Genomic DNA, 144,179 nt, shown 5'->3' with positions numbered 1-144,179 from the left:
ACAGAAAGAGTGTTTCAGAACGGCTCAATCAAAAGTAAGGTTCAACTCTGTTAGTTGAATGCACAGAACAGAAAGAATTTTCACAGAATGCTACTGTGTAGTTTATATTTGAATATATTCCTTTTTCCACTATTACCCTCTTAGCGCTCCGAATGTCCACTTGCATTTTCTACAGAAAGAGTGTTCAGAACTGCGCAATCAAAAGTATGGTTTAACTCTGTTAGCTTAATGAACATATCAGAAATAAGTTTCACACAATGCTTCTGTGTAGTTTTTATTTGAAGATATTATTTTTCCCAATAGAGGCCTCTTAGCGCTCAGAATGTCCAATTGCAGTTTCTACAGAAAGAGTGTTTCAGAACGGCTCAATCAAAAGTAAGGTTCAACTCTGTTAGTTGAATGCAAAGAACAGAAAGAAGTTTCATACAATGCTTCTGTGTAGTTTATATTTGAACATATTCTTTTTTCCACTATTACCCACTTAGCGCTATGAATGTCCCGTTGCATTTTCTACAGACAGAGTGTTTCAAAACTGCTCAATCAAAAGTATGGTTTAACTCTGTTAGCTGAATGCTCAGATCAGAAAGAAGTTTCACAGAATGCTTCTGTGTAGTTTATATTTGAATATATTCCTTTTTCCACTACTACTCTCTTAGCGCTCCAACTGTCCAGTTGCGTTTTCTACAGAAAGAGTGTTCAGATCTCCTCAATCAAAAGTATGGTTAACTCTGATAGCTGAATGCACAGATCAGAAAGAAGTTTCACAGAATGATTCTGTGTAGTTTATATTTGGAGACATTCCTTTTTCCACTATTACCCACTTTGCGCTCCGAATCTCCACTTGCATTTTCTACAGAAAGAGTGTTTCATAACTGCTCAATCAAAAATATGTTTTATCTCTGTTAACTGAATTTACAGATCAGAAATAAGTTTCACAGAATGCATCTGTGTAGTTTTTATTTGAAGATATTCTTTTTCCCAATGTAGGCCTCTTAGCGCTTAGCATGTCCAATTGCAGTTTCTACAGAAAGAGTGTTTCAGAAAGGCTCAATCAAAAGTAAGGTTCAACTCTGTTAGTTGAATGCACAGAACAGAAAGAATTTTCACAGAATGCTACTGTGTAGTTTATATTTGAATATATTCCTTTTTCCACTATTACACTCTTAGCGCTCCGAATGTCCACTTGCATTTTCTACAGAAAGAGTGTTCAGAACTGCGCAATCAAAAGTATGGTTTAACTCTGTTACCTTAATGAACATATCAGAAATAAGTTTCACACAATGCTTCTGTGTAGTTTTTATTTGAAGTTATTATTTTTCCCAATAGAGGCCTCTTAGCGCTCAGAATGTCCAATTGCAGTTTCTACAGAAAGAGTGTTTCAGAACGGCTCAATCAAAAGTAAGGTTCAACTCTGTTAGTTGAATGCACAGAACAGAAAGAAGTTTCATACAATGCTTCTGTGTAGTTTATATTTGAACATATTCTTTTTTCCACTATTACCCACTTAGCGCTACGAATGTCCCGTTGCATTTTCTACAGACAGAGTGTTTCAAAACTGCTCAATCAAAAGTATGGTTTAACTCTGTTAGCTGAATGCTCAGATCAGAAAGAAGTTTCACAGAATGCTTCTGTGTAGTTTATATTTGAATATATTCCTTTTTCCACTACTACTCTCTTAGCGCTCCAAGTGTCCGGTTGCATTTTCTACAGAAAGAGTGTTCAGATCTGCTCAATCAAAAGTATGGTTTAACTCTGTTAGCTGAAGGCACAGATCAGAAAGAAGTTTCACAGAATGATTCTGTGTAGTTTATATTTGGAGACATTCCTTTTTCCACTATTACCCTCTTAGCGCTCCGAATCTCCACTTGCATTTTCTACAGAAAGAGTGTTTCAGAACGGCTCAATCAAAACTAAGGTTCAACTCTTTTAGTTGAACAAACAGAACAGAAAGAAGTTTCACACAATTCTTCTGTGTAGTTTTTATTTGTAGACATTCTTTTTCCCAATATAGGCCTCTTAGCGCTCAGAATGTCCAATTGCAGTTTCTACAGAAAGAGTGTTTCAGAACGGCTCAATCAAAAGTAAGGTTCAACTCTGTTAGTTGAATGCACAGAACAGAAAGAAGTTTCATACAATGCTTCTGTGTAGTTTATATTTGAACATATTCTTTTTTCCACTATTACCCACTTAGCGCTACGAATGTCCAGTTGCATTTTCTACAGACAGAGTGTTTCAAAACTGCTCAATCAAAAGTATGGTTTAACTCTGTTAGCTGAATGCTCAGATCAGAAAGTAGTTTCACAGAATGCTTCTGTGTAGTTTATATTTGAATATATTCCTTTTTCCACTACTACTCTCTTAGCGCTCCAACTGTCCAGTTGCGTTTTCTACAGAAAGAGTGTTCAGATCTCCTCAATAAAAAGTATGGTTAACTCTGATAGCTGAATGTACAGATCAGAAAGAAGTTTCACAGAATAATTCTGTGTAGTTTATATTTGGAGACATTCCTTTTTCCACTATTACCCACTTTGCGCTCCGAATCTCCACTTGCATTTTCTACAGAAAGAGTGTTTCATAACTGCTCAATCAAAAATATGTTTTATCTCTGTTAACTGAATTTACAGATCAGAAATAAGTTTCACAGAATGCATCTGTGTAGTTTTTATTTGAAGATATTCTTTTTCCCAATGTAGGCCTCTTAGCGCTTAGCATGTCCAATTGCAGTTTCTACAGAAAGAGTGTTTCAGAAAGGCTCAATCAAAAGTAAGGTTCAACTCTGTTAGTTGAATGCACAGAACAGAAAGAATTTTCACAGAATGCTACTGTGTAGTTTATATTTGAATATATTCCTTTTTCCACTATTACACTCTTAGCGCTCCGAATGTCCACTTGAATTTTCTACAGAAAGAGTGTTCAGAACTGCGCAATCAAAAGTATGGTTTAACTCTGTTACCTTAATGAACATATCAGAAATAAGTTTCACACAATGCTTCTGTGTAGTTTTTATTTGAAGTTATTATTTTTCCCAATAGAGGCCTCTTAGCGCTCAGAATGTCCAATTGCAGTTTCTACAGAAAGAGTGTTTCAGAACGGCTCAATCAAAAGTAAGGTTCAACTCTGTTAGTTGAATGCACAGAACAGAAAGAAGTTTCATACAATGCTTCTGTGTAGTTTATATTTGAACATATTCTTTTTTCCACTATTACCCACTTAGCGCTACGAATGTCCCGTTGCATTTTCTACAGACAGAGTGTTTCAAAACTGCTCAATCAAAAGTATGGTTTAACTCTGTTAGCTGAATGCTCAGATCAGAAAGAAGTTTCACAGAATGCTTCTGTGTAGTTTATATTTGAATATATTCCTTTTTCCACTACTACTCTCTTAGCGCTCCAAGTGTCCAGTTGCATTTTCTACAGAAAGAGTGTTCAGATCTGCTCAATCAAAAGTATGGTTTAACTCTGTTAGCTGAAGGCACAGATCAGAAAGAAGTTTCACAGAATGATTCTGTGTAGTTTATATTTGGAGACATTCCTTTTTCCACTATTACCCTCTTAGCGCTCCGAATCTCCACTTGCATTTTCTACAGAAAGAGTGTTTCAGAACGGCTCAATCAAAACTAAGGTTCAACTCTTTTAGTTGAACAAACAGAACAGAAAGAAGTTTCACACAATTCTTCTGTGTAGTTTTTATTTGTAGACATTCTTTTTCCCAATATAGGCCTCTTAGCGCTCAGAATGTCCAATTGCAGTTTCTACAGAAAGAGTGTTTCAGAACGGCTCAATCAAAAGTAAGGTTCAACTCTGTTAGTTGAATGCACAGAACAGAAAGAAGTTTCATACAATGCTTCTGTGTAGTTTATATTTGAACATATTCTTTTTTCCACTATTACCCACTTAGCGCTACGAATGTCCAGTTGCATTTTCTACAGACAGAGTGTTTCAAAACTGCTCAATCAAAAGTATGGTTTAACTCTGTTAGCTGAATGCTCAGATCAGAAAGTAGTTTCACAGAATGCTTCTGTGTAGTTTATATTTGAATATATTCCTTTTTCCACTACTACGCTCTTAGCGCTCCAAATGTCCAGTTGCATTTTCTACAGAAAGAGTGTTCAGATCTGCTCAATCAAAAGTATGGTTTAACTCTGTTAGCTGAATGCACAGATCACAAAAAAGTTTCACAGAATGATTCTGTGTAGTTTATATTTGGAGACATTCCTTTTTCCACTATTACCCTCTTAGCGCTCCGAATCTCCACTTGCATTTTCTACAGAAAGAGTGTTTCAGAACGGCTCAATCAAAACTAAGCTTCAACTCTTTTAGTTGAACAAACAGAACAGAAAGAAGTTTCACACAATTCTTCTGTGTAGTTTTTATTTGTAGACATTCTTTTTCCCAATATAGGCCTCTTAGCGCTCAGAATGTCCAATTGCAGTTTCTACAGAAAGAGTGTTTCAGAACGGCTCAATCAAAAGTAAGGTTCAACTCTGTTAGTTGAATGCACAGAACAGAAAGAAGTTTCATCCAATGCTTCTGTGTAGTTTCTATTTGAACATATTCTTTTTTCCACTATTACCCACTTAGCGCTACGAATGTCCAGTTGCATTTTCTACAGACAGAGTGTTTCAAAACTGCTCAATCCAAAGTATGGTTTAATTCTGTTAGCTGAGTGCTCAGATCAGAAAGAAGTTTCACAGAATGCTTCTGTGTAGTTTATATTTGAATATATTACTTTTTCCACTACCACGCTCTTAGCGCTCAAAATGTCCAGTTGCATTTTCTACAGAAAGAGTGTTCAGATCTGCTCAATCAAAAGTATGGTTTAACACTGTTAGCTGAATGCACAGATCAGAAAGAAGTTTCACCGAATGATTCTGTGTAGTTTATATTTGAAGACATTCCTTTTTCCACTATTACCCTCTTAGCGCTCCGAATCTCCACTTGCATTTTCTACAAAAAGAGTGTTTCATAACTGCTCAATCAAAAATATGTTTTATCTCTGCTAACTGAATTTACAGATCAGAATTAAGTTTCACAGAATGCATCTGTGTAATTTTTATTTGAAGATATTCTTTTTCCCAATGTAGGCCTCTTAGCGCTTAGCATGTCCAATTGCAGTTTCTACAGAAAGAGTGTTTCAGAACGGCTCAATCAAAAGTAAGGTTCAACTCTGTTAGTTGAATGCACAGAACAGAAGGAATTTTCACAGAATGCTACTGTGTAGTTTATATTTGAATATATTCCTTTTTCCACTATTACCCTCTTAGCGCTCCGAATGTCCACTTGCATTTTCTACAGGAAGAGTGTTCAGAACTGCGCAATCAAATGTATGGTTTACCTCTGTTAGCTTAATGAACATATCAGAAATAAGTTTCACACAATGCTTCTGTGTAGTTTTTATTTGAAGATATTATTTTTCCCAATAGAGGCCTCTTAGCGCTCAGAATGTCCAATTGCAGTTTCTGCAGAAAGAGTGTCTAAGAACGGCTCAATCAAAAGTAAGGTTCAACTCTGTTAGTTGAATGCACAGAACAGAAAGAAGTTTCATACAATGCTTCTGTGTAGTTTATATTTGAACATATTCTTTTTTCCACTATTACCCACTTAGCGCTACGAATGTCCAGTTGCATTTTCTACAGACAGATTGTTTCACAACTGCTCAATCAAAAGTATGGTTTAACTCTGTTAGCTGAATGCTCAGATCAGAAAGAAGTTTCACAGAATGCTTCTGTGTAGTTTATATTTGAATATATTCCTTTTTCCACTACTACTCTCTTAGCGCTCCAAATGTCCAGTTGCATTTTCTACAGAAAGAGTGTTCAGATCTGCTCAATCAAAAGTATGGTTTAACTCTGTTAGCTGAATGCACAGATCAGAAAGAATTTTCACAGAATGATTCTGTGTAGTTTATATATGGAGACATTCCTTTTTCCACTATTACCCTCTTAGCGCTCCGAATCTCCACTTGCATTTTCTACAGAAAGAGTGTTTCAGAACGGCTCAATCAAAACTAAACTTCAACTCTTTTAGTTGAACAAACAGAACAGAAAAATGTTTCACACAATTCTTCTGTGTAGTTTTTATTTGTAGACATTCTTTTTCCCAATATAGGCCTCTTAGCGCTCAGAATGTCCAATTGCAGTTTCTACAGAAAGAGTGTTTCAGAACGGCTCAATCAAAAGTAAGGTTCAAGTCTGTTAGTTGAATGCACAGAACAGAAAGAAGTTTCATACAATGCTTCTGTGTAGTTTCTATTTGAACATATTCTTTTTTCCACTCTTACCCACTTAGCGCTACGAATGTCCAGTTGCATTTTCTACAGACAGAGTGTTTCAAAACTGCTCAATCAAAAGTATGGTTTAACTCTGTTAGCTGAGTGCTCAGATCAGAAAGAAGTTTCGCAGAATGCTTCTGTGTAGTTTATATTTGAATATATTACTTTTTCCACTATTACGCTCTTAGCGCTCCAAATGTCCAGTTGCATTTTCTACAGAAAGAGTGTTCAGATCTGCTCAATCAAAAGTATGGTTTAACTCTGTTAGCTGAATGCACAGATCAGAAAGAAATTTCACCGAATGATTCTGTGTAGTTTATATTTGAAGACATTCCTTTTTCCACTATTACCATCTTAGCGCTCCGAAACTCCACTTGCATTTTCTACAAAAAGAGTGTTTCATAACTGCTCAATCAAAAATATGTTTTATCTCTGTTAACTGAATTTACAGATCAGAAATAAGTTTCACAGAATGCATCTGTGTAGTTTTTATTTGAAGATATTCTTTTTCCCAATGTAGGCCTCTTAGCGCTTAGCATGTCCAATTGCAGTTTCTACAGAATGAGTGTTTCAGAACGGCTCAATCAAAAGTAAGGTTCAACTCTGTTAGTTGAATGCACAGAACAGAAAGAATTTTCACAGAATGCTACTGTGTAGTTTATATTTGAATATATTCCTTTTTCCACTATTACCCTCTTAGCGCTCCGAATGTCCACTTGCATTTTCTACAGAAAGAGTGTTCAGAACTGCGCAATCAAAAGTATGGTTTAACTCTGTTAGCTTAATGAACATATCAGAAATAAGTTTCACACAATGCTTCTGTGTAGTTTTTATTTGAAGATATTATTTTTCCCAATAGAGGCCTCTTAGCGCTCAGAATGTCCAATTGCAGTTTCTACAGAAAGAGTGTTTCAGAACGGCTCAATCAAAAGTAAGGTTCAACTCTGTTAGTTGAATGCACAGAACAGAAAGAAGTTTCATACAATGCTTCTGTGTAGTTTATATTTGAACATATTCTTTTTTCCACTATTACCCACTTAGCGCTATGAATGTCCCGTTGCATTTTCTACAGACAGAGTGTTTCAAAACTGCTCAATCAAAAGTATGGTTTAACTCTGTTAGCTGAATGCTCAGATCAGAAAGAAGTTTCACAGAATGCTTCTGTGTAGTTTATATTTGAATATATTCCTTTTTCCACTACTACTCTCTTAGCGCTCCAACTGTCCAGTTGCGTTTTCTACAGAAAGAGTGTTCAGATCTCCTCAATCAAAAGTATGGTTAACTCTGATAGCTGAATGCACAGATCAGAAAGAAGTTTAACAGAATGATTCTGTGTAGTTTATATTTGGAGACATTCCTTTTTCCACTATTACCCTCTTAGCGCTCCGAATCTCCACTTGCATTTTCTACAGAAAGAGTGTTTCAAAACGGCTCAATCAAAACTAAGGTTCAACTCTTTTATTTGAACAAACAGAACAGAAAGAAGTTTCACACAATTCTTCTGTGTAGTTTTTATTTGTAGACATTCTTTTTCCCAATATAGGCCTCTTAGCGCTCAGAATGTCCAATTGCAGTTTCTACAGAAAGAGTGTTTCAGAACGGCTCAATCAAAAGTAAGGTTCAACTCTGTTAGTTGAATGCACAGAACAGAAGGAAGTTTCATACAATGCTTCTGTGTAGTTTATATTTGAACATATTCTTTTTTCCATTATTACCCACTTAGCGCTACGAATGTCCAGTTGCATTTTCTACAGACAGAGTGTTTCAAAACTGCTCAATCAAAAGTATGGTTTAACTCTGTTAGCTGAATGCTCAGATCAGAAAGAAGTTTCACAGAATGCTTCTGTGTAGCTTATATTTGAATATATTCCTTTTTCCACTACTACGCTCTTAGCGCTCCAAATGTCCAGTTGCATTTTCTACAGAAAGAGTGTTCAGATCTGCTCAATCAAAAGTATGGTTTAACTCTGTTAACTGAATGCACAGATCAGAAAGAAGTTTCACCGAATGATTCTGTGTAGTTTATATTTGAAGACATTCCTTTTTCCACTATTACCCTCTTAGCGCTCCGAATCTCCACTTGCATTTTCTACAAAAAGAGTGTTTCATAACTGCTCAATCAAAAATATGTTTTATCTCTGTTAACTGAATTTACAGATCAGAAATAAGTTTCACAGAATGCATCTGTGTAGTTTTTATTTGAAGATATTCTTTTTCCCAATGTAGGCCTCTTAGCGCTTAGCATGTCCAATTGCAGTTTCTACAGAAAGAGTGTTTCAGAACGGCTCAATCAAAAGTAAGGTTCAACTCTGTTAGTTGAATGCACAGAACAGAAAGAATTTTCACAGAATGGTACTGTGTAGTTTATATTTGAATATATTCCTTTTTCAACTATTACCCTCTTAGCGCTCCGAATGTCCACTTGCATTTCCTACAGAAAGAGTGTTCAGAACTGCGCAATCAAAAGTATGGTTTAACTCTGTTAGCTTAATGAACATATCAGAAATAAGTTTCACACAATGCTTCTGTGTAGTTTTTATTTGAAGATATTATTTTTCCCAATAGAGGCCTCTTAGCGCTCAGAATGTCCAATTGCAGTTTCTACAGAAAGAGTGTTTCAGAACGGCTCAATCAAAAGTAAGGTTCAACTCTGTTAGCTGAATGCACAGAACAGAAAGAAGTTTCATACAATGCTTCTGTGTAGTTTATATTTGAACATATTCTTTTTTTCACTATTACCCACTTAGCGCAAGGAATGTCCCGTTGCATTTTCTACAGACAGAGTGTTTCAAAACTGCTCAATCAAAAGTATGGTTTAACTCTGTTAGCTGAATGCTCAGATCAGAAAGAAGTTTCACGGAATGCTTCTGTGTAGTTTATATTTGAATATATTCCTTTTTCCACTACTACTCTCTTAGCGCTCCAAATGTCCAGTTGCATTATCTACAGAAAGAGTGTTCAGATCTGCTCAATCAAAAGTATGGTTTAACTCTGTTAGCTGAATGCACAGATCAGAAATAAGTTTCACAGAATGATTCTGTGTAGTTTATATTTGGAGACATTCCTTTTTCCACTATTACCCTGTTAGCGCTCCGAATCTCCACTTGCGTTTTCTACAGAAAGAGTGTTTCAGAACGGCTCAATCAAAACTAAGGTTCAACTCTTTTAGTTGAACAAACAGAACAGAAAGAAGTTTCACACAATTCTTCTGTGTAGTTTTTATTTGTAGACATTCTTTTTCCCAATATAGGCCTCCTAGCGCTCAGAATGTCCAATTGAAGTTTCTACAGAAAGAGTGTTTCAGAACGGCTCAATCAAAAGTAAGGTTCAAATCTGTTAGTTGAATGCACAGAACAGAAAGAAGTTTCATACAATGCTTCTGTGTAGTATATATTTGAACATATCCTTTTTTCCACTATTACCCACTTAGTGCTACGAATGTCCAGTTGCATTTTCTACAGACAGAGTGTTTCAAAACTGCTCAATCAAAAGTATGGTTTAACTCTGTTAGCTGAATGCTCAGATCAGAAAGAAGTTTCACAGAATGCTTCTGTGTAGTTTATATTTGAATATATTCCTTTTTCCACTACTACGCTCTTAGCGCTCCAAATGTCCAGTTGCATTTTCTACAGAAAGAGTGTTCAGATCTGCTCAATCAAAAGTATGGTTTAACTCTGTTAGCTGAATGCACAGATCAGAAAGAAGTTTCACCGAATGATTCTGTGTAGTTTATATTTGAAGACATTCCTTTTTCCACTATTACCCTCTTAGCGCTCCGAATCTCCACTTGCATTTTCTACAAAAAGAGTGTTTCATAACTGCTCAATCAAAAATATGTTTTATCTCTGTTAACTGAATTTACAGATCAGAAATAAGTTTCACAGAATGCATCTGTGTAGTTTTTATTTGAAGATATTCTTTTTCCCAATGTAGGCCTCTTAGCGCTTAGCATGTCCAATTGCAGTTTCTACAGAAAGAGTGTTTCAGAACGGCTCAATCAAAAGTAAGGTTCAACTCTGTTAGTTGAATGCACAGAACAGAAAGAATTTTCACAGAATGCTACTGTGTAGTTTATATTTGAATATATTCCTTTTTCCACTATTACCCTCTTAGCGCTCCGAATGTCCACTTGCATTTTCTACAGAAAGAGTGTTCAGAACTGCGCAATCAAAAGTATGGTTTAACTCTGTTAGCTTAATGAACATATCAGAAATAAGTTTCACACAATGCTTCTGTGTAGTTTTTATTTGAAGATATTATATTTCCCAATAGAGGCCTCTTAGCGCTCAGAATGTCCAATTGCAGTTTCTACAGAAAGAGTGTTTCAGAACGGCTCAATCAAAAGTAAGGTTCAACTCTGTTAGTTGAATGCACAGAACTGAAAGAAGTTTCATACAATGCTTCTGTGTAGTTTATATTTGAACATATTCTTTTTTCCACTATTACCCACTTAGCGCTACGAATGTCCAGTTGCATTTTCTACAGACAGAGTGTTTCAAAACTGCTCAATCAAAAGTATGGTTTAACTCTGTTAGCTGAATGCTCAGATCAGAAAGAAGTTTCACGGAATGCTTCTGTGTAGTTTATATTTGAATATATTCCTTTTTCCACTACTACTCTCTTAGCGCTCCAAATGTCCAGTTGCATTATCTACAGAAAGAGTGTTCAGATCTGCTCAATCAAAAGTATGGTTTAACTCTGTTAGCTGAATGCACAGATCAGAAATAAGTTTCACAGAATGATTCTGTGTAGTTTATATTTGGAGACATTCCTTTTTCCACTATTACCCTGTTAGCGCTCCGAATCTCCACTTGCGTTTTCTACAGAAAGAGTGTTTCAGAACGGCTCAATCAAAACTAAGGTTCAACTCTTTTAGTTGAACAAACAGAACAGAAAGAAGTTTCACACAATTCTTCTGTGTAGTTTTTATTTGTAGACATTCTTTTTCCCAATATAGGCCTCCTAGCGCTCAGAATGTCCAATTGAAGTTTCTACAGAAAGAGTGTTTCAGAACGGCTCAATCAAAAGTAAGGTTCAAATCTGTTAGTTGAATGCACAGAACAGAAAGAAGTTTCATACAATGCTTCTGTGTAGTTTATATTTGAACATATCCTTTTTTCCACTATTACCCACTTAGTGCTACGAATGTCCAGTTGCATTTTCTACAGACAGAGTGTTTCAAAACTGCTCAATCAAAAGTATGGTTTAACTCTGTTAGCTGAATGCTCATATCAGAAAGAAGTTTCACAGAATGCTTCTGTGTAGTTTATATTTGAATATATTCCTTTTTCCACTACTACGCTCTTAGCGCTCCAAATGTCCAGTTGCATTTTCTACAGAAAGAGTGTTCAGATCTGCTCAATCAAAAGTATGGTTTAACTCTGTTAGCTGAATGCACAGATCAGAAAGAAGTTTCACCGAATGATTCTGTGTAGTTTATATTTGAAGACATTCCTTTTTCCACTATTACCCTCTTAGCGCTCCGAATCTCCACTTGCATTTTCTACAAAAAGAGTGTTTCATAACTGCTCAATCAAAAATATGTTTTATCTCTGTTAACTGAATTTACAGATCAGAAATAAGTTTCACAGAATGCATCTGTGTAGTTTTTATTTGAAGATATTCTTTTTCCCAATGTAGGCCTCTTAGCGCTTAGCATGTCCAATTGCAGTTTCTACAGAAAGAGTGTTTCAGAACGGCTCAATCAAAAGTAAGGTTCAACTCTGTTAGTTGAATGCACAGAACAGAAAGAATTTTCACAGAATGCTACTGTGTAGTTTATATTTGAATATATTCCTTTTTCCACTATTACCCTCTTAGCGCTCCGAATGTCCACTTGCATTTTCTACAGAAAGAGTGTTCAGAACTGCGCAATCAAAAGTATGGTTTAACTCTGTTAGCTTAATGAACATATCAGAAATAAGTTTCACACAATGCTTCTGTGTAGTTTTTATTTGAAGATATTATATTTCCCAATAGAGGCCTCTTAGCGCTCAGAATGTCCAATTGCAGTTTCTACAGAAAGAGTGTTTCAGAACGGCTCAATCAAAAGTAAGGTTCAACTCTGTTAGCTGAATGCACAGAACAGAAAGAAGTTTCATACAATGCTTCTGTGTAGTTTATATTTGAACATATTCTTTTTTTCACTATTACCCACTTAGCGCTACGAATGTCCCGTTGCATTTTCTACAGACAGAGTGTTTCAAAACTGCTCAATCAAAAGTATGGTTTAACTCTGTTAGCTGAATGCTCAGATCAGAAAGAAGTTTCACGGAATGCTTCTGTGTAGTTTATATTTGAATATATTCCTTTTTCCACTACTACTCTCTTAGCGCTCCAAATGTCCAGTTGCATTATCTACAGAAAGAGTGTTCAGATCTGCTCAATCAAAAGTATGGTTTAACTCTGTTAGCTGAATGCACAGATCAGAAAGAAGTTTCACAGAATGATTCTGTGTAGTTTATATTTGGAGACATTCCTTTTTCCACTATTACCCTCTTAGCGCTCCGAATCTCCACTTGCATTTTCTACAGAAAGAGTGTTTCAGAACGGCTCAATCAAAACTAAGGTTCAACTCTTTTAGTTGAACAAACAGAACAGAAAGAAGTTTCACACAATTCTTCAGTGTAGTTTTTATTTGTAGACATTCATTTTCCCAATATAGGCCTCTTAGCGCTCAGAATGTCCAATTGCAGTTTCTACAGAAAGAGTGTTTCAGAACGGCTCAATCAAAAGTAAGGTTCAACTCTGTTAGTTGAATGCACAGAACAGAAAGAACTTTCATACAATGCTTCTGTGTAGTTTATATTTGAACATATTTTTTTTTCCACTATTACCCACTTAGCGCTACGAATGTCCAGTTGCATTTTCTACAGACAGAGTGTTTCAAAACTGCTCAATCAAAAGTGTGGTTTAACTCTGTTAGCTGAATGCTCAGATCAGAAAGAAGTTTCACAGAATGCTTCTGTGTAGTTTATATTTGAATATATTCCTTTTTCCACTACTACGCTCTTAGCGCTCCAAATATCTAGTTGCATTTTCTACAGAAAGAGTGTTCAGATCTCCTCAATCAAAAGTATGGTTTAACTCTGTTAGCTGAATGCACAGAACAGAAAGAATTTTCACAGAATGCTACTGTGTAGTTTATATTTGAATATATTCCCTTTTCCACTATTACCCTCTTAGCGCTCCGAATGTCCACTTGCATTTTCTACAGAAAGAGTGTTCAGAACTCCGCAATCAAAAGTGTGGTTTAACTCTGTTAGCTTAATGAACATATCAGAAATAATTTTCACACAATGCTTCTGTGTAGTTTTTATTTGAAGATATTATTTTTCCCAATAGAGGCCTCTTAGCGCTCAGAATGTCCAATTGCAGTTTCTACAGAAAGAGTGTTTCAGAACGGCTCAATCAAAAGTAAGTTTCAACTCTGTTAGTTGAATGCACAGAACAGAAAGAAGTTTCATAGAATGCTTCTGTGTAGTTTATATTTGAACATATTCTTTTTTCCACTATTACCCAATTAGCGCTACGAATGTCCAGTTGCATTTTCTACAGACAGAGTGTTTCAAAACTGCTCAATCAAAGTATGGTTTAACTCTGTTAGCTGAATGCTCAGATCAGAAAGAAGTTTCACAGAATGCTTCTGTGTAGTTTATATTTGAATATATTCCTTTTTCCACTACTAATCTCTTAGCGCTCCAAATGTCCAGTTGCATTTTCTACAGAAAGAGTGTTCAGATCTGCTCAATCAAAAGTATGGTTTAACTCTGTTAGCTGAATGCACAGATCAGAAAGAAGTTTCACAGAATGATTCTGTGTAGTTTATATTTGGAGACATTCCTTTTTCCACTATTACCCTCTTAGCGCTCCGAATCACCACTTGCATTTTCTACAGAAAGAGTGTTTCAGAACGGCTCAATCAAAACTAAGGTTCAACCCTTTTAGTTGAACAAACAGAACAGAAAGAAGTTTCACAAAATTCTTCTGTGTAGATTTATTTGTAGACATTCTTTTTCCCAATATAGGCCTCTTAGCGCTCAGAATGTCCAATTGCAGTTTCTATAGAAAGAGTGTTTCAGAACGGCTCAATCAAAAGTAAGGTTCAACTCTGTTAGTTGAATGCACAGAACAGAAAGAAGTTTCATACAATGCTTCTGTGTAGTTTATATTTGAACATATTCTTTTTTCCACTATTACCCACTTAGCGCTACGAATGTCCAGTTGCATTTTCTACAGACAGAGTGTTTCAAAACTGCTCAATCAAAAGTGTGGTTTAACTCTGTTAGCTGAATGCTCAGATCAGAAAGAAGTTTCACAGAATGCTTCTGTGTAGTTTATATTTGAATATATTCCTTTTTCCACTACTACGCTCTTAGCGCTCCAAATATCTAGTTGCATTTTCTACAGAAAGATTGTTCAGATCTGCTCAATCAAAAGTATGGTTTAACTCTGTTAGCTGAATGCACAGATCAGAAAGAAGTTTCACCGAATGATTCTGTGTAGTTTATATTTGAAGACATTCCTTTTTCCACTATTACCCTCTTAGCGCTCCGAATCTCCACTTGCATTTTCTACAAAAAGAGTGTTTCATAACTGCTCAATCAAAAATATGTTTTATCTCTGTTAACTGAATTTACAGATCACAAATAAGTTTCACAGAATGCATCTGTGTAGTTTTTATTTGAAGATATTCTTTTTCCCAATGTAGGCCTCTTAGCGCTAAGCATGTCCAATTGCAGTTTCTACAGAAAGAGTGTATCAGAACGGCTCAATCAAAAGTAAGGTTCAACTCTGTTAGTTGAATGCACAGAACAGAAAGAATTTTCACAGAATGCTACTGCGTAGTTTATATTTGAATATATTCCCTTTTCCACTATTACCCTCTTAGCGCTCCGAATGTCCACTTGCATTTTCTACAGAAAGAGTGTTCAGAACTCCGCAATCAAAAGTATGGTTTAACTCTGTTAGCTTAATGAACATATCAGAAATAATTTTCACACAATGCTTCTGTGTAGTTTTTATTTGAAGATATTATTTTTCCCAATAGAGGCCTCTTAGCGCTCAGAATGTCCAATTGCAGTTTCTACAGAAAGAGTGTTTCAGAACGGCTCAATCAAAAGTAAGGTTCAACTCTGTTAGTTGAATGCACAGAACAGAAAGAAGTTTCATACAATATTTCTGTGTAGTTTATATTTGAACATATTATTTTTTCCACTATTACCCACTTAGCGCTACGAATGTCCAGTTGCATTTTCTACAGACAGAGTGTTTCAAAACTGCTCAATCAAAGTATGGTTTAACTCTGTTAGCTGAATGCTCAGATCAGAAAGAAGTTTCACAGAATGCTTCTGTGTAGTTTATATTTGAATGTATTCCTTTTTCCACTACTACTCTCTTAGCCCTCCAAATGTCCAGTTGCATTTTCTACAGAAAGAGTGTTCAGATCTGCTCAATCAAAAGTATGTTTTAACTCTGTTAGCTGAATGCACAGTTTAGAAAGAAGTTTCACAGAATGATTCTGTGTAGTTTATATTTGGAGACATTCCTTTTTCCACTATTACCCTCTTAGCGCTCCGAATCTCCACTTGCATTTTCTACAGAAAGAGTGTTTCAGAACGGCTCAATCAAAACTAAGGTTCAACTCTTTTAGTTGAACAAACAGAACAGAAAGAAGTTTCACACAATTCTTCTGTGTAGTTTTTATTTGTAGACATTCTTTTTCCCAATATAGGCCTCTTAGCGCTCAGAATGTCCAATTGCAGTTTCTACAGAAAGAGTGTTTCAGAACGGCTCAATCAAAAGTAAGGTTCAACTCTGTTAGTTGAATGCACAGAACAGAAAGAAGTTTCATACAATGCTTCTGTGTAGTTTATATTTGAACATATTCTTTTTTCCACTATTACCCACTTAGCGCTACGAATGTCCAGTTGCATTTTCTACAGACAGAGTGTTTCAAAACTGCTCAATCAAAAGTATGGTTTAACTCTGTTAGCTGAATGCTCAGATCAGAAAGAAGTTTCACAGAATGCTTCTGTGTAGTTTATATTTGAATATATTCCTTTTTCCACTACTACGCTCTTAGCGCTCCAAATGTACAGTTGCATTTTCTACAGAAAGAGTGTTCAGATCTGCTCAATCAAAAGTATGGTTTAACTCTGTTAGCTGAAAGCACAGATCAGAAAGAAGTTTCACCGAATGATTCTGTGTAGTTTATATTTGAAGACATTCCTTTTTCCACTATTACCCTCTTAGCGCTCCGAATCTCCACTTGCATTTTCTACAAAAAGAGTGTTTCATAACTGCTCAATCAAAAATATGTTTTATCTCTGTTAACTGAATTTACAGATCAGAAATAAGTTTCACAGAATGCATCTGTGTAGTTTTTATTTGAAGATATTCTTTTTCCCAATGTAGGCCTCTTAGCGCTTAGCATGTCCAATTGCAGTTTCTACAGAAAGAGTGTTTCAGAACGGCTCAATCAAAAGTAAGGTTCAACTCTGTTAGTTGAATGCACAGAACAGAAAGAATTTTCACAGAATGCTACTGTGTAGTTTATATTTGAATATATTCCTTTTTCCACTATTACCCTCTTAGCGCTCCGAATGTCCACTTGCATTTTCTACAGAAAGAGTGTTCAGAACTGCGCAATCAAAAGTATGGTTTAACTCTGTTAGCTTAATGAACATATCAGAAATAAGTTTCACACAATGCTTCTGTGTAGTTTTTATTTGAAGATATTATTTTTCCCAATAGAGGCCTCTTAGCGCTCAGAATGTCCAATTGCAGTTTTTACAGAAAGAGTGTTTCAGAACGGCTCAATCAAAAGTAAGGTTCAACTCTGTTAGCTGAATGCACAGAACAGAAAGAAGTTTCATACAATGATTCTGTGTAGTTTATATTTGAACATATTCTTTTTTTCACTATTACCCACTTAGCGCTACGAATGTCCCGTTGCATTTTCTACAGACAGAGTGTTTCAAAACTGCTCAATCAAAAGTATGGTTTAACTCTGTTAGCTGAATGCTCAGATCAGAAAGAAGTTTCACGGAATGCTTCTGTGTAGTTTATATTTGAATATATTCCTTTTTCCACTACTACTCTCTTAGCCCTCCAAATGTCCAGTTGCATTTTCTACAGAAAGAGTGTTCAGATCTGCTCAATCAAAAGTATGTTTTAACTCTGTTAGCTGAATGCACAGTTTAGAAAGAAGTTTCACAGAATGATTCTGTGTAGTTTATATTTGGAGACATTCCTTTTTCCACTATTACCCTCTTAGCGCTCCGAATCTCCACTTGCATTTTCTACAGAAAGAGTGTTTCAGAACGGCTCAATCAAAACTAAGGTTCAACTCTTTTAGTTGAACAAACAGAACAGAAAGAAGTTTCACACAATTCTTCTGTGTAGTTTTTATTTGTAGACATTCTTTTTCCCAATATAGGCCTCTTAGCGCTCAGAATGTCCAATTGCAGTTTCTACAGAAAGAGTGTTTCAGAACGGCTCAATCAAAAGTAAGGTTCAACTCTGTTAGTTGAATGCACAGAACAGAAAGAAGTTTCATACAATGCTTCTGTGTAGTTTATATTTGAACATATTCTTTTTTCCACTATTACCCACTTAGCGCTACGAATGTCCAGTTGCATTTTCTACAGACAGAGTGTTTCAAAACTGCTCAATCAAAAGTATGGTTTAACTCTGTTAGCTGAATGCTCAGATCAGAAAGAAGTTTCACAGAATGCTTCTGTGTAGTTTATATTTGAATATATTCCTTTTTCCACTACTACGCTCTTAGCGCTCCAAATGTACAGTTGCATTTTCTACAGAAAGAGTGTTCAGATCTGCTCAATCAAAAGTATGGTTTAACTCTGTTAGCTGAAAGCACAGATCAGAAAGAAGTTTCACCGAATGATTCTGTGTAGTTTATATTTGAAGACATTCCTTTTTCCACTATTACCCTCTTAGCGCTCCGAATCTCCACTTGCATTTTCTACAAAAAGAGTGTTTCATAACTGCTCAATCAAAAATATGTTTTATCTCTGTTAACTGAATTTACAGATCAGAAATAAGTTTCACAGAATGCATCTGTGTAGTTTTTATTTGAAGATATTCTTTTTCCCAATGTAGGCCTCTTAGCGCTTAGCATGTCCAATTGCAGTTTCTACAGAAAGAGTGTTTCAGAACGGCTCAATCAAAAGTAAGGTTCAACTCTGTTAGTTGAATGCACAGAACAGAAAGAATTTTCACAGAATGCTACTGTGTAGTTTATATTTGAATATATTCCTTTTTCCACTATTACCATCTTAGCGCTCCGAATGTCCACTTGCATTTTCTACAGAAAGAGTGTTCAGAACTGCGCAATCAAAAGTATGGTTTAACTCTGTTAGCTTAATGAACATATCAGAAATAAGTTTCACACAATGCTTCTGTGTAGTTTTTATTTGAAGATATTATTTTTCCCAATAGAGGCCTCTTAGCGCTCAGAATGTCCAATTGCAGTTTCTACAGAAAGAGTGTTTCAGAACGGCTCAATCAAAAGTAAGGTTCAACTCTGTTAGCTGAATGCACAGAACAGAAAGAAGTTTCATACAATGCTTCTGTGTAGTTTATATTTGAACATATTCTTTTTTTCACTATTACCCACTTAGCGCTACGAATGTCCCGTTGCATTTTCTACAGACAGAGTGCTTCAAAACTGCTCAATCAAAAGTATGGTTTAACTCTGTTAGCTGAATGCTCAGATCAGAAAGAAGTTTCACGGAATGCTTCTGTGTAGTTTATATTTGAATATATTCCTTTTTCCACTACTACTCTCTTAGCGCTCCAAATGTCCAGTTGCATTATCTACAGAAAGAGTGTTCAGATCTGCTCAATCAAAAGTATGGTTTAACTCTGTTAGCTGAATGCACAGATCAGAAAGAAGTTTCACAGAATGATTCTGTGTAGTTTATATATGGAGACATTCCTTTTTCCACTATTACGCTCTTAGCGCTCCGAATCTCCACTTGCATTTTCTACAGAAAGAGTGTTTCAGAACGGCTCAATCAAAACTGAGGTTCAACTCTTTTAGTTGAACAAACAGAACAGAAAGAAGTTTCACACAATTCTTCTGTGTAGTTTTTATTTGTAGACATTATTTTTCCCAATATAGGCCTCTTAGCGCTCAGAATGTCCAATTGCAGTTTCTATAGAAAGAGTGTTTCAGAACGGCTCAATCAAAAGTAACGTTCAACTCTGTTAGTTGAATGCACAGAACAGAAAGAAGTTTCATACAATGCTTCTGTGTAGTTTATATTTGAACATATTCTTTTTTCCACTATTACCCACTTAGCGCTACGAATGTCCCATTGCATTTTCTACAGACAGAGTGTTTCAAAACTGCTCAATCAAAAGTATGGTTTAACTCTGTTAGCTGAATGCTCAGATCAGAAAGAAGTTTCACAGAATGCTTCTGTGTAGTTTATATTTGAATATATTCCTTTTTCCACTACTACTCTCTTAGCGCTCCAAGTGTCCAGTTGCATTTTCTACAGAAAGAGTGTTCAGATCTGCTCAATCAAAAGTATCGTTTAACTCTGTTAGCTGAATGCACAGATCAGAAAGAGGTTTCACAGAATGATTCTGTGTAGTTTATATTTGGAGACATTCCTTTTTCCACTATTACCCTGTTAGCGCTCCGAATCTCCACTTGCATTTTCTACAGAAAGAGTGTTTCAGAACGGCTCAATCAAAACTAAGGTTCAACTCTTTTAGTTGAACAAACAGAACAGAAAGAAGTTTCACACAATTCTTCTGTGTAGTTTTTATTTGTAGACATTCTTTTTCCCAATATAGGCCTCCTAGCGCTCAGAATGTCCAATTGCAGTTTCTACAGAAAGAGTGTTTCAGAACGGCTCAATCAAAAGTAAGGTTCAACTCTGTTAGTTGAATGCACAGAACAGAAAGAAGTTTCATACAATGCTTCTGTGTAGTTTATATTTGAACATATTCTTTTTTCCACTATTACCCACTTAGCGCTATGAATGTCCAGTTGCATTTTCTACAGACAGAGTGTTTCAAAACTGCTCAATCAAAAGTATGGTTTAACTCTGTTAGCTGAATGCTCAGATCAGAAAGAAGTTTCACAGAATGCTTCTGTGTAGTTTATATTTGAATATATTCCTTTTTCCACTACTACTCTCTTAGCCCTCCAAATGTCCAGTTGCATTTTCTACAGAAAGAGTGTTCAGATCTGCTCAATCAAAAGTATGGTTTAACTCTGTTAGCTGAATGCACAGTTTAGAAAGAAGTTTCACAGAATGATTCTGTGTAGTTTATATTTGGAGACATTCCTTTTTCCACTATTACCCTCTTAGCGCTCCGAATCTCCACTTACATTTTCTACAGAAAGAGTGTTTCAGAACGGCTCAATCAAAACTAAGGTTCAACTCTTTTAGTTGAACAAACAGAACAGAAAGAAGTTTCACACAATTCTTCTGTGTAGTTTTTATTTGTAGACATTCTTTTTCCCAATATAGGCCTCTTAGCGCTCAGAATGTCCAATTGCAGTTTCTACAGAAAGAGTGTTTCAGAACGGCTCAATCAAAAGTAAGGTTCAACTCTGTTAGTTGAATGCACAGAACAGAAAAAAGTTTCATACAATGCTTCTGTGTAGTTTATATTTGAACATATTCTTTTTTCCACTATTACCCACTTAGCGCTACGAATGTCCAGTTGCATTTTCTACAGACAGAGTGTTTCAAAACTGCTCAATCAAAAGTATGGTTTAACTCTTTTAGCTGAATGCTCAGATCAGAAACAAGTTTCACAGAATGCTTCTGTGTAGTTTATATTTGAATATATTCCTTTTTCCACTACTACGCTCTTAGCGCTCCAAATGTCCAGTTGCATTTTCTACAGAAAGAATGTTCAGATCTGCTCAATCAAAAGTATGGTTTAACTCTGTTAGCTGAAAGCACAGATCAGAAAGAAGTTTCACCGAATGATTCTGTGTAGTTTATATTTGAAGACATTCCTTTTTCCACTATTACCCCCTTAGCGCTCCGAATCTCCACTTGCATTTTCTACAAAAAGAGTGTTTCATAACTGCTCAATCAAAAATATGTTTTATCTCTGTTAACTGAATTTACAGATCAGAAATAAGTTTCACAGAATGCATCTGTGTAGTTTTTATTTGAAGATATTCTTTTTCCCAATGTAGGCCTCTTAGCGCTTAGCATGTCCAATTGCAGTTTCTACAGAAAGAGTGTTTCAGAACGGCTCAATCAAAAGTAAGGTTCAACTCTGTTAGTTGAATGCACAGAACAGAAAGAATTTTCACAGAATGCTACTGTGTAGTTTATATTTGAATATATTCCTTTTTCCACTATTACCCTCTTAGCGCTCCGAATGTCCACTTGCATTTTCTACAGAAAGAATGTTCAGAACTGCGCAATCAAAAGTATGGTTTAACTCTGTTAGCTTAATGAACATATCAGAAATAAGTTTCACACAATGCTTCTGTGTAGTTTTTATTTGAAGATATTATTTTTCCCAATAGAGGCCTCTTAGCGCTCAGAATGTCCAATTGCAGTTTCTTCAGAAAGAGTGTTTCAGAACGGCTCAATCAAAAGTAAGGTTCAACTCTGTTAGCTGAATGCACAGAACAGAAAGAAGTTTCATACAATGCTTCTGTGTAGTTTATATTTGAACATATTCTTTTTTTCACTATTACCCACTTAGCGCTACGAATGTCCCGTTGCATTTTCTACAGACAGAGTGTTTCAAAACTGCTCAATCAAAAGTATGGTTTAACTCTGTTAGCTGAATGCTCAGATCAGAAAGAAGTTTCACGGAATGCTTCTGTGTAGTTTATATTTGAATATATTCCTTTTTCCACTACTACACTCTTAGCGCTCCAAATGTCCAGTTGCATTATCTACAGAAAGAGTGTTCAGATCTGCTCAATCAAAAGTATGGTTTAACTCTGTTAGCTGAATGCACAGATCAGAAAGAAGTTTCACAGAATGATTCTGTGTAGTTTATATTTGGAGACATTCCTTTTTCCACTATTACCCTCTTAGCGCTCCGAATCTCCACTTGCATTTTCTACAGAAAGAGTGTTTCAGAACGGCTCAATCAAAACTGAGGTTCAACTCTTTTAGTTGAACAAACAGAACAGAAAGAAGTTTCACACAATTCTTCTGTGTAGTTTTTATTTGTAGACAGTATTTTTCCCAATATAGGCCTCTTAGCGCTCAGAATGTACAATTGCAGTTTCTATAGAAAGAGTGTTTCAGAACGGCTCAATCAAAAGTAACGTTCAACTCTGTTAGTTGAATGCACAGAACAGAAAGAAGTTTCATACAATGCTTCTGTGTAGTTTATATTTGAACATATTCTTTTTTCCACTATTACCCACTTAGCGCTACGAATGTCCCATTGCATTTTCTACAGACAGAGTGTTTCAAAACTGCTCAATCAAAAGTATGGTTTAACTCTCTTAGCTGAATGCTCAGATCAGAAAGAAGTTTCACAGAATGCTTCTGTGTAGTTTATATTTGAATATATTCCTTTTTCCACTACTACTCTCTTAGCCCTCCAAATGTCCAGTTGCATTTTCTACAGAAAGAGTGTTCAGATCTGCTCAATCAAAAGTATGGTTTAACTCTGTTAGCTGAATGCACAGTTTAGAAAGAAGTTTCACAGAATGATTCTGTGTAGTTTATATTTGGAGACATTCCTTTTTCCACTATTACCCACTTAGCGCTCCGAATCTCCACTTGCATTTTCTACAGAAAGAGTGTTTCAGAACGGCTCAATCAAAACTAAGGTTCAACTCTTTTAGTTGAACAAACAGAACAGAAAGAAGTTTCACACAATTCTTCTGTGTAGTTTTTATTTGTAGACATTCTTTTTCCCAATATAGGCCTCTTAGCGCTCAGAATGTCCAATTGCAGTTTCTACAGAAAGAGTGTTTCAGAACGGCTCAATCAAAAGTAAGGTTCAACTCTGTTAGTTGAATGCACAGAACAGAAAGAAGTTTCATACAATGCTTCTGTGTAGTTTATATTTGAACATATTCTTTTTTCCACTATTACCCACTTAGCGCTATGAATGTCCAGTTGCATTTTCTACAGACAGAGTGTTTCAAAACTGCTCAATCAAAAGTATGGTTTAAATCTGTTAGCTGAATGCTCAGATCAGAAACAAGTTTCACAGAATGCTTCTGTGTAGTTTATATTTGAATATATTCCTTTTTCCACTACTACGCTCTTAGCGCTCCAAATGTCCAGTTGCATTTTCTACAGAAAGAGTGTTCAGATCTGCTCAATCAAAAGTATGGTTTAACTCTGTTAGCTGAAAGCACAGATCAGAAAGAAGTTTCACCGAATGATTCTGTGTAGTTTATATTTGAAGGCATTCCTTTTTCCACTATTACCCCCTTAGCGCTCCGAATCTCCACTTGCATTTTCTACAAAAAGAGTGTTTCATAACTGCTCAATCAAAAATATGTTTTATCTCTGTTAACTGAATTTACAGATCAGAAATAAGTTTCACAGAATGCATCTGTGTAGTTTTTATTTGAAGATATTCTTTTTCCCAATGTAGGCCTCTTAGCGCTTAGCATGTCCAATTGCAGTTTCTACAGAAAGAGTGTTTCAGAACGGCTCAATCAAAAGTAAGGTTCAACTCTGTTAGTTGAATGCACAGAACAGAAAGAATTTTCACAGAATGCTACTGTGTAGTTTATACTTGAATATATTCCTTTTTCCACTATTACCCTCTTAGCGCTCCGAATGTCCACTTGCATTTTCTACAGAAAGAATGTTCAGAACTGCGCAATCAAAAGTATGGTTTAACTCTGTTAGCTTAATGAACATATCAGAAATAAGTTTCACACAATGCTTCTGTGTAGTTTTTATTTGAAGATATTATTTTTCCCAATAGAGGCCTCTTAGCGCTCAGAATGTCCAATTGCATTTTCTACAGAAAGAGTGTTTCAGAACGGCTCAATCAAAAGTAAGGTTCAACTCTGTTAGCTGAATGCACAGAACAGAAAGAAGTTTCATACAATGCTTCTGTGTAGTTTATATTTGAACATATTCTTTTTTTCACTATTACCCACTTAGCGCTACGAATGTCCCGTTGCATTTTCTACAGACAGAGTGTTTCAAAACTGCTCAATCAAAAGTATGGTTTAACTCTGTTAGCTGAATGCTCAGATCAGAAAGAAGTTTCACGGAATGCTTCTGTGTAGTTTATATTTGAATATATTCCTTTTTCCACTACTACACTCTTAGCGCTCCAAATGTCCAGTTGCATTATCTACAGAAAGAGTGTTCAGATCTGCTCAATCAAAAGTATGGTTTAACTCTGTTAGCTGAATGCACAGATCAGAAAGAAGTTTCACAGAATGATTCTGTGTAGTTTATATTTGGAGACATTCCTTTTTCCACTATTACCCTCTTAGCGCTCCGAATCTCCACTTGCATTTTCTACAGAAAGAGTGTTTCAGAACGGCTCAATCAAAACTGAGGTTCAACTCTTTTAGTTGAACAAACAGAACAGAAAGAAGTTTCACACAATTCTTCTGTGTAGTTTTTATTTGTAGACAGTATTTTTCCCAATATAGGCCTCTTAGCGCTCAGAATGTACAATTGCAGTTTCTATAGAAAGAGTGTTTCAGAACGGCTCAATCAAAAGTAACGTTCAACTCTGTTAGTTGAATGCACAGAACAGAAAGAAGTTTCATACAATGCTTCTGTGTAGTTTATATTTGAACATATTCTTTTTTCCACTATTACCCACTTAGCGCTACGAATGTCCCATTGCATTTTCTACAGACAGAGTGTTTCAAAACTGCTCAATCAAAAGTATGGTTTAACTCTGTTAGCTGAATGCTCAGATCAGAAAGAAGTTTCACAGAATGCTTCTGTGTAGTTTATATTTGAATATATTCCTTTTTCCACTACTACTCTCTTAGCCCTCAAAATGTCCAGTTGCATTTTCTACAGAAAGAGTGTTCAGATCTGCTCAATCAAAAGTATGGTTTAACTCTGTTAGCTGAATGCACAGTTTAGAAAGAAGTTTCACAGAATGATTCTGTGTAGTTTATATTTGGAGACATTCCTTTTTCCACTATTACCCTCTTAGCGCTCCGAATCTCCACTTGCATTTTCTACAGAAAGAGTGTTTCAGAACGGCTCAATCAAAAGTAAGGTTCAACTCTTTTAGTTGAACAAACAGAACAGAAAGAAGTTTCACACAATTCTTCTGTGTAGTTTTTATTTGTAGACATTCTTTTTCCCAATATAGGCCTCTTAGCGCTCAGAATGTCCAATTGCAGTTTCTACAGAAAGAGTGTTTCAGAACGGCTCAATCAAAAGTAAGGTTCAACTCTGTTAGTTGAATGCACAGAACAGAAAGAAGTTTCATACAATGCTTCTGTGTAGTTTATATTTGAACATATTCTTTTTTCCACTATTACCCACTTAGCGCTAAGAATGTCCAGTTGCATTTTCTACAGACAGAGTGTTTCAAAACTGCTCAATCAAAAGTATGGTTTAACTCTGTTAGCTGAATGCTCAGATCAGAAAGAAGTTTCACAGAATGCTTCTGTGTAGTTTATATTTGAATATATTCCTTTTTCCAATACTACGCTCTTAGCGCTCCAAATGTCCAGTTGCATTTTCTAAAGAAAGAGTGTTCAGATCTGCTCAATCAAAAGTATGGTTTAACTCTGTTAGCTGAATGCACAGATCCGAAAGAAGTTTCACCGAATGATTCTGTGTAGTTTATATTTGAAGACATTCCTTTTTCCACTATTACCCTCTTAGCGCTCCGAATCTCCACTTGCATTTTCTACAAAAAGAGTGTTTCATAACTGCTCAATCAAAAATATGTTTTATCTCTGTTAACTGAATTTACAGATCAGAAATAAGTTTCACAGAATGCATCTGTGTAGTTTTTATTTGAAGATATTCTTTTTCCCAATGTAGGCCTCTTAGCGCTTAGCATGTCCAATTGCAGTTTCTACAGAAAGAGTGTTTCAGAACGGCTCAATCAAAAGTAAGGTTCAACTCTGTTATTTGAATGCACAGAACAGAAAGAATTTTCACAGAATGCTACTGTGTAGTTTATATTTGAATATATTCCTTTTTCCACTATTACCCTCTTAGCGCTCCGAATGTCCACTTGCATTTTCTACAGAAAGAGTGTTCAGAACTGCGCAATCAAAAGTATGGTTTAACTCTGTTAGCTTAATGAACATATCAGAAATAAGTTTCACACAATGATTCTGTGTAGTTTTTATTTGAAGATATTATTTTTCCCAATAGAGGCCTCTTAGCGCTCAGAATGTCCAATTGCAGTTTCTACAGAAAGAGTGTTTCAGAACGGCTCAATCAAAAGTAAGGTTCAACTATGTTAGTTGAATGCACAGAACAGAAAGAAGTTTCATAGAATGCTTCTGTGTAGTTTATATTTGAACATATTCTTTTTTCCACTATTACCCACTTAGCGCTACGAATGTCCAGTTGCATTTTCTACAGACAGAGTGTTTCAAAACTGCTCAATCAAAGTATGGTTTAACTCTGTTAGCTGAATGCTCAGATCAGAAAGAAGTTTCACAGAATGCTTCTGTGTAGTTTATATTTGAATATATTCCTTTTTCCACTACTAATCTCTTAGCGCTCCAAATGTCCAGTTGCATTTTCTACAGAAAGAGTGTTCAGATCTGCTCAATCAAAAGTATGGTTTAACTCTGTTAGTTGAATGCACAGATTAGAAAGAAGTTTCACAGAATGATTCTGTGTAGTTTATATTTGGAGACATTCCTTTTTCCACTATTACCCTGTTAGCGCTCGGAATCTCCACTTGCATTTTCTACAGAAAGAGTGTTTCAGAACGGCTCAATCAAAACTAAGGTTCAACTCTTTTAGTTGAACAAACAGAACAGAAAGAAGTTTCACACAATTCTTCTGTGTAGTTTTTATTTGTAGACATTCTTTTTCCCAATATAGGCCTCTTAGCGCTCAGAATGTCCAATTGCAGTTTCTACAGAAAGAGTGTTTCAGAACGGCTCAATCAAAAGTAAGGTTCAACTCTGTTAGTTGAATGCACAGAACAGAAAGAAGTTTCATACAATGCTTCTGTGTAGTTTATATTTGAACATATTCTTTTTTCCACTATTACCCACTTAGCGCTACGAATGTCCAGTTGCATTTTCTACAGACAGAGTGTTTCAAAACTGCTCAATCAAAAGTATGGTTTAACTCTGTTAGCTGAATGCTCAGATCAGAAAGAAGTTTCACAGAATGCTTCTGTGTAGTTTATATTTGAATATATTCCTTTTTCCACTACTACGCTCTTAGCGCTCCAAATGTCCAGTTGCATTTTCTACAGAAAGAGTGTTCAGATCTGCTCATTCAAAAGTATGGTTTAACTCTGTTAGCTGAATGCACAGATCAGAAAGAAGTTTCACCGAATGATTCTGTGTAGTTTATATTTGAAGACATTACTTTTTCCACTATTACCCTCTTAGCGCTCCGAATCTCCACTTGCATTTTCTACAAAAAGAGTGTTTCATAAATGCTCAATCAAAAATATGTTTTATCTCTGTTAACTGAATTTACAGATCAGAAATAAGTTTCACAGAATGCATCTGTGTAGTTTTTATTTGAAGATATTCTTTTTCCCAATGTAGGCCTCTTAGCGCTTAGCATGTCCAATTGCAGTTTCTACAGAAAGAGTGTTTCAGAACGGCTCAATCAAAAGTAAGGTTCAACTCTGTTAGTTGAATGCACAGAACAGAAAGAATTTTCACAGAATGCTACTGAGTAGTTTATATTTGAATATATTCCTTTTTCCACTATTACCCTCTTAGCGCTCCGAATGTCCACTTGCATTTTCTACAGAAAGAGTGTTCAGAACTGCGCAATCAAAAGTATGGTTTAACTCTGTTAGCTTAATGAACATATCAGAAATAAGTTTCACACAATGCTTCTGTGTAGTTTTTATTTGAAGATATTATTTTTCCCAATAGAGGCCTCTTAGCGCTCAGAATGTCCAATTGCATTTTCTACAGAAAGAGTGTTTCAGAACGGCTCAATCAAAAGTAAGGTTCAACTCTGTTAGCTGAATGCACAGAACAGAAAGAAGTTTCATACAATGCTTCTGTGTAGTTTATATTTGAACATATTCTTTTTTTCACTATTACCCACTTAGCGCTACGAATGTAAAGTTGCATTTTCTACAGACAGAGTGTTTCAAAACTGCTCAATCAAAAGTATGGTTTAACTCTGTTAGCTGAATGCTCAGATCAGAAAGAAGTTTCACGGAATGCTTCTGTGTAGTTTATATTTGAATATATTCCTTTTTCCACTACTACTCTCTTAGCGCTCAAAATGTCCAGTTGCATTATCTACAGAAAGAGTGTTCAGATCTGCTCAATCAAAAGTATGGTTTAATTCTGTTAGCTGAATGCACAGATCAGAAAGAAGTTTCACAGAATGATTCTGTGTAGTTTATATTTGGAGACATTCCTTTTTCCACTATTACCCTCTTAGCGCTCCGAATCACCACTTGCATTTTCTACAGAAAGAGTGTTTCAGAACGGCTCAATCAAAACTAAGGTTCAACTCTTTTAGTTGAACAAACAGAACAGAAAGAAGTTTCACACAATTCTTCTGTGTAGATTTATTTGTAGACATTCTTTTTCCCAATATAGGCCTCTTAGCGCTCAGAATGTCCAATTGCAGTTTCTACAGAAAGAGTGTTTCAGAACGGCTCAATCAAAAGTAAGGTTCAACTCTGTTAGTTGAATGCACAGAACAGAAAGAAGTTTCATACAATGCTTCTGTGTAGTTTATATTTGAACATATTCTTTTTTCCACTATTACCCACTTAGCGCTACGAATGTCCAGTTGCATTTTCTACAGACAGAGTGTTTCAAAACTGCTCAATCAAAAGTGTGGTTTAACTCTGTTAGTTGAATGCTCAGATCAGAAAGAAGTTTCACAGAATGCTTCTGTGTAGTTTATATTTGAATATATTCCTTTTTCCACTACTACGCTCTTAGCGCTCCAAATATCTAGTTGCATTTTCTACAGAAAGATTGTTCAGATCTGCTCAATCAAAAGTATGGTTTAACTCTGTTAGCTGAATGCACAGATCAGAAAGAAGTTTCACCGAATGATTCTGTGTAGTTTATATTTGAAGACATTCCTTTTTCCACTATTACCCTCTTAGCGCTCCGAATCTCCACTTGCATTTTCTACAAAAAGAGTGTTTCATAACTGCTCAATCAAAAATATGTTTTATCTCTGTTAACTGAATTTACAGATCACAAATAAGTTTCACAGAATGCATCTGTGTAGTTTTTATTTGAAGATATTCTTTTTCCCAATGTAGGCCTCTTAGCGCTTAGCATGTCCAATTGCAGTTTCTACAGAAAGAGTGTATCAGAACGGCTCAATCAAAAGTAAGGTTCAACTCTGTTAGTTGAATGCACAGAACAGAAAGAATTTTCACAGAATGCTACTGTGTAGTTTATATTTGAATATATTCCCTTTTCCACTATTACCCTCTTAGCGCTCAGAATGTCCACTTGCATTTTCTACAGAAAGAGTGTTCAGAACTCCGCAATCAAAAGTATGGTTTAACTCTGTTAGCTTAATGAACATATCAGAAATAATTTTCACACAATGCTTCTGTGTAGTTTTTATTTGAAGATATTATTTTTCCCAATAGAGGCCTCTTAGCGCTCAGAATGTCCAATTGCAGTTTCTACAGAAAGAGTGTTTCAGAACGGCTCAATCAAAAGTAAGGTTCAACTCTGTTAGTTGAATGCACAGAACAGAAAGTAGTTTCATACAATGCTTCTGTTTAGTTTATATTTGAACACATTATTTTTTCCACTATTACCCACTTAGCACTACGAATGTCCAGTTGCATTTTCTACAGACAGAGTGTTTCAAAACTGTTCAATCAAAGTATGGTTTAACTCTGTTAGCTGAATGCTCAGATCAGAAAGAAGTTTCACAGAATGTTTCTGTGTAGTTTATATTTGAATATATTCCTTTTTCCACTACTACTCTCTTAGCCCTCCAAATGTCCAGTTGCATTTTCTACAGAAAGAGTGTTCAGATCTGCTCAATCAAAAGTATGGTTTAACTCTGTTAGCTGAATGCACAGTTTAGAAAGAAGTTTCACAGAATGATTCTGTGTAGTTTAAATTTGGAGACATTCCTTTTTCCACTATTACCCTCTTAGCGCTCCGAATCTCCACTTGCATTTTCTACAGAAAGAGTGTTTCAGAACGGCTCAATCAAAACTAAGGTTCAACTCTTTTAGTTGAACAAACAGAACAGAAAGAAGTTTCACACAATTCTTCTGTGTACTTTTTATTTGTAGACATTCTTTTTCCCAATATAGGCCTCTTAGCGCTCAGAATGTCCAATTGCAGTTTCTACAGAAAGAGTGTTTCAGAACGGCTCAATCAAAAGTAAGGTTCAACTCTGTTAGTTGAATGCACAGAACAGAAAGAAGTTTCATACAATGCTTCTGTGTAGTTTCTATTTGAACATATTCTTTTTTCCACTATTACCCACTTAGCGCTACGAATGTCCAGTTGCATTTTCTACAGACAGAGTGTTTCAAAACTGCTCAATCAAAAGTATGGTTTAACTCTGTTAGCTGAATGCTCAGATCAGAAAGAAGTTTCACAGAATGCTTCTGTGTAGTTTATATTTGAATATATTCCTTTTTCCACTACTACGCTCTTATCGCTCCAAATGTCCAGTTGCATTTTCTACAGAAAGAGTGTTCAGATCTGCTCAATCAAAAGTATGGTTTAACTCTGTTAGCTGAATGCACAGATCAGAAAGAATTTTCACCGAATGATTCTGTGTAGTTTATATTTGAAGACATTCCTTTTTCCACTATTACCCTCTTAGCGCTCCGAATCTCCACTTGCATTTTCTACAAAAAGAGTGTTTCATAACTGCTCAATCAAAAATATGTTTTATCTCTGTTAACTGAATTTACAGATCAGAAATAAGTTTCACAGAATGCATCTGTGTAGTTTTTATTTGAAGATATTCTTTTTCCCAATGTAGGCCTCTTAGCGCTTAGCATGTCCAATTGCAGTTTCTACAGAAAGAGTGTTTCAGAACGGCTCAATCAAAAGTAAGGTTCAACTCTGTTAGTTGAATGCACAGAACAGAAAGAATTTTCACAGAATGCTACTGTGTAGTTTATACTTGAATATATTCCTTTTTCCACTATTACCCTCTTAGCGCTCCGAATGTCCACTTGCATTTTCTACAGAAAGAGTGTTCAGAACTGCGCAATCAAAAGTATGTTTTAACTCTGTTAGCTTAATGAACATATCAGAAATAAGTTTCACACAATGCTTCTGTGTAGTTTTTATTTGAAGATATTATTTTTCCCAATAGAGGCCTCTTAGCGCTCAGAATGTCCAATTGCAGTTTCTACAGAAAGAGTGTTTCAGAACGGCTCAATCAAAAGTAAGGTTCAACTCTGTTAGTTGAATGCACAGAACAGAAACAAGTTTCATACAATGCTTCTGTGTAGTTTATATTTGAACATATTCTTTTTTCCACTATTACCCACTTAGCGCTACGAATGTCCAGTTGCATTTTCTACAGACAGAGTGTTTCAAAACTTCTCAATCAAAAGTATGGTTTAACTCTGTTAGCTGAATTCTCAGATCAGAAAGAAGTTTCACAGAATGCTTCTGTGTAGTTTATATTTGAATATATTCCTTTTTCCACTACTACTCTCTTAACGCTCCAAATGTCCAGTTGCATTTTCTACAGAAAGAGTGTTCAGATCTGCTCAATCAAAAGTATGGTTTAACTCTGTTAGCTGAATGCACAGATCAGAAAGAAGTTTCACAGAATCATTCTGTGTAGTTTATATTCGGAGACATTCCTTTTTCCAGTATTACCCTCTTAGCGCTCCGAATCTCCACTTGCATTTTCTACAGAAAGAGTGTTTCAGAACGGCTCAATCAAAACTAAGGTTCAACTCTTTTAGTTGAACAAACAGAACAGAAAGAAGTTTCACACAATTCTTCTGTGTAGTTTTTATTTGTAGACATTCTTTTTCCCAATATAGGCCTCTTAGCGCTCAGAATGTCCAATTGCAGTTTCTACAGAAAGAGTGTTTCAGAACGGCTCAATCAAAAGTAAGGTTCAACTCTGTTAGTTGAATGCACAGAACAGAAAGAAGTTTCATACAATGCTTCTGTGTAGTTTCTATTTGAACATATTCTTTTTTCCACTATTACCCACTTAGGGCTACGAATGTCCAGTTGCATTTTCTACAGACAGAGTGTTTCAAAACTGCTCAATCAAAAGTATGGTTTAACTCTGTTAGCTGAATGCTCAGATCAGAAAGAAGTTTCACAGAATGCTTCTGTGTAGTTTATATTTGAATATATTCCTTTTTCCACTACTACGCTCTTAGCGCTCCGAATGTCCAGTTGCATTTTCTACAGAAAGATTGTTCAGATCTGCTCAATCAAAAGTATGGTTTAACTCTGTTAGCTGAATGCACAGATCAGAAAGAAGTTTCACCGAATGATTCTGTGTAGTTTATATTTGAAGACATAACTTTTTCCACTATTACCCTCTTAGCGCTCCGAATCTCCACTTGCATTTTCTACAAAATGAGTGTTTCATAACTGCTCAATCAAAAATATGTTTTATCTCTGCTAACTGAATTTACAGATCAGAAATAAGTTTCACAGAATGCATCTGTGTAGTTTTTATTTGAAGATATTCTTTTTCCCAATGTAGGCCTCTTAGCGCTTAGCATGTCCAATTGCAGTTTCTACAGAAAGAGTGTATCAGAACGGCTCAATCAAAAGTAAGGTTCAACTCTGTTAGTTGAATGCACAGAACAGAAAGAATTTTCACAGAATGCTACTGTGTAGTTTATATTTGAATATATTCCCTTTTTCACTATTACCCTCTTAGCGCTCCGAATGTCCACTTGCATTTTCTACAGAAAGAGTGTTCAGAACTGCGCAATCAAAAGTATGGTTTAACTCTGTTAGCTTAATGAACATATCAGAAATAAGTTTCACACAATGCTTCTGTGTAGTTTTTATTTGAAGATATTATTTTTCCCAATAGAGGCCTCTTAGCGCTCAGAATGTCCAATTGCAGTTTCTGCAGAAAGAGTGTCTTAGAAAGGCTCAATCAAAAGTAAGGTTCAACTCTGTTAGTTGAATGCACAGAACAGAAAGAAGTTTCATACAATGCTTCTGTGTAGTTTATATTTGAACATATTCTTTTTTCCACTATTACCCACTTAGCGCTACGAATGTCCAGTTGCATTTTCTACAGACAGAGTGTTTCAAAACTGCTCAATCAAAAGTATGGTTTAACTCTGTTAGCTGAATGCTCAGATCAGAAAGAAGTTTCACAGAATGCTTCTGTGTAGTTTATATTTGAATATATTCCTTTTTCCACTACTACTCTCTTAGCGCTCAAATGCCCAGTTGCATTTTCTACAGAAAGAGTGTTCAGATCTGCTCAATCAAAAGTATGTTTTAACCCTGTTAGCTGAATGCACAGATCAGAAAGAAGTTTCACAGAATGATTCTGTGTAGTTTATATTCGGAGACATTCCTTTTTCCACTATTACCCTCTTAGCGCTCCGAATCTCCACTTGGATTTTCTACAGAAAGAGTGTTTCAGAACGGCTCAATCAAAACTAAGGTTCAACTCTTTTAGTTGAACAAACAGAACAGAAAGAAGTTTCACACAATTCTTCTGTGTAGTTTTTATTTGTAGACATTCTTTTTCCCAATATAGGCCTCTTAGCGCTCAGAATGTCCAATTGCAGTTTCTACAGAAAGAGTGTTTCAGAACGGCTCAATCAAAAGTAAGGTTCAACTCTGTTAGTTGAATGCACAGAACAGAAAGAAGTTTCATACAATGCTTCTGTGTAGTTTATATTTGAACATATTCTTTTTTCCACTATTACCCACTTAGCGCTACGAATGTCCAGTTGCATTTTCTACAGACAGAGTGTTTCAAAACTGCTCAATCAAAAGTGTGGTTTAACTCTGTTAGTTGAATGCTCAGATCAGAAAGATGTTTCACAGAATGCTTCTGTGTAGTTTATATTTGAATATATTCCTTTTTCCACTACTACGCTCTTAGCGCTCCAAATATCTAGTTGCATTTTCTACAGAAAGATTGTTCAGATCTGCTCAATCAAAAGTATGGTTTAACTCTGTTAGCTGAATGCACAGATCAGAAAGAAGTTTCACCGAATGATTCTGTGTAGTTTATATTTGAAGACATTCCTTTCTCCACTATTACCCTCTTAGCGCTCCGAATCTCCACTTGCATTTTCTACAAAAAGAGTGTTTCATAACTGCTCAATCAAAAATATGTTTTATCTCTGTTAACTGAATTTACAGATCACAAATAAGTTTCACAGAATGCATCTGTGTAGTTTTTATTTGAAGATATTCTTTTTCCCAATGTAGGCCTCTTAGCGCTTAGCATGTCCAATTGCAGTTTCTACAGAAAGAGTGTATCAGAACGGCTCAATCAAAAGTAAGGTTCAACTCTGTTAGTTGAATGCACAGAACAGAAAGAATTTTCACAGAATGCTACTGTGTAGTTTATATTTGAATATATTCCCTTTTCCACTATTACCCTCTTAGCGCTCAGAATGTCCACTTGCATTTTCTACAGAAAGAGTGTTCAGAACTCCGCAATCAAAAGTATGGTTTAACTCTGTTAGCTTAATGAACATATCAGAAATAATTTTCACACAATGCTTCTGTGTAGTTTTTATTTGAAGATATTATTTTTCCCAATAGAGGCCTCTTAGCGCTCAGAATGTCCAATTGCAGTTTCTACAGAAAGAGTGTTTCAGAACGGCTCAATCAAAAGTAAGGTTCAACTCTGTTAGTTGAATGCACAGAACAGAAAGTAGTTTCATACAATGCTTCTGTGTAGTTTATATTTGAACATATTATTTTTTCCACTATTACCCACTTAGCACTACGAATGTCCAGTTGCATTTTCTACAGACAGAGTGTTTCAAAACTGTTCAATCAAAGTATGGTTTAACTCTGTTAGCTGAATGCTCAGATCAGAAAGAAGTTTCACAGAATGTTTCTGTGTAGTTTATATTTGAATATATTCCTTTTTCCACTACTACTCTCTTAGCCCTCCAAATGTCCAGTTGCATTTTCTACAGAAAGAGTGTTCAGATCTGCTCAATCAAAAGTATGGTTTAACTCTGTTAGCTGAATGCACAGTTTAGAAAGAAGTTTCACAGAATGATTCTGTGTAGTTTATATTTGGAGACATTCCTTTTTCCACTATTACCCTCTTAGCGCTCCGAATCTCCACTTGCATTTTCTACAGAAAGAGTGTTTCAGAACGGCTCAATCAAAACTAAGGTTCAACTCTTTTAGTTGAACAAACAGAACAGAAAGAAGTTTCACACAATTCTTCTGTGTACTTTTTATTTGTAGACATTCTTTTTCCCAATATAGGCCTCTTAGCGCTCAGAATGTCCAATTGCAGTTTCTACAGAAAGAGTGTTTCAGAACGGCTCAATCAAAAGTAAGGTTCAACTCTGTTAGTTGAATGCACAGAACAGAAAGAAGTTTCATACAATGCTTCTGTGTAGTTTCTATTTGAACATATTCTTTTTTCCACTATTACCCACTTAGCGCTACGAATGTCCAGTTGCATTTTCTACAGACAGAGTGTTTCAAAACTGCTCAATCAAAAGTATGGTTTAACTCTGTTAGCTGAATGCTCAGATCAGAAAGAAGTTTCACAGAATGCTTCTGTGTAGTTTATATTTGAATATATTCCTTTTTCCACTACTACGCTCTTATCGCTCCAAATGTCCAGTTGCATTTTCTACAGAAAGAGTGTTCAGATCTGCTCAATCAAAAGTATGGTTTAACTCTGTTAGCTGAATGCACAGATCAGAAAGAATTTTCACCGAATGATTCTGTGTAGTTTATATTTGAAGACATTCCTTTTTCCACTATTACCCTCTTAGCGCTCCGAATCTCCACTTGCATTTTCTACAAAAAGAGTGTTTCATAACTGCTCAATCAAAAATATGTTTTATCTCTGTTAACTGAATTTACAGATCAGAAATAAGTTTCACAGAATGCATCTGTGTAGTTTTTATTTGAAGATATTCTTTTTCCCAATGTAGGCCTCTTAGCGCTTAGCATGTCCAATTGCAGTTTCTACAGAAAGAGTGTTTCAGAACGGCTCAATCAAAAGTAAGGTTCAACTCTGTTAGTTGAATGCACAGAACAGAAAGAATTTTCACAGAATGCTACTGTGTAGTTTATACTTGAATATATTCCTTTTTCCACTATTACCCTCTTAGCGCTCCGAATGTCCACTTGCATTTTCTACAGAAAGAGTGTTCAGAACTGCGCAATCAAAAGTATGGTTTAACTCTGTTAGCTTAATGAACATATCAGAAATAAGTTTCACACAATGCTTCTGTGTAGTTTTTATTTGAAGATATTATTTTTCCCAATAGAGGCCTCTTAGCGCTCAGAATGTCCAATTGCAGTTTCTACAGAAAGAGTGTTTCAGAACGGCTCAATCAAAAGTAAGGTTCAACTCTGTTAGTTGAATGCACAGAACAGAAACAAGTTTCATACAATGCTTCTGTGTAGTTTATATTTGAACATATTCTTTTTTCCACTATTACCCACTTAGCGCTACGAATGTCCAGTTGCATTTTCTACAGACAGAGTGTTTCAAAACTTCTCAATCAAAAGTATGGTTTAACTCTGTTAGCTGAATTCTCAGATCAGAAAGAAGTTTCACAGAATGCTTCTGTGTAGTTTATATTTGAATATATTCCTTTTTCCACTACTACTCTCTTAACGCTCCAAATGTCCAGTTGCATTTTCTACAGAAAGAGTGTTCAGATCTGCTCAATCAAAAGTATGGTTTAACTCTGTTAGCTGAATGCACAGATCAGAAAGAAGTTTCACAGAATGATTCTGTGTAGTTTATATTCGGAAACATTCCTTTTTCCAGTATTACCCTCTTCGCGCTCCGAATCTCCACTTGCATTTTCTACAGAAAGAGTGTTTCAGAACGGCTCAATCAAAACTAAGGTTCAACTCTTTTAGTTGAACAAACAGAACAGAAAGAAGTTTCACACAATTCTTCTGTGTAGTTTTTATTTGTAGACATTCTTTTTCCCAATATAGGCCTCTTAGCGCTCAGAATGTCCAATTGCAGTTTCTACAGAAAGAGTGTTTCAGAACGGCTCAATCAAAAGTAAGGTTCAACTCTGTTAGTTGAATGCACAGAACAGAAAGAAGTTTCATACAATGCTTCTGTGTAGTTTCTATTTGAACATATTCTTTTTTCCACTATTACCCACTTAGGGCTACGAATGTCCAGTTGCATTTTCTACAGACAGAGTGTTTCAAAACTGCTCAATCAAAAGTATGGTTTAACTCTGTTAGCTGAATGCTCAGATCAGAAAGAAGTTTCACAGAATGCTTCTGTGTAGTTTATATTTGAATATATTCCTTTTTCCCCTACTACGCTCTTAGCGCTCCAAATGTCCAGTTGCATTTTCTACAGAAAGAGTGTTCAGATCTGCTCAATCAAAAGTATGGTTTAACTCTGTTAGCTGAATGCACAGATCAGAAAGAAGTTTCACCGAATGATTCTGTGTAGTTTATATTTGAAGACATACCTTTTTCCACTATTACCCTCTTAGCGCTCCAAATCTCCACTTGCATTTTCTACAAAATGAGTGTTTCATAACTGCTCAATCAAAAATATGTTTTATCTCTGCTAACTGAATTTACAGATCAGAAATAAGTTTCACAGAATGCATCTGTGTAGTTTTTATTTGAAGATATTCTTTTTCCCAATGTAGGCCTCTTAGCGCTTAGCATGTCCAATTGCAGTTTCTACAGAAAGAGTGTATCAGAACGGCTCAATCAAAAGTAAGGTTCAACTCTGTTAGTTGAATGCACAGAACAGAAAGAATTTTCACAGAATGCTACTGTGTAGTTTATATTTGAATATATTCCCTTTTTCACTATTACCCTCTTAGCGCTCCGAATGTCCACTTGCATTTTCTACAGAAAGAGTGTTCAGAACTGCGCAATCAAAAGTATGGTTTAACTCTGTTAGCTTAATGAACATATCAGAAATAAGTTTCACACAATGCTTCTGTGTAGTTTTTATTTGAAGATATTATTTTTCCCAATAGAGGCCTCTTAGCGCTCAGAATGTCCAATTGCAGTTTCTGCAGAAAGAGTGTCTTAGAAAGGCTCAATCAAAAGTAAGGTTCAACTCTGTTAGTTGAATGCACAGAACAGAAAGAAGTTTCATACAATGCTTCTGTGTAGTTTATATTTGAACATATTCTTTTTTCCGCTATTACCCACTTAGCGCTACGAATGTCCAGTTGCATTTTCTACAGACAGAGTGTTTCAAAACTGCTCAATCAAAAGTATGGTTTAACTCTGTTAGCTGAATGCTCAGATCAGAAAGAAGTTTCACAGAATGCTTCTGTGTAGTTTATATTTGAATATATTCCTTTTTCCACTACTACGCTCTTAGCGCTCAAATGTCCAGTTGCATTTTCTACAGAAAGAGTGTTCAGATCTGCTCAATCAAAAGTATGTTTTAACCCTGTTAGCTGAATGCACAGATCAGAAAGAAGTTTCACAGAATGATTCTGTGTAGTTTATATTCGGAGACATTCCTTTTTCCACTATTACCCTCTTAGCGCTCCGAATCTCCACTTGGATTTTCTACAGAAAGAGTGTTTCAGAACGGCTCAATCAAAACTAAGGTTCAACTCTTTTAGTTGAACAAACAGAACAGAAAGAAGTTTCACACAATTCTTCTGTGTACTTTTTATTTGTAGACATTCTTTTTCCCAATATAGGCCTCTTAGCGCTCAGAATGTCCAATTGCAGTTTCTACAGAAAGAGTGTTTCAGAACGGCTCAATCAAAAGTAAGGTTCAACTCTGTTAGTTGAATGCACAGAACAGAAAGAAGTTTCATACAATGCTTCTGTGTAGTTTCTATTTGAACATATTCTTTTTTCCACTATTACCCTCTTAGCGCTACGAATGTCCAGTTGCATTTTCTACAGACAGAGTGTTTCAAAACTGCTCAATCAAAAGTATGGTTTAACTCTGTTAGCTGAATGCTCAGATCAGAAAGAAGTTTCACAGAATGCTTCTGTGTAGTTTATATTTGAATATATTCCTTTTTCCACTACTACGCTCTTAGCGCTCCAAATGTCCAGTTGCATTTTCTACAGAAAGAGTGTTCAGATCTGCTCAATCAAAAGTATGGTTTAACTCTGTTAGCTGAATGCACAGATCAGAAAGAATTTTCACCGAATGATTCTGTGTAGTTTATATTTGAAGACATTCCTTTTTCCACTATTACCCTCTTAGCGCTCCGAATCTCCACTTGCATTTTCTACAAAAAGAGTGTTTCATAACTGCTCAATCAAAAATATGTTTTATCTCTGTTAACTGAATTTACAGATCAGAAATAAGTTTCACAGAATGCATCTGTGTAGTTTTTATTTGAAGATATTCTTTTTCCCAATGTAGGCCTCTTAGCGCTTAGCATGTCCAATTGCAGTTTCTACAGAAAGAGTGTTTCAGAACGGCTCAATCAAAAGTAAGGTTCAACTCTGTTAGTTGAATGCACAGAACAGAAAGAATTTTCACAGAATGCTACTGTGTAGTTTATACTTGAATATATTCCTTTTTCCACTATTACCCTCTTAGCGCTCCGAATGTCCACTTGCATTTTCTACAGAAAGAGTGTTCAGAACTGCGCAATCAAAAGTATGGTTTAACTCTGTTAGCTTAATGAACATACCAGAAATAAGTTTCACACAATGCTTCTGTGTAGTTTTTATTTGAAGATATTATTTTTCCCAATAGAGGCCTCTTAGCGCTCAGAATGTCCAATTGCAGTTTCTACAGAAAGAGTGTTTCAGAACGGCTCAATCAAAAGTAAGGTTCAACTCTGTTAGTTGAATGCACAGAACAGAAACAAGTTTCATACAATGCTTCTGTGTAGTTTATATTTGAACATATTCTTTTTTCCACTATTACCCACTTAGCGCTACGAATGTCCAGTTGCATTTTCTACAGACAGAGTGTTTCAAAACTTCTCAATCAAAAGTATGGTTTAACTCTGTTAGCTGAATTCTCAGATCAGAAAGAAGTTTCACAGAATGCTTCTGTGTAGTTTATATTTGAATATATTCCTTTTTCCACTACTACTCTCTTAACGCTCCAAATGTCCAGTTGCATTTTCTACAGAAAGAGTGTTCAGATCTGCTCAATCAAAAGTATGGTTTAACTCTGTTAGCTGAATGCACAGATCAGAAAGAAGTTTCACAGAATGATTCTGTGTAGTTTATATTCGGAGACATTCCTTTTTCCAGTATTACCCTCTTAGCGCTCCGAATCTCCACTTGCATTTTCTACAGAAAGAGTGTTTCAGAACGGCTCAATCAAAACTAAGGTTCAACTCTTTTAGTTGAACAAACAGAACAGAAAGAAGTTTCACACAATTCTTCTGTGTAGTTTTTATTTGTAGACATTCTTTTTCCCAATATAGGCCTCTTAGCGCTCAGAATGTCCAATTGCAGTTTCTACAGAAAGAGTGTTTCAGAACGGCTCAATCAAAAGTAAGGTTCAACTCTGTTAGTTGAATGCACAGAACAGAAAGAAGTTTCATACAATGCTTCTGTGTAGTTTCTATTTGAACATATTCTTTTTTCCACTATTACCCACTTAGGGCTACGAATGTCCAGTTGCATTTTCTACAGACAGAGTGTTTCAAAACTGCTCAATCAAAAGTATGGTTTAACTCTGTTAGCTGAATGCTCAGATCAGAAAGAAGTTTCACAGAATGCTTCTGTGTAGTTTATATTTGAATATATTCCTTTTTCCACTACTACGCTCTTAGCGCTCCAAATGTCCAGTTGCATTTTCTACAGAAAGAGTGTTCAGATCTGCTCAATCAAAAGTATGGTTTAACTCTGTTAGCTGAATGCACAGATCAGAAAGAAGTTTCGCCGAATGATTCTGTGTAGTTTATATTTGAAGACATACCTTTTTCCACTATTACCCTCTTAGCGCTCCGAATCTCCACTTGCATTTTCTACAAAATGAGTGTTTCATAACTGCTCAATCAAAAATATGTTTTATCTCTGCTAACTGAATTTACAGATCAGAAATAAGTTTCACAGAATGCATCTGTGTAGTTTTTATTTGAAGATATTCTTTTTCCCAATGTAGGCCTCTTAGCGCTTAGCATGTCCAATTGCAGTTTCTACAGAAAGAGTGTATCAGAACGGCTCAATCAAAAGTAAGGTTCAACTCTGTTAGTTGAATGCACAGAACAGAAAGAATTTTCACAGAATGCTACTGTGTAGTTTATATTTGAATATATTCCCTTTTTCACTATTACCCTCTTAGCGCTCCGAATGTCCACTTGCATTTTCTACAGAAAGAGTGTTCAGAACTGCGCAATCAAAAGTATGGTTTAACTCTGTTAGCTTAATGAACATATCAGAAATAAGTTTCACACAATGCTTCTGTGTAGTTTTTATTTGAAGATATTATTTTTCCCAATAGAGGCCTCTTAGCGCTCAGAATGTCCAATTGCAGTTTCTGCAGAAAGAGTGTCTTAGAAAGGCTCAATCAAAAGTAAGGTTCAACTCTGTTAGTTGAATGCACAGAACAGAAAGAAGTTTCATACAATGCTTCTGTGTAGTTTATATTTGAACATATTCTTTTTTCCGCTATTACCCACTTAGCGCTACGAATGTCCAGTTGCATTTTCTACAGACAGAGTGTTTCAAAACTGCTCAATCAAAAGTATGGTTTAACTCTGTTAGCTGAATGCTCAGATCAGAAAGAAGTTTCACAGAATGCTTCTGTGTAGTTTATATTTGAATATATTCCTTTTTCCACTACTACTCTCTTAGCGCTCAAATGTCCAGTTGCATTTTCTACAGAAAGAGTGTTCAGATCTGCTCAATCAAAAGTATGTTTTAACCCTGTTAGCTGAATGCACAGATCAGAAAGAAGTTTCACAGAATGATTCTGTGTAGTTTATATTCGGAGACATTCCTTTTTCCACTATTACCCTCTTAGCGCTCCGAATCTCCACTTGGATTTTCTACAGAAAGAGTGTTTCAGAACGGCTCAATCAAAACTAAGGTTCAACTCTTTTAGTTGAACAAACAGAACAGAAAGAAGTTTCACACAATTCTTCTGTGTACTTTTTATTTGTAGACATTCTTTTTCCCAATATAGGCCTCTTAGCGCTCAGAATGTCCAATTGCAGTTTCTACAGAAAGAGTGTTTCAGAACGGCTCAATCAAAAGTAAGGTTCAACTCTGTTAGTTGAATGCACAGAACAGAAAGAAGTTTCATACAATGCTTCTGTGTAGTTTCTATTTGAACATATTCTTTTTTCCACTATTACCCACTTAGCGCTACGAATGTCCAGTTGCATTTTCTACAGACAGAGTGTTTCAAAACTGCTCAATCAAAAGTATGGTTTAACTCTGTTAGCTGAATGCTCAGATCAGAAAGAAGTTTCACAGAATGCTTCTGTGTAGTTTATATTTGAATATATTCCTTTTTCCACTACTACGCTCTTAGCGCTCCAAATGTCCAGTTGCATTTTCTACAGAAAGAGTGTTCAGATCTGCTCAATCAAAAGTATGGTTTAACTCTGTTAGCTGAATGCACAGATCAGAAAGAATTTTCACCGAATGATTCTGTGTAGTTTATATTTGAAGACATTCCTTTTTCCACTATTACCCTCTTAGCGCTCCGAATCTCCACTTGCATTTTCTACAAAAAGAGTGTTTCATAACTGCTCAATCAAAAATATGTTTTATCTCTGTTAACTGAATTTACAGATCAGAAATAAGTTTCACAGAATGCATCTGTGTAGTTTTTATTTGAAGATATTCTTTTTCCCAATGTAGGCCTCTTAGCGCTTAGCATGTCCAATTGCAGTTTCTACAGAAAGAGTGTTTCAGAACGGCTCAATCAAAAGTAAGGTTCAACTCTGTTAGTTGAATGCACAGAACAGAAAGAATTTTCACAGAATGCTACTGTGTAGTTTATACTTGAATATATTCCTTTTTCCACTATTACCCTCTTAGCGCTCCGAATGTCCACTTGCATTTTCTACAGAAAGTGTGTTCAGAACTGCGCAATCAAAAGTATGGTTTAACTCTGTTAGCTTAATGAACATATCAGAAATAAGTTTCACACAATGCTTCTGTGTAGTTTTTATTTGAAGATATTATTTTTCCCAATAGAGGCCTCTTAGCGCTCAGAATGTCCAATTGCAGTTTCTACAGAAAGAGTGTTTCAGAACGGCTCAATCAAAAGTAAGGTTCAACTCTGTTAGTTGAATGCACAGAACAGAAACAAGTTTCATACAATGCTTCTGTGTAGTTTATATTTGAACATATTATTTTTTCCACTATTACCCACTTAGCGCTACGAATGTCCAGTTGCATTTTCTACAGACAGAGTGTTTCAAAACTTCTCAATCAAAAGTATGGTTTAACTCTGTTAGCTGAATTCTCAGATCAGAAAGAAGTTTCACAGAATGCTTCTGTGTAGTTTATATTTGAATATATTCCTTTTTCCACTACTACTCTCTTAACGCTCCAAATGTCCAGTTGCATTTTCTACAGAAAGAGTGTTCAGATCTGCTCAATCAAAAGTATGGTTTAACTCTGTTAGCTGAATGCACAGATCAGAAAGAAGTTTCACAGAATGATTCTGTGTAGTTTATATTCGGAGACATTCCTTTTTCCAGTATTACCCTCTTAGCGCTCCGAATCTCCACTTGCATTTTCTACAGAAAGAGTGTTTCAGAACGGCTCAATCAAAACTAAGGTTCAACTCTTTTAGTTGAACAAACAGAACAGAAAGAAGTTTCACACAATTCTTCTGTGTAGTTTTTATTTGTAGACATTCTTTTTCCCAATATAGGCCTCTTAGCGCTCAGAATGTCCAATTGCAGTTTCTACAGAAAGAGTGTTTCAGAACGGCTCAATCAAAAGTAAGGTTCAACTCTGTTAGTTGAATGCACAGAACAGAAAGAAGTTTCATACAATGCTTCTGTGTAGTTTCTATTTGAACATATTCTTTTTTCCACTATTACCCACTTAGGGCTACGAATGTCCAGTTGCATTTTCTACAGACAGAGTGTTTCAAAACTGCTCAATCAAAAGTATGGTTTAACTCTGTTAGCTGAATGCTCAGATCAGAAAGAAGTTTCACAGAATGCTTCTGTGTAGTTTATATTTGAATATATTCCTTTTTCCACTACTACGCTCTTAGCGCTCCAAATGTCCAGTTGCATTTTCTACAGAAAGAGTGTTCAGATCTGCTCAATCAAAAGTATGGTTTAACTCTGTTAGCTGAATGCACAGATCAGAAAGAAGTTTCGCCGAATGATTCTGTGTAGTTTATATTTGAAGACATACCTTTTTCCACTATTACCCTCTTAGCGCTCCGAATCTCCACTTGCATTTTCTACAAAATGAGTGTTTCATAACTGCTCAATCAAAAATATGTTTTATCTCTGCTAACTGAATTTACAGATCAGAAATAAGTTTCACAGAATGCATCTGTGTAGTTTTTATTTGAAGATATTCTTTTTCCCAATGTAGGCCTCTTAGCGCTTAGCATGTCCAATTGCAGTTTCTACAGAAAGAGTGTATCAGAACGGCTCAATCAAAAGTAAGGTTCAACTCTGTTAGTTGAATGCACAGAACAGAAAGAATTTTCACAGAATGCTACTGTGTAGTTTATATTTGAATATATTCCCTTTTTCACTATTACCCTCTTAGCGCTCCGAATGTCCACTTGCATTTTCTACAGAAAGAGTGTTCAGAACTGCGCAATCAAAAGTATGGTTTAACTCTGTTAGCTTAATGAACATATCAGAAATAAGTTTCACACAATGCTTCTGTGTAGTTTTTATTTGAAGATATTATTTTTCCCAATAGAGGCCTCTTAGCGCTCAGAATGTCCAATTGCACTTTCTGCAGAAAGAGTGTCTTAGAAAGGCTCAATCAAAAGTAAGGTTCAACTCTGTTAGTTGAATGCACAGAACAGAAAGAAGTTTCATACAATGCTTCTGTGTAGTTTATATTTGAACATATTCTTTTTTCCGCTATTACCCACTTAGCGCTACGAATGTCCAGTTGCATTTTCTACAGACAGAGTGTTTCAAAACTGCTCAACCAAAGTATGGTTTAACTCTGTTAGCTGAATGCTCAGATCAGAAAGAAGTTTCACAGAATGCTTCTGTGTAGTTTATATTTGAATATATTCCTTTTTCCACTACTACTCTCTTAGCGCTCAAATGTCCAGTTGCATTTTCTACAGAAAGAGTGTTCAGATCTGCTCAATCAAAAGTATGTTTTAACCCTGTTAGCTGAATGCACAGATCAGAAAGAAGTTTCACAGAATGATTCTGTGTAGTTTATATTCGGAGACATTCCTTTTTCCACTATTACCCTCTTAGCGCTCCGAATCTCCACTTGGATTTTCTACAGAAAGAGTGTTTCAGAACGGCTCAATCAAAACTAAGGTTCAACTCTTTTAGTTGAACAAACAGAACAGAAAGAAGTTTCACACAATTCTTCTGTGTAGTTTTTATTTGTAGACATTCTTTTTCCCAATATAGGCCTCTTAGCGCTCAGAATGTCCAATTGCAGTTTCTACAGAAAGAGTGTTTCAGAACGGCTCAATCAAAAGTAAGGTTCAACTCTGTTAGTTGAATGCACAGAACAGAAAGAAGTTTCATACAATGCTTCTGTGTACTTTATATTTGAACATATTCTTTTTTCCACTATTACCCACTTAGCGCTACGAATGTCCAGTTGCATTTTCTACAGACAGAGTGTTTCAAAACTGCTCAATCAAAAGTATGGTTTAACTCTGTTAGCTGAATGCTCAGATCAGAAAGAAGTTTCACAGAATGCTTCTGTGTAGTTTATATTTGAATATATTCCTTTTTCCACTACTACGCTCTTAGCGCTCCAAATGTCCAGTTGCATTTTCTACAGAAAGAGTGTTCAGATCTGCTCAATCAAAAGTATGGTTTAACTCTGTTAGCTGAATGCACAGATCAGAAAGAAGTTTCACCGAATGATTCTGTGTAGTTTATATTTGAAGACATTCCTTTTTCCACTATTACCCTCTTAGCGCTCCGAATCTCCACTTGCATTTTCTACAAAAAGAGTGTTTCATAACTGCTCAATCAAAAATATGTTTTATCTCTGTTAACTGAATTTACAGATCAGAAATAAGTTTCACAGAATGCATCTGTGTAGTTTTTATTTGAAGATATTCTTTTTCCCAATGTAGGCCTCTTAGCGCTTAGCATGTCCAATTGCAGTTTCTACAGAAAGAGTGTTTCAGAACGGCTCAATCAAAAGTAAGGTTCAGCTCTGTTTGTTGAATGCACAGAACAGAAAGAATTTTCACAGAATGCTACTGTGTAGTTTATATTTGAATATATTCCTTTTTCCACTATTACCTTCTTAGCGCTCCGAATGTCCACTTGCATTTTCTACAGAAAGAGTGTTCAAAACTGCGCAATCAAAAGTATGGTTTAACTCTGTTAGCTTAATGAACATATCAGAAATAAGTTTCACACAATGCTTCTGTGTAGTTTTTATTTGAAGATATTATTTTTCCCAATAGAGGCCTCTTAGCGCTCAGAATGTCCAATTGCAGTTTCTACAGAAAGAGTGTTTCAGAACGGCTCAATCAAAAGTAAGGTTCAACTCTGTTAGTTGAAAGCACAGAACAGAAAGAAGTTTCATACAATGCTTCTGTGTAGTTTCTATTTGAACATATTCTTTTTTCCACTATTACCCACTTAGCGCTACGAATGTCCAGTTGCATTTTCTACAGACACAGTGTTTCAAAACTGCTCAATCAAAAGTATGGTTTAACTCTGTTAGCTGAATGCTCAGATCAGAAAGAAGTTTCACAGAATGCTTCTGTGTAGTTTATATTTGAATATATTCCTTTTTCCACTACTACGCTCTTAGCGCTCCAAATGTCCAGTTGCATTTTCTACAGAAAGAGTGTTCAGATCTGCTCAATCAAAAGTATGGTTTAACTCTGTTAGCTGAATGCACAGATCAGAAAGAAGTTTCACCGAATGATTCTGTGTAGTTTATATTTGAAGACATTCCTTTTTCCACTATTACCCTCTTAGCGCTCCGAATCTCCACTTGCATTTTCTACAAAAAGAGTGTTTCATATCTGCTCAATCAAAAATATGTTTTATCTCTGTTAACTGAATTTACAGATCAGAAATAAGTTTCACAGAATGCATCTGTGTAGTTTTTATTTGAAGATATTCTTTTTCCCAATGTAGGCCTCTTAGCGCTTAGCATGTCCAATTGCAGTTTCTACAGAAAGAGTGTTTCAGAACGGCTCAATCAAAAGTAAGGTTCAACTCTGTTAGTTGAATGCACAGAACAGAAAGAATTTTCACAGAATGCTACTGTGTAGTTTATACTTGAATATATTCCTTTTTCCACTATTACCCTCTTAGCGCTCCGAATGTCCACTTGCATTTTCTACAGAAAGAGTGTTCAGAACTGCGCAATCAAAAGTATGGTTTAACTCTGTTAGCTTAATGAACATATCAGAAATAAGTTTCACACAATGCTTCTGTGTAGTTTTTATTTGAAGATATTATTTTTCCCAATAGAGGCCTCTTAGCGCTCAGAATGTCCAATTGCAGTTTCTACAGAAAGAGTGTTTCAGAACGGCTCAATCAAAAGTAAGGTTCAACTCTGTTAGTTGAATGCACAGAACAGAAACAAGTTTCATACAATGCTTCTGTGTAGTTTATATTTGAACATATTCTTTTTTCCACTATTACCCACTTAGCGCTACGAATGTCCAGTTGCATTTTCTACAGACAGAGTGTTTCAAAACTTCTCAATCAAAAGTATGGTTTAACTCTGTTAGCTGAATTCTCAGATCAGAAAGAAGTTTCACAGAATGCTTCTGTGTAGTTTATATTTGAATATATTCCTTTTTCCACTACTACTCTCTTAACGCTCCAAATGTCCAGTTGCATTTTCTACAGAAAGAGTGTTCAGATCTGCTCAATCAAAAGTATGGTTTAACTCTGTTAGCTGAATGCACAGATCAGAAAGAAGTTTCACAGAATGATTCTGTGTAGTTTATATTCGGAGACATTCCTTTTTCCAGTATTACCCTCTTAGCGCTCCGAATCTCCACTTGCATTTTCTACAGAAAGAGTGTTTCAGAACGGCTCAATCAAAACTAAGGTTCAACTCTTTTAGTTGAACAAACAGAACAGAAAGAAGTTTCACACAATTCTTCTGTGTAGTTTTTATTTGTAGACATTCTTTTTCCCAATATAGGCCTCTTAGCGCTCAGAATGTCCAATTGCAGTTTCTACAGAAAGAGTGTTTCAGAACGGCTCAATCAAAAGTAAGGTTCAACTCTGTTAGTTGAATGCACAGAACAGAAAGAAGTTTCATACAATGCTTCTGTGTAGTTTCTATTTGAACATATTCTTTTTTCCACTATTACCCACTTAGGGCTACGAATGTCCAGTTGCATTTTCTACAGACAGAGTGTTTCAAAACTGCTCAATCAAAAGTATGGTTTAACTCTGTTAGCTGAATGCTCAGATCAGAAAGAAGTTTCACAGAATGCTTCTGTGTAGTTTATATTTGAATATATTCCTTTTTCCACTACTACGCTCTTAGCGCTCCAAATGTCCAGTTGCATTTTCTACAGAAAGAGTGTTCAGATCTGCTCAATCAAAAGTATGGTTTAACTCTGTTAGCTGAATGCACAGATCAGAAAGAAGTTTCACCGAATGATTCTGTGTAGTTTATATTTGAAGACATACCTTTTTCCACTATTACCCTCTTAGCGCTCCGAATCTCCACTTGCATTTTCTACAAAATGAGTGTTTCATAACTGCTCAATCAAAAATATGTTTTATCTCTGCTAACTGAATTTACAGATCAGAAATAAGTTTCACAGAATGCATCTGTGTAGTTTTTATTTGAAGATATTCTTTTTCCCAATGTAGGCCTCTTAGCGCTTAGCATGTCCAATTGCAGTTTCTACAGAAAGAGTGTATCAGAACGGCTCAATCAAAAGTAAGGTTCAACTCTGTTAGTTGAATGCACAGAACAGAAAGAATTTTCACAGAATGCTACTGTGTAGTTTATATTTGAATATATTCCCTTTTTCACTATTACCCTCTTAGCGCTCCGAATGTCCACTTGCATTTTCTACAGAAAGAGTGTTCAGAACTGCGCAATCAAAAGTATGGTTTAACTCTGTTAGCTTAATGAACATATCAGAAATAAGTTTCACACAATGCTTCTGTGTAGTTTTTATTTGAAGATATTATTTTTCCCAATAGAGGCCTCTTAGCGCTCAGAATGTCCAATTGCAGTTTCTGCAGAAAGAGTGTCTTAGAAAGGCTCAATCAAAAGTAAGGTTCAACTCTGTTAGTTGAATGCACAGAACAGAAAGAAGTTTCATACAATGCTTCTGTGTAGTTTATATTTGAACATATTCTTTTTTCCGCTATTACCCACTTAGCGCTACGAATGTCCAGTTGCATTTTCTACAGACAGAGTGTTTCAAAACTGCTCAATCAAAAGTATGGTTTAACTCTGTTAGCTGAATGCTCAGATCAGAAAGAAGTTTCACAGAATGCTTCTGTGTAGTTTATATTTGAATATATTCCTTTTTCCACTACTACTCTCTTAGCGCTCAAATGTCCAGTTGCATTTTCTACAGAAAGAGTGTTCAGATCTGCTCAATCAAAAGTATGTTTTAACCCTGTTAGCTGAATGCACAGATCAGAAAGAAGTTTCACAGAATGATTCTGTGTAGTTTATATTCGGAGACATTCCTTTTTCCACTATTACCCTCTTAGGGCTCCGAATCTCCACTTGGATTTTCTACAGAAAGAGTGTTTCAGAACGGCTCAATCAAAACTAAGTTTCAACGCTTTTAGTTGAACAAACAGAACAGAAAGAAGTTTCACACAATTCTTCTGTGTAGTTTTTATTTGTAGACATTCTTTTTCCCAATATAGGCCTCTTAGCGCTCAGAATGTCCAATTGCAGTTTCTACAGAAAGAGTGTTTCAGAACGGCTCAATCAAAAGTAAGGTTCAACTCTGTTAGTTGAATGCACAGAACAGAAAGAAGTTTCATACAATGCTTCTGTGTAGTTTATATTTGAACATATTCTTTTTTCCACTATTACCCACTTCGCGCTACGAATGTCCAGTTGCATTTTCTACAGACAGAGTGTTTCAAAACTGCTCAATCAAAAGTATGGTTTAACTCTGTTAGCTGAATGCTCAGATCAGAAAGAAGTTTCACAGAATGCTTCTGTGTAGTTTATATTTGAATATATTCCTTTTTCCACTACTACGCTCTTAGCGCTCCAAATGTCCAGTTGCATTTTCTACAGAAAGAGTGTTCAGATCTGCTCAATCAAAAGTATGGTTTAACTCTGTTAGCTGAATGCACAGATCAGAAAGAAGTTTCACCGAATGATTCTGTGTAGTTTATATTTGAAGACATTCCTTTTTCCACTATTACCCTCTTAGCGCTCCGAATCTCCACTTGCATTTTCTACAAAAAGAGTGTTTCATAACTGCTCAATCAAAAATATGTTTTATCTCTGTTAACTGAATTTACAGATCAGAAATAAGTTTCACAGAATGCATCTGTGTAGTTTTTATTTGAAGATATTCTTTTTCCCAATGTAGGCCTCTTAGCGCTTAGCATGTCCAATTGCAGTTTCTACAGAAAGAGTGTTTCAGAACGGCTCAATCAAAAGTAAGGTTCAGCTCTGTTTGTTGAATGCACAGAACAGAAAGAATTTTCACAGAATGCTACTGTGTAGTTTATATTTGAATATATTCCTTTTTCCACTATTACCTTCTTAGCGCTCCGAATGTCCACTTGCATTTTCTACAGAAAGAGTGTTCAAAACTGCGCAATCAAAAGTATGGTTTAACTCTGTTAGCTTAATGAACATATCAGAAATAAGTTTCACACAATGCTTCTGTGTAGTTTTTATTTGAAGGTATTATTTTTCCCAATAGAGGCCTCTTAGCGCTCAGAATGTCCAATTGCAGTTTCTACAGAAAGAGTGTTTCAGAACGGCTCAATCAAAAGTAAGGTTCAACTCTGTTAGTTGAAAGCACAGAACAGAAAGAAGTTTCATACAATGCTTCTGTGTAGTTTCTATTTGAACATATTCTTTTTTCCACTATTACCCACTTAGCGCTACGAATGTCCAGTTGCATTTTCTACAGACACAGTGTTTCAAAACTGCTCAATCAAAAGTATGTTTTAACTCTGTTAGCTGAATGCTCAGATCAGAAAGAAGTTTCACAGAATGCTTCTGTGTAGTTTATATTTGAATATATTCCTTTTTCCACTACTACGCTCTTAGCGCTCCAAATGTCCAGTTGCATTTTCTACAGAAAGAGTGTTCAGATCTGCTCAATCAAAAGTATGGTTTAACTCTGTTAGCTGAATGCACAGATCAGAAAGAAGTTTCACCGAATGATTCTGTGTAGTTTATATTTGAAGACATTCCTTTTTCCACTATTACCCTCTTAGCGCTCCGAATCTCCACTTGCATTTTCTACAAAAAGAGTGTTTCATAACTGCTCAATCAAAAATATGTTTTATCTCTGCTAACTGAATTTACAGATCAGAAATAAGTTTCACAGAATGCATCTGTGTAGTTTTTATTTGAAGATATTCTTTTTCCCAATGTAGGCCTCTTAGCGCTTAGCATGTCCAATTGCAGTTTCTACAGAAAGAGTGTATCAGAACGGCTCAATCAAAAGTAAGGTTCAACTCTGTTAGTTGAATGCACAGAACAGAAAGAATTTTCACAGAATGCTACTGTGTAGTTTATATTTGAAGATATTCCCTTTTCCACTATTACCCTCTTAGCGCTCCGAATGTCCACTTGCATTTTCTACAGAAAGAGTGTTCAGAACTGCGCAATCAAAAGTATGGTTTAACTCTGTTAGCTTAATGAACATATCAGAAATAAGTTTCACACAATGCTTCTGTGTAGTTTTTATATGAAGATATTATTTTTCCCAATAGAGTCCTCTTAGCGCTCAGAATGTCCAATTGCAGTTTCTACAGAAAGAGTGTTTCAGAACGGCTCAATCAAAACTAAGGTTCAACTCTGTTAGTTGAATGCACAGAACAGAAAGAAATTTCATACAATGCTTCTGTGTAGTTTATATTTGAACATATTCTTTTTTCCACTATTACCCACTTAGCGCTACGAATGTCCAGTTGCATTTTCTACAGACAGAGTGTTTCAAAACTGCTCAATCAAAAGTATGGTTTAACTCTGTTAGCTGAATGCTCAGATCAGAAAGAAGTTTCACAGAATGCTTCTGTGTAGTTTATATTTGAATATATTCCTTTTTCCACTACTACTCTCTTAGCGCTCCAAATGTCCAGTTGCATTTTCTACAGAAAGAGTGTTCAGATCTTCTCAATCAAAAGTATGGTTTAACTCTGTTAGCTGAATGCACAGATCAGAAAGAAGTTTCACAGAATGATTCTGTGTAGTTTATATTTGGGACATTCCTTTTTCCACTATTACCCTCTTAGCACTCCGAATCTCCACTTGCATTTTCTACAGAAAGAGTGTTTCAGAACGGCTCAATCAAAACTAAGGTTCAACTCTTTTAGTTGAACAAACAGAACAGAAAGAAGTTTCACACAATTCTTCTGTGTAGTTTTTATTTGTAGACATTCTTTTTCCCAATATAGGCCTCTTAGCGCTCAGAATGTCCAATTGCAGTTTCTACAGAAAGAGTGTTTCAGAACGGCTCAAACAAAAGTAAGGTTCAACTCTGTTAGTTGAATGCACAGAACAGAAAGAAGTTTCATACAATGCTTCTGTGTAGTTTCTATTTGAACATATTCTTTTTTCCACTATTACCCACTTAGCGCTACGAATGTCCAGTTGCATTTTCTACAGACAGAGTGTTTCATAACTGCTCAATCAAAAGTATGGTTTAACTCTGTTAGCTGAATGCTCAGATCAGAAAGAAGTTTCACAGAATGCTTCTGTGTAGTTTATATTTGAATATATTCCTTTTTCCACTACTACGCTCTTAGCGCTCCAAATGTCCAGTTGCATTTTCTACAGAAAGAGTGTTCAGATCTGCTCAATCAAAAGTATGGTTTAACTCTGTTAGCTGAATGCACAGATCAGAAAGATGTTTCACCGAATTATTCTGTGTTGTTTATATTTGAAGACATTCCTTTTTCCACTATTACCCTCTTAGCGCTCCGAATCTCCACTTGCATTTTCTACAAAAAGAGTGTTTCATAACTGCTCAATCAAAAATATGTTTTATCTCTGCTAACTGAATTTACAGATCTGAACTAAGTTTCACAGAATGCATCTGTGTAGTTTTTATTTGAAGATATTCTTTTTCCCAATGTAGGCCTCTTAGCGCTTAGCATGTCCAATTGCAGTTTCTACAGAAAGAGTGTTTCAGAACGGCTCAATCAAAAGTAAGGTTCAACTCTGTTAGTTGAATGCACAGAACAGAAAGAATTTTCACAGAATGCTACTGTGTAGTTTATATTTGAATATATTCCTTTTTCCACTATTACCCTCTTAGCGCTCCGAATGTCCACTTGCATTTTCTACAGAAAGAGTGTTCAGAACTGCGCAATCAAAAGTATGGTTTAACTCTGTTAGCTTAATGAACATATCAGAAATAAGTTTCACACAATGCTTCTGTGTAGTTTTTATTTGAAGATATTATTTTTCCCAATAGAGGCCTCTTAGCGCTCAGAATGTCCAATTGCAGTTTCTGCAGAAAGAGTGTCTTAGAAAGGCTCAATCAAAAGTAAGGTTCAACTCTGTTAGTTGAATGCACAGAAAAGAAAGAAGTTTCATACAATGCTTCTGTGTAGTTTATATTTGAACATATTCTTTTTTCCGCTATTACCCACTTAGCGCTACGAATGTCCAGTTGCATTTTCTACAGACAGAGTGTTTCAAAACTGCTCAATCAAAAGTATGGTTTAACTCTGTTAGCTGAATGCTCAGATCAGAAAGAAGTTTCACAGAATGCTTCTGTGTAGTTTATATTTGAATATATTCCTTTTTCCACTACAACTCTCTTAGCGCTCCAAATGTCCAGTTGCATTTTCTACAGAAAGAGTGTTCAGATCTGCTCAATCAAAAGTATGGTTTAACTCTGTTAGCTGAATGCACAGATCAGAAAGAAGTTTCACCGAATGATTCTGTGTAGTTTATATTTGAAGACATTCCTTTTTCCACTATTACCCTCTTAGCGCTCCGAATCTCCACTTGCATTTTCTACAAAAAGAGTGTTTCATAACTGCTCAATCAAAAATATGTTTTATCTCTGTTAACTGAATTTACAGATCAGAAATAAGTTTCACAGAATGCATCTGTGTAGTTTTTATTTGAAGATATTCTTTTTCCCAATGTAGGCCTCTTAGCGCTTAGCATGTCCAATTGCAGTTTCTACAGAAAGAGTGTTTCAGAACGGCTCAATCAAAAGTAAGGTTCAGCTCTGTTTGTTGAATGCACAGAACAGAAAGAATTTTCACAGAATGCTACTATGTAGTTTATATTTGAATATATTCCTTTTTCCACTATTACCTTCTTAGCGCTCCGAATGTCCACTTGCATTTTCTACAGAAAGAGTGTTCAAAACTGCGCAAACAAAAGTATGGTTTAACTCTGTTAGCTTAATGAACATATCAGAAATAAGTTTCACACAATGCTTCTGTGTAGTTTTTATTTGAAGATATTATTTTTCCCAATAGAGGCCTCTTAGCGCTCAGAATGTCCATTTGCAGTTTCTACAGAAAGAGTGTTTCAGAACGGCTCAATCAAAAGTAAGGTTCAACTCTGTTAGTTGAATGCACAGAACAGAAAGAAGTTTCATACAATGCTTCTGTGTAGTTTCTATTTGAACATATTCTTTTTTCCACTATTACCCACTTAGCGCTACGAATGTCCAGTTGCATTTTCTACAGACACAGTGTTTCAAAACTGCTCAATCAAAAGTATGGTTTAACTCTGTTAGCTGAATGCTCAGATCAGAAAGAAGTTTCACAGAATGCTTCTGTGTAGTTTATATTTGAATATATTCCTTTTTCCACTACTACGCTCTTAGCGCTCCAAATGTCCAGTTGCATTTTCTACAGAAAGAGTGTTCAGATCTGCTCAATCAAAAGTATGGTTTAACTCTGTTAGCTGAATGCACAGATCAGAAAGAAGTTTCACCGAATGATTCTGTGTAGTTTATATTTGAAGACATTCCTTTTTCCACTATTACCCTCTTAGCGCTCCGAATCTCCACTTGCATTTTCTACAAAAAGAGTGTTTCATAACTGCTCAATCAAAAATATGTTTTATCTCTGCTAACTGAATTTACAGATCAGAAATAAGTTTCACAGAATGCATCTGTGTAGTTTTTATTTGAAGATATTCTTTTTCCCAATGTAGGCCTCTTAGCGCTTAGCATGTCCAATTGCAGTTTCTACAGAAAGAGTGTATCAGAACGGCTCAATCAAAAGTAAGGTTCAACTCTGTTAGTTGAATGCACAGAACAGAAAGAATTTTCACAGAATGCTACTGTGTAGTTTATATTTGAATATATTCCCTTTTCCACTATTACCCTCTTAGCGCTCCGAATGTCCACTTGCATTTTCTACAGAAAGAGTGTTCAGAACTGCGCAATCAAAAGTATGGTTTAACTCTGTTAGCTTAATGAACATATCAGAAATAAGTTTCACACAATGCTTCTGTGTAGTTTTTATATGAAGATATTATTTTTCCCAATAGAGTCCTCTTAGCGCTCAGAATGTCCAATTGCAGTTTCTACAGAAAGAGTGTTTCAGAACGGCTCAATCAAAACTAAGGTTCAACTCTGTTAGTTGAATGCACAGAACAGAAAGAAATTTCATACAATGCTTCTGTGTAGTTTATATTTGAACATATTCTTTTTTCCACTATTACCCACTTAGCGCTACGAATGTCCAGTTGCATTTTCTACAGACAGAGTGTTTCAAAACTGCTCAATCAAAAGTATGGTTTAACTCTGTTAGCTGAATGCTCAGATCAGAAAGAAGTTTCACAGAATGCTTCTGTGTAGTTTATATTTGAATATATTCCTTTTTCCACTACTACTCTCTTAGCGCTCCAAATGTCCAGTTGCATTTTCTACAGAAAGAGTGTTCAGATCTTCTCAATCAAAAGTATGGTTTAACTCTGTTAGCTGAATGCACAGATCAGAAAGAAGTTTCACAGAATGATTCTGTGTAGTTTATATTTGGGACATTCCTTTTTCCACTATTACCCTCTTAGCACTCCGAATCTCCACTTGCATTTTCTACAGAAAGAGTGTTTCAGAACGGCTCAATCAAAACTAAGGTTCAACTCTTTTAGTTGAACAAACAGAACAGAAAGAAGTTTCACACAATTCTTCTGTGTAGTTTTTATTTGTAGACATTCTTTTTCCCAATATAGGCCTCTTAGCGCTCAGAATGTCCAATTGCAGTTTCTACAGAAAGAGTGTTTCAGAACGGCTCAAACAAAAGTAAGGTTCAACTCTGTTAGTTGAATGCACAGAACAGAAAGAAGTTTCATACAATGCTTCTGTGTAGTTTCTATTTGAACATATTCTTTTTTCCACTATTACCCACTTAGCGCTACGAATGTCCAGTTGCATTTTCTACAGACAGAGTGTTTCATAACTGCTCAATCAAAAGTATGGTTTAACTCTGTTAGCTGAATGCTCAGATCAGAAAGAAGTTTCACAGAATGCTTCTGTGTAGTTTATATTTGAATATATTCCTTTTTCCACTACTACGCTCTTAGCGCTCCAAATGTCCAGTTGCATTTTCTACAGAAAGAGTGTTCAGATCTGCTCAATCAAAAGTATGGTTTAACTCTGTTAGCTGAATGCACAGATCAGAAAGATGTTTCACCGAATTATTCTGTGTTGTTTATATTTGAAGACATTCCTTTTTCCACTATTACCCTCTTAGCGCTCCGAATCTCCACTTGCATTTTCTACAAAAAGAGTGTTTCATAACTGCTCAATCAAAAATATGTTTTATCTCTGCTAACTGAATTTACAGATCTGAACTAAGTTTCACAGAATGCATCTGTGTAGTTTTTATTTGAAGATATTCTTTTTCCCAATGTAGGCCTCTTAGCGCTTAGCATGTCCAATTGCAGTTTCTACAGAAAGAGTGTTTCAGAACGGCTCAATCAAAAGTAAGGTTCAACTCTGTTAGTTGAATGCACAGAACAGAAAGAATTTTCACAGAATGCTACTGTGTAGTTTATATTTGAATATATTCCTTTTTCCACTATTACCCTCTTAGCGCTCCGAATGTCCACTTGCATTTTCTACAGAAAGAGTGTTCAGAACTGCGCAATCAAAAGTATGGTTTAACTCTGTTAGCTTAATGAACATATCAGAAATAAGTTTCACACAATGCTTCTGTGTAGTTTTTATTTGAAGATATTATTTTTCCCAATAGAGGCCTCTTAGCGCTCAGAATGTCCAATTGCAGTTTCTGCAGAAAGAGTGTCTTAGAAAGGCTCAATCAAAAGTAAGGTTCAACTCTGTTAGTTGAATGCACAGAAAAGAAAGATGTTTCATACAATGCTTCTGTGTAGTTTATATTTGAACATATTCTTTTTTCCGCTATTACCCACTTAGCGCTACGAATGTCCAGTTGCATTTTCTACAGACAGAGTGTTTCAAAACTGCTCAATCAAAAGTATGGTTTAACTCTGTTAGCTGAATGCTCAGATCAGAAAGAAGTTTCACAGAATGCTTCTGTGTAGTTTATATTTGAATATATTCCTTTTTCCACTACAACTCTCTTAGCGCTCCAAATGTCCAGTTGCATTTTCTACAGAAAGAGTGTTCAGATCTGCTCAATCAAAAGTATGGTTTAACTCTGTTAGCTGAATGCACAGATCAGAAAGAAGTTTCACAGAATGATTCTGTGTAGTTTATATTCGGAGACATTCCTTTTTCCACTATTACCCTCTTAGCGCTCCGAATCTCCACTTGGATTTTCTACAGAAAGAGTGTTTCAGAACGGCTCAATCAAAACTAAGGTTCAACTCTTTTAGTTGAACAAACAGAACAGAAAGAAGTTTCACACAATTCTTCTGTGTAGTTTTTATTTGTAGACATTCTTTTTCCCAATATAGGCCTCTTAGCGCTCAGAATGTCCAATTGCAGTTTCTACAGAAAGAGTGTTTCAGAACGGCTCAATCAAAAGTAAGGTTCAACTCTGTTATTTGAATGCACAGAACAGAAAGAAGTTTCATACAATGCTTCTGTGTAGTTTATATTTGAACATATTCTTTTTTCCACTATTACCCACTTAGCGCTACGAATGTCCAGTTGCATTTTCTACAGACAGAGTGTTTCAAAACTGCTCAATCAAAAGTATGGTTTAACTCTGTTAGCTGAATGCTCAGATCAGAAAGAAGTTTCACAGAATGCTTCTGTGTAGTTTATATTTGAATATATTCCTTTTTCCACTACTACGCTCTTAGCGCTCCAAATGTCCAGTTGCATTTTCTACAGAAAGAGTGTTCAGATCTGCTCAATCAAAAGTATGGTTTAACTCTGTTAGCTGAATGCAGAGATCAGAAAGAAGTTTCACCGAATGATTCTGTGTAGTTTATATTTGAAGACATTACTTTTTCCACTATTACCCTCTTAGCGCTCCGAATCTCCACTTGCATTTTCTACAAAAAGAGTGTTTCATAACTGCTCAATCAAAAATATGTTTTATCTCTGTTAACTGAATTTACAGATCAGAAATAAGTTTCACAGAATGCATCTGTGTACTTTTTATTTGAAGATATTTTTTTCCCAATGTAGGCCTCTTAGCGCTTAGCATGTCCAATTGCAGTTTCTACAGAAAGAGTGTTTCAGAACGGCTCAATCAAAAGTAAGGTTCAACTCTGTTAGTTGAATGCACAGAACAGAAAGAATTTTCACAGAATGCTACTGTGTAGTTTATATTTGAATATATTACTTTTTCCACTATTACCCTCTTAGCGCTCCGAATGTCCACTTGCATTTTCTACAGAAAGAGTGTTCAGAACTGCGCAATCAAAAGTATGGTTTAACTCTGTTAGCTTAATGAACATATCAGAAATAAGTTTCACACAATGCTTCTGTGTAGTTTTTATTTGAAAATATTATTTTTCCCAATAGAGGCCTCTTAGCGCTCAGAATGTCCAATTGCAGTTTCTACAGAAAGAGTGTTTCAGAACGGCTCAATCAAAAGTAAGGTTCAACTCTGTTAGTTGAATGCACAGAACAGAAAGAAGTTTCATACAATGATTCTGTGTAGTTTCTATTTGAACATATTCTTTTTTCCACTATTACCCACTTAGCGCTAGGAATGTCCAGTTGCATTTTCTACATACAGAGTGTTTCAAAACTGCTCAATCAAAAGTATGGTTTAACTCTGTTAGCTGAATGCTCAGATCAGAAAGAAGTTTCACAGAATGATTCTGTGTAGTTTATATTTGAATATATTCCTTTTTCCACTACTACGCTCTTAGCGCACCAAATGTCCAGTTGCATTTTCTACAGAAAGAGTGTTCAGATCTGCTCAATCAAAAGTATGGTTTAACTCTGTTAGCTGAATGCACAGATCAGAAAGAAGTTTCACCGAATGATTCTGTGTAGTTTATATTTGAAGACATTCCTTTTTCCACTATTACCCTCTTAGCGCTCCGAATCTCCACTTGCATTTTCTACAAAAAGAGTGTTTCATAACTGCTCAATCAAAAATATGTTTTATCTCTGCTAACTGAATTTAAAGATCAGAAATAAGTTTCACAGAATGCATCTGTGTAGTTTTTATTTGAAGATATTCTTTTTCCCAATGTAGGCCTCTTAGCGCTTAGCATGTCCAATTGCAGTTTCTACAGAAAGAGTGTATCAGAACGGCTCAATCAAAAGTAAGGTTCAACTCTGTTAGTTGAATGCACAGAACAGAAAGAATTTTCACAGAATGCTACTGTGTAGTTCATATTTGAATATATTCCCTTTTCCACTATTACCCTCTTAGCGCTCCGAATGTCCACTTGCATTTTCTACAGAAAGAGTGTTCAGAACTGCGCAATCAAAAGTATGGTTTAACTCTGTTAGCTTAATGAACATATCAGAAATAAGTTTCACACAATGCTTCTGTGTAGTTTTTATTTGAAGATATTATTTTTCCCAATAGAGGCCTCTTAGCGCTCAGAATGTCCAATTGCAGTTTCTACAGAAAGAGTGTTTCAGAACGGCTCAATCAAAAGTAAGGTTCAACTCTGTTATTTGAATGCACAGAACAGAAAGAAGTTTCATACAATGCTTCTGTGTAGTTTATATTTGAACATATTCTTTTTTCCACTATTACCCACTTAGCGCTACGAATGTCCAGTTGCATTTTCTACAGACAGAGTGTTTCAAAACTGCTCAATCAAAAGTATGGTTTAACTCTGTTAGCTGAATGCTCAGATCAGAAAGAAGTTTCACAGAATGCTTCTGTGTAGTTTATATTTGAATATATTCCTTTTTCCACTACTACTCTCTTAGCGTTCCAAATGTCCAGTTGCATTTTCTACAGAAAGAGTGTTCAGATCTGCTCAATCAAAAGTATGGTTTAACTCTGTTAGCTGAATGCACAGATCGGAAAGAAGTTTCACAGAATGATTCTGTGTAGTTTATATTTGGAGACATTCCTTTTTCCACTATTACCCTCTTAGCGCTCCGAATCTGCACTTGCATTTTCTACAGAAAGAGTGTTTCAGAACGGCTCAATCAAAAGTAATGTTCAACTCTGTTATTTGAATGCACAGAACAGAAAGAAGTTTCATACAATGCTTCTGTGTAGTTTATATTTGAACATATTCTTTTTTCCACTATTACCCACTTAGCGCTACGAATGTCCAGTTGCATTTTCTACAGACAGAGTGTTTCAAAACTGCTCAATCAAAAGTATGGTTTAACTCTGTTAGCTGAATGCTCAGATCAGAAAGAAGTTTCACAGAATGCTTCTGTGTAGTTTATATTTGAATATATTCCTTTTTCCACTACTACTCTCTTAGCGCTCCAAATGTCCAGTTGCATTTTCTACAGAAAGAGTGTTCAGATCTGCTCAATCAAAAGTATGGTTTAACTCTGTTAGCTGAATGCACAGATCGGAAAGAAGTTTCACAGAATGATTCTGTGTAGTTTATATTTGGAGACATTCCTTTTTCCACTATTACCCACTTAGCGCTCCGAATCTCCAGTTGCATTTTCTACAGAAAGAGTGTTTCAGGACGGCTCAATCAAAACTAAGCTTCAACTCTTTTAGTTGAACAAACAGAACAGAAAGAAGTTTCACACAATTCTTCTGTGTAGTTTTTATTTGTAGACATTCTTTTTCCCAATATAGGCCTCTTAGCGCTCAGAACGTCCAATTGCAGTTTCTACAGAAGGAGTGTTTCAGAACGGCTCAATCAAAAGTAAGGTTCAACTCTGTTAGTTGAATGCACAGAACAGAAAGAAGTTTCATACAATGTTTCTGTGTAGTTTCTATTTGAACATATTCTTTTTTCCACTATTACCCACTTAGCGCTACGAATGTCCAGTTGCATTTTCTACAGACAGAGTGTTTCAAAACTGCTCAATCAAAAGTATGGTTTAACTCTGTTAGCTGAATGCTCAGATCAGATTGTAGTTTCACAGAATGCTTCTGTGTAGTTTATATATGAATATATTCCTTTTTCCACTACTACGCTCTTAGCGCACCAAATGTCCAGTTGCATTTTCTACAGAAAGAGTGTTCAGATCTGCTCAATCAAAAGTATGGTTTAACTCTGTTAGCTGAATGCACAGATCAGAAAGAAGTTTCACCGAATGATTCTGTGTAGTTTATATTTGAAGACATTCCTTTTTCCACTATTACCCTCTTAGCGCTCCGAATCTCCACTTGCATTTTCTACAAAAAGAGTGTTTCATAACTGCTCAATCAAAAATATGTTTTATCTCTGCTAACTGAATTTACAGATCAGAAATAAGTTTCACAGAATGCATCTGTGTAATTTTTATTTGAAGATATTCTTTTTCTCAATGTAGGCCTCTTAGCGCTTAGCATGTCCAACTGCAGTTTCTACAGAAAGAGTGTTTCAGAACGGCTCAATCAAAAGTAAGGTTCAACTCTGTTAGTTGAATGCACAGAACAGAAAGAATTTTCACAGAATGCTACTGTGTAGTTTATATTTGAATATATTCCTTTTTCCACTATTACCATCTTAGCGCTCCGAATGTCCACTTGCATTTTTTACAGAAAGAGTGTTCAGAACTGCGCAATCAAAAGTATGGTTTAACTCTGTTAGCTTAGTGAACATATCAGAAATAAGTTTCACACAATGCTTCTGTGTAGTTTTTATTTGAAGATATTATTTTTCCCAATAGAGGCCTCTTAGCGCTCAGAATGTCCAATTGCAGTTTCTACAGAAAGAGTGTTTCAGAACGGCTCAATCAAAAGTAAGGTTCAACTCTGTTAGTTGAATGCACAGAACAGAAAGAAGTTTCATACAATGCTTCTGTGTAGTTTATATTTGAACATATTCTTTTTTCCACTATTACCCACTTAGCGCTACGAATGTCCGGTTGCATTTTCTACAGACAGAGTGTTTCAAAACTGCTCAATCAAAAGTATGGTTTAACTCTGTTAGCTGAATGCTCAGATCAGAAAGAAGTTTCACAGAATGCTTCTGTGTAGTTTATATTTGAATATATTCCTTTTTCCACTACTACTCTCTTAGCGCTCCAAATGTCCAGTTGCATTTTCTACAGAAAGAGTGTTCAGATCTGCTCAATCAAAAGTATGGTTTAACTCTGTTAGCTGAATGCACAGATCGGAAAGAAGTTTCACAGAATGATTCTGTGTAGTTTATATTTGGAGACATTCCTTTTTCCACTATTACCCTCATAGCGCTCCGAATCTCCACTTGCATTTTCTACAGAAAGAGTGTTTCAGAACGGCTCAATCAAAAGTAAGGTTCAACTCTGTTATTTGAATGCACAGAACAGAAAGAAGTTTCATACAATGCTTCTGTGTAGTTTATATTTGAACATATTCTTTTTTCCACTATTACCCACTTAGCGCTACGAATGTCCAGTTGCATTTTCTACAGACAGAGTGTTTCAAAACTGCTCAATCAAAAGTATGGTTTAACTCTGTTAGCTGAATGCTCAGATCAGAAAGAAGTTTCACAGAATGCTTCTGTGTAGTTTATATTTGAATATATTCCTTTTTCCACTACTACTCTCTTAGCGCTCCAAATGTCCAGTTGCATTTTCTACAGAAAGAGTGTTCAGATCTGCTCAATCAAAAGTATGGTTTAACTCTGTTAGCTGAATGCACAGATCGGAAAGAAGTTTCACAGAATGATTCTGTGTAGTTTATATTTGGAGACATTCCTTTTTCCACTATTACCCACTTAGCGCTCCGAATCTCCACTTGCATTTTCTACAGAAAGAGTGTTTCAGAACGGCTCAATCAAAACTAAGCTTCAACTCTTTTAGTTGAACAAACAGAACAGAAAGAAGTTTCACACAATTCTTCTGTGTAGTTTTTATTTGTAGACATTCTTTTTCCCAATATAGGCCTCTTAGCGCTCAGAACGTCCAATTGCAGTTTCTACAGAAGGAGTGTTTCAGAACGGCTCAATCAAAAGTAAGGTTCAACTCTGTTAGTTGAATGCACAGAACAGAAAGAAGTTTCATACAATGTTTCTGTGTAGTTTCTATTTGAACATATTCTTTTTTCCACTATTACCCACTTAGCGCTACGAATGTCCAGTTGCATTTTCTACAGACAGAGTGTTTCAAAACTGCTCAATCAAAAGTATGGTTTAACTCTGTTAGCTGAATGCTCAGATCAGAAAGTAGTTTCACAGAATGCTTCTGTGTAGTTTATATATGAATATATTCCTTTTTCCACTACTACGCTCTTAGCGCACCAAATGTCCAGTTGCATTTTCTACAGAAAGAGTGTTCAGATCTGCTCAATCAAAAGTATGGTTTAACTCTGTTAGCTGAATGAACAGATCAGAAAGAAGTTTCACCGAATTATTCTGTGTAGTTTATATTTGAAGACATTCCTTTTTCCACTATTACCCTCTTAGCGCTCCGAATCTCCACTTGCATTTTCTACAAAAAGAGTGTTTCATAACTGCTCAATCAAAAATATGTTTTATCTCTGCTAACTGAATTTACAGGTCAGAAATAAGTTTCACAGAATGCATCTGTGTAATTTTTATTTGAAGATATTCTTTTTCTCAATGTAGGCCTCTTAGCGCTTAGCATGTCCAATTGCAGTTTCTACAGAAAGAGTGTTTCAGAACGGCTCAATCAAAAGTAAGGTTCAACTCTGTTAGTTGAATGCACAGAACAGAAAGAATTTACACAGAATGCTACTGTGTAGTTTATATTTGAATATATTCCTTTTTCCACTATTACCCTCTTAGCGCTCCGAATGTCCACTTGCATTTTTTACAGAAAGAGTGTTCAGAACTGCGCAATCAAAAGTATGGTTTAACTCTGTTAGCTTAATGAACATATCAGAAATAAGTTTCACACAATGCTTCTGTGTAGTTTTTATTTGAAGATATTATTTTTCCCAATAGAGGCCTCTTAGCGCTCAGAATGTCCAATTGCAGTTTCTACAGAAAGAGTGTTTCAGAACGGCTCAATCAAAAGTAAGGTTCAACTCTGTTAGTTGAATGCACAGAACAGAAAGAAGTTTCATACAATGCTTCTGTGTAGTTTATATTTGAACATATTCTTTTTTCCACTATTACCCACTTAGCGCTACGAATGTCCAGTTGCATTTTCTACAGACAGAGTGTTTCAAAACTGCTCAATCAAAAGTATGGTTTAACTCTGTTAGCTGAATGCTCAGATCAGAAAGAAGTTTCACAGAATGCTTCTGTGTAGTTTATATTTGAATATATTCCTTTTTCCACTACTACTCTCTTAGCGCTCCAAATGTCCAGTTGCATTTTCTACAGAAAGAGTGTTCAGATCTGCTCAATCAAAAGTATGGTTTAACTCTGTTAGCTGAATGCACAGATCGGAAAGAAGTTTCACAGAATGATTCTGTGTAGTTTATATTTGGAGACATACCTTTTTCCACTATTACCCTCTTAGCGCTCCGAATCTCCACTTGCATTTTCTACAGAAAGAGTGTTTCAGAACGGCTCAATCAAAAGTAAGGTTCAACTCTGTTATTTGAATGCACAGAACAGAAAGAAGTTTCATACAATGCTTCTGTGTAGTTTATATTTGAACATATTCTTTTTTCCACTATTACCCACTTAGCGCTACGAATGTCCAGTTGCATTTTCTACAGACAGAGTGTTTCAAAACTGCTCAATCAAAAGTATGGTTTAACTCTGTTAGCTGAATGCTCAGATCAGAAAGAAGTTTCACAGAATGCTTCTGTGTAGTTTATATTTGAATATATTCCTTTTTCCACTACTACTCTCTTAGCGCTCCAAATGTCCAGTTGCATTTTCTACAGAAAGAGTGTTCAGATCTGCTCAATCAAAAGTATGGTTTAACTCTGTTAGCTGAATGCACAGATCGGAAAGAAGTTTCACAGAATGATTCTGTGTAGTTTATATTTGGAGACATTCCTTTTTCCACTATTACCCTCTTAGCGCTCAGAATCTCCACTTGCATTTTCTACAGAAAGAGTGTTTCAGAACGGCTCAATCAAAACTAAGCTTCAACTCTTTAAGTTGAACAAACAGAACAGAAAGAAGTTTCACACAATTCTTCTGTGTAGTTTTTATTTGTAGACATTCTTTTTCCCAATATAGGCCTCTTAGCGCTCAGAATGTCCAATTGCCGTTTCTACAGAAAGAGTGTTTCAGAACGGCTCAATCAAAAGTAAGGTTCAACTCTGTTAGTTGAATGCACAGAACAGAAAGAAGTTTCATACAATGCTTCTGTGTAGTTTATATTTGAACATATTTTTTTTCCACTATTACCCACTTAGCGCTACGAATGTCCAGTTGCATTTTCTTCAGACAGAGTGTTTCAAAACTGCTCAATCAAAAGTATGGTTTAACTCTGTTAGCTGAATTCTCAGATCAGAAAGAAGTTTCACAGAATGCTTCTGTGTAGTTTATATTTGAATATATTCCTTTTTCCACTACTACTCTCTTAGCGCTCCAAATGTCCAGTTGCATTTTATACAGAAAGAATGTTCAGATCTGCTCAATCAAAAGTATTGTTTAACTCTGTTAGCTGAATGCACAGATCAGAAAGAAGTTTCACCGAATGATTCTGTGTAGTTTATATTTGGAGACATTCCTTTTTCCACTATTACCCTCTTAGCGCTCCGAATCTCCACTTGCATTTTCTACAGAAAGAGTGTTTCAGAACGGCTCAATCAAAACTAAGCTTCAACTCTTTTAGTTGAACAAACAGAACAGAAAGAAGTTTCACACAATTCTTCTGTGTAGTTTTTATTTGTAGACATTCTTTTTCCCAATATAGGCCTCTTAGCGCTCAGAACGTCCAATTGCAGTTTCTACAGAAACAGTGTTTCAGAACGGCTCAATCAAAAGTAAGGTTCAACTCTGTTAGTTGAATGCACAGAACAGAAAGAAGTTTCATACAATGTTTCTGTGTAGTTTCTATTTGAACATATTCTTTTTTCCACTATTACCCACTTAGCGCTACGAATGTCCAGTTGCATTTTCTACAGACAGAGTGTTTCAAAACTGCTCAATCAAAAGTATGGTTTAACTCTGTTAGCTGAATGCTCAGATCAGAAAGAAGTTTCACAGAATGCTTCTGTGTAGTTTATATTTGAATATATTCCTTTTTCCACTACTACGCTCTTAGCGCACCAAATGTCCAGTTGCATTTTCTACAGAAAGAGTGTTCAGATCTGCTCAATCAAAAGTATGGTTTAAATCTGTTAGCTGAATGCACACATCAGAAAGAAGTTTCACCGAATGATTCTGTGTAGTTTATATTTGAAGACATTCCTTTTTCCACTATTACCTTCTTAGCGCTCCAAATCTCCACTTGCATTTTCTACAAAAAGAGTGTTTCATAACTGCTCAATCAAAAATATGTTTTATCTCTGCTAACTGAATTTACAGATCAGAAATAAGTTTCACAGAATGCATCTGTGTAATTTTTATTTGAAGATATTCTTTTTCCCAATGTAGGCCTCTTAGCGCTTAGCATGTCCAATTGCAGTTTCTACAGAAAGAGTGTTTCAGAACGGCTCAATCAAAAGTAAGGTTCAACTCTGTTAGTTGAATGCACAGAACAGAAAGAATTTTCACAGAATGCTACTGTGTAGTTTATATTTGAATATATTCCTTTTTCCACTATTACCCTCTTAGCGCTCCGAATGTCCACTTGCATTTTCTACAGAAAGAGTGTTCAGAACTGCGCAATCAAAAGTATGGTTTAACTCTGTTAGCTTAATGAACATATCAGAAATAAGTTTCACACAATGCTTCTGTGTAGTTTTTATTTGAAGATATTTTTTTTCCCAATAGAGGCCTCTTAGCGCTCAGAATGTCCAATTGCAGTTTCTACTGAAAGAGTGTTTCAGAACGGCTCAATCAAAAGTAAGGTTCAACTCTGTTAGTTGAATGCACAGAACAGAAAGAAGTTTCATACAATGCTTCTGTGTAGTTTATATTTGAACATATTCTTTTTTCCACTATTACCCACTTAGCGCTACGAATGTCCCGTTGCATTTTCTACAGACAGAGTGTTTCAAAACTGCTCAATCAAAAGTATGGTTTAACTCTGTTAGCTGAATGCTCAGATCAGAAAGAAGTTTCACAGAATGCTTCTGTGTAGTTTATATTTGAATATATTCCTTTTTCCACTACTACTCTCTTAGCGCTCCAAATGTCCAGTTGCATTTTCTACAGAAAGAGTGTTCAGATCTGCTCAATCAAAAGTATGGTTTAACTCTGTTAGCTGAATGCACAGATCAGAAAGAAGTTTCACCGAATGATTCTGTGTAGTTTATATTTGAAGACATTCCTTTTTCCACTATTACCGTCTTAGCGCTCCGAATCTCCTCTTGCATTTTCTACAAAAAGAGTGTTTCATAACTGCTCAATCAAAAATATGTTTTATCTCTGTTAACTGAATTTACAGATCAGAAATAAGTTTCACAGAATGCATCTGTGTAGTTTTTATTTGAAGATATTCTTTTTCCCAATGTAGGCCTCTTAGCGCTTAGCATGTCCAATTGCAGTTTCTACAGAAAGAGTGTTTCAGAACGGCTCAATCAAAAGTAAGGTTCAACTCTGTTAGTTGAATGCACAGAACAGAAAGAATTTTCACAGAATGCTACTGTGTAGTTTATATTTGAATATATTCCTTTTTCCACTATTACCCTCTTAGCGCTCCGAATGTCCACTTGCATTTTCTACAGAAAGAGTGTTCAGAACTGCGCAATCAAAAGTATGGTTTAACTCTGTTAGCTTAATGAACATATCAGAAATAAGTTTCACACAATGCTTCTGTGTAGTTTTTATTTGAAGATATTATTTTTCCCAATAGAGGCCTCTTAGCGCTCAGAATGTCCAATTGCAGTTTATACAGAAAGAGTGTTTCAGAACGGCTCAATCAAAAGTAAGGTTCAACTCTGTTAGTTGAATGCACAGAACAGAAAGAAGTTTCATACAATGCTTCTGTGTAGTTTATATTTGAACATATTCTTTTTTCCACTCTTACCCACTTAGCGCTACGAATGTCCCGTTGCATTTTCTACAGACAGAGTGTTTCAAAACTGCTCAATCAAAAGTATGGTTTAACTCTGTTAGCTGAATGCTCAGATCAGAAAGAAGTTTCACAGAATGCTTCTGTGTAGTTTATATTTGAATATATTCCTTTTTCCACTACTACTCTCTTAGCGCTCCAAATGTCCAGTTGCATTTTCTACAGAAAGAATGTTCAGATCTGCTCAATCAAAAGTATGGTTTAACTCTGTTAGCTGAATGCACAGATCAGAAAGAAGTTTCACCGAATGATTCTGTGTAGTTTATATATGGAGACATTCCTTTTTCCACTATTACCCTCTTAGCGCTCCGAATCTCCACTTGCATTTTCTACAGAAAGAGTGTTTCAGAACGGCTCAATCAAAACTAAGCTTCAACTCTTTTAGTTGAACAAACAGAACAGAAAGAAGTTTCACACAATTCTTCTGTGTAGTTTTTATTTGTAGACATTCTTTTTCCCAATATAGGCCTCTTAGCGCTCAGAATGTCCAATTGCAGTTTCTACAGAAAGAGTGTTTCAGAACGGCTCAATCAAAAGTAAGGTTCAACTCTGTTAGTTGAATGCACAGAACAGAAAGAAGTTTCATACAATGCTTCTGTGCAGTTTCTATTTGAACATATTATTTTTTCCACTATTACCCACTTAGCGCTACGAATGTCCAGTTGCATTTTCTACAGACAGAGTGTTTCAAAACTGCTCAATCAAAAGTATGGTTTAACTCTGTTAGCTGAGTGCTCAGATCAGAAAGAAGTTTCACAGAATGCTTCTGTGTAGTTTATATTTGAATATATTCCTTTTTCCACTACTACGCTCTTAGCGCTCCAAATGTCCAGTTGCATTTTCTACAGAAAGAGTGTTCAGATCTGCTCAATCAAAAGTATGGTTTAACTCTGCTAGCTGAATGCACAGATCAGAAAGAAGTTTCACCGAATGATTCTGTGTAGTTTATATTTGAAGACATTCCTTTTTCCACTATTACCCTCTTAGCGCTCCGAATCTCCACTTGCATTTTCTACAAAAAGAGTGTTTCATAACTGCTCAATCAAAAATATGTTTTATCTGTGTTAACTGAATTTACAGATCAGAAATAAGTTTCACAGAATGCATCTGTGTAGTTTTTATTTGAAGATATTCTTTATCCCAATGTAGGCCTCTTAGCGCTTAGCATGTCCAATTGCACTTTCTACAGAAAGAGTGTTTCAGAACGGCTCAATCAAAAGTAAGGTTCAACTCGGTTAGTTGAATGCACAGAACAGAAAGAATTTTCACAGAATGCTACTGTGTAGTTTATATTTGAATATATTCCTTTTTCCACTATTACCCTCTTAGCGCTCCGAATGTCCACTTGCATTTTCTACAGAAAGAGTGTTCAGAACTGCGCAATCAAAAGTATGGTTTAACTCTGTTAGCTTAATGAACATTTCAGAAATAAGTTTCACACAATGCTTCTGTGTAGTTTTTATTTGAAGATATTATTTTTCCCAATAGAGGCCTCTTAGCGCTCAGAATGTCCAATTGCAGTTTCTACAGAAAGAGTGTTTCAGAAAGGCTCAATCAAAAGTAAGGTTCAACTCTGTTAGTTGAATGCACAGAACAGAAAGAAGTTTCATACAATGCTTCTGTGTAGTTTATATTTGAACATATTCTTTTTTCCACTATTACCCACTTAGCGCTACGAATGTCCCGTTGCATTTTCTACAGACAGAGTGTTTCAAAACTGCTCAATCAAAAGTATGGTTTAACTCTGTTAGCTGAATGCTCAGATCAGAAAGAAGTTTCACGGAATTCTTCTGTGTAGTTTATATTTGAATATATTCCTTTTTCCACTACTACTCTCTTAGCGCTCAAAATGTCCAGTTGCATTTTCTACAGAAAGAGTGTTCAGATCTGCTCAATCAAAAGTATGGTTTAACTCTGTTAGCTGAATGCACAGATCAGAAAGAAGTTTCACAGAATGATTCTGTGTAGTTTATATATGGAGACATTCCTTTTTCCACTATTACCCTCTTAGCGCTCCGAATCTCCACTTGCATTTTCTACAGAAAGAGTGTTTCAGAACGGCTCAATCAAAACTAAGCTTCAACTCTTTTAGTTGAACAAACAGAACAGAAAGAAGTTTCACACAATTCTTCTGTGTAGTTTTTATTTGTAGACATTCTCTTTCCCAATATAGGCCTCTTAGTGCTCAGAATGTCCAATTGCAGTTTCTACAGAAAGAGTGTTTCAGAACGGCTCAATCAAAAGTAAGGTTCAACTCTGTTAGTTGAATGCACAGAACAGAAAGAATTTTCATACAATGCTTCTGTGTAGTTTCTATTTGAACATATTCTTTTTTCCACTATTACCCACTTAGCGCTACGAATGTCCAGTTGCATTTTCTACAGACAGAGTGTTTCAAAACTGCTCAATCAAAAGTATGGTTTAACTCTGTTAGCTGAGTGCTCAGATAAGAAAGAAGTTTCACAGAATGCTTCTGTGTAGTTTATATTTGAATATATTCCTTTTTCCACTACTACGCTCTTAGCGCTCCAAATGTCCAGTTGCATTTTCTACAGAAAGAGTGTTCAGATCTGCTCAATCAAAAGTATGGTTTAACTCTGTTAGCTGAATGCACAGATCAGAAAGAAGTTTCACCGAATGATTCTGTGTAGTTTATATTTGAAGACATTCCTTTTTCCACTATTTCCCTCTTAGCGCTCCGAATCTCCACTTGCATTTTCTACAAAAAGAGTGTTTCATAACTGCTCAATCAAAAATATGTTTTATCTCTGTTAACTGAATTTACAGATCGCAAATAAGTTTCACAGAATGCATCTGTGTAGTTTTTATTTGAAGATATTCTTTTTCCCAATGTAGGCCTCTTAGCGCTTAGCATGTCCAATTGCAGTTTCTACAGAAAGAGTGTATCAGAACGGCTCAATCAAAAGTAAGGTTCAACTCTGTTAGTTGAATGCACAGAACAGAAAGAATTTTCACAGAATGCTACTGTGTAGTTTATATTTGAATATATTCCCTTTTCCACTATTACCCTCTTAGCGCTCAGAATGTCCACTTGCATTTTCTACAGAAAGAGTGTTCAGAACTCCGCAATCAAAAGTATGGTTTAACTCTGTTAGCTTAATGAACATATCAGAAATAATTTTCACACAATGTTTCTGTGTAGTTTTTATTTGAAGATATTATTTTTCCCAATAGAGGCCTCTTAGCGCTCAGAATGTCCAATTGCAGTTTCTACAGAAAGAGTGTTTCAGAACGGCTCAATCAAAAGTAAGGTTCAACTCTGTTAGTTGAATGCACAGAACAGAAAGTAGTTTCATACAATGCTTCTGTGTAGTTTATATTTGAACATATTATTTTTTCCACTATTACCCACTTAGCACTACGAATGTCCAGTTGCATTTTCTACAGACAGAGTGTTTCAAAACTGCTCAATCAAAGTACGGTTTAACTCTGTTAGCTGAATGCTCAGATCAGAAAGAAGTTTCACAGAATGCTTCTGTGTAGTTTATATTTGAATATATTCCTTTTTCCACTACTACTCTCTTAGCCCTCCAAATGTCCAGTTGCATTTTCTACAGAAAGAGTGTTCAGATCTGCTCAATCAAAAGTATGGTTTAACTCTGTTAGCTGAATGCACAGTTTAGAAAGAAGTTTCACAGAATGATTCTGTGTAGTTTATATTTGGAGACATTCCTTTTTCCACTATTACCCTCTTAGCGCTCCGAATCTCCACTTGCATTTTCTACAGAAAGAGTGTTTCAGAACGGCTCAATCAAAACTAAGGTTCAAATCTTTTAGTTGAACAAACAGAACAGAAAGAAGTTTCACACAATTCTTCTGTGTACTTTTTATTTGTAGACATTCTTTTTCCCAATATAGGCCTCTTAGCGCTCAGAATGTCCAATTGCAGTTTCTACAGAAAGAGTGTTTCAGAACGGCTCAATCAAAAGTAAGGTTCAACTCTGTTAGTTGAATGCACAGAACAGAAAGAAGTTTCATACAATGCTTCTGTGTAGTTTATATTTGAACATATTCTTTTTTCCACTATTACCCACTTAGCGCTACGAATGTCCAGTTGCATTTTCTACAGACAGAGTGTTTCAAAACTGCTCAATCAAAAGTATGGTTTAACTCTGTTAGCTGAATGCTCAGATCAGAAAGAAGTTTCACAGAATGCTTCTGTGTAGTTTATATTTGAATATATTCCTTTTTCCACTACTACGCTCTTAGCGCTCCAAATGTCCAGTTGCATTTTCTACAGAAAGAGTGTTCAGATCTGCTCAATGAAAAGTATGGTTTAACTCTGTTAGCTGAATGCACAGATCAGAAAGAATTTTCACCGAATGATTCTGTGTAGTTTATATTTGAAGACATTCCTTTTTCCACTATTACACCCTTAGCGCTCCGAATCTCCACTTGCATTTTCTACAAAAAGAGTGTTTCATAACTGCACAATCAAAAATATGTTTTATCTCTGTTAACTGAATTTACAGATCAGAAATAAGTTTCACAGAATGCATCTGTGTAGTTTTTATTTGAAGATATTCTTTTTCCCAATGTAGGCCTCTTAGCGCTTAGCATGTCCAATTGCAGTTTCTACAGAAAGAGTGTTTCAGAACGGCTCAATCAAAAGTAAGGTTCAACTCTGTTAGTTGAATGCACAGAACAGAAAGAATTTTCACAGAATGCTACTGTGTAGTTTATATTTGAATATATTCCTTTTTCCACTATTACCCTCTTAGCGCTCCGAATGTCCACTTGCATTTTCTACAGAAAGAGTGTTCAGAACTGCGCAATCAAAAGTATGGTTTAACTCTGTTAGCTTAATGAACATATCAGAAATAAGTTTCACACAATGCTTCTGTGTAATTTTTATTTGAAGATATTATTTTTCCCAATAGAGGCCTCTTAGCGCTCAGAATGTCCAATTGCAGTTTCTACAGAAAGAGTGTTTCAGAACGGCTCAATCAAAAGTAAGGTTCAACTCTGTTAGTTGAATGCACAGAACAGAAAGAAGTTTCATACAATGCTTCTGTGTAGTTTATATTTGAACATATTCTTTTTTCCACTATTACCCACTTAGCGCTACGAATGTCCAGTTGCATTTTCTACAGACAGAGTGTTTCAAAACTTCTCAATCAAAAGTATGGTTTAACTCTGTTAGCTGAATGCTCAGATCAGAAAGAAGTTTCACAGAATGCTTCTGTGTAGTTTATATTTGAATATATTCCTTTTTCCACTACTGCTCTCTTAGCGCTCCAAATGTCCAGTTGCATTTTCTACAGAAAGAGTGTTCAGATCTGCTCAATCAAAAGTATGGTTTAACTCTGTTAGCTGAATGCACAGATCAGAAAGAAGTTTCACAGAATGATTCTGTGTAGTTTATATTCGGAGACATTCCTTTTTCCAGTATAACCCTCTTAGCGCTCCGAATCTCCACTTGCATTTTCTACAGAAAGAGTGTTTCAGAACGGCTCAATCAAAACTAAGGTTCAACTCTTTTAGTTGAACAAACAGAACAGAAAGAAGTTTCACACAATTCTTCTGTGTAGTTTTTATTTGTAGACATTCTTTTTCCCAATATAGGCCTCTTAGCGCTCAGAATGTCCAATTGCAGTTTCTACAGAAAGAGTGTTTCAGAACGGCTCAATCAAAAGTAAGGTTCAACTCTGTTAGTTGAATGCACAGAACAGAAAGAAGTTTCATACAATGCTTCTGTGTAGTTTCTATTGGAACATATTCTTTTTTCCACTATTACCCACTTAGCGCTACGAATGTCCAGTTGCATTTTCTACAGACAGAGTGTTTCAAAACTGCTCAATCAAAAGTATGGTTTAACTCTGTTAGCTGAATGCTCAGATCAGAAAGAAGTTTCACAGAATGCTTCTGTGTAGTTTATATTTGAATAAATTCCTTTTTCCACTACTACGCTCTTAGCGCTCCAAATGTCCAGTTGCATTTTCTACAGAAAGAGTGTTCAGATCTGCTCAATCAAAAGTATGGTTTAACTCTGTTAGCTGAATGCACAGATCAGAAAGAAGTTTCACCGAATGATTCTGTGTAGTTTATATTTGAAGACATACCTTTTTCCACTATTACCCTCTTAGCGCTCCGAATCTCCACTTGCATTTTCTACAAAATGAGTGTTTCATAACTGCTCAATCAAAAATATGTTTTATCTCTGCTAACTGAATTTACAGATCAGAAATAAGTTTCACAGAATGCATCTGTGTAGTTTTTATTTGAAGATATTCTTTTTCCCAATGTAGGCCTCTTAGCGCTTAGCATGTCCAATTGCAGTTTCTACAGAAAGAGTGTATCAGAACGGCTCAATCAAAAGTAAGGTTCAACTCTGTTAGTTGAATGCACAGAACAGAAAGAATTTTCACAGAATGCTACTGTGTAGTTTATATTTGAATATATTCCATTTTCCACTATTACCCTCTTAGCGCTCCGAATGTCCACTTGCATTTTCTACAGAAAGAGTGTTCAGAACTGCGCAATCAAAAGTATGGTTTAACTCTGTTAGCTTAATGAACATATCAGAAATAAGTTTCACAAAATGCTTCTGTGTAGTTTTTATTTGAAGATATTATTTTTCCCAATAGAGGCCTCTTAGCGCTCAGAATGTCCAATTGCAGTTTCTGCAGAAAGAGTGTCTTAGAAAGGCTCAATCAAAAGTAAGGTTCAACTCTGTTAGTTGAATGCACAGAACAGAAAGAAGTTTCATACAATGCTTCTGTGTAGTTTATATTTGAACATACTCTTTTTTCCGCTATTACCCACTTAGCGCTACGAATGTCCAGTTGCATTTTCTACAGACAGAGTGTTTCAAAACTGCTCAATCAAAAGTATGGTTTAACTCTGTTAGCTGAATGCTCAGATCAGAAAGAAGTTTCACAGAATGCTTCTGTGTAGTTTATATTTGAATATATTCCTTTTTCCACTACTACTCTCTTAGCGCTCAAATGTCCAGTTGCATTTTCTACAGAAAGAGTGTTCAGATCTGCTCAATCAAAAGTATGTTTTAACCCTGTTAGCTGAATGCACAGATCAGAAAGAAGTTTCACAGAATGATTCTGTGTATTTTATATTCGGAGACATTCCTTTTTCCACTATTACCCTCTTAGCGCTCCGAATCTCCACTTGCATTTTCTACAGAAAGAGTGTTTCAGAACGGCTCAATCAAAATTAAGGTTCAAATCTTTTAGTTGAACAAACAGAACAGAAAGAAGTTTCACACAATTCTTCTGTGTAGTTTTTATTTGTAGACATTCTTTTTCCCAATATAGGCCTCTTAGCGCTCAGAATGTCCAATTGCAGTTTCTACAGAAAGAGTGTTTCAGAACGGCTCAATCAAAAGTAAGGTTCAACTCTGTTAGTTGAATGCACAGAACAGAAAGAAGTTTCATACAATGCTTCTGTGTAGTTTCTATTTGCACATATTCTTTTTTCCACTATTACCCACTTAGCGCTACGAATGTCCAGTTGCATTTTCTACAGACAGAGTGTTTCAAAACTGCTCAATCAAAAGTATGGTTTAACTCTGTTAGCTGAATGCTCAGATCAGAAAGAAGTTTCACAGAATGCTTCTGTGTAGTTTATATTTGAATATATTCCTTTTTCCACTACTACGCTCTTAGCGCTCCAAATGTCCAGTTGCATTTTCTACAGAAAGAGTGTTCAGATCTGCTCAATCAAAAGTATGGTTTAACTCTGTTAGCTGAATGCACAGATCAGAAAGAAGTTTCACCGAATGATTCTGTGTAGTTTATATTTGAAGACATTCCTTTTTCCACTATTACCCTCTTAGCGCTCCGAATCTCCACTTGCATTTTCTACAAAAAGAGTGTTTCATAACTGCTCAATCAAAAATATGTTTTATCTCTGCTAACTGAATTTACAGATCAGAAATAAGTTTCACAGAATGCATCTGTGTACTTTTTATTTGAAGATATTATTTTTCCCAATGTAGGCCTCTTAGCGCTTAGCATGTCCAATTGCAGTTTCTACAGAAAGAGTGTATCAGAACGGCTCAATCAAAAGTAAGGTTCAACTCTGTTAGTTGAATGCACAGAACAGAAAGAATTTTCACAGAATGCTACTGTGTAGTTAATATTTGAATATATTCCCTTTTCCACTATTACCCTCTTAGCGCTCCGAATGTCCACTTGCATTTTCTACAGAAAGAGTGTTCAGAACTGCGCAATCAAAAGTAGGATTTAACTCTGTTAGCTTAATGAACATATCAGAAATAAGTTTCACACAATGCTGCTGTGTAGTTTTTATTTGAAGATATTATTTTTCCCAATAGAGGCCTCTTAGCGCTCAGAATGTCCAATTGCAGTTTCTACAGAAAGAGTGTTTCAGAACGGCTCAATCAAAAGTAAGGTTCAACTCTGTTATTTGAATGCACAGAACAGAAAGAAGTTTCATACAATGCTTCTGTGTAGTTTATATTTGAACATATTCTTTTTTCCACTATTACCCACTTAGCGCTACGAATGTCCAGTTGCATTTTCTACAGACAGAGTGTTTCAAAACTGCTCAATCAAAAGTATGGTTTAACTCTGTTAGCTGAATGCTCAGATCAGAAAGAAGTTTCACAGAATGCTTCTGTGTAGTTTATATTTGAATATATTCCTTTTTCCACTACTACTCTCTTAGCGCTCCAAATGACCAGTTGCATTTTCTACAGAAAGAGTGTTCAGATCTGCTCAATCAAAAGTATGGTTTAACTCTGTTAGCTGAATGCACAGATCAGAAAGAAGTTTCACAGAATGATTCTGTGTAGTTTATATTCGGAGACATTCCTTTTTCCACTATTACCCTCTTAGCGCTCCGAATCTCCACTTGCATTTTCTACAGAAAGAGTGTTTCAGAACGGCTCAATCAAAACTAAGGTTCAACTCTTTTAGTTGAACAAACAGAACAGAAAGAAGTTTCACACAATTCTTCTGTGTAGTTTTTATTTGTAGACATTCTTTTTCCCAATATAGGCCTCTTAGCGCTCAGAATGTCCAATTGCAGTTTCTACAGAAAGAGTGTTTCAGAACGGCTCAATCAAAAGTAAGGTTCAACTCTGTTAGTTGAATGCACAGAACAGAAAGAAGTTTCATTCAATGCTTCTGTGTAGTTTCTATTTGAACATATTCTTTTTTCCACTATTACCCACTTAGCGCTACGAATGTCCAGTTGCATTTTCTACAGACAGAGTGTTTCAAAACTGCTCAATCAAAAGTATGGTTTAACTCTGTTAGCTGAATGCTCAGATCAGAAAGAAGTTTCAGAGAATGCTTCTGTGTAGTTTATATTTGAATATATTCCTTTTTCCACTACTACGCTCTTAGCGCTCCAAATGTCCAGTTGCATTTTCTACAGAAAGAGTGTTCAGATCTGCTCAATCAAAAGTATGGTTTAACTCTGTTAGCTGAATGCACAGAACAGAAAGAATTTTCACAGAATGCTACTGTGTAGTTAATATTTGAATATATTCCCTTTTCCACTATTACCCTCTTAGCGCTCCGAATCTCCACTTGCATTTTCTACAGAAAGTGTGTTTCATAACTGCTCAATCAAAAATATGTTTTATCTCTGCTAACTGAATTTACAGATCAGAAATAAGTTTCACAGAATGCATCTGTGTAGTTTTTATTTGAAGATATTCTTTTTCCCAATGTTGGCCTCTTAGCGCTTAGCATGTCCAATTGCAGTTTCTACAGAAAGAGTGTATCAGAACGGCTCAATCAAAAGTAAGGTTCAACTCTGTTAGTTGAATGCACAGAACAGAAAGAATTTTCACAGAATGCTACTGTGTAGTTTATATTTGAATATATTCCCTTTTCCACTATTACCCTCTTAGCGCTCCGAATGTCCACTTGCATTTTCTACAGAAAGAGTGTTCAGAACTGCGCAATCAAAAGTATGGTTTAACTCTCTTAGCTTAATGAACATATCAGAAATAAGTTTCACACAATGCTTCTGTGTAGTTTTTATTTGAAGATATTATTTTTCCCATTAGAGGCCTCTTAGCGCTCAGAATGTCCAATTGCAGTTTCTACAGAAAGAGTGTTTCAGAACGGCTCAATCAAAAATAAGGTTCAACTCTGTTAGTTGAATGCACAGAACAGAAAGAAGTTTCATACAATGCTTCTGTGTAGTTTATATTTGAACATATTCTTTTTTCCACTATTACCCACTTAGCGCTACGAATGTCCAGTTGCATTTTCTACAGACAGAGTGTTTCAAAACTGCTCAATCAAAAGTATGGTTTAACTCTGTTAGCTGAATGCTCAGATCAGAAAGAAGTTTCACAGAATGCTTCTGTGTAGTTTATATTTGAATATATTCCTTTTTCCACTACTACTCTCTTAGCGCTCCAAATGTCCAGTTGCATTTTCTACAGAAAGAGTGTTCAGATCTGCTCAATCAAAAGTATGGTTTAACTCTGTTAGCTGAATGCACAGATCAGAAAGAAGTTTCACAGAATGATTCTGTGTAGTTTATATTTGGGACATTCCTTTTTCCACTATTACCCTCTTAGCGCTCCGAATCTCCACTTGCATTTTCTACAGAAAGAGTGTTTCAGAACGGCTCAATCAAAACTAAGGTTCAACTCTTTTAGTTGAACAAACAGAACAGAAAGAAGTTTCACACAATTCTTCTGTGTAGTTTTTATTTGTAGACATTCTTTTTCCCAATATAGGCCTCTTAGCGCTCAGAATGTCCAATTGCAGTTTCTACAGAAAGAGTGTTTCAGAACGGCTCAAACAAAAGTAAGGTTCAACTCTGTTAGTTGAATGCACAGAACAGAAAGAAGTTTCATACAATGCTTCTGTGTAGTTTCTATTTGAACATATTCTTTTTTCCACTATTACCCACTTAGCGCTACGAATGTCCAGTTGCATTTTCTACAGACAGAGTGTTTCAAAACTGCTCAATCAAAAGTATGGTTTAACTCTGTTAGCTGAATGCTCAGATCAGAAAGAAGTTTCACAGAATGCTTCTGTGTAGTTTATATTTGAATATATTCCTTTTTCCACTACTACGCTCTTAGCGCTCCAAATGTCCAGTTGCATTTTCTACAGAAAGAGTGTTCAGATCTGCTCAATCAAAAGTATGGTTTAACTCTGTTAGCTGAATGCACAGATCAGAAAGAAGTTTCACCGAATTATTCTGTGTTGTTTATATTTGAAGACATTCCTTTTTCCTCTATTACCCTCTTAGCGCTCAGAATCTCCACTTGCATTTTCTACAAAAAGAGTGTTTCATAACTGCTCAATCAAAAATATGTTTTATCTGTGTTAACTGAATTTACAGATCAGAAATAAGTTTCACAGAATGCATCTGTGTAGTTTTTATTTGAAGATATTCTTTATCCCAATGTAGGCCTCTTAGCGCTTAGCATGTCCAATTGCACTTTCTACAGAAAGAGTGTTTCAGAACGGCTCAATCAAAAGTAAGGTTCAACTCGGTTAGTTGAATGCACAGAACAGAAAGAATTTTCACAGAATGCTACTGTGTAGTTTATATTTGAATATATTCCTTTTTCCACTATTACCCTCTTAGCGCTCCGAATGTCCACTTGCATTTTCTACAGAAAGAGTGTTCAGAACTGCGCAATCAAAAGTATGGTTTAACTCTGTTAGCTTAATGAACATTTCAGAAATAAGTTTCACACAATGCTTCTGTGTAGTTTTTATTTGAAGATATTATTTTTCCCAATAGAGGCCTCTTAGCGCTCAGAATGTCCAATTGCAGTTTCTACAGAAAGAGTGTTTCAGAAAGGCTCAATCAAAAGTAAGGTTCAACTCTGTTAGTTGAATGCACAGAACAGAAAGAAGTTTCATACAATGCTTCTGTGTAGTTTATATTTGAACATATTCTTTTTTCCACTATTACCCACTTAGCGCTACGAATGTCCCGTTGCATTTTCTACAGACAGAGTGTTTCAAAACTGCTCAATCAAAAGTATGGTTTAACTCTGTTAGCTGAATGCTCAGATCAGAAAGAAGTTTCACGGAATTCTTCTGTGTAGTTTATATTTGAATATATTCCTTTTTCCACTACTACTCTCTTAGCGCTCAAAATGTCCAGTTGCATTTTCTACAGAAAGAGTGTTCAGATCTGCTCAATCAAAAGTATGGTTTAACTCTGTTAGCTGAATGCACAGATCAGAAAGAAGTTTCACAGAATGATTCTGTGTAGTTTATATATGGAGACATTCCTTTTTCCACTATTACCCTCTTAGCGCTCCGAATCTCCACTTGCATTTTCTACAGAAAGAGTGTTTCAGAACGGCTCAATCAAAACTAAGCTTCAACTCTTTTAGTTGAACAAACAGAACAGAAAGAAGTTTCACACAATTCTTCTGTGTAGTTTTTATTTGTAGACATTCTCTTTCCCAATATAGGCCTCTTAGTGCTCAGAATGTCCAATTGCAGTTTCTACAGAAAGAGTGTTTCAGAACGGCTCAATCAAAAGTAAGGTTCAACTCTGTTAGTTGAATGCACAGAACAGAAAGAAGTTTCATACAATGCTTCTGTGTAGTTTATATTTGAACATATTCTTTTTTCCACTATTACCCACTTAGCGCTACGAATGTCCAGTTGCATTTTCTACAGACAGAGTGTTTCAAAACTGCTCAATCAAAAGTATGGTTTAACTCTGTTAGCTGAGTGCTCAGATAAGAAAGAAGTTTCACAGAATGCTTCTGTGTAGTTTATATTTGAATATATTCCTTTTTCCACTACTACGCTCTTAGCGCTCCAAATGTCCAGTTGCATTTTCTACAGAAAGAGTGTTCAGATCTGCTCAATCAAAAGTATGGTTTAACTCTGTTAGCTGAATGCACAGATCAGAAAGAAGTTTCACCGAATGATTCTGTGTAGTTTATATTTGAAGACATTCCTTTTTCCACTATTTCCCTCTTAGCGCTCCGAATCTCCACTTGCATTTTCTACAAAAAGAGTGTTTCATAACTGCTCAATCAAAAATATGTTTTATCTCTGTTAACTGAATTTACAGATCACAAATAAGTTTCACAGAATGCATCTGTGTAGTTTTTATTTGAAGATATTCTTTTTCCCAATGTAGGCCTCTTAGCGCTTAGCATGTCCAATTGCAGTTTCTACAGAAAGAGTGTATCAGAACGGCTCAATCAAAAGTAAGGTTCAACTCTGTTAGTTGAATGCACAGAACAGAAAGAATTTTCACAGAATGCTACTGTGTAGTTTATATTTGAATATATTCCCTTTTCCACTATTACCCTCTTAGCGCTCAGAATGTCCACTTGCATTTTCTACAGAAAGAGTGTTCAGAACTCCGCAATCAAAAGTATGGTTTAACTCTGTTAGCTTAATGAACATATCAGAAATAATTTTCACACAATGTTTCTGTGTAGTTTTTATTTGAAGATATTATTTTTCCCAATAGAGGCCTCTTAGCGCTCAGAATGTCCAATTGCAGTTTCTACAGAAAGAGTGTTTCAGAACGGCTCAATCAAAAGTAAGGTTCAACTCTGTTAGTTGAATGCACAGAACAGAAAGTAGTTTCATACAATGCTTCTGTGTAGTTTATATTTGAACATATTATTTTTTCCACTATTACCCACTTAGCACTACGAATGTCCAGTTGCATTTTCTACAGACAGAGTGTTTCAAAACTGCTCAATCAAAGTACGGTTTAACTCTGTTAGCTGAATGCTCAGATCAGAAAGAAGTTTCACAGAATGCTTCTGTGTAGTTTATATTTGAATATATTCCTTTTTCCACTACTACTCTCTTAGCCCTCCAAATGTCCAGTTGCATTTTCTACAGAAAGAGTGTTCAGATCTGCTCAATCAAAAGTATGGTTTAACTCTGTTAGCTGAATGCACAGTTTAGAAAGAAGTTTCACAGAATGATTCTGTGTAGTTTATATTTGGAGACATTCCTTTTTCCACTATTACCCTCTTAGCGCTCCGAATCTCCACTTGCATTTTCTACAGAAAGAGTGTTTCAGAACGGCTCAATCAAAACTAAGGTTCAAATCTTTTAGTTGAACAAACAGAACAGAAAGAAGTTTCACAAAATTCTTCTGTGTACTTTTTATTTGTAGACATTCTTTTTCCCAATATAGGCCTCTTAGCGCTCAGAATGTCCAATTGCAGTTTCTACAGAAAGAGTGTTTCAGAACGGCTCAATCAAAAGTAAGGTTCAACTCTGTTAGTTGAATGCACAGAACAGAAAGAAGTTTCATACAATGCTTCTGTGTAGTTTATATTTGAACATATTCTTTTTTCCACTATTACCCACTTAGCGCTACGAATGTCCAGTTGCATTTTCTACAGACAGAGTGTTTCAAAACTGCTCAATCAAAAGTATGGTTTAACTCTGTTAGCTGAATGCTCAGATCAGAAAGAAGTTTCACAGAATGCTTCTGTGTAGTTTATATTTGAATATATTCCTTTTTCCACTACTACGCTCTTAGCGCTCCAAATGTCCAGTTGCATTTTCTACAGAAAGAGTGTTCAGATCTGCTCAATGAAAAGTATGGTTTAACTCTGTTAGCTGAATGCACAGATCAGAAAGAATTTTCACCGAATGATTCTGTGTAGTTTATATTTGAAGACATTCCTTTTTCCACTATTACACCCTTAGCGCTCCGAATCTCCACTTGCATTTTCTACAAAAAGAGTGTTTCATAACTGCACAATCAAAAATATGTTTTATCTCTGTTAACTGAATTTACAGATCAGAAATAAGTTTCACAGAATGCATCTGTGTAGTTTTTATTTGAAGATATTCTTTTTCCCAATGTAGGCCTCTTAGCGCTTAGCATGTCCAATTGCAGTTTCTACAGAAAGAGTGTTTCAGAACGGCTCAATCAAAAGTAAGGTTCAACTCTGTTAGTTGAATGCACAGAACAGAAAGAATTTTCACAGAATGCTACTGTGTAGTTTATATTTGAATATATTCCTTTTTCCACTATTACCCTCTTAGCGCTCCGAATGTCCACTTGCATTTTCTACAGAAAGAGTGTTCAGAACTGCGCAATCAAAAGTATGGTTTAACTCTGTTAGCTTAATGAACATATCAGAAATAAGTTTCACACAATGCTTCTGTGTAATTTTTATTTGAAGATATTATTTTTCCCAATAGAGGCCTCTTAGCGCTCAGAATGTCCAATTGCAGTTTCTACAGAAAGAGTGTTTCAGAACGGCTCAATCAAAAGTAAGGTTCAACTCTGTTAGTTGAATGCACAGAACAGAAAGAAGTTTCATACAATGCTTCTGTGTAGTTTATATTTGAACATATTCTTTTTTCCACTATTACCCACTTAGCGCTACGAATGTCCAGTTGCATTTTCTACAGACAGAGTGTTTCAAAACTTCTCAATCAAAAGTATGGTTTAACTCTGTTAGCTGAATGCTCAGATCAGAAAGAAGTTTCACAGAATGCTTCTGTGTAGTTTATATTTGAATATATTCCTTTTTCCACTACTGCTCTCTTAGCGCTCCAAATGTCCAGTTGCATTTTCTACAGAAAGAGTGTTCAGATCTGCTCAATCAAAAGTATGGTTTAACTCTGTTAGCTGAATGCACAGATCAGAAAGAAGTTTCACAGAATGATTCTGTGTAGTTTATATTCGGAGACATTCCTTTTTCCAGTATAACCCTCTTAGCGCTCCGAATCTCCACTTGCATTTTCTACAGAAAGAGTGTTTCAGAACGGCTCAATCAAAACTAAGGTTCAACTCTTTTAGTTGAACAAACAGAACAGAAAGAAGTTTCACACAATTCTTCTGTGTAGTTTTTATTTGTAGACATTCTTTTTCCCAATATAGGCCTCTTAGCGCTCAGAATGTCCAATTGCAGTTTCTACAGAAAGAGTGTTTCAGAACGGCTCAATCAAAAGTAAGGTTCAACTCTGTTAGTTGAATGCACAGAACAGAAAGAAGTTTCATACAATGCTTCTGTGTAGTTTCTATTGGAACATATTCTTTTTTCCACTATTACCCACTTAGCGCTACGAATGTCCAGTTGCATTTTCTACAGACAGAGTGTTTCAAAACTGCTCAATCAAAAGTATGGTTTAACTCTGTTAGCTGAATGCTCAGATCAGAAAGAAGTTTCACAGAATGCTTCTGTGTAGTTTATATTTGAATAAATTCCTTTTTCCACTACTACGCTCTTAGCGCTCCAAATGTCCAGTTGCATTTTCTACAGAAAGAGTGTTCAGATCTGCTCAATCAAAAGTATGGTTTAACTCTGTTAGCTGAATGCACAGATCAGAAAGAAGTTTCACCGAATGATTCTGTGTAGTTTATATTTGAAGACATACCTTTTTCCACTATTACCCTCTTAGCGCTCCGAATCTCCACTTGCATTTTCTACAAAATGAGTGTTTCATAACTGCTCAATCAAAAATATGTTTTATCTCTGCTAACTGAATTTACAGATCAGAAATAAGTTTCACAGAATGCATCTGTGTAGTTTTTATTTGAAGATATTCTTTTTCCCAATGTAGGCCTCTTAGCGCTTAGCATGTCCAATTGCAGTTTCTACAGAAAGAGTGTATCAGAACGGCTCAATCAAAAGTAAGGTTCAACTCTGTTAGTTGAATGCACAGAACAGAAAGAATTTTCACAGAATGCTACTGTGTAGTTTATATTTGAATATATTCCATTTTCCACTATTACCCTCTTAGCGCTCCGAATGTCCACTTGCATTTTCTACAGAAAGAGTGTTCAGAACTGCGCAATCAAAAGTATGGTTTAACTCTGTTAGCTTAATGAACATATCAGAAATAAGTTTCACAAAATGCTTCTGTGTAGTTTTTATTTGAAGATATTATTTTTCCCAATAGAGGCCTCTTAGCGCTCAGAATGTCCAATTGCAGTTTCTGCAGAAAGAGTGTCTTAGAAAGGCTCAATCAAAAGTAAGGTTCAACTCTGTTAGTTGAATGCACAGAACAGAAAGAAGTTTCATACAATGCTTCTGTGTAGTTTATATTTGAACATACTCTTTTTTCCGCTATTACCCACTTAGCGCTACGAATGTCCAGTTGCATTTTCTACAGACAGAGTGTTTCAAAACTGCTCAATCAAAAGTATGGTTTAACTCTGTTAGCTGAATGCTCAGATCAGAAAGAAGTTTCACAGAATGCTTCTGTGTAGTTTATATTTGAATATATTCCTTTTTCCACTACTACTCTCTTAGCGCTCAAATGTCCAGTTGCATTTTCTACAGAAAGAGTGTTCAGATCTGCTCAATCAAAAGTATGTTTTAACCCTGTTAGCTGAATGCACAGATCAGAAAGAAGTTTCACAGAATGATTCTGTGTATTTTATATTCGGAGACATTCCTTTTTCCACTATTACCCTCTTAGCGCTCCGAATCTCCACTTGGATTTTCTACAGAAAGAGTGTTTCAGAACGGCTCAATCAAAATTAAGGTTCAAATCTTTTAGTTGAACAAACAGAACAGAAAGAAGTTTCACACAATTCTTCTGTGTAGTTTTTATTTGTAGACATTCTTTTTCCCAATATAGGCCTCTTAGCGCTCAGAATGTCCAATTGCAGTTTCTACAGAAAGAGTGTTTCAGAACGGCTCAATCAAAAGTAAGGTTCAACTCTGTTAGTTGAATGCACAGAACAGAAAGAAGTTTCATACAATGCTTCTGTGTAGTTTCTATTTGCACATATTCTTTTTTCCACTATTACCCACTTAGCGCTACGAATGTCCAGTTGCATTTTCTACAGACAGAGTGTTTCAAAACTGCTCAATCAAAAGTATGGTTTAACTCTGTTAGCTGAATGCTCAGATCAGAAAGAAGTTTCACAGAATGCTTCTGTGTAGTTTATATTTGAATATATTCCTTTTTCCACTACTACGCTCTTAGCGCTCCAAATGTCCAGTTGCATTTTCTACAGAAAGAGTGTTCAGATCTGCTCAATCAAAAGTATGGTTTAACTCTGTTAGCTGAATGCACAGATCAGAAAGAAGTTTCACCGAATGATTCTGTGTAGTTTATATTTGAAGACATTCCTTTTTCCACTATTACCCTCTTAGCGCTCCGAATCTCCACTTGCATTTTCTACAAAAAGAGTGTTTCATAACTGCTCAATCAAAAATATGTTTTATCTCTGCTAACTGAATTTACAGATCAGAAATAAGTTTCACAGAATGCATCTGTGTACTTTTTATTTGAAGATATTATTTTTCCCAATGTAGGCCTCTTAGCGCTTAGCATGTCCAATTGCAGTTTCTACAGAAAGAGTGTATCAGAACGGCTCAATCAAAAGTAAGGTTCAACTCTGTTAGTTGAATGCACAGAACAGAAAGAATTTTCACAGAATGCTACTGTGTAGTTAATATTTGAATATATTCCCTTTTCCACTATTACCCTCTTAGCGCTCCGAATGTCCACTTGCATTTTCTACAGAAAGAGTGTTCAGAACTGCGCAATCAAAAGTAGGATTTAACTCTGTTAGCTTAATGAACATATCAGAAATAAGTTTCACACAATGCTGCTGTGTAGTTTTTATTTGAAGATATTATTTTTCCCAATAGAGGCCTCTTAGCGCTCAGAATGTCCAATTGCAGTTTCTACAGAAAGAGTGTTTCAGAACGGCTCAATCAAAAGTAAGGTTCAACTCTGTTATTTGAATGCACAGAACAGAAAGAAGTTTCATACAATGCTTCTGTGTAGTTTATATTTGAACATATTCTTTTTTCCACTATTACCCACTTAGCGCTACGAATGTCCAGTTGCATTTTCTACAGACAGAGTGTTTCAAAACTGCTCAATCAAAAGTATGGTTTAACTCTGTTAGCTGAATGCTCAGATCAGAAAGAAGTTTCACAGAATGCTTCTGTGTAGTTTATATTTGAATATATTCCTTTTTCCACTACTACTCTCTTAGCGCTCCAAATGACCAGTTGCATTTTCTACAGAAAGAGTGTTCAGATCTGCTCAATCAAAAGTATGGTTTAACTCTGTTAGCTGAATGCACAGATCAGAAAGAAGTTTCACAGAATGATTCTGTGTAGTTTATATTCGGAGACATTCCTTTTTCCACTATTACCCTCTTAGCGCTCCGAATCTGCACTTGCATTTTCTACAGAAAGAGTGTTTCAGAACGGCTCAATCAAAACTAAGGTTCAACTCTTTTAGTTGAACAAACAGAACAGAAAGAAGTTTCACACAATTCTTCTGTGTAGTTTTTATTTGTAGACATTCTTTTTCCCAATATAGGCCTCTTAGCGCTCAGAATGTCCAATTGCAGTTTCTACAGAAAGAGTGTTTCAGAACGGCTCAATCAAAAGTAAGGTTCAACTCTGTTAGTTGAATGCACAGAACAGAAAGAAGTTTCATTCAATGCTTCTGTGTAGTTTCTATTTGAACATATTCTTTTTTCCACTATTACCCACTTAGCGCTACGAATGTCCAGTTGCATTTTCTACAGACAGAGTGTTTCAAAACTGCTCAATCAAAAGTATGGTTTAACTCTGTTAGCTGAATGCTCAGATCAGAAAGAAGTTTCAGAGAATGCTTCTGTGTAGTTTATATTTGAATATATTCCTTTTTCCACTACTACGCTCTTAGCGCTCCAAATGTCCAGTTGCATTTTCTACAGAAAGAGTGTTCAGATCTGCTCAATCAAAAGTATGGTTTAACTCTGTTAGCTGAATGCACAGAACAGAAAGAATTTTCACAGAATGCTACTGTGTAGTTAATATTTGAATATATTCCCTTTTCCACTATTACCCTCTTAGCGCTCCGAATCTCCACTTGCATTTTCTACAGAAAGTGTGTTTCATAACTGCTCAATCAAAAATATGTTTTATCTCTGCTAACTGAATTTACAGATCAGAAATAAGTTTCACAGAATGCATCTGTGTAGTTTTTATTTGAAGATATTCTTTTTCCCAATGTTGGCCTCTTAGCGCTTAGCATGTCCAATTGCAGTTTCTACAGAAAGAGTGTATCAGAACGGCTCAATCAAAAGTAAGGTTCAACTCTGTTAGTTGAATGCACAGAACAGAAAGAATTTTCACAGAATGCTACTGTGTAGTTTATATTTGAATATATTCCCTTTTCCACTATTACCCTCTTAGCGCTCCGAATGTCCACTTGCATTTTCTACAGAAAGAGTGTTCAGAACTGCGCAATCAAAAGTATGGTTTAACTCTCTTAGCTTAATGAACATATCAGAAATAAGTTTCACACAATGCTTCTGTGTAGTTTTTATTTGAAGATATTATTTTTCCCATTAGAGGCCTCTTAGCGCTCAGAATGTCCAATTGCAGTTTCTACAGAAAGAGTGTTTCAGAACGGCTCAATCAAAAATAAGGTTCAACTCTGTTAGTTGAATGCACAGAACAGAAAGAAGTTTCATACAATGCTTCTGTGTAGTTTATATTTGAACATATTCTTTTTTCCACTATTACCCACTTAGCGCTACGAATGTCCAGTTGCATTTTCTACAGACAGAGTGTTTCAAAACTGCTCAATCAAAAGTATGGTTTAACTCTGTTAGCTGAATGCTCAGATCAGAAAGAAGTTTCACAGAATGCTTCTGTGTAGTTTATATTTGAATATATTCCTTTTTCCACTACTACTCTCTTAGCGCTCCAAATGTCCAGTTGCATTTTCTACAGAAAGAGTGTTCAGATCTGCTCAATCAAAAGTATGGTTTAACTCTGTTAGCTGAATGCACAGATCAGAAAGAAGTTTCACAGAATGATTCTGTGTAGTTTATATTTGGGACATTCCTTTTTCCACTATTACCCTCTTAGCGCTCCGAATCTCCACTTGCATTTTCTACAGAAAGAGTGTTTCAGAACGGCTCAATCAAAACTAAGGTTCAACTCTTTTAGTTGAACAAACAGAACAGAAAGAAGTTTCACACAATTCTTCTGTGTAGTTTTTATTTGTAGACATTCTTTTTCCCAATATAGGCCTCTTAGCGCTCAGAATGTCCAATTGCAGTTTCTACAGAAAGAGTGTTTCAGAACGGCTCAAACAAAAGTAAGGTTCAACTCTGTTAGTTGAATGCACAGAACAGAAAGAAGTTTCATACAATGCTTCTGTGTAGTTTCTATTTGAACATATTCTTTTTTCCACTATTACCCACTTAGCGCTACGAATGTCCAGTTGCATTTTCTACAGACAGAGTGTTTCAAAACTGCTGAATCAAAAGTATGGTTTAACTCTGTTAGCTGAATGCTCAGATCAGAAAGAAGTTTCACAGAATGCTTCTGTGTAGTTTATATTTGAATATATTCCTTTTTCCACTACTACGCTCTTAGCGCTCCAAATGTCCAGTTGCATTTTCTACAGAAAGAGTGTTCAGATCTGCTCAATCAAAAGTATGGTTTAACTCTGTTAGCTGAATGCACAGATCAGAAAGAAGTTTCACCGAATTATTCTGTGTTGTTTATATTTGAAGACATTCCTTTTTCCTCTATTACCCTCTTAGCGCTCCGAATCTCCACTTGCATTTTCTACAAAAAGAGTGTTTCATAACTGCTCAATCAAAAATATGTTTTATCTCTGCTAACTGAATTTACAGATCTGAACTAAGTTTCACAGAATGCATCTGTGTAGTTTTTATTTGAAGATATTCTTTTTCCCAATGTAGGCCTCTTAGCGCTTAGCATGTCCAATTGCAGTTTCTACAGAAAGAGTGTTTCAGAACGGCTCAATCAAAAGTAAGGTTCAACTCTGTTAGTTGAATGCACAGAACAGAAAGAATTTTCACAGAATGCTACTGTGTAGTTTATATTTGAATATATTCCTTTTTCCACTATTTCCCTCTTAGCGCTCCGAATGTCCACTTGCATTTTCTACAGAAAGAGTGTTCAGAACTGCGCAATCAAAAGTATGGTTTAACTCTGTTAGCTTAATGAACATATCAGAAATAAGTTTCACACAATGCTTCTGTGTAGTTTTTATTTGAAGATATTATTTTTCCCAATAGAGGCCTCTTAGCGCTCAGAATGTCCAATTGCAGTTTCTGCAGAAAGAGTGTCTAAGAAAGGCTCAATCAAAAGTAAGGTTCAACTCTGTTAGTTGAATGCACAGAACAGAAAGAAGTTTCATACAATGCTTCTGTGTAGTTTATATTTGAACATATTCTTTATTCCGCTATTACCCACTTAGCGCTACGAATGTCCAGTTGCATTTTCTACAGACAGAGTGTTTCAAAACTGCTCAATCAAAAGTATGGTTTAACTCTGTTAGCTGAATGCTCAGATCAGAAAGAAGTTTCACAGAATGCTTCTGTGTAGTTTATATTTGAATATATTCCTTTTTCCACTACTACGCTCTTAGCGCTCCAAATGTCCAGTTGCATTTTCTACAGAAAGAGTGTTCAGATCTGCTCAATCAAAAGTATGGTTTAACTCTGTTAGCTGAATGCACAGATCAGAAAGAAGTTTCACAGAATGATTCTGTGTAGTTTATATATGGAGACATTCCTTTTTCCACTATTACCCTCTTAGCGCTCCGAATCTCCACTTGCATTTTCTACAGAAAGAGTGTTTCAGAACGGCTCAATCAAAACTAAGCTTCAACTCTTTTAGTTGAACAAACAGAACAGAAAGAAGTTTCACACAATTCTTCTGTGTAGTTTTTATTTGTAGACATTCTCTTTCCCAATATAGGCCTCTTAGTGCTCAGAATGTCCAATTGCAGTTTCTACAGAAAGAGTGTTTCAGAACGGCTCAATCAAAAGTAAGGTTCAACTCTGTTAGTTGAATGCACAGAACAGAAAGAAGTTTCATACAATGCTTCTGTGTAGTTTCTATTTGAACATATTCTTTTTTCCACTATTACCCACTTAGCGCTACGAATGTCCAGTTGCATTTTCTACAGACAGAGTGTTTCAAAACTGCTCAATCAAAAGTATGGTTTAACTCTGTTAGCTGAGTGCTCAGATAAGAAAGAAGTTTCACAGAATGCTTCTGTGTAGTTTATATTTGAATATATTCCTTTTTCCACTACTACGCTCTTAGCGCTCCAAATGTCCAGTTGCATTTTCTACAGAAAGAGTGTTCAGATCTGCTCAATCAAAAGTATGGTTTAACTCTGTTAGCTGAATGCACAGATCAGAAAGAAGTTTCACCGAATGATTCTGTGTAGTTTATATTTGAAGACATTCCTTTTTCCACTATTTCCCTCTTAGCGCTCCGAATCTCCACTTGCATTTTCTACAAAAAGAGTGTTTCATAACTGCTCAATCAAAAATATTGTTTATCTCTGTTAACTGAATTTACAGATCACAAATAAGTTTCACAGAATGCATCTGTGTAGTTTTTATTTGAAGATATTCTTTTTCCCAATGTAGGCCTCTTAGCGCTTAGCATGTCCAATTGCAGTTTCTACAGAAAGAGTGTATCAGAACGGCTCAATTAAAAGTAAGGTTCAACTCTGTTAGTTGAATGCACAGAACAGAAAGAATTTTCACAGAATGCTACTGTGTAGTTTATATTTGAATATATTCCCTTTTCCACTATTACCCTCTTAGCGCTCAGAATGTCCACTTGCATTTTCTACAGAAAGAGTGTTCAGAACTCCGCAATCAAAAGTATGGTTTAACTCTGTTAGCTTAATGAACATATCAGAAATAATTTTCACACAATGTTTCTGTGTAGTTTTTATTTGAAGATATTATTTTTCCCAATAGAGGCCTCTTAGCGCTCAGAATGTCCAATTGCAGTTTCTACAGAAAGAGTGTTTCAGAACGGCTCAATCAAAAGTAAGGTTCAACTCTGTTAGTTGAATGCACAGAACAGAAAGTAGTTTCATACAATGCTTCTGTGTAGTTTATATTTGAACATATTATTTTTTCCACTATTACCCACTTAGCACTACGAATGTCCAGTTGCATTTTCTACAGACAGAGTGTTTCAAAACTGCTCAATCAAAGTACGGTTTAACTCTGTTAGCTGAATGCTCAGATCAGAAAGAAGTTTCACAGAATGCTTCTGTGTAGTTTATATTTGAATATATTCCTTTTTCCACTACTACTCTCTTAGCCCTCCAAATGTCCAGTTGCATTTTCTACAGAAAGAGTGTTCAGATCTGCTCAATCAAAAGTATGGTTTAACTCTGTTAGCTGAATGCACAGTTTAGAAAGAAGTTTCACAGAATGATTCTGTGTAGTTTATATTTGGAGACATTCCTTTTTCCACTATTACCCTCTTAGCGCTCCGAATCTCCACTTGCATTTTCTACAGAAAGAGTGTTTCAGAACGGCTCAATCAAAACTAAGGTTCAAATCTTTTAGTTGAACAAACAGAACAGAAAGAAGTTTCACACAATTCTTCTGTGTACTTTTTATTTGTAGACATTCTTTTTCCCAATATAGGCCTCTTAGCGCTCAGAATGTCCAATTGCAGTTTCTACAGAAAGAGTGTTTCAGAACGGCTCAATCAAAAGTAAGGTTCAACTCTGTTAGTTGAATGCACAGAACAGAAAGAAGTTTCATACAATGCTTCTGTGTAGTTTATATTTGAACATATTCTTTTTTCCACTATTACCCACTTAGCGCTACGAATGTCCAGTTGCATTTTCTACAGACAGAGTGTTTCAAAACTGCTCAATCAAAAGTATGGTTTAACTCTGTTAGCTGAATGCTCAGATCAGAAAGAAGTTTCACAGAATGCTTCTGTGTAGTTTATATTTGAATATATTCCTTTTTCCACTACTACGCTCTTAGCGCTCCAAATGTCCAGTTGCATTTTCTACAGAAAGAGTGTTCAGATCTGCTCAATGAAAAGTATGGTTTAACTCTGTTAGCTGAATGCACAGATCAGAAAGAATTTTCACCGAATGATTCTGTGTAGTTTATATTTGAAGACATTCCTTTTTCCACTATTACACCCTTAGCGCTCCGAATCTCCACTTGCATTTTCTACAAAAAGAGTGTTTCATAACTGCACAATCAAAAATATGTTTTATCTCTGTTAACTGAATTTACAGATCAGAAATAAGTTTCACAGAATGCATCTGTGTAGTTTTTATTTGAAGATATTCTTTTTCCCAATGTAGGCCTCTTAGCGCTTAGCATGTCCAATTGCAGTTTCTACAGAAAGAGTGTTTCAGAACGGCTCAATCAAAAGTAAGGTTCAACTCTGTTAGTTGAATGCACAGAACAGAAAGAATTTTCACAGAATGCTACTGTGTAGTTTATATTTGAATATATTCCTTTTTCCACTATTACCCTCTTAGCGCTCCGAATGTCCACTTGCATTTTCTACAGAAAGAGTGTTCAGAACTGCGCAATCAAAAGTATGGTTTAACTCTGTTAGCTTAATGAACATATCAGAAATAAGTTTCACACAATGCTTCTGTGTAATTTTTATTTGAAGATATTATTTTTCCCAATAGAGGCCTCTTAGCGCTCAGAATGTCCAATTGCAGTTTCTACAGAAAGAGTGTTTCAGAACGGCTCAATCAAAAGTAAGGTTCAACTCTGTTAGTTGAATGCACAGAACAGAAAGAAGTTTCATACAATGCTTCTGTGTAGTTTATATTTGAACATATTCTTTTTTCCACTATTACCCACTTAGCGCTACGAATGTCCAGTTGCATTTTCTACAGACAGAGTGTTTCAAAACTTCTCAATCAAAAGTATGGTTTAACTCTGTTAGCTGAATGCTCAGATCAGAAAGAAGTTTCACAGAATGCTTCTGTGTAGTTTATATTTGAATATATTCCTTTTTCCACTACTGCTCTCTTAGCGCTCCAAATGTCCAGTTGCATTTTCTACAGAAAGAGTGTTCAGATCTGCTCAATCAAAAGTATGGTTTAACTCTGTTAGCTGAATGCACAGATCAGAAAGAAGTTTCACAGAATGATTCTGTGTAGTTTATATTCGGAGACATTCCTTTTTCCAGTATAACCCTCTTAGCGCTCCGAATCTCCACTTGCATTTTCTACAGAAAGAGTGTTTCAGAACGGCTCAATCAAAACTAAGGTTCAACTCTTTTAGTTGAACAAACAGAACAGAAAGAAGTTTCACACAATTCTTCTGTGTAGTTTTTATTTGTAGACATTCTTTTTCCCAATATAGGCCTCTTAGCGCTCAGAATGTCCAATTGCAGTTTCTACAGAAAGAGTGTTTCAGAACGGCTCAATCAAAAGTAAGGTTCAACTCTGTTAGTTGAATGCACAGAACAGAAAGAAGTTTCATACAATGCTTCTGTGTAGTTTCTATTGGAACATATTCTTTTTTCCACTATTACCCACTTAGCGCTACGAATGTCCAGTTGCATTTTCTACAGACAGAGTGTTTCAAAACTGCTCAATCAAAAGTATGGTTTAACTCTGTTAGCTGAATGCTCAGATCAGAAAGAAGTTTCACAGAATGCTTCTGTGTAGTTTATATTTGAATAAATTCCTTTTTCCACTACTACGCTCTTAGCGCTCCAAATGTCCAGTTGCATTTTCTACAGAAAGAGTGTTCAGATCTGCTCAATCAAAAGTATGGTTTAACTCTGTTAGCTGAATGCACAGATCAGAAAGAAGTTTCACCGAATGATTCTGTGTAGTTTATATTTGAAGACATACCTTTTTCCACTATTACCCTCTTAGCGCTCCGAATCTCCACTTGCATTTTCTACAAAATGAGTGTTTCATAACTGCTCAATCAAAAATATGTTTTATCTCTGCTAACTGAATTTACAGATCAGAAATAAGTTTCACAGAATGCATCTGTGTAGTTTTTATTTGAAGATATTCTTTTTCCCAATGTAGGCCTCTTAGCGCTTAGCATGTCCAATTGCAGTTTCTACAGAAAGAGTGTATCAGAACGGCTCAATCAAAAGTAAGGTTCAACTCTGTTAGTTGAATGCACAGAACAGAAAGAATTTTCACAGAATGCTACTGTGTAGTTTATATTTGAATATATTCCATTTTCCACTATTACCCTCTTAGCGCTCCGAATGTCCACTTGCATTTTCTACAGAAAGAGTGTTCAGAACTGCGCAATCAAAAGTATGGTTTAACTCTGTTAGCTTAATGAACATATCAGAAATAAGTTTCACAAAATGCTTCTGTGTAGTTTTTATTTGAAGATATTATTTTTCCCAATAGAGGCCTCTTAGCGCTCAGAATGTCCAATTGCAGTTTCTGCAGAAAGAGTGTCTTAGAAAGGCTCAATCAAAAGTAAGGTTCAACTCTGTTAGTTGAATGCACAGAACAGAAAGAAGTTTCATACAATGCTTCTGTGTAGTTTATATTTGAACATACTCTTTTTTCCGCTATTACCCACTTAGCGCTACGAATGTCCAGTTGCATTTTCTACAGACAGAGTGTTTCAAAACTGCTCAATCAAAAGTATGGTTTAACTCTGTTAGCTGAATGCTCAGATCAGAAAGAAGTTTCACAGAATGCTTCTGTGTAGTTTATATTTGAATATATTCCTTTTTCCACTACTACTCTCTTAGCGCTCAAATGTCCAGTTGCATTTTCTACAGAAAGAGTGTTCAGATCTGCTCAATCAAAAGTATGTTTTAACCCTGTTAGCTGAATGCACAGATCAGAAAGAAGTTTCACAGAATGATTCTGTGTATTTTATATTCGGAGACATTCCTTTTTCCACTATTACCCTCTTAGCGCTCCGAATCTCCACTTGGATTTTCTACAGAAAGAGTGTTTCAGAACGGCTCAATCAAAATTAAGGTTCAAATCTTTTAGTTGAACAAACAGAACAGAAAGAAGTTTCACACAATTCTTCTGTGTAGTTTTTATTTGTAGACATTCTTTTTCCCAATATAGGCCTCTTAGCGCTCAGAATGTCCAATTGCAGTTTCTACAGAAAGAGTGTTTCAGAACGGCTCAATCAAAAGTAAGGTTCAACTCTGTTAGTTGAATGCACAGAACAGAAAGAAGTTTCATACAATGCTTCTGTGTAGTTTCTATTTGCACATATTCTTTTTTCCACTATTACCCACTTAGCGCTACGAATGTCCAGTTGCATTTTCTACAGACAGAGTGTTTCAAAACTGCTCAATCAAAAGTATGGTTTAACTCTGTTAGCTGAATGCTCAGATCAGAAAGAAGTTTCACAGAATGCTTCTGTGTAGTTTATATTTGAATATATTCCTTTTTCCACTACTACGCTCTTAGCGCTCCAAATGTCCAGTTGCATTTTCTACAGAAAGAGTGTTCAGATCTGCTCAATCAAAAGTATGGTTTAACTCTGTTAGCTGAATGCACAGATCAGAAAGAAGTTTCACCGAATGATTCTGTGTAGTTTATATTTGAAGACATTCCTTTTTCCACTATTACCCTCTTAGCGCTCCGAATCTCCACTTGCATTTTCTACAAAAAGAGTGTTTCATAACTGCTCAATCAAAAATATGTTTTATCTCTGCTAACTGAATTTACAGATCAGAAATAAGTTTCACAGAATGCATCTGTGTACTTTTTATTTGAAGATATTATTTTTCCCAATGTAGGCCTCTTAGCGCTTAGCATGTCCAATTGCAGTTTCTACAGAAAGAGTGTATCAGAACGGCTCAATCAAAAGTAAGGTTCAACTCTGTTAGTTGAATGCACAGAACAGAAAGAATTTTCACAGAATGCTACTGTGTAGTTAATATTTGAATATATTCCCTTTTCCACTATTACCCTCTTAGCGCTCCGAATGTCCACTTGCATTTTCTACAGAAAGAGTGTTCAGAACTGCGCAATCAAAAGTAGGATTTAACTCTGTTAGCTTAATGAACATATCAGAAATAAGTTTCACACAATGCTGCTGTGTAGTTTTTATTTGAAGATATTATTTTTCCCAATAGAGGCCTCTTAGCGCTCAGAATGTCCAATTGCAGTTTCTACAGAAAGAGTGTTTCAGAACGGCTCAATCAAAAGTAAGGTTCAACTCTGTTATTTGAATGCACAGAACAGAAAGAAGTTTCATACAATGCTTCTGTGTAGTTTATATTTGAACATATTCTTTTTTCCACTATTACCCACTTAGCGCTACGAATGTCCAGTTGCATTTTCTACAGACAGAGTGTTTCAAAACTGCTCAATCAAAAGTATGGTTTAACTCTGTTAGCTGAATGCTCAGATCAGAAAGAAGTTTCACAGAATGCTTCTGTGTAGTTTATATTTGAATATATTCCTTTTTCCACTACTACTCTCTTAGCGCTCCAAATGACCAGTTGCATTTTCTACAGAAAGAGTGTTCAGATCTGCTCAATCAAAAGTATGGTTTAACTCTGTTAGCTGAATGCACAGATCAGAAAGAAGTTTCACAGAATGATTCTGTGTAGTTTATATTCGGAGACATTCCTTTTTCCACTATTACCCTCTTAGCGCTCCGAATCTCCACTTGCATTTTCTACAGAAAGAGTGTTTCAGAACGGCTCAATCAAAACTAAGGTTCAACTCTTTTAGTTGAACAAACAGAACAGAAAGAAGTTTCACACAATTCTTCTGTGTAGTTTTTATTTGTAGACATTCTTTTTCCCAATATAGGCCTCTTAGCGCTCAGAATGTCCAATTGCAGTTTCTACAGAAAGAGTGTTTCAGAACGGCTCAATCAAAAGTAAGGTTCAACTCTGTTAGTTGAATGCACAGAACAGAAAGAAGTTTCATTCAATGCTTCTGTGTAGTTTCTATTTGAACATATTCTTTTTTCCACTATTACCCACTTAGCGCTACGAATGTCCGGTTGCATTTTCTACAGACAGAGTGTTTCAAAACTGCTCAATCAAAAGTATGGTTTAACTCTGTTAGCTGAATGCTCAGATCAGAAAGAAGTTTCAGAGAATGCTTCTGTGTAGTTTATATTTGAATATATTCCTTTTTCCACTACTACGCTCTTAGCGCTCCAAATGTCCAGTTGCATTTTCTACAGAAAGAGTGTTCAGATCTGCTCAATCAAAAGTATGGTTTAACTCTGTTAGCTGAATGCACAGAACAGAAAGAATTTTCACAGAATGCTACTGTGTAGTTAATATTTGAATATATTCCCTTTTCCACTATTACCCTCTTAGCGCTCCGAATCTCCACTTGCATTTTCTACAGAAAGTGTGTTTCATAACTGCTCAATCAAAAATATGTTTTATCTCTGCTAACTGAATTTACAGATCAGAAATAAGTTTCACAGAATGCATCTGTGTAGTTTTTATTTGAAGATATTCTTTTTCCCAATGTTGGCCTCTTAGCGCTTAGCATGTCCAATTGCAGTTTCTACAGAAAGAGTGTATCAGAACGGCTCAATCAAAAGTAAGGTTCAACTCTGTTAGTTGAATGCACAGAACAGAAAGAATTTTCACAGAATGCTACTGTGTAGTTTATATTTGAATATATTCCCTTTTCCACTATTACCCTCTTAGCGCTCCGAATGTCCACTTGCATTTTCTACAGAAAGAGTGTTCAGAACTGCGCAATCAAAAGTATGGTTTAACTCTCTTAGCTTAATGAACATATCAGAAATAAGTTTCACACAATGCTTCTGTGTAGTTTTTATTTGAAGATATTATTTTTCCCATTAGAGGCCTCTTAGCGCTCAGAATGTCCAATTGCAGTTTCTACAGAAAGAGTGTTTCAGAACGGCTCAATCAAAAATAAGGTTCAACTCTGTTAGTTGAATGCACAGAACAGAAAGAAGTTTCATACAATGCTTCTGTGTAGTTTATATTTGAACATATTCTTTTTTCCACTATTACCCACTTAGCGCTACGAATGTCCAGTTGCATTTTCTACAGACAGAGTGTTTCAAAACTGCTCAATCAAAAGTATGGTTTAACTCTGTTAGCTGAATGCTCAGATCAGAAAGAAGTTTCACAGAATGCTTCTGTGTAGTTTATATTTGAATATATTCCTTTTTCCACTACTACTCTCTTAGCGCTCCAAATGTCCAGTTGCATTTTCTACAGAAAGAGTGTTCAGATCTGCTCAATCAAAAGTATGGTTTAACTCTGTTAGCTGAATGCACAGATCAGAAAGAAGTTTCACAGAATGATTCTGTGTAGTTTATATTTGGGACATTCCTTTTTCCACTATTACCCTCTTAGCGCTCCGAATCTCCACTTGCATTTTCTACAGAAAGAGTGTTTCAGAACGGCTCAATCAAAACTAAGGTTCAACTCTTTTAGTTGAACAAACAGAACAGAAAGAAGTTTCACACAATTCTTCTGTGTAGTTTTTATTTGTAGACATTCTTTTTCCCAATATAGGCCTCTTAGCGCTCAGAATGTCCAATTGCAGTTTCTACAGAAAGAGTGTTTCAGAACGGCTCAAACAAAAGTAAGGTTCAACTCTGTTAGTTGAATGCACAGAACAGAAAGAAGTTTCATACAATGCTTCTGTGTAGTTTCTATTTGAACATATTCTTTTTTCCACTATTACCCACTTAGCGCTACGAATGTCCAGTTGCATTTTCTACAGACAGAGTGTTTCAAAACTGCTCAATCAAAAGTATGGTTTAACTCTGTTAGCTGAATGCTCAGATCAGAAAGAAGTTTCACAGAATGCTTCTGTGTAGTTTATATTTGAATATATTCCTTTTTCCACTACTACGCTCTTAGCGCTCCAAATGTCCAGTTGCATTTTCTACAGAAAGAGTGTTCAGATCTGCTCAATCAAAAGTATGGTTTAACTCTGTTAGCTGAATGCACAGATCAGAAAGAAGTTTCACCGAATTATTCTGTGTTGTTTATATTTGAAGACATTCCTTTTTCCTCTATTACCCTCTTAGCGCTCCGAATCTCCACTTGCATTTTCTACAAAAAGAGTGTTTCATAACTGCTCAATCAAAAATATGTTTTATCTCTGCTAACTGAATTTACAGATCTGAACTAAGTTTCACAGAATGCATCTGTGTAGTTTTTATTTGAAGATATTCTTTTTCCCAATGTAGGCCTCTTAGCGCTTAGCATGTCCAATTGCAGTTTCTACAGAAAGAGTGTTTCAGAACGGCTCAATCAAAAGTAAGGTTCAACTCTGTTAGTTGAATGCACAGAACAGAAAGAATTTTCACAGAATGCTACTGTGTAGTTTATATTTGAATATATTCCTTTTTCCACTATTTCCCTCTTAGCGCTCCGAATGTCCACTTGCATTTTCTACAGAAAGAGTGTTCAGAACTGCGCAATCAAAAGTATGGTTTAACTCTGTTAGCTTAATGAACATATCAGAAATAAGTTTCACACAATTCTTCTGTGTAGTTTTTATTTGTAGACATTCTTTTTCCCAATATAGGCCTCTTAGCGCTCAGAATGTCCAATTGCAGTTTCTACAGAAAGAGTGTTTCAGAACGGCTCAATCAAAAGTAAGGTTCAACTCTGTTAGTTGAATGCACAGAACAGAAAGAAGTTTCATACAATGCTTCTGTGTAGTTTATATTTGAACATATTCTTTATTCCGCTATTACCCACTTAGCGCTACGAATGTCCAGTTGCATTTTCTACAGACAGAGTGTTTCAAAACTGCTCAATCAAAAGTATGGTTTAACTCTGTTAGCTGAATGCTCAGATCAGAAAGAAGTTTCACAGAATGCTTCTGTGTAGTTTATATTTGAATATATTCCTTTTTCCACTACTACGCTCTTAGCGCTCCAAATGTCCAGTTGCATTTTCTACAGAAAGAGTGTTCAGATCTGCTCAATCAAAAGTATGGTTTAACTCTGTTAGCTGAATGCACAGATCAGAAAGAAGTTTCACAGAATGATTCTGTGTAGTTTATATTCGGAGACATTCCTTTTTCCACTATTACCCTCTTAGCGCTCCGAATCTCCACTTGGATTTTCTACAGAAAGAGTGTTTCAGAACGGCTCAATCAAAACTAAGGTTCAACTCTTTTAGTTGAACAAACAGAACAGAAAGAAGTTTCACACAATTCTTCTGTGTAGTTTTTATTTGTAGACATTCTTTTTCCCAATATAGGCCTCTTAGCGCTCAGAATGTCCAATTGCAGTTTCTACAGAAAGAGTGTTTCAGAACGGCTCAATCAAAAGTAAGGTTCAACTCTGTTATTTGAATGCACAGAACAGAAAGAAGTTTCATACAATGCTTCTGTGTAGTTTATATTTGAACATATTCTTTTTTCCACTATTACCCACTTAGCGCTACGAATGTCCAGTTGCATTTTCTACAGACAGAGTGTTTCAAAACTGCTCAATCAAAAGTATGGTTTAACTCTGTTAGCTGAATGCTCAGATCAGAAAGAAGTTTCACAGAATGCTTCTGTGTAGTTTATATTTGAATATATTCCTTTTTCCACTACTACGCTCTTAGCGCTCCAAATGTCCAGTTGCATTTTCTACAGAAAGAGTGTTCAGATCTGCTCAATCAAAAGTATGGTTTAACTCTGTTAGCTGAATGCAGAGATCAGAAAGAAGTTTCACCGAATGATTCTGTGTAGTTTATATTTGAAGACATTACTTTTTCCACTATTACCCTCTTAGCGCTCCGAATCTCCACTTGCATTTTCTACAAAAAGAGTGTTTCATAACTGCTCAATCAAAAATATGTTTTATCTCTGTTAACTGAATTTACAGATCAGAAATAAGTTTCACAGAATGCATCTGTGTAGTTTTTATTTGAAGATATTTTTTTCCCAATGTAGGCCTCTTAGCGCTTAGCATGTCCAATTGCAGTTTCTACAGAAAGAGTGTTTCAGAACGGCTCAATCAAAAGTAAGGTTCAACTCTGTTAGTTGAATGCACAGAACAGAAAGAATTTTCACAGAATGCTACTGTGTAGTTTATATTTGAATATATTACTTTTTCCACTATTACCCTCTTAGCGCTCCGTATGTCCACTTGCATTTTCTACAGAAAGAGTGTTCAGAACTGCGCAATCAAAAGTATGGTTTAACTCTGTTAGCTTAATGAACATATCAGAAATAAGTTTCACACAATGCTTCTGTGTAGTTTTTATTTGAAAATATTATTTTTCCCAATAGAGGCCTCTTAGCGCTCAGAATGTCCAATTGCAGTTTCTACAGAAAGAGTGTTTCAGAACGGCTCAATCAAAAGTAAGGTTCAACTCTGTTAGTTGAATGCACAGAACAGAAAGAAGTTTCATACAATGCTTCTGTGTAGTTTATATTTGAACATATTCTTTTTTCCACTATTACCCACTTAGCGCTACGAATGTCCAGTTGCATTTTCTACAGACAGAGTGTTTCAAAACTGCTCAATCAAAAGTATGGTTTAACTCTGTTAGCTGAATGCTGAGATCAGAAAGAAGTTTCACAGAATGCTTCTGTGTAGTTTATATTTGAATATATTCCTTTTTCCACTACTACGCTCTTAGCGCACCAAATGTCCAGTTGCATTTTCTACAGAAAGAGTGTTCAGATCTGCTCAATCAAAAGTATGGTTTAACTCTGTTAGCTGAATGCACAGATCAGAAAGAAGTTTCACCGAATGATTCTGTGTAGTTTATATTTGAAGACATTCCTTTTTCCACTATTACCCTCTTAGCGCTCCGAATCTCCACTTGCATTTTCTACAAAAAGAGTGTTTCATAACTGCTCAATCAAAAATATGTTTTATCTCTGCTAACTGAATTTACAGATCAGAAATAAGTTTCACAGAATGCATCTGTGTAATTTTTATTTGAAGATATTCTTTTTCCCAATGTAGGCCTCTTAGCGCTTAGCATGTCCAATTGCAGTTTCTACAGAAAGAGTGTTTCAGAACGGCTCAATCAAAAGTAAGGTTCAACTCTGTTAGTTGAATGCACAGAACAGAAAGAATTTTCACAGAATGCTACTGTGTAGTTTATATTTGAATATATTCCTTTTTCCACTATTACCCTCTTAGCGCTCCGAATGTCCAATTGCATTTTTTACAGAAAGAGTGTTCAGAACTGCGCAATCAAAAGTATGGTTTAACTCTGTTAGCTTAATGAACATATCAGAAATAAGTTTCACACAATGCTTCTGTGTAGTTTTTATTTGAAGATATTATTTTTCCCAATAGAGGCCTCTTAGCGCTCAGAATGTCCAATTGCAGTTTCTACAGAAAGAGTGTTTCAGAACGGCTCAATCAAAAGTAAGGTTCAACTCTGTTAGTTGAATGCACAGAACAGAAAGAAGTTTCATACAATGCTTCTGTGTAGTTTATATTTGAACATATTCTTTTTTCCACTATTACCCACTTAGCGCTACGAATGTCCCGTTGCATTTTCTACAGACAGAGTGTTTCAAAACTGCTCAATCAAAAGTATGGTTTAACTCTGTTAGCTGAATGCTCAGATCAGAAAGAAGTTTCACAGAATGCTTCTGTGTAGTTTATATTTGAATATATCCCTTTTTCCACTACTACTCTCTTAGCGCTCCAAATGTCCAGTTGCATTTTCTACAGAAAGAGTTTTCAGATCTGCTCAATCAAAAGTATGGTTTAACTCTGTTAGCTGAATGCACAGATCAGAAAGAAGTTTCACCGAATGATTCTGTGTAGTTTATATTTGGAGACATTCCTTTTTCCACTATTACCCTCTTAGCGCTCCGAATCTCCACTTGCATTTTCTACAGAAAGAGTGTTTCAGAACGGCTCAATCAAAACTAAGCTTCAACTCTTTTAGTTGAACAAACAGAACAGAAAGAAGTTTCACACAATTCTTCTGTGTAGTTTTTATTTGTAGACATTCTTTTTCCCAATATAGGCCTCTTAGCGCTCAGAATGTCCAATTGCAGTTTCTACAGAAAGAGTGTTTCAGAACGGCTCAATCAAAAGTAAGGTTCAACTCTGTTAGTTGAATGCACAGAACAGAAAGAAGTTTCATACAATGCTTCTGTGTAGTTTATATTTGAACATATTTTTTTTCCACTATTACCCACTTTGCGCTACGAATGTCCAGTTGCATTTTCTACAGACAGAGTGTTTCAAAACTGCTCAATCAAAAGTATGGTTTAACTCTGTTAGCTGAATGCTCAGATCAGAAAGAAGTTTCACAGAATGCTTCTGTGTAGTTTATATTTGAATATATTCCTTTTTCCACTACTACTCTCTTAGCGCTCCAAATGTCCAGTTGCATTTTCTACAGAAAGAGTGTTCAGATCTGCTCAATCAAAAGCATTGTTTAACTCTGTTAGCTGAATGCACAGATCAGAAAGAAGTTTCACAGAATGATTCTGTGTAGTTTATATTTGGAGACATTCCTTTTTCCACTATTACCCTCTTAGCGCTCCGAATCTCCACTTGCATTTTCTACAGAAAGAGTGTTTCAGAACGGCTCAATCAAAACTAAGCTTCAACTCTTTTAGTTGAACAAACAGAACAGAAAGTAGTTTCACACAATTCTTCTGTGTAGTTTTTATTTGTAGACATTCTTTTTCCCAATATAGGCCTCTTAGCGCTCAGAACGTCCAATTGCTGTTTCTACAGAAAGAGTGTTTCAGAACGGCTCAATCAAAAGTAAGGTTCAACTCTGTTAGTTGAATGCACAGAACAGAAAGAAGTTTCATACAATGTTTCTGTGTAGTTTCTATTTGAACATGTTCTTTTTTCCACTATTACCCACTTAGCGCTACGAATGTCCAGTTGCATTTTCTACAGACAGAGTGTTTCAAAACTGCTCAATCAAAAGTATGGTTTAACTCTGTTAGCTGAATGCTCAGATCCGAAAGATGTTTCACAGAATGCTTCTGTGTAGTTTATATTTGAATATATTCCTTTTTCCACTACTACGCTCTTAGCGCACCAAATGTCCAGTTGCATTTTCTACAGAAAGAGTGTTCAGATCTGCTCAATCAAAAGTATGGTTTAACTCTGTTAGCTGAATGCACAGATCAGAAAGAAGTTTCACCGAATGATTCTGTGTAGTTTATATTTGAAGACATTCCTTTTTCCACTATTACCTTCTTAGCGCTCCGAATCTCCACTTGCATTTTCTACAAAAAGAGTGTTTCATAACTGCTCAATCAAAAATATGTTTTATCTCTGCTAACTGAATTTACAGATCAGAAATAAGTTTCACAGAATGCATCTGTGTAATTTTTATTTGAAGATATTGTTTTTCCCAATGTAGGCCTCTTAGCGCTTAGCATGTCCAATTGCAGTTTCTACAGAAAGAGTGTTTCAGAACGGCTCAATCAAAAGTAAGGTTCAACTCTGTTAGTTGAATGCACAGAACAGAAAGAATTTTCACAGAATGCTACTGTGTAGTTTATATTTGAATATATTCCTTTTTCCACTATTACCCTCTTAGCGCTCCGAATGTCCACTTGCATTTTCTACAGAAAGAGTGTTCAGAACTGCGCAATCAAAAGTATGGTTTAACTCTGTTAGCTTAATGAACATATCAGAAATAAGTTTCACACAATGCTTCTGTGTAGTTTTTATTTGAAGATATTATTTTTCCCAATAGAGGCCTCTTAGCGCTCAGAATGTCCAATTGCAGTTTCTACAGAAAGAGTGTTTCAGAACGGCTCAATCAAAAGTAAGGTTCAACTCTGTTAGTTGAATGCACAGAACAGAAAGAAGTTTCATACAATGATTCTGTGTAGTTTATATTTGAACATATTCTTTTTTCCACTCTTACCCACTTAGCGCTACGAATGTCCCGTTGCATTTTCTACAGACAGAGTGTTTCAAAACTGCTCAATCAAAAGTATGGTTTAACTCTGTTAGCTGAATGCTCAGATCAGAAAGAAGTTTCACAGAATGCTTCTGTGTAGTTTATATTTGAATATATTCCTTTTTCCACTACTACTCTCTTAGCGCTCCAAATGTCCAGTTGCATTTTCTACAGAAAGAGTGTTCAGATCTGCTCAATCAAAAGTATGGTTTAACTCTGTTAGCTGAATGCACAGATCAGAAAGAAGTTTCACCGAATGATTCTGTGTAGTTTATATTTGGAGACATTCCTTCTTCCACTATTACCCTCTTAGCGCTCCGAATCTCCACTTGCATTTTCAACAGAAAGAGTGTTTCAGAACGGCTCAATCAAAACTAAACTTCAACTCTTTTAGTTGAACAAACAGAACAGAAAGAAGTTTCACACAATTCTTCTGTGTAGTTTTTATCTGTAGACATTCTTTTTCCCAATATAGGCCTCTTAGCGCTCAGAATGTCCAATTGCAGTTTCTACAGAAAGAGTGTTTCAGAACGGCTCAATCAAAAGTAAGGTTCAACTCTGTTAGTTGAATGCACAGAACAGAAAGAAGTTTCATACAATGCTTCTGTGTAGTTTATATTTGAACATATTCTTTTTTCCACTATTACCCACTTAGCGCTACGAATGTCCAGTTGCATTTTCTACAGACAGAGTGTTTCAAAACTGCTCAATCAAAAGTATGGTTTAACTCTGTTAGCTGAATGCTCAGATCAGAAAGAAGTTTCACAGAATGCTTCTGTGTAGTTTATATTTGAATATATTCCTTTTTCCACTACTACGCTCTTAGCGCACCAAATGTCCAGTTGCATTTTCTACAGAAAGAGTGTTCAGATCTGCTCAATCAAAAGTATGGTTTAACTCTGTTAGCTGAATGCACAGATCAGAAAGAAGTTTCACCGAATGATTCTGTGTAGTTTATATTTGAAGACATTCCTTTTTCCACTATTACCCTCTTAGCGCTCCGAATCTCCACTTGCATTTTCTACAAAAAGAGTGTTTCATAACTGCTCAATCAAAAATATGTTTTATCTCTGCTAACTGAATTTACAGATCAGAAATAAGTTTCACAGAATGCATCTGTGTAATTTTTATTTGAAGATATTCTTTTTCCCAATGTAGGCCTCTTAGCGCTTAGCATGTCCAATTGCAGTTTCTACAGAAAGAGTGTTTCAGAACGGCTCAATCAAAAGTAAGGTTCAACTCTGTTAGTTGAATGCACAGAACAGAAAGAATTTTCACAGAATGCTACTGTGTAGTTTATATTTGAATATATTCCTTTTTCCACTATTACCCGCTTAGCGCTCCGAATGTCCACTTGCATTTTTTACAGAAAGAGTGTTCAGAACTGCGCAATCAAAAGTATGGTTTAACTCTGTTAGCTTAATGAACATATCAGAAATAAGTTTCACACAATGCTTCTGTGTAGTTTTTATTTGAAGATATTATTTTTCCCAATAGAGGCCTCTTAGCGCTCAGAATGTCCAATTGCAGTTTCTACAGAAAGAGTGTTTCAGAACGGCTCAATCAAAAGTAAGGTTCAACTCTGTTAGTTGAATGCACAGAACAGAAAGAAGTTTCATACAATGCTTCTGTGTAGTTTATATTTGAACATATTCTTTTTTCCACTATTACCCACTTAGCGCTACGAATGTCCCGTTGCATTTTCTACAGACAGAGTGTTTCAAAACTGCTCAATCAAAAGTATGGTTTAACTCTGTTAGCTGAATGCTCAGATCAGAAAGAAGTTTCACAGAATGCTTCTGTGTAGTTTATATTTGAATATATTCCTTTTTCCACTACTACTCTCTTAGCGCTCCAAATGTCCAGTTGCATTTTCTACAGAAAGAGTGTTCAGATCTGCTCAATCAAAAGTATGGTTTAACTCTGTTAGCTGAATGCACAGATCAGAAAGAAGTTTCACCGAATGATTCTGTGTAGTTTATATTTGAATATATTCCTTTTTCCACTACTACGCTCTTAGCGCTCCAAATGTCCAGTTGCATTTTCTACAGAAAGAGTGTTCAGATCTGCTCAATCAAAAGTATGGTTTAACTCTGTTAGCTGAATGCACAGATCAGAAAGAAGTTTCACCGAATGATTCTGTGTAGTTTATATTTGAAGACATTCCTTTTTCCACTATTTCCCTCTTAGCGCTCCGAATTTCCACATGCATTTTCTACAAAAAGAGTGTTTCATAACTGCTCAATCAAAAATATGTTTTATCTCTGTTAACTGAATTTACAGATCAGAAATAAGTTTCACAGAATGCATCTGTGTAGTTTTTATTTGAAGATATTCTTTTTCCCAATGAAGGCCTCTTAGCGCTTAGCATGTCCAATTGCAGTTTCTACAGAAAGAGTGTTTCAGAACGGCTCAATCAAAAGTAAGGTTCAACTCTGTTAGTTGAATGCACAGAACAGAAAGAATTTTCACAGAATGCTACTGTGTAGTTTATATTTGAATATATTCCTTTTTCCACTATTACCCTCTTAGCGCTCCGAATGTCCACTTGCATTTTCTACAGGAAGAGTGTTCAGAACTGCGCAATCAAAAGTATGGTTTAACTCTGTTAGCTTAATGAACATATCAGAAATAAGTTTCACACAATGCTTCTGTGTAGTTTTTATTTGAAGATATTATTTTTCCCAATAGAGGCCTCTTAGCGCTCAGAATGTCCAATTGCAGTTTCTGCAGAAAGAGTGTCTCCGAACGGCTCAATCAAAAGTAAGGTTCAACTCTGTTAGTTGAATGCACAGAACAGAAAGAAGTTTCATACAATGCTTCTGTGTAGTTTATATTTGAACATATTCTTTTTTCCACTATTACCCACTTAGCGCTACGAATGTCCAGTTGCATTTTCTACAGACAGAGTGTTTCAAAACTGCTCAATCAAAAGTATGGTTTAACTCTGTTAGCTGAATGCTCAGATCAGAAAGAAGTTTCACAGAATGCTTCTGTGTAGTTTATATTTGAATATATTCCTTTTTCCACTACTACTCTCTTAGCGCTCCAAATGTCCAGTTGCATTTTCTACAGAAAGAGTGTTCAGATCTGCTCAATCAAAAGTATGCTTTAACTCTGTTAGCTGAATGCACAGATCAGAAAGAAGTTTCACAGAATGATTCTGTGTAGTTTGTATTTGGAGACATACCTTTTTCCACTATTACCCTCTTAGCGCTCCGAATCTCCACTTGCATTTTCTACAGAAAGAGTGTTTCAGAACGGCTCAATCAAAACTAAGGTTCAACTCTTTTAGTTGAACAAACAGAACAGAAAGAAGTTTAACACAATTCTTCTGTGTAGTTTCTATTTGTAGATATTCTTTTTCCCAATATAGGCCTCTTAGCGCTCAGAATGTCCAATTGCAGTTTCTACAGAAAGAGTGTTTCAGAACGGCTCAATCAAAAGTAAGGTTCAACTCTGTTAGTTGAATGCACAGAACAGAAAGAAGTTTCATACAATGCTTCTGTGTAGTTTATATTTGAACATATTCTTTTTTCCACTATTACCCACTTAGCGCTACGAATGTCCAGTTGCATATTCTACAGACAGAGTGTTTCAAAACTGCTCAATCAAAAGTATGGTTTAACTCTGTTAGCTGAATGCTCAGATCAGAAAGAAGTTTCACAGAATGCTTCTGTGTAGTTTATATTTGAATATATTCCTTTTTCCACTATTACCTTCTTAGCGCTCCGAATCTCCACTTGCATTTTCTACAAAAAGAGTGTTTCATAACTGCTCAATCAAAAATATGTTTTATCTCTGCTAACTGAATTTACAGATCAGAAATAAGTTTCACAGAATGCATCTGTGTAATTTTTATTTGAAGATATTGTTTTTCCCAATGTAGGCCTCTTAGCGCTTAGCATGTCCAATTGCAGTTTCTACAGAAAGAGTGTTTCAGAACGGCTCAATCAAAAGTAAGGTTCAACTCTGTTAGTTGAATGCACAGAACAGAAAGAATTTTCACAGAATGCTACTGTGTAGTTTATATTTGAATATATTCCTTTTTCCACTATTACCCTCTTAGCGCTCCGAATGTCCACTTGCATTTTCTACAGAAAGAGTGTTCAGAACTGCGCAATCAAAAGTATGGTTTAACTCTGTTAGCTTAATGAACATATCAGAAATAAGTTTCACACAATGCTTCTGTGTAGTATTTATTTGAAGATATTATTTTTCCCAATAGAGGCCTCTTAGCGCTCAGAATGTCCAATTGCAGTTTCTACAGAAAGAGTGTCTCAGAACGGCTCAATCAAAAGTAAGGTTCAACTCTGTTAGTTGAATGCACAGAACAGAAAGAAGTTTCATACAATGCTTCTGTGTAGTTTATATTTGAACATATTCTTTTTTCCACTATTACCCACTTAGCGCTACGAATGTCCCGTTGCGTTTTCTACAGACAGAGTGTTTCAAAACTGCTCAATCAAAAGTATGGTTTAACTCTGTTAGCTGAATGCTCAGATCAGAAAGAAGTTTCACAGAATGCTTCTGTGTAGTTTATATTTGAATATATTCCTTTTTCCACTACTACTCTCTTAGCGCTCCAAATGTCCAGTTGCATTTTCTACAGAAAGAGTGTTCAGATCTGCTCAATCAAAAGTATGGTTTAACTCTGTTAGCTGAATGCACAGATCAGAAAGAAGTTTCACCGAATGATTCTGTGTAGTTTATATTTGAATATATTCCTTTTTCCACTACTACGCTCTTAGCGCTCCAAATGTCCAGTTGCATTTTCTACAGAAAGAGTGTTCAGATCTGCTCAATCAAAAGTATGGTTTAACTCTGTTAGCTGAATGCACAGATCAGAAAGAAGTTTCACCGAATGATTCTGTGTAGTTTATATTTGAAGACATTCCTTTTTCCACTATTTCCCTCTTAGCGCTCCGAATTTGCACATGCATTTTCTACAAAAAGAGTGTTTCATAACTGCTCAATCAAAAATATGTTTTATCTCTGTTAACTGAATTTACAGATCAGAAATAAGTTTCACAGAATGCATCTGTGTAGTTTTTATTTGAAGATATTCTTTTTCCCAATGAAGGCCTCTTAGCGCTTAGCATGTCCAATTGCAGTTTCTACAGAAAGAGTGTTTCAGAACGGCTCAATCAAAAGTAAGGTTCAACTCTGTTAGTTGAATGCACAGAACAGAAAGAATTTTCACAGAATGCTACTGTGTAGTTTATATTTGAATATATTCCTTTTTCCACTATTACCCTCTTAGCGCTCCGAATGTCCACTTGCATTTTCTACAGGAAGAGTGTTCAGAACTGCGCAATCAAAAGTATGGTTTAACTCTGTTAGCTTAATGAACATATCAGAAATAAGTTTCACACAATGCTTCTGTGTAGTTTTTATTTGAAGATATTATTTTTCCCAATAGAGGCCTCTTAGCGCTCAGAATGTCCAATTGCAGTTTCTACAGAAAGAGTGTCTCAGAACGGCTCAATCAAAAGTAAGGTTCAACTCTGTTAGTTGAATGCACAGAACAGAAAGAAGTTTCATACAATGCTTCTGTGTAGTTTATATTTGAACATATTCTTTTTTCCACTATTACCCACTTAGCGCTACGAATGTCCCGTTGCGTTTTCTACAGACAGAGTGTTTCAAAACTGCTCAATCAAAAGTATGGTTTAACTCTGTTAGCTGAATGCTCAGATCAGAAAGAAGTTTCACAGAATGCTTCTGTGTAGTTTATATTTGAATATATTCCTTTTTCCACTACTACTCTCTTAGCGCTCCAAATGTCCAGTTGCATTTTCTACAGAAAGAGTGTTCAGATCTGCTCAATCAAAAGTATGGTTTAACTCTGTTAGCTGAATGCACAGATCAGAAAGAAGTTTCACCGAATGATTCTGTGTAGTTTATATTTGAATATATTCCTTTTTCCACTACTACGCTCTTAGCGCTCCAAATGTCCAGTTGCATTTTCTACAGAAAGAGTGTTCAGATCTGCTCAATCAAAAGTATGGTTTAACTCTGTTAGCTGAATGCACAGATCAGAAAGAAGTTTCACCGAATGATTCTGTGTAGTTTATATTTGAAGACATTCCTTTTTCCACTATTTCCCTCTTAGCGCTCCGAATTTCCACATGCATTTTCTACAAAAAGAGTGTTTCATAACTGCTCAATCAAAAATATGTTTTATCTCTGTTAACTGAATTTACAGATCAGAAATAAGTTTCACAGAATGCATCTGTGTAGTTTTTATTTGAAGATATTCTTTTTCCCAATGAAGGCCTCTTAGCGCTTAGCATGTCCAATTGCAGTTTCTACAGAAAGAGTGTTTCAGAACGGCTCAATCAAAAGTAAGGTTCAACTCTGTTAGTTGAATGCACAGAACAGAAAGAATTTTCACAGAATGCTACTGTGTAGTTTATATTTGAATATATTCCTTTTTCCACTATTACCCTCTTAGCGCTCCGAATGTCCACTTGCATTTTCTACAGGAAGAGTGTTCAGAACTGCGCAATCAAAAGTATGGTTTAACTCTGTTAGCTTAATGAACATATCAGAAATAAGTTTCACACAATGCTTCTGTGTAGTTTTTATTTGAAGATATTCTTTTTCCCAATAGAGGCCTCTTAGCGCTCAGAATGTCCAATTGCAGTTTCTGCAGAAAGAGTGTCTCAGAACGGCTCAATCAAAAGTAAGGTTCAACTCTGTTAGTTGAATGCACAGAACAGAAAGAAGTTTCATACAATGCTTCTGTGTAGTTTATATTTGAACATATTCTTTTTTCCACTATTACCCACTTAGCGCTACGAATGTCCAGTTGCATTTTCTACAGACAGAGTGTTTCAAAACTGCTCAATCAAAAGTATGGTTTAACTCTGTTAGCTGAATGCTCAGATCAGAAAGAAGTTTCACAGAATGCTTCTGTGTAGTTTATATTTGAATATATTCCTTTTTCCACTACTACTCTCTTAGCGCTCCAAATGTCCAGTTGCATTTTCTACAGAAAGAGTGTTCAGATCTGCTCAATCAAAAGTATGGTTTAACTCTGTTAGCTGAATGCACAGATCAGAAAGAAGTTTCACAGAATGATTCTGTGTAGTTTGTATTTGGAGACATTCCTTTTTCCACTATTACCCTCTTAGCGCTCCGAATCTCCACTTGCATTTTCTACAGAAAGAGTGTTTCAGAACGGCTCAATCAAAACTAAGGTTCAACTCTTTTAGTTGAACAAACAGAACAGAAAGAAGTTTAACACAATTCTTCTGTGTAGTTTTTATTTGTAGATATTCTTTTTCCCAATATAGGCCTCTTAGCGCTCAGAATGTCCAATTGCAGTTTCTACAGAAAGAGTGTTTCAGAACGGCTCAATCAAAAGTAAGGTTCAACTCTGTTAGTTGAATGCACAGAACAGAAAGAAGTTTCATACAATGCTTCTGTGTAGTTTATATTTGAACATATTCTTTTTTCCACTATTACCCACTTAGCGCTACGAATGTCCAGTTGCATATTCTACAGACAGAGTGTTTCAAAACTGCTCAATCAAAAGTATGGTTTAACTCTGTTAGCTGAATGCTCAGATCAGAAAGAAGTTTCACAGAATGCTTCTGTGTAGTTTATATTTGAATATATTCCTTTTTCCACTACTACGCTCTTAGCGCTCCAAATGTCCAGTTGCATTTTCTACAGAAAGAGTGTTCAGATCTGCTCAATCAAAAGTATGGTTTAACTCTGTTAGCTGAATGCACAGATCAGAAAGAAGTTTCACCGAATGATTCTGTGTAGTTTATATTTGAAGACATTCCTTTTTCCACTATTACCCTCTTAGCGCTCCGAATCTCCACTTGCATTTCCTACAAAAAGAGTGTTTCATAACTGCTCAATCAAAAATATGTTTTATCTCTGTTAACTGAATTTACAGATCAGAAATAAGTTTCACAGAATGCATCTGTGTAGTTTTTATTTGAAGATATTCTTTTTCCCAATGTAGGCCTCTTAGCGCTTAGCATGTCCAATTGCAGTTTCTACAGAAAGAGTGTTTCAGAACGGCTCAATCAAAAGTAAGGTTCAACTCTGTTAGTTGAATGCACAGAACAGAAAGAATTTTCACAGAATGCTACTGTGTAGTTTATATTTGAATATATTCCTTTTTCCACTATTACCCTCTTAGCGCTCCTAATGTCCACTTGCATTTTCTACAGAAAGAGTGTTCAGAACTGCGCAATCAAAAGTATGGTTTAACTCTGTTAGCTTAATGAACATATCAGAAATAAGTTTCACACAATGCTTCTGTGTAGTTTTTATTTGAAGATATTATTTTTCCCAATAGAGGCCTCTTAGCGCTCAGAATGTCCAATTGCAGTTTCTACAGAAAGAGTGTTTCAGAACGGCTCAATCAAAAGTAAGGTTCAACTCTGTTAGCTGAATGCACAGAACAGAAAGTAGTTTCATACAATGCTTCTGTGTAGTTTATATTTGAACATATTCTTTTTTCCACTATTACCCTCTTAGCGCTACGAATGTCCCGTTGCATTTTCTACAGACAGAGTGTTTCAAAACTGCTCAATCAAAAGTATGGTTTAACTCTGTTAGCTGAATGCTCAGATCAGAAAGAAGTTTCACAGAATGCTTCTGTGTAGTTTATATTTGAATATATTCCTTTTTCCACTACTACTCTCTTAGCGCTCCAAGTGTCCAGTTGCATTTTCTACAGAAAGAGTGTTCAGATCTGCTCAATCAAAAGTATGGTTTAACTCTGTTAGCTGAATGCACAGATCAGAAAGAAGTTTCACAGAATGATTCTGTGTAGTTTATATTTGGAGACATTCCTTTTTCCACTATTACCCTCTTAGCGCTCCGAATCTCCAGTTGCATTTTCTACAGAAAGAGTGTTTCAGAACGGCTCAATCAAAACTAAGCTTCAACTCTTTTAGTTGAACAAACAGAACAGAAAGAAGTTTCACACAATTCTTCTGTGTAGTTTTTATTTGTAGACATTCTTTTTCCCAATATAGGCCTCTTAGCGCTCAGAATGTCCAATTGCAGTTTCTACAGAAAGAGTGTTTCAGAACGGCTCAATCAAAAGTAAGGTTCAACTCTGTTAGTTGAATGCACAGAACAGAAAGAAGTTTCATACAATGCTTCTGTGTAGTTTATATTTGAACATATTTTTTTTCCACTATTACCCACTTAGCGCTACGAATGTCCAGTTGCATTTTCTACAGACAGAGTGTTTCAAAACTGCTCAATCAAAAGTATGGTTTAACTCTGTTAGCTGAATGCTCAGATCAGAAAGAAGTTTCACAGAATGCTTCTGTGTAGTTTATATTTGAATATATTCCTTTTTCCACTACTACTCTCTTAGCGCTCCAAATGTCCAGTTGCATTTTCTACAGAAAGAGTGTTCAGATCTGCTCAATCAAAAGTATTGTTTAACTCTGTTAGCTGAATGCACAGATCAGAAAGAAGTTTCACAGAATGATTCTGTGTAGTTTATATATGGAGACATTCCTTTTTCCACTATTACCCTCTTAGCGCTCCGAATCTCCACTTGCATTTTCTACAGAAAGAGTGTTTCAGAACGGCTCAATCAAAACTAAGCTTCAACTCTTTTAGTTGAACAAACAGAACAGAAAGAAGCTTCACACAATTCTTCTGTGTAGTTTTTATTTGTAGACATTCTTTTTCCCAATATGGGCCTCTTAGCGCTCAGAACGTCCAATTGCAGTTTCTACAGAAAGAGTGTTTCAGAACGGCTCAATCAAAAGTAAGGTTCAACTCTGTTAGTTGAATGCACAGAACAGAAAGAAGTTTCATACAATGTTTCTGTGTAGTTTCTATTTGAACATATTCTTTTTTCCACTATTACCCACTTAGCGCTTCGAATGTCCAGTTGCATTTTCTACAGACAGAGTGTTTCAAAACTGCTCAATCAAAAGTATGGTTTAACTCTGTTAGCTGAATGCTCAGATCAGAAAGATGTTTCACAGAATGCTTCTGTGTAGTTTATATTTGAATATATTCCTTTTTCCACTACTACGCTCTTAGCGCACCAAATGTCCAGTTGCATTTTCTACAGAAAGAGTGTTCAGATCTGCTCAATCAAAAGTATGGTTTAACTCTGTTAGCTGAATGCACAGATCAGAAAGAAGTTTCACCGAATGATTCTGTGTAGTTTATATTTGAAGACATTCCTTTTTCCACTATTACCTTCTTAGCGCTCCGAATCTCCACTTGCATTTTCTACAAAAAGAGTGTTTCATAACTGCTCAATCAAAAATATGTTTTATCTCTGCTAACTGAATTTACAGATCAGAAATAAGTTTCACAGAATGCATCTGTGTAATTTTTATTTGAAGATATTGTTTTTCCCAATGTAGGCCTCTTAGCGCTTAGCATGTCCAATTGCAGTTTCTACAGAAAGAGTGTTTCAGAACGGCTCAATCAAAAGTAAGGTTCAACTCTGTTAGTTGAATGCACAGAACAGAAAGAATTTTCACAGAATGCTACTGTGTAGTTTATATTTGAATATATTCCTTTTTCCACTATTACCCTCTTAGCGCTCCGAATGTCCACTTGCATTTTCTACAGAAAGAGTGTTCAGAACTGCGCAATCAAAAGTATGGTTTAACTCTGTTAGCTTAATGAACATATCAGAAATAAGTTTCACACAATGCTTCTGTGTAGTTTTTATTTGAAGATATTATTTTTCCCAATAGAGGCCTCTTAGCGCTCAGAATGTCCAATTGCAGTTTCTACAGAAAGAGTGTTTCAGAACGGCTCAATCAAAAGTAAGGTTCAACTCTGTTAGTTGAATGCACAGAACAGAAAGAAGTTTCATACAATGCTTCTGTGTAGTTTATATTTGAACATATTCTTTTTTCCACTATTACCCACTTAGCGCTACGAATGTCCCGTTGCATTTTCTACAGACAGAGTGTTTCAAAACTGCTCAATCAAAAGTATGGTTTAACTCTGTTAGCTGAATGCTCAGATCAGAAAGAAGTTTCACAGAATGCTTCTGTGTAGTTTATATTTGAATATATTCCTTTTTCCACTACTACTCTCTTAGCGCTCCAAATGTCCAGTTGCATTTTCTACAGAAAGAGTGTTCAGATCTGCTCAATCAAAAGTATGGTTTAACTCTGTTAGCTGAATGCACAGATCAGAAAGAAGTTTCACCGAATGATTCTGTGTAGTTTATATTTGAAGACATTCCTTTTTCCACTATTACCGTCTTAGCGCTCCGAATCTCCACTTGCATTTTCTACAAAAAGAGTGTTTCATAACTGCTCAATCAAAAATATGTTTTATCTCTGTTAACTGAATTTACAGATCAGAAATAAGTTTCACAGAATGCATCTGTGTAGTTTTTATTTGAAGATATTCTTTTTCCCAATGTAGGCCTCTTAGCGCTTAGCATGTCCAATTGCAGTTTCTACAGAAAGAGTGTTTCAGAACGGCTCAATCAAAAGTAAGGTTCAACTCTGTTAGTTGAATGCACAGAACAGAAAGAATTTTCACAGAATGCTACTGTGTAGTTTATATTTGAATATATTCCTTTTTCCACTATTACCCTCTTAGCGCTCCGAATGTCCACTTGCATTTTCTACAGAAAGAGTGTTCAGAACTGCGCAATCAAAAGTATGGTTTAACTCTGTTAGCTTAATGAACATATCAGAAATAAGTTTCACACAATGCTTCTGTGTAGTTTTTATTTGAAGATATTATTTTTCCCAATAGAGGCCTCTTAGCGCTCAGAATGTCCAATTGCAGTTTCTACAGAAAGAGTGTTTCAGAACGGCTCAATCAAAAGTAAGGTTCAACTCTGTTAGTTGAATGCACAGAACAGAAAGAAGTTTCATACAATGCTTCTGTGTAGTTTATATTTGAACATATTCTTTTTTCCACTCTTACCCACCTAGCGCTACGAATGTCCCGTTGCATTTTCTACAGACAGAGTGTTTCAAAACTGCTCAATCAAAAGTATGGTTTAACTCTGTTAGCTGAATGCTCAGATCAGAAAGAAGTTTCACAGAATGCTTCTGTGTAGTTTATATTTGAATATATTCCTTTTTCCACTACTACTCTCTTAGCGCTCCAAATGTCCAGTTGCATTTTCTACAGAAAGAGTGTTCAGATCTGCTCAATCAAAAGTATGGTTTAACTCTGTTAGCTGAATGCACAGATCAGAAAGAAGTTTCACCGAATGATTCTGTGTAGTTTATATATGGAGACATTCCTTTTTCCACTATTACCCTCTTAGCGCTCCGAATCTCCACTTGCATTTTCTACAGAAAGAGTGTTTCAGAACGGCTCAATCAAAACTAAGCTTCAACTCTTTTAGTTGAACAAACAGAACAGAAAGAAGTTTCACACAATTCTTCTGTGTAGTTTTTATTTGTAGACATTCTTTTTCCCAATATAGGCCTCTTAGCGCTCAGAATGTCCAATTGCAGTTTCTACAGAAAGAGTGTTTCAGAACGGCTCAATCAAAAGTAAGGTTCAACTCTGTTAGTTGAATGCACAGAACAGAAAGAAGTTTCATACAATGCTTCTGTGTAGTTTCTATTTGAACATATTCTTTTTTCCACTATTACCCACTTAGCGCTACGAATGTCCAGTTGCATTTTCTACAGACAGAGTGTTTCAAAACTGCTCAATCAAAAGTATGGTTTAACTCTGTTAGCTGAGTGCTCAGATCAGAAAGAAGTTTCACAGAATGCTTCTGTGTAGTTTATATTTGAATATATTCCTTTTTCCACTACTACGCTCTTAGCGCTCCAAATGTCCAGTTGCATTTTCTACAGAAAGAGTGTTCAGATCTGCTCAATCAAAAGTATGGTTTAACTCTGTTAGCTGAATGCACAGATCAGAAAGAAGTTTCACCGAATGATTCTGTGCAGTTTATATTTGAAGACATTCCTTTTTCCACTATTTCCCTCTTAGCGCTCCGAATCTCCACTTGCATTTTCTACAAAAAGAGTGTTTCATAACTGCTCAATCAAAAATATGTTTTATCTCTGTTAACTGAATTTACAGATCAGAAATAAGTTTCACAGAATGCATCTGTGTAGTTTTTATTTGAAGATATTCTTTTTCCCAATGAAGGCCTCTTAGCGCTTAGCATGTCCAATTGCAGTTTCTACAGAAAGAGTGTTTCAGAACGGCTCAATCAAAAGTAAGGTTCAACTCTGTTAGTTGAATGCACAGAACAGAAAGAATTTTCACAGAATGCTACTGTGTAGTTTATATTTGAATATATTACTTTTTCCACTATTACCCTCTTAGCGCTCCGAATGTCCACTTGCATTTTCTACAGGAAGAGTGTTCAGAACTGCGCAATAAAAAGTATGGTTTAACTCTGTTAGCTTAATGAACATATCAGAAATAAGTTTCACACAATGCTTCTGTGTAGTTTTTATTTGAAGATATTATTTTTCCCAATAGAGGCCTCTTAGCGCTCAGATTGTCCAATTGCAGTTTCTGCAGAAAGAGTGTCTCAGAACGGCTCAATCAAAAGTAAGGTTCAACTCTGTTAGTTGAATGCACAGAACAGAAAGAAGTTTCATACAATGCTTCTGTGTAGTTTATATTTGAACATATTCTTTTTTCCACTATTACCCACTTAGCGCTACGAATGTCCAGTTGCATTTTCTACAGACAGAGTGTTTCAAAACTGCTCAATCAAAAGTATGGTTTAACTCTGTTAGCTGAATGCTCAGATCAGAAAGAAGTTTCACAGAATGCTTCTGTGTAGTTTATATTTGAATATATTCCTTTTTCCACTACTACTCTCTTAGCGCTCCAAATGTCCAGTTGCATTTTCTACAGAAAGAGTGTTCAGATCTGCTCAATCAAAAGTATGGTTTAAATCTGTTAGCTGAATGCACAGATCAGAAAGAAGTTTCACAGAATGATTCTGTGTAGTTTATATTTGGAGACATTCCTTTTTCCACTATTACCCTCTTAGCGCTCCGAATCTCCACTTGCATTTTCTAAAGAAAGAGTGTTTCAGAACGGCTCAATCAAAACTAAGCTTCAACTCTTTTAGTTGAACAAACAGAACAGAAAGAAGTTTCACACAATTCTTCTGTGTAGTTTTTATTTGTAGACATTCTTTTTCCCAATATAGGCCTCTTAGCGCTCAGAATGTCCAATTGCAGTTTCTACAGAAAGAGTGTTTCAGAACGGCTCAATCAAAAGTAAGGTTCAACTCTGTTAGTTGAATGCACAGAACAGAAAGAAGTTTCATACAATGCTTCTGTGTAGTTTATATTTGAACATATTCTTTTTTCCACTATTACCCACTTAGCGCTACGAATGTCCAGTTGCATATTCTACAGACAGAGTGTTTCAAAACTGCTCAATCAAAAGTATGGTTTAACTCTGTTAGCTGAATGCTCATATCAGAAAGAAGTTTCACAGAATGCTTCTGTGTAGTTTATATTTGAATATATTCCTTTTTCCACTACTACGCTCTTAGCGCTCCAAATGTCCAGTTGCATTTTCTACAGAAAGAGTGTTCAGATCTGCTCAATCAAAAGTATGGTTTAACTCTGCTAGCTGAATGCACAGATCAGAAAGAAGTTTCACAGAATGATTCTGTGTAGTTTATATATGGAGACATTCCTTTTTCCACTATTACCCTCTTAGCGCTCCGAATCTCCACTTGCATTTTCTACAGAAAGAGTGTTTCAGAACGGCTCAATCAAAACTAAGCTTCAACCCTTTACTTGAACAAACAGAACAGAAAGAAGTTTCACACAATTCTTCTGTGTAGTTTTTATTTGTAGACATTCTCTTTCCCAATATAGGCCTCTTAGCGCTCAGAATGTCCAATTGCAGTTTCTACAGAAAGAGTGTTTCAGAACGGCTCAATCAAAAGTAAGGTTCAACTCTGTTAGTTGAATGCACAGAACAGAAAGAAGTTTCATACAATGCTTCTGTGTAGTTTCTATTTGAACATATTCTTTTTTCCACTATTACCCACTTAGCGCTACGAATGTCCAGTTGCATTTTCTACAGACAGAGTGTTTCAAAACTGCTCAATCAAAAGTATGGTTTAACTCTGTTAGCTGAGTGCTCAGATAAGAAAGAAGTTTCACAGAATGCTTCTGTGTAGTTTATATTTGAATATATTCCTTTTTCCACTACTACGCTCTTAGCGCTCCAAATGTCCAGTTGCATTTTCTACAGAAAGAGTGTTCAGATCTGCTCAATCAAAAGTATGGTTTAACTCTGTTAGCTGAATGCACAGATCAGAAAGAAGTTTCACCGAATGATTCTGTGTAGTTTATATTTGAAGACATTCCTTTTTCCACTATTTCCCTCTTAGCGCTCCGAATTTCCACATGCATTTTCTACAAAAAGAGTGTTTCATAACTGCTCAATCAAAAATATGTTTTATCTCTGTTAACTGAATTTACAGATCAGAAATAAGTTTCACAGAATGCATCTGTGTAGTTTTTATTTGAAGATATTCTTTTTCCCAATGAAGGCCTCTTAGCGCTTAGCATGTCCAATTGCAGTTTCTACAGAAAGAGTGTTTCAGAACGGCTCAATCAAAAGTAAGGTTCAACTCTGTTAGTTGAATGCACAGAACAGAAAGAATTTTCACAGAATGCTACTGTGTAGTTTATATTTGAATATATTCCTTTTTCCACTATTACCCTCTTAGCGCTCCGAATGTCCACTTGCAATTTCTACAGGAAGAGTGTTCAGAACTGCGCAATCAAAAGTATGGTTTTACTCTGTTAGCTTAATGAACATATCAGAAATAAGTTTCACACAATGCTTCTGTGTAGTTTTTATTTGAAGATATTATTTTTCCCAATAGAGGCCTCTTAGCGCTCAGAATGTCCAATTGCAGTTTCTGCAGAAAGAGTGTCTCAGAACGGCTCAATCAAAAGTAAGGTTCAACTCTGTTAGTTGAATGCACAGAAGAGAAAGAAGTTTCATACAATGCTTCTGTGTAGTTTATATTTGAACATATTCTTTTTTCCACTATTACCCACTTAGCGCTACGAATGTCCAGTTGCATTTTCTACAGACAGAGTGTTTCAAAACTGCTCAATCAAAAGTATGGTTTAACTCTGTTAGCTGAATGCTCAGATCAGAAAGAAGTTTCACAGAATGCTTCTGTGTAGTTTATATTTGAATATATTCCTTTTTCCACTACTACTCTCTTAGCGCTCCAAATGTCCAGTTGCATTTTCTACAGAAAGAGTGTTCAGATCTGCTCAATCAAAAGTATGGTTTAACTCTGTTAGCTGAATGCACAGATCAGAAAGAAGTTTCACAGAATGATTCTGTGTAGTTTGTATTTGGAGACATTCCTTTTTCCACTATTACCCTCTTAGCGCTCCGAATCTCCACTTGCATTTTCTACAGAAAGAGTGTTTCAGAACGGCTCAATCAAAACTAAGGTTCAACTCTTTTAGTTGAACAAACAGAACAGAAAGAAGTTTCACACAATTCTTCTGTGTAGTTTTTATTTGTAGATATTCTTTTTCCCAATATAGGCCTCTTAGCGCTCAGAATGTCCAATTGCAGTTTCTACAGAAAGAGTGTTTCAGAACGGCTCAATCAAAAGTAAGGTTCAACTCTGTTAGTTGAATGCACAGAACAGAAAGAAGTTTCATACAATGCTTCTGTGTAGTTTATATTTGAACATATTCTTTTTTCCACTATTACCCACTTAGCGCTACGAATGTCCAGTTGCATATTCTACAGACAGAGTGTTTCAAAACTGCTCAATCAAAAGTATGGTTTAACTCTGTTAGCTGAATGCTCAGATCAGAAAGAAGTTTCACAGAATGCTTCTGTGTAGTTTATATTTGAATATATTCCTTTTTCCACTACTACGCTCTTAGCGCTCCAAATGTCCAGTTGCATTTTCTACAGAAAGAGTGTTCAGATCTGCTCAATCAAAAGTATGGTTTAACTCTGTTAGCTGAATGCACAGATCAGAAAGAAGTTTCACCGAATGATTCTGTGTAGTTTATATTTGAAGACATTCCTTTTTCCACTATTACCCTCTTAGCGCTCCGAATCTCCACTTGCATTTCCTACAAAAAGAGTGTTTCATAACTGCTCAATCAAAAATATGTTTTATCTCTGTTAACTGAATTTACAGATCAGAAATAAGTTTCACAGAATGCATCTGTGTAGTTTTTATTTGAAGATATTCTTTTTCCCAATGTAGGCCTCTTAGCGCTTAGCATGTCCAATTGCAGTTTCTACAGAAAGAGTGTTTCAGAACGGCTCAATCAAAAGTAAGGTTCAACTCTGTTAGTTGAATGCACAGAACAGAAAGAATTTTCACAGAATGCTACTGTGTAGTTTATATTTTAATATATTCCTTTTTCCACTATTACCCTCTTAGCGCTCCGAATGTCCACTTGCATTTTCTACATAAAGAGTGTTCAGAACTGCGCAATCAAAAGTATGGTTTAACTCTGTTAGCTTAATGAACATATCAGAAATAAGTTTCACACAATGCTTCTGTGTAGTTTTTATTTGAAGATATTATTTTTCCCAATAGAGGCCTCTTAGCGCTCAGAATGTCCAATTGCAGTTTCTACAGAAAGAGTGTTTCAGAACGGCTCAATCAAAAGTAAGGTTCAACTCTGTTAGCTGAATGCACAGAACAGAAAGTAGTTTCATACAATGCTTCTGTGTAGTTTATATTTGAACATATTCTTTTTTCCACTATTACCCACTTAGCGCTACGAATGTCCCGTTGCATTTTCTACAGACAGAGTGTTTCAAAACTGCTCAATCAAAAGTATGGTTTAACTCTGTTAGCTGAATGCTCAGATCAGAAAGAAGTTTCACAGAATGCTTCTGTGTAGTTTATATTTGAATATATTCCTTTTTCCACTACTACTCTCTTAGCGCTCCAAGTGTCCAGTTGCATTTTCTACAGAAAGAGTGTTCAGATCTGCTCAATCAAAAGTATGGTTTAACTCTGTTAGCTGAATGCACAGATCAGAAAGAAGTTTCACAGAATGATTCTGTGTAGTTTATATTTGGAGACATTCCTTTTTCCACTATTACCCTCTTAGCGCTGCGAATCTCCACTTGCATTTTCTACAGAAAGAGTGTTTCAGAACGGCTCAATCAAAACTGAGGTTCAACTCTTTTAGTTGAACAAGCAGAACAGAAAGAAGTTTCACACAATTCTTCTGTGTAGTTTTTATTTGTAGACATTCTTTTTCCCAATATAGGCCTCCTAGCGCTCAGAATGCCCAATTGCAGTTTCTACAGAAAGAGTGTTTCAGAACGGCTCAATCAAAAGTAAGGTTCAACTCTGTTAGTTGAATGCACAGAACAGAAAGAAGTTTCATACAATGCTTCTGTGTAGTTTCTATTTGAACATATTCTTTTTTCCAGTATTACCCACTTAGCGCTACGAATGTCCAGTTGCATTTTCTACAGACAGAGTGTTTCAAAACTGCTCAATCAAAAGTATGGTTTAACTCTGTTAGCTGAATGCTCAGATCAGAAAGAAGTTTCACAGAATGCTTCTGTGTAGTTTATATTTGAATATATTACTTTTTCCACTACTACGCTCTTAGCGCTCCAAATGTCCAGTTGCATTTTCTACAGAAAGAGTGTTCAGATCTGCTCAATCAAAAGTATGGTTTAACTCTGTTAGCTGAATGCACAGATCAGAAAGAAGTTTCACCGAATGATTCTGTGTAGTTTATATTTGAAGACATTCCTTTTTCCACTATTACCCTCTTAGCGCTCCGAATCTCCACTTGCATTTCCTACAAAAAGAGTGTTTCATAACTGCTCAATCAAAAATATGTTTTATCTCTGTTAACTGAATTTACAGATCAGAAATAAGTTTCACAGAATGCATCTGTGTAGTTTTTATTTGAAGATATTCTTTTTCCCAATGTAGGTCTCTTAGCGCTTAGCATGTCCAGTTGCAGTTTCTACAGAAAGAGTGTTTCAGAACGGCTCAATCAAAAGTAAGGTTCAACTCTGTTAGTTGAATGCACAGAACAGAAAGAATTTTCACAGAATGCTACTGTGTAGTTTATATTTGAATATATTCCTTTTTCCACTATTACCCTCTTAGCGCTCCGAATGTCCACTTGCATTTTCTACAGAAAGAGTGTTCAGAACTGCGCAATCAAAAGTATGGTTTAACTCTGTTAGCTTAATGAACATATCAGAAATAAGTTTCACACAATGCTTCTGTGTAGTTTTTATTTGAAGATATTATTTTTCCCAATAGAGGCCTCTTAGCGCTCAGAATGTCCAATTGCAGTTTCTACAGAAAGAGTGTTTCAGAACGGCTCAATCAAAAGTAAGGTTCAACTCTGTTAGCTGAATGCACAGAACAGAAAGTAGTTTCATACAATGCTTCTGTGTAGTTTATATTTGAACATATTCTTTTTTCCACTATTACCCACTTAGCGCTACGAATGTCCCGTTGCATTTTCTACAGACAGAGTGTTTCAAAACTGCTCAATCAAAAGTATGGTTTAACTCTGTTAGCTGAATGCTCAGATCAGAAAGAAGTTTCACAGAATGCTTCTGTGTAGTTTATATTTGAATATATTCCTTTTTCCACTACTACTCTCTTAGCGCTCCAAGTGTCCAGTTGCATTTTCTACAGAAAGAGTGTTCAGATCTGCTCAATCAAAAGTATGGTTTAACTCTGTTAGCTGAATGCACAGATCAGAAAGAAGTTTCACAGAATGATTCTGTGTAGTTTATATTTGGAGACATTCCTTTTTCCACTATTACCCTCTTAGCGCTCCGAATCTCCACTTGCATTTTCTACAGAAAGAGTGTTTCAGAACGGCTCAATCAAAACTAAGGTTCAACTCTTTTAGTTGAACAAACAGAACAGAAAGAAGTTTCACACAATTCTTCTGTGTAGTTTTTATTTGTAGACATTCTTTTTCCCAATAGAGGCCTCTTAGCGCTCAGAATGTCCAATTGCAGTTTCTACAGAAAGAGTGTTTCAGAACGGCTCAATCAAAAGTAAGGTTCAACTCTGTTAGTTGAATGCACAGAACAGAAAGAAGTTTCATACAATGCTTCTGTGTAGTTTATATTTGAACATATTCTTTTTTCCACTATTACCCACTAAGCGCTACGAATGTCCAGTTGCATATTCTACAGACAGAGTGTTTCAAAACTGCTCAATCCAAAGTATGGTTTAACTCTGTTAGCTGAATGCTCAGATCAGAAAGAAGTTTCACAGAATGCTTCTGTGTAGTTTATATTTGAAGACATTCCTTTTTCCACTACTACGCACTTAGCGCTCCAAATGTCCAGTTGCATTTTCTACAGAAAGAGTGTTCAGATCTGCTCAATCAAAAGTATGGTTTAACTCTGTTAGCTGAATGCACAGATCAGAAAGAAGTTTCACCGAATGATTCTGTGTAGTTTATATTTGAAGACATTCCTTTTTCCACTATTACCCTCTTAGCGCTCCGAATCTCCACTTGCATTTTCTACAAAAAGAATGTTTCATAACTGCTCAATCAAAAATATGTTTTATCTCTGTTAACTGAATTTACAGATCAGAAATAAGTTTCACAGAATGCATCTGTGTAGTTTTTATTTGAAGATAGTCTTTTTCCCAATGTAGGCCTCTTAGCGCTTAGCATGTCCGATTGCAGTTTCTACAGAAAGAGTGTTTCAGAACGGCTCAATCAAAAGTAAGGTTCAACTCTGTTAGTTGAATGCACAGAACAGAAAGAATTTTCACAGAATGCTACTGTGTAGTTTATATTTGAATATATTCCTTTTTCCACTATTACCCTCTAGCGCTCCGAATCTCCACTTGCATTTTCTACAGAAAGAGTGTTTCAGAACGGCTCAATCAAAACTGAGATTCAACTCTTTAGTTGAACAAACAGAACAGAAAGAAGTTTCACACAATTCATCTGTGTAGTTTTTATTTGTAGACATTCTTTTTCCCAATATAGGCCTCTTAGCGCTCAGAATGTACAATTGCAGTTTCTACAGAAAGAGTGTTTCAGAACGGCTCAATCAAAAGTAAGGTTCAACTCTGTTAGTTGAATGCACAGAACAGAAAGAAGTTTCATTCAATGCTTTTGTGTAGTTTATATTTGAACATATTCTTTTTTCCACTATTACCCACTTAGCGCTACGAATGTCCAGTTGCATTTTCTACAGACAGAGTGTTTCAAAACTGCTCAATCAAAAGTATGGTTTAACTCTGTTAGCTGAATGCTCAGATCAGAAAGAAGTTTCACAGAATGCTTCTGTGTAGTTTATATTTGAAGACATTCCTTTTTCCACTACTACGCTCTGAGCGCTCCAAATGTCCAGTTGCATTTTCTACAGAAAGAGTGTTCAGATCTGCTCAATCAAAAGTATGATTCAACTCTGTTAGCTGAATGCACAGATCAGAAAGAAGTTTCACCGAATGATTCTGTGTAGTTTATATTTGAAGACATTCCTTTTTCCACTATTACCCTCTTAGCGCTCCGAATCTCCACTTGCATTTTCTACAGAAAGAGTGTTTCAGAACGGCTCAATCAAATCTAAGGTTCAAATCTTTTAGTTGAACAAACAGAACAGAAAGAAGTTTCACACAATTCTTCTGTGTAGTTTTTATTTGTAGACATTCTTTTTCCCAATAGAGGCCTCTTAGCGCTCAGAATGTCCAATTGCAGTTTCTACAGAAAGAGTGTTTCAGAACGGCTCAATCAAAAGTAAGGTTCAACTCTGTTAGTTGAATGCACAGAACAGAAAGAAGTTTCATACAATGCTTCTGTGTAGTTTATATTTGAACATATTCTTTTTTCCACTATTACCCACTTAGCGCTACGAATGTCCAGTTGCATTTTCTACAGACAGAGTGTTTCAAAACTGCTCAATCAAAAGTATGGTTTAACTCTGTTAGCTGAATGCTCAGATCAGAAAGAAGTTTCACAGAATGCTTCTGTGTAGTTTATATTTGAGTATATTCCTTTTTCCACTACTACGCTCTTAGCGCTCCAAATGTCCAGTTGCATTTTCTACAGAAAGAGTGTTCAGATCTGCTCAATCAAAAGTATGGTTTAACTCTGTTAGCTGAATGCACAGATCAGAAAGAAGTTTCACCGAATGATTCTGTGTAGTTTATATTTGAAGACATTCCTTTTTCCACTATTACCCTCTTAGCGCTCCGAATCTCCACTTGCATTTTCTACAAAAAGAGTGTTTCATAACTGCTCAATCAAAAATATGTTTAATCTCTGTTAACTGAATTTACAGATCAGAAATAAGTTTCACACAATGCATCTGTGTAGTTTTTATTTGAAGATATTCTTTTTCCCAATGTACGCCTCTTAGCGCTTAGCATGTCCAATTGCAGTTTCTACAGAAAGAGTGTTTCAGAACGGCTCAATCAAAAGTAAGGTTCAACTCTGTTAGTTGAATGCACCTAACAGAAAGAATTTTCACAGAATGCTACTGTGTAGTTTATATTTGAATATATTCCTTTTTCCACTATTACCCTCTTAGCGCTCCGAATGTCCACTTGCATTTTCTACAGAAAGAGTGTTCAGAACTGCGCAATCAAAAGTATGGTTTAACTCTGTTAGCTTAATGAACATATCAGAAATAAGTTTCACACAATGCTTCTCTGTAGTTTTTATTTGAAGATATTTTTTTCCCAATATAGTCCTCTTAGCGCTCAGAATGTCCAATTGCAGTTTCTACAGAAAGAGTGTTTCAGAAAGGCTCAATCAAAAGTAAGGTTCAACTCTGTTAGTTGAATGCACAGAACAGAAAGAAGTTTCATACAATGCTTCTGTGTAGTTTATATTTGAACATATTCTTTTTTTTACAATTACCCACTTAGTGCTACGAATGTCCAGTTGCATTTTCTACAGACAGAGTGTTTCAAAACTGCTCAATCAAAAGTATGGTTTAACTCTGTTACCTGAATGCTCAGATCAGAAAGAAGTTTCACAGAATGCTTCTGTGTAGTTTATATTTGAATATATTCCTTTTTCCACTAATACTCTCTTAGCGCTCCAAATGTCCAGTTGCATTTTCTACAGAAAGAGTGTTCAGATCTGTTCAATCAAAAGTATGGTTTAACTCTGTTAGCTGAATGCACAGATCAGAAAGAAGTTTCACAGAATGATTCTGTGTAGTTTATATTTGGAGACATTCCTTTTTCCATTATTACCCTCTTAGCGCTCCGAATGTCCACTTGCATTTTCTACAGAAAGAGTGTTTCAGAACGGCTCAATCAAAACTAAGGTTCAACTCTTTTAGTTGAACAAACAGAACAGAAAGAAGTTTCACACAATTCTTCTGTGTAGTTTTTATTTGTAGACATTCTTTTTCCCAATATAGGCCTCTTAGCGCTGAGAATGTCCAATTGCAGTTTCTACAGAAAGAGTGTTTCAGAACGGCTCAATCAAAAGTAAGGTTCAACTCTGTTAGTTGAATGCACAGAACAGAAAGAAGTTTCATACAATGCTTCTGTGTAGTTTATATTTGAACATATTCTTTTTTCCACTATTACCCACTTAGCGCTACGAATGTCCAGTTGCATTTTCTACAGACAGAGTGTTTCAAAACTGCTCAATCAAAAGTATGGTTTAACTCTGTTAGCTGAATGCTCAGATCAGAAAGAAGTTTCACAGAATGCTTCTGTGTAATTTATATTTGAATATATTCCTTTTTCCACTAATACTCTCTTAGCGCTCCAAATGTCCAGTTGCATTTTCTACAGAAAGAGTGTTCAGATCTGCTCAATCAAAAGTATGGTATGGTTTAACCCTGTTAGCTGAATGCACAGATCAGAAAGAAGTTTCACAGAATGATTCTGTGTAGTTTATATTTGGAGACATTCCTTTTTCCACTATTACCCTGTTAGCGCTCCGAATCTCCACTTGCATTTTCTACAGAAAGAGTGTTTCAGAACGGCTCAATCAAAACTAAGGTTCAACTCTTTTAGTTGAACAAACAAAACAGAAAGAAGTTTCACACAATTCTTCTGTGTAGTTTTTATTTGTAGATATTATTTTTCCCAATATAGGCCTCTTAGCGCTCAGAATGTCCAATTGCAGTGTCTACAGAAAGAGTGTTTCAGAACGGCTCAATCAAAAGTAAGGTTCAACTCTGTTAGTTGAATGCACAGAACAGAAAGAAGTTTCATACAATGCTTCTGTGTAGTTTCTATTTGAACATATTCTTTTTTCCACTATTACCCACTTAGCGCTACGAATGTCCAGTTGCATTTTCTACAGACAGAGTGTTTCAAAACTGCTCAATCAAAAGTATGGTTTAACTCTGTTAGCTGAATGCTCAGATCAGAAAGAATTTTCACAGAATGCTTCTGTGTAGTTTATATTTGAATATATTCCTTTTTCCACTACTACGCTCTTAGCGCTCCAAATGTCCAGTTGCATTTTCTACAGAAAGAGTGTTCAGATCTGCTCAATCAAAAGTATGATTCAACTCTGTTAGCTGAATGCACAGATCAGAAAGAAGTTTCACCGAATGATTCTGTGTAGTTTATATTTGAAGACATTCCTTTTTCCACTATTACCTTCTTAGCGCTCCGAATCTCCACTTGCATTTTCTACAAAAAGAGTGTTTCATAACTGCTCAATCAAAAATATGTTTTATCTCTGTTAACTGAATTTACAGATCAGAAATAAGTTTCACAGAATGCATCTGTGTAGTTTTTAATTGAAGATATTCTTTTTCCCAATGTAGGCCTCTTAGCGCTTAGCATGTCCAATTGCAGTTTCTACAGAAAGAGTGTTTCAGAACGGCTCAATCAAAAGTAAGGTTCAACTCTGTTAGTTGAATGCACAGAACAGAAAGAATTTTCACAGAATGCTACTGTGTAGTTTATATTTGAATATATTCCTTTTTCCACTATTACCCTCTTAGCGCTCCGAATGTCCACTTGCATTTTCTACAGAAAGAGTGTTCAGAACTGCGCAATCAAAAGTATGGTTTAACTCTGTTAGCTTAATGAACATATCAGAAATAAGTTTCACACAATGCTTCTGTGTAGTTTTTATTTGAAGATATTATTTTTCCCAATAGAGGCCTCTTAGCGCTCAGAATGTCCAATTGCAGTTTCTACAGAAAGAGTGTTTCAAAAAGGCTCAATCAAAAGTAAGGTTCAACTCTGTTAGTGGAATGCACAGAACAGAAAGAAGTTTCATACAATGCTTCTGTGTAGTTTATATTTGAACATAATCTTTTTTCCACTATTACCCACTTAGCGCTATGAATGTCCAGTTGCATTTTCTACAGACAGAGTGTTGCAAAACTGCTCAATCAAAAGTATGGTTTCACTCTGTTAGCTGAATGCTCTGATCAGAAAGAAGTTTCACAGAATGCTTCTGTGTAGTTTATATTTGAATATATTCCTTTTTCCACTACTACTCTCTTAGCGCTCCAAATGTACAGTTGCATTTTCTACAGAAAGAGTGTTCAGATCTGCTCAATCAAAAGTATGGTTTAACTCTGTTAGCTGAATGCACAGATCAGAAAGAAGTTTCACAGAATGATCCTGTGTAGTTTATATTTGGAGACATTCCTTTTTCCACTATTACCCTCTTAGGGCTCCGAATCTCCACTTGCATTTTCTACAGAAAGAGTGTTTCAGAACGGCTCAATCAAATCTAAGGTTCAAATCTTTTAGTTGAACAAACAGAACAGAAAGAAGTTTCACACAATTCTTCTGTGTAGTTTTTATTTGTAGACATTCTTTTTCCCAATAGAGGCCTCTTAGCGCTCAGAATGTCCAATTGCAGTTTCTACAGAAAGAGTGTTTCAGAACGGCTCAATCAAAAGTAAGGTTCAACTCTGTTAGTTGAATGCAGAGAACAGAAAGAAGTTTCATACAATGCTTCTGTGTAGTTTATATTTGAATATATTCCTTTTTCCACAACTACGCTCTTAGCGCTCCAAATGTCCAGTTGCATTTTCTACAGAAAGAGAGTTCAGATCTGCTCAATCAAAAGTATGGTTTAACTCTGTTAGCTGAATGCACAGATCAGAAAGAAGTTTCACCGAATGATTCTGTGTAGTTTATATTTGAAGACATTCCTTTTTCCACTATTACCCTCTTAGCGCTCCGAATCTCCACTTGCATTTTCTACAAAAAGAGTGTTTCATAACTGCTCAATCAAAAATATGTTTAATCTCTGTTAACTGAATTTACAGATCAGAAATAAGTTTCACACAATGCATCTGTGTAGTTTTTATTTGAAGATATTCTTTTTCCCAATGTACGCCTCTTAGCGCTTAGCATGTCCAATTGCAGTTTCTACAGAAAGAGTGTTTCAGAACGGCTCAATCAAAAGTAAGGTTCAACTCTGTTAGTTGAATGCACCTAACAGAAAGAATTTTCACAGAATGCTACTGTGTAGTTTATATTTGAATATATTCCTTTTTCCACTATTACCCTCTTAGCGCTCCGAATGTCCACTTGCATTTTCTACAGAAAGAGTGTTCAGAACTGCGCAATCAAAAGTATGGTTTAACTCTGTTAGCTTAATGAACATATCAGAATTAAGTTTCACACAATGCTTCTCTGTAGTTTTTATTTGAAGATATTTTTTTCCCAATATAGTCCTCTTAGCGCTCAGAATGTCCAATTGCAGTTTCTACAGAAAGAGTGTTTCAGAAAGGCTCAATCAAAAGTAAGGTTCAACTCTGTTAGTTGAATGCACAGAACAGAAAGAAGTTTCATACAATGCTTCTGTGTAGTTTATATTTGAACATATTCTTTTTTTTACAATTACCCACTTAGTGCTACGAATGTCCAGTTGCATTTTCTACAGACAGAGTGTTTCAAAACTGCTCAATCAAAAGTATGGTTTAACTCTGTTACCTGAATGCTCAGATCAGAAAGAAGTTTCACAGAATGCTTCTGTGTAGTTTATATTTGAATATATTCCTTTTTCCACTACTACTCTCTTAGCGCTCCAAATGTCCAGTTGCATTTTCTACAGAAAGAGTGTTCAGATCTGTTCAATCAAAAGTATGGTTTAACTCTGTTAGCTGAATGCACAGATCAGAAAGAAGTTTCACCGAATGATTCTGTGTAGTTTATATTTGGAGACATTACTTTTTCCATTATTACCCTCTTAGCGCTCCGAATCTCCACTTGCATTTTCTACAGAAAGAGTGTTTCAGAACGGCTCAATCAAAACTAAGGTTCAACTCTTTTAGTTGAACAAACAGAACAGAAAGAAGTTTCACACAATTCTTCTGTGTAGTTTTTATTTGTAGACATTCTTTTTCCCAATATAGGCCTCTTAGCGCTCAGAATGTCCAATTGCAGTTTCTACAGAAAGAGTGTTTCAGAACGGCTCAATCAAAAGTAAGGTTCAACTCTGTTAGTTGAATGCACAGAACAGAAAGAAGTTTCATACAATGCTTCTGTGTAGTTTATATTTGAACATATTCTTTTTTCCACTATTACCCACTTAGCGCTACGAATGTCCAGTTGCATTTTCTACAGACAGAGTGTTTCAAAACTGCTCAATCAAAAGTATGGTTTAACTCTGTTAGCTGAATGCTCAGATCAGAAAGAAGTTTCACAGAATGCTTCTGTGTAATTTATATTTGAATATATTCCTTTTTCCACTACTACTCTCTTAGCGCTCCAAATGTCCAGTTGCATTTTCTACAGAAAGAGTGTTCAGATCTGCTCAATCAAAAGTATGGTTTAACCCTGTTAGCTGAATGCACAGATCAGAAAGAAGTTTCACAGAATGATTCTGTGTAGTTTATATTTGGAGACATTCCTTTTTCCACTATTACCCTGTTAGCGCTCCGAATCTCCACTTGCATTTTCTACAGAAAGAGTGTTTCAGAACGGCTCAATCAAAACTAAGGTTCAACTCTTTTAGTTGAACAAACAAAACAGAAAGAAGTTTCACACAATTCTTCTGTGTAGTTTTTATTTGTAGATATTATTTTTCCCAATATAGGCCTCTTAGCGCTCAGAATGTCCAATTGCAGTGTCTACAGAAAGAGTGTTTCAGAACGGCTCAATCAAAAGTAAGGTTCAACTCTGTTAGTTGAATGCACAGAACAGAAAGAAGTTTCATACAATGCTTCTGTGTAGTTTCTATTTGAACATATTCTTTTTTCCACTATTACCCACTTAGCGCTACGAATGTCCAGTTGCATTTTCTACACACAGAGTGTTTCAAAACTGCTCAATCAAAAGTATGGTTTAACTCTGTTAGCTGAATGCTCAGATCAGAAAGAATTTTCACAGAATGCTTCTGTGTAGTTTATATTTGAATATATTCCTTTTTCCACTACTACGCTCTTAGCGCTCCAAATGTCCAGTTGCATTTTCTACAGAAAGAGTGTTCAGATCTGCTCAATCAAAAGTATGGTTTAACTCTGTTAGCTGAATGCACAGATCAGAAAGAAGTTTCACCGAATGATTCTGTGTAGTTTATATTTGAAGACATTCCTTTTTCCACTATTACCCTCTTAGCGCTCCGAATCTCCACTTGCATTTTCTACAAAAAGAGTGTTTCATAACCGCTCAATCAAAAATATGTTTAATCTCTGTTAACTGAATTTACAGATCAGAAATAAGTTTCACAGAATGCATCTGTGTAGTTTTTATTTGAAGATATTCTTTTTCCCAATGTAGGCCTCTTAGCGCTTAGCATGTCCAATTGCAGTTTCTACAGAAAGAGTGTTTCAGAACGGCTCAATCAAAAGTAAGGTTCAACTCTGTTAGTTGAATGCACAGAACAGAAAGAATTTTCACAGAATGCTACTGTGTAGTTTATATTTGAATATATTCCTTTTTCCACTATTACCCTCTTAGCGCTTCGAATGTCCACTTGCATTTTCTACAGAAAGAGTGTTCAGAACTGCGCAATCAAAAGTATGGTTTAACTCTGTTAGCTTAATGAACATATGAGAAATAAGTTTCACACAATGCTTCTGTGTAGTTTTTATTTGAAGATATTATTTTTCCCATATAGTCCTCTTAGCGCTCAGAATGTCCAATTGCAGTTTCTACAGAAAGAGTGTTTCAGAACGGCTCAATCAAAAGTAAGGTTCAACTCTGTTAGTTGAATGCACAGAACAGAAAGAAGTTTCATACAATGCTTCTGTGTAGTTTATATTTGAACATATTCTTTTTTCCACTATTACCCACTTAGCGCTACGAATGTCCAGTTGCATTTTCTACAGACAGAGTGTTTCAAAACTGCTCAATCAAAAGTATGGTTTAACTCTGTTACCTGAATGCTCAGATCAGAAAGAAGTTTCACAGAATGCTTCTGTGTAGTTTATATTTGAATATATTCCTTTTTACACTACTACTCTCTTAGCGCTCCAAATGTCCAGTTGCATTTTGTACAGAAAGAGTGTTCAGATCTGCTCAATCAAAAGTATGGTTTAACTCTGTTAGCTGAATGCACAGATCAGAAAAAAGTTTCACCGAATGATTCTGTGTAGTTTATATTTGGAGACATTCCTTTTTCCATTATTACCCTCTTAGCGCTCCGAATCTCCACTTGCATTTTCTACAGAAAGAGTGTTTCAGAACGGCTCAATCAAAACTAAGGTTCAACTCTTTTAGTTGAACAAACAGAACAGAAAGAAGTTTCACACAATTCTTCTGTGTAGTTTTTATTTGTAGACATTCTTTTTCCCAATATAGGCCTCTTAGCGCTCAGAATGTCCAATTGCAGTTTCTACAGAAAGAGTGTTTCAGAACGGCTCAATCAAAAGTAAGGTTCAACTCTGTTAGTTGAATGCACAGAACAGAAAGAAGTTTCATACAATGCTTCTGTGTAGTTTATATTTGAACATATTCTTTTTTCCACTATTACCCACTTAGCGCTACGAATGTCCAGTTGCATTTTCTACAGACAGAGTGTTTCAAAACTGCTCAATCAAAAGTATGGTTTAACTCTGTTAGCTGAATGCTCAGATCAGAAAGAAATTTCACAGAATGCTTCTGTGTAGTTTATATTTGAATATATTCCTTTTTCCACTACTACTCTCTTAGCGCTCTAAATGTCCAGTTGCATTTTCTACAGAAAGAGTGTTCAGATCTGCTCAATCAAAAGTATGGTTTAAACCTGTTAGCTGAATGCACAGATCAGAAAGAAGTTTCACAGAATGATTCTGTGTAGTTTATATTTGGAGACATTCCTTTTTCCACTATTACCCTCTTAGCGCTCCGAATCTCCACTTGCATTTTCTACAGAAAGAGTGTTTCAGAACGGCTCAATCAAAACTAAGGTTCAACTCTTTTAGTTGAACAAACAAAACAGAAAGAAGTTTCACACAATTCTTCTGTGTAGTTTTTATTTGTAGATATTATTTTTCCCAATATAGGCCTCTTAGCGCTCAGAATGTCCAATTGCAGTGTCTACAGAAAGAGTGTTTCAGAACGGCTCAATCAAAAGTAAGGTTCAACTCTGTTAGTTGAATGCACAGAACAGAAAGAAGTTTCATACAATGCTTCTGTGTAGTTTCTATTTGAACATATTCTTTTTTCCACTATTACCCACTTAGCGCTACGAATGTCCAGTTGCATTTTCTACAGACAGAGTGTTTCAAAACTGCTCAATCAAAAGTATGGTTTAACTCTGTTAGCTGAATGCTCAGATCAGAAAGAATTTTCACAGAATGCTTCTGTGTAGTTTATATTTGAATATATTCCTTTTTCCACTACTACGCTCTTAGCGCTCCAAATGTCCAGTTGCATTTTCTACAGAAAGAGTGTTCAGATCTGCTCAATCAAAAGTATGGTTTAACTCTGTTAGCTGAATGCACAGATCAGAAAGAAGTTTCACCGAATGATTCTGTGTAGTTTATATTTGAAGACATTCCTTTTTCCACTATTACCCTCTTAGCGCTCCGAATCTCCACTTGCATTTTCTACAAAAAGAGTGTTTCATAACTGCGCAATCAAAAATATGTTTAATCTCTGTTAACTGAATTTACAGATCAGAAATAAGTTTCACAGAATGCATCTGTGTAGTTTTTATTTGAAGATATTCTTTTTCCCAATGTAGGCCTCTTAGCGCTTAGCATGTCCAATTGCAGTTTCTACAGAAAGAGTGTTTCAGAACGGCTCAATCAAAAGTAAGGTTCAACTCTGTTAGTTGAATGCACAGAACAGAAAGAATTTTCACAGAATGCTACTGTGTAGTTTATATTTGAATATATTCCTTTTTCCACTATTACCCTCTTAGCGCTTCGAATGTCCACTTGCATTTTCTACAGAAAGAGTGTTCAGTACTGCGCAATCAAAAGTATGGTTTAACTCTGTTAGCTTAATGAACATATCAGAAATAAGTTTCACACAATGCTTCTGTGTAGTTTTTATTTGAAGATATTATTTTTCCCATATAGGCCTCTTAGCGCTCAGAATGTCCAATTGCAGTTTCTACAGAAAGAGTGTTTCAGAACGGCTCAATCAAAAGTAAGGTTCAACTCTGTTAGTTGAATGCACAGAACAGAAAGAAGTTTCATACAATGCTTCTGTGTAGTTTATATTTGAACATATTCTTTTTTCCACTATTACCCACTTAGCGCTACGAATGTCCAGTTGCATTTTCTACAGACAGAGTGTTTCAAAACTGCTCAATCAAAAGTATGGTTTAACTCTGTTACGTGAATGCTCAGATCAGAAAGAAGTTTCACAGAATGCTTCTGTGTAGTTTATATTTGAATATATTCCTTTTTCCACTACTACTCTCTTAGCGCTCCAAATGTCCAGTTGCATTTTCTACAGAAAGAGTGTTCAGATCTGCTCAATCAAAAGTATGGTTTAACTCTGTTAGCTGAATGCACAGATCAGAAAGAAGTTTCACCGAATGATTCTGTGTAGTTTATATTTGGAGACATTCCTTTTTCCATTATTACCCTCTTAGCGCTCCGAATCTCCACTTGCATTTTCTACAGAAAGAGTGTTTCAGAACGGCTCAATCAAAACTAAGGTTCAACTCTTTTAGTTGAACAAACAGAACAGAAAGAAGTTTCACACAATTCTTCTGTGTAGTTTTTATTTGTAGACATTCTTTTTCCCAATAAAGGCCTCTTAGCGCTCAGAATGTCCAATTGCAGTTTCTACAGAAAGAGTGTTTCAGAACGGCTCAATCAAAAGTAAGGTTCAACTCTGTTAGTTGAATGCACAGAACAGAAAGTAGTTCTGTGTAGTTTATATTTGAACATATTCTTTTTTCAACTATTACCCACTTAGCGCTACGAATGTCCAGTTGCATTTTCTACAGACAGAGTGTTTCAAAACTGCTCAATCAAAAGTATGGTTTAACTCTGTTAGCTGAATGCTCAGATCAGAAAGAAGTTTCACAGAATGCTTCTGTGTAGTTTATATTTGAATATATTCCTTTTTCCACTACTACTCTCTTAGCGCTCTAAATGTCCAGTTGCATTTTCTACAGAAAGAGTGTTCAGATCTGCTCAATCAAAAGTATGGTTTAAACCTGTTAGCTGAATGCACAGATCAGAAAGAAGTTTCACAGAATGATTCTGTGTAGTTTATATTTGGAGACATTCCTTTTTCCACTATTACCCTCTTAGCGCTCCGAATCTCCACTTGCATTTTCTACAGAAAGAGTGTTTCAGAACGGCTCAATCAAAACTAAGGTTCAACTCTTTTAGTTGAACAAACAAAACAGAAAGAAGTTTCACACAATTATTCTGTGTAGTTTTTATTTGTAGATATTATTTTTCCCAATATAGGCCTCTTAGCGCTCAGAATGTCCAATTGCAGTGTCTACAGAAAGAGTGTTTCAGAACGGCTCAATCAAAAGTAAGGTTCAACTCTGTTAGTTGAATGCACAGAACAGAAAGAAGTTTCATACAATGCTTCTGTGTAGTTTATATTTGAACATATTCTTTTTTCCACTATTACCCACTTAGCGCTACGAATGTCCAGTTGCATTTTCTACAGACAGAGTGTTTCAAAACTGCTCAATCAAAAGTACGGTTTAACTCTGTTAGCTGAATGCTCAGATCAGAAAGAAGTTTCACAGAATGCTTCTGTGTAGTTTATATTTGAATACATTCCTTTTTCCACTACTACTCTCTTAGCGCTCCAATTGTCCAGTTGCATTTTCTACAGAAAGAGTGTTCGGATCTGCTCAATCAAAAGTATGGTTTAAACCTGTTAGCTGAATGCACAGATCAGAAAGAAGTTTCACAGAATGATTCTGTGTAGTTTATATTTGGAGACATTCCTTTTTCCACTATTACCCTCTTAGCGCTCCGAATCTCCACTTGCATTTTCTACAGAAAGAGTGTTTCAGAACGGCTCAATCAAAACTAAGGTTCAACTCTTTTAGTTGAACAAACAAAACAGAAAGAAGTTTCACACAATTCTTCTGTGTAGTTTTTATTTGTAGACATTCTTTTTCCCAATATAGGCCTCTTAGCGCTCAGAATGTCCAATTGCAGTTTCTACAGAAAGAGTGTTTCAGAACGGCTCAATCAAAAGTAAGGTTCAACTCTGTTAGTTGAATGCACAGAACAGAAAGTAGTTTCATACAATGCTTCTGTGTAGTTTATATTTGAACATATTCTTTTTTCAACTATTACCCACTTAGCGCTACGAATGTCCAGTTGCATTTTCTACAGACAGAGTGTTTCAAAACTGCTCAATCAAAAGTATGGTTTAACTCTGTTAGCTGAATGCTCAGATCAGAAAGAAGTTTCACAGAATGCTTCTGTGTAGTTTATATTTGAATATATTCCTTTTTCCACTACTACTCTCTTAGCGCTCTAAATGTCCAGTTGCATTTTCTACAGAAAGAGTGTTCAGATCTGCTCAATCAAAAGTATGGTTTAAACCTGTTAGCTGAATGCACAGATCAGAAAGAAGTTTCACAGAATGATTCTGTGTAGTTTATATATGGAGACATTCCTTTTTCCACTATTACCCTCTTAGCGCTCCGAATCTCCACTTGCATTTTCTACAGAAAGAGTGTTTCAGAACGGCTCAATCAAAACTAAGGTTCAACTCTTTTAGTTGAACAAACAAAACAGAAAGAAGTTTCACACAATTATTCTGTGTAGTTTTTATTTGTAGATATTATTTTTCCCAATATAGGCCTCTTAGCGCTCAGAATGTCCAATTGCAGTGTCTACAGAAAGAGTGTTTCAGAACGGCTCAATCAAAAGTAAGGTTCAACTCTGTTAGTTGAATGCACAGAACAGAAAGAAGTTTCATACAATGCTTCTGTGTAGTTTATATTTGAACATATTCTTTTTTCCACTATTACCCACTTAGCGCTACGAATGTCCAGTTGCATTTTCTACAGACAGAGTGTTTCAAAACTGCTCAATCAAAAGTACGGTTTAACTCTGTTAGCTGAATGCTCAGATCAGAAAGAAGTTTCACAGAATGCTTCTGTGTAGTTTATATTTGAATACATTCCTTTTTCCACTACTACTCTCTTAGCGCTCCAAATGTCCAGTTGCATTTTCTACAGAAAGAGTGTTCGGATCTGCTCAATCAAAAGTATGGTTTAAACCTGTTAGCTGAATGCACAGATCAGAAAGAAGTTTCACAGTATGATTCTGTGTAGTTTATATTTGGAGACATTCCTTTTTCCACTATTACCCTCTTAGCGCTCCGAATCTCCACTTGCATTTTCTACAGAAAGAGTGTTTCAGAACGGCTCAATCAAAACTAAGGTTCAACTCTTTTAGTTGAACAAACAAAACAGAAAGAAGTTTCACACAATTCTTCTGTGTAGTTTTTATTTGTAGATATTATTTTTCCCAATATAGGCCTCTTAGCGCTCAGAATGTCCAATTGCAGTGTCTACAGAAAGAGTGTTTCAGAACGGCTCAATCAAAAGTAAGGTTCAACTCTGATAGTTGAATGCACAGAACAGAAAGAAGTTTCATACAATGCTTCTGTGTAGTTTCTATTTGAACATATTCTTTTTTCCACTATTACCCACTTAGCGCTACGAATGTCCAGTTGCATTTTCTACAGACAGAGTGTTTCAAAACTGCTCAATCAAAAGTATGGTTTAACTCTGTTAGCTGAATGCTCAGATCAGAAAGAATTTTCACAGAATGCTTCTGTGTAGTTTATATTTGAATATATACCTTTTTCCACTACTACGCTCCTAGCGCTCCAAATGTCCAGTTGCATTTTCTACAGAAAGAGTGTTCAGATCTGCTCAATCAAAAGTATGGTTTAACTCTGTTAGCTGAATGCACAGATCAGAAAGAAGTTTCACCGAATGATTCTGTGTAGTTTATATTTGAAGACATTCCTTTTTCCACTATTACCCTCTTAGCGCTCCGAATCTCCACTTGCATTTTCTACAAAAAGAGTGTTTCATAACTGCGCAATCAAAAATATGTTTAATCTCTGTTAACTGAATTTACAGATCAGAAATAAGTTTCACAGAATGCATCTGTGTAGTTTTTATTTGAAGATATTCTTTTTCCCAATGTAGGCCTCTTAGCGCTTAGCATGTCCAATTGCAGTTTCTACAGAAAGAGTGTTTCAGAACGGCTCAATAAAAAGTAAGGTTCAACTCTGTTAGTTGAATGCACAGAACAGAAAGTATTTTCACAGAATGCTACTGTGTAGTTTATATTTGAATATATTCCTTTTTCCACTATTACCCTCTTAGCGCTTCGAATGTCCACTTGCATTTTCTACAGAAAGAGTGTTCAGAACTGCGCAATCAAAAGTATGGTTTAACTCTGTTAGCTTAATGAACATATAAGAAATAAGTTTCACACAATGCTTCTGTGTAGTTTTTATTTGAAGATATTATTTTTCCCATATAGGCCTCTTAGCGCTCAGAATGTCCAATTGCAGTTTCTACAGAAAGAGTGTTTCAGAACGGCTCAATCAAAAGTAAGGTTCAACTCTGTTAGTTGAATGCACAGAACAGAAAGAAGTTTCATACAATGCTTCTGTGTAGTTTATATTTGAACATATTCTTTTTTCCACTATTACCCACTTAGCGCTACGAATGTCCAGTTGCATTTTCTACAGACAGAGTGTTTCAAAACTGCTCAATAAAAAGTATGGTTTAACTCTGTTACCTGAATGCTCAGATCAGAAAGAAGTTTCACAGAATGCTTCTGTGTAGTTTATATTTGAATATATTCCTTTTTCCACTACTACTCTCTTAGCGCTCCAAATGTCCAGTTGCATTTTCTACAGAAAGAGTGTTCAGATCTGCTCAATCAAAAGTATGGTTTAACTCTGTTAGCTGAATGCACAGATCAGAAAGAAGTTTCACCGAATGATTCTGTGTAGTTTATATTTGGAGACATTCCTTTTTCCATTATTACCCTCTTAGCGCTCCGAATCTCCACTTGCATTTTCTACAGAAAGAGTGTTTCAGAACGGCTCAATCAAAACTAAGGTTCAACTCTTTTAGTTGAACAAACAGAACAGAAAGAAGTTTCACACAATTCTTCTGTGTAGTTTTTATTTGTAGACATTCTTCTTCCCAATATAGGCCTCTTAGCGCTCAGAATGTCCAATTGCAGTTTCTACAGAAAGAGTGTTTCAGAACGGCTCAATCAAAAGTAAGGTTCAACACTGTTAGTTGAATGCACAGAACAGAAAGAAGTTTCATACAATGCTTCTGTGTAGTTTATATTTGAACATATTCTTTTTTCCACTATTACCCAATTAGCGCTACGAATGTCCAGTTGCATTTTCTACAGACAGAGTGTTTCAAAACTGCTCAATCAAAAGTATGGTTTAACTCTGTTAGCTGAATGCTCAGATCAGAAAGAAGTTTCACAGAATGCTTCTGTGTAGTTTATATTTGAATACATTCCTTTTTCCACTACTACTCTCTTAGCGCTCCAAATGTCCAGTTGCATTTTCTACAGAAAGAGTGTTCAGATCTGCTCAATCAAAAGTATGGTTTAACTCTGTTAGCTGAATGCACAGATCAGAAAGAAGTTTCACCGAATGATTCTGTGTAGTTTATATTTGGAGACATTCCTTTTTCCATTATTAGCCTCTTAGCGCTCCGAATCTCCACTTGCATTTTCTACAGAAAGAGTGTTTCAGAACGGCTCAATCAAAACTAAGGTTCAACTCTTTTAGTTGAACAAACAGAAAAGAAAGAAGTTTCACACAATTCTTCTGTGTAGTTTTTATTTGTAGATATTCTTCTTCCCAATATAGGCCTCTTAGCGCTCAGAATGTCCAATTGCAGTTTCTACAGAAAGAGTGTTTCAGAACGGCTCAATCAAAAGTAAGGTTCAACACTGTTAGTTGAATGCACAGAACAGAAAGAAGTTTCATACAATGCTTCTGTGTAGTTTATATTTGAACATATTCTTTTTTCAACTATTACCCACTTAGCGCTACGAATGTC

Source organism: Symphalangus syndactylus, chromosome 4 (assembly GCF_028878055.3).
Source record: "Symphalangus syndactylus isolate Jambi chromosome 4, NHGRI_mSymSyn1-v2.1_pri, whole genome shotgun sequence".
In the NCBI taxonomy this organism is placed as follows: Eukaryota; Metazoa; Chordata; class Mammalia; order Primates; family Hylobatidae; genus Symphalangus; species Symphalangus syndactylus.
This window is presented reverse-complemented; position numbering follows the sequence as displayed.